A 114,889-nucleotide genomic window follows, 5' to 3' on the forward strand; every position below is an offset into this window, starting at 1 on the left:
CCCTGATTCCCAGTAGACCTGTGCACACACACACACACACACACACACACACACACACACACACACACACACACACACACACACACACACACACACACACACACACATTGTCTACTTTACAAGTCCCCTGAGAGTCCTGTCACATTGGGGGATAAAGAGTATCGAACAGGGATGCACATGGAACACGCACATGAATAGAAACAATAGAGCGGCCTTCAAGCTTTTATTCTCCCGATTAATACCAAATGAACATTTCTGCTCTGATTTATGGGTCAAGTCCACAGAGAGAAACACTCAAAAAAATGACAAACAGATGTGATTTTAGTGTAAAAAAATGATATGATTCATTGCAGACAAAAACAGAAGCTCTTTTTTCTCTTGACAGGGACTCAGCACATGCTTTTTGATTCATTTATTTAAATCACTGTTGGTCCCAGATTACGGTGTCTTCAGCGGCTAAAGCAAGCCTGTTAAAATGATGGAATAATGCGTTAGAAAGGCAGGTAACTTAGAATTAGCAGTAAGACGGGGTGTGTAATTAAACCAGTTGTCGTCCATTTTACAATCCAATACATAATTCAAGCAGCCATGCACATGGGAAAAGAATGAACTGGCTCTAACTAGTAGCTAGCTCTCCAAACGTGTTACACGGCAATTACGGATGAGAGATAGGTGTGTGTGTGTGTGTGTGTGTGTGTTTCTCTGTGTTTATGTGTGTACATCCACTAAGTTAATGGCTGTGTGGACGCGGCAGTCTAAATGTGTTCATCTGTAACATTTTATCCTGGTTCACCTCACTCAGCCACTGCCACGCTGCAAATACACACTCAAACACACACACACGAGCTCACAAAGCAGGAATGGGTAGGAGGGAGAGAAACAGCAACACAGAGAGGAGCTAGGGAGAGAGAAAATGATCTGCCAGCATGAGTCCATTTTCCACTGCAGGTAGTTTTCCAAAAACTCTGGAACTTTTTCAAGAATTCAGGGAACTTTTCCATTTCATTGGTCACCCTACCGTTAAAAAAAAAAAAAAAAAAAAAAAAAAAAAAGGCAATGGCCTACAAATACTTGGATGGAAGGACTGAACAGTGCTGTTTGATATTAAAAAAAAGAGCTAAAAAAAACTAAATGGGAGTGAATCTTATACACTGGTCATTTTTAAGTATTGGCAACCAGCTGTCTAGACCAGGTGATGGATTGATTAAATCCATTTAAAAGTCTATCAAAACTCAACTTAATTAGGCCATGCCAGGTTTAACTCAAGGAATTTGAAAAGAAATATAAAAAACTCAATAACAGCAGAAATTGTACTTCATTCACAAGATTCACGTTTTTACCCCTCCCAATTAAACTTATCCCCTAGTTTTTGAGGTCACTTTTGTTGTCCATGAACTTTTAGAGTCCCTGAAAACTCAAACTTATCTTATATGACTAAATAATCAGCAGTCGAAATTTAGAAAAGGTCCGGGTGCTTGGAATTTCTAAATACGTTTTAATGCTGTGCGGTGCTCTTTGGTAGGGAACACAAAAGATAAAAAAATTTGAACGGTCCAATCAAAATTTTTAGTTTAAAACCTCCCCATTTCTATTATTTGTTGATACTGCATTTGGACTGTGTGGGTGTAGTGTGATCATATTTAATTAACAGGGGCCTGAAAACACACAAAAAACCAACCCCGCAACTGTCATCAGATGTGGTTTCAAATACAGCTAAATCCTGATTGGTGCCCACTGAAAAATTAGTGAAAAGAGCATGGAAAAACACAAATACAAAATGCTCTCATGTGAAATGGTTTCAAGGAAGTTCCTATTTCCTTCATTTTTTTTTTTTTGGTGGAACTGGTTCCAACTGATAGCATGAACTGAAAATATGTGAAAATCTTACTACAACTTAACAGGAAAACAGGAACCTGTGTTAATGAGACTTTGGCAATGACAAGGCTGCACCCTTGTTACATCCACACTTTTATTGCTGCATTATTTCCTGAGCTATGATTCCAAGAATCCTAATAAGGGAAGACCCTCAACTGGTCTCCACCATATGATAGCACCACTGGTATGTGGTCCCAGAAATTGGCCCTGAGTTTTAAAACTCATGTTTCTATCACTTGTCTCCCCCATGTGGTCATCTCCGTCACAGCTAGTTCACTTTCTAAGGAAAAATCTGCTTGAGATGTGCAATTATTCCAAAGATCTTGGACAACATACCTACAAACATAGGCAAAGAGAACATTCAATTATAATTACATTAAATTAAATAAATAAATAAAGTAAATACATAATTATTATATGGTCTTGTAAAACTGTGAGAAATGGGATTGCATTTCTCAGTAATCAAGTAGTTTTAATGATTTTTTATTACTAATGTGTTGTTTGAGAAAGTCATTTTTAAATGCTTCAAATACATGAGTAGTGTTAAGAAATATCAATAAGACGTGTTTGTTATAATTTCTGGAGGAAGGAGGAGAGGCTGGGGTCGAATTGAAAGTTAAGCAAAAGGTTTAATGAAACATCACGATGAAAACAACAGTCAAAACACAAATGTTACACTGCAGCTGACAGCGGACTGATCTCATGCTTCTCCTTGGGGAGTTACAGAAGAACAGTCCTGAGACATTCTCCGGATCACACATTTATTCCCTACACCTGGGTGGTTCCTCAAATGAAATCTTCCCCTATTGGTCAGATGTCTCTCAAAAGAAAAGTGTACGTTCCCAATCAATCCAACTATATGAATACACATTCATTGTTCTAGCTCAACAGGGGATGGCTCTCAAAGTTGTTTAAACAATAAGCTTTTACATTTATGCTAAATAACAGCCATGACCTAATCAATTCTTTAGAAGCTTGAGAAGGTGTGAGCCAGACAAATGCTGATTAGGCTTAATCAGTATTGAAGCATTCCTTCACTTAGTCACACAACAGCTTACATTTTTTTTACCTTAAAGTATATTGTAGCCTACTAAAAAACATAAGCATGGTTTTAACTTTTTTATCTTCAACAGTAGATTTATAAATTCTCAACTTGTGTTAATATTTAGCCAGCAAAGATATTCAACAAGACTGTAATGGAATACGGCCGCCGTTGTACCCAGTTCCAATTCGTTGTTAAGGGACCTCGAGTTACACTAAGCAGACTAGGTGAGAGACTTTTATATCAACTTACGGTATTATTTGAGAAGAAAATAAATACTCGTGTGCTATTCCGAAATAGTGTAATTTCATCACCGTGTTAAGGGAGATGACATGTTGTATTTAGTCCATAATGTAGTGGTGAATACTTGATTTGGAATTTGGCCATGATTGGGTCCGTTGCGTCCCACCGAAAACAGGAAGTTTTCAGAGAGTTACACAGGCTAGCTCAATAGCCTGCGGGGTACATACGCATTTTTTTCATGTTTCAACAAGTGTTTAAATCGTGTGGACTATCAGCCGTGCTACAGACGACAAACGATAAGCTCAGCAGTAACTGTAAGTAAATGTGTCCATCGGCTTTTGTCTGCGGTATTTCGGCTTCTGTTTGCGGTATTTAACTTAAACGGGCACTCTAGTCATCCTCAGTCTGAAGGTTAGCCGACCAGCTATCTGATAAGCTAACGTTAGCTTGGTCCCGAACCACATTACTATCTGAAGGGTTAGCTAGCTATGTTTCTTGATGGTTAGGTAGCGTACAGGTTTCGGTATTGAATTAGCTAGCTACAGTGCGCTGCAGTTTCCGGGTGTCAGTGTTTCGTGTTTTACCCTCTATCCAGACAGCACCGTAACATGAAGTTATGGAGGAGCGAAAGCTAAAGAGAAAGAGTCCCAGGATCTCCACCAGCACCGCGGCTCCGACCGGTGGCTCTGGCCGGAAAACCACCGCTTCCTCCGGGGGACGGCACGTCGGCTCAAGCCATAACGCGGGGAGCCAAAAGAGCAAAAATAGGAGGTAGCAACTGTGCAACTACGACTACTAATAATAGTTTGATTAAAAATCTTTTCGTATATTTTTCAGAAATAAAAGAATCAAAGTAATGTTATGTTGCTATGTCCGACCTGATTATAACCCTTGCTTGTTTCCGTCTTTTCCCCAGGGGAGTTAGAGACAAACCCAGGCAGCAACTGGGTTTAGGTGGTCGATCTAATCAGAAGCAGGGCCAGGCAGCACCTACCATCCAGCACTCCTTTCTGACTGATGTGTCAGATGTACAGGAGATGGAGAACGGCCTGCTCAGTCTCCTCAATGACTTCCACTCAGGGAAACTACAAGCATTTGGTAATTTGGATTTCAAAGAGACTCTTCACCAGAACACAGCTTGTCCCGCATGAGTCTTAAGACCCTGTGCAACTTCATTTTAACTGAAGGTTTAACATCTGATGTAAAATGCTTAAGCGTTTCTGGTGTTTACATTGAATACGTCTCCCCTCTTTGTGTCAGGCAATGAGTGCTCCATTGACCAGATGGAGCACGTGAGAGAGATGCAGGAGAAGCTGGCTCGTTTGCACTTTGACCTTTACAGCGAGGTGGATGAAATGCCAGAGGACCAGAAGAAAGTGGCCTGCGACACCAACATGGACAAATTACTTCTTAATGTAAGACCGTAATCTAGGGCTGAAACGATTCCTCGAGCAACTCGAATAATTTGATTACTAAAAATCGAAGCTTCGTTTAATTAATGTTGCCAACGTTGTATCGCTCACGGTGTTTCTGCACAGAGGATTATTACTCTCGCACACTGGGCTGACGCTGTTGGTGACCCATATGTAATATGGCACTTAAATGCACTTAATATAAATATAATAATAATAATAATAATAATAAAGTTTTTTTGACAGATGATATTGTAAGCAAAGTAGGCAATAAAAATGTAGCTTTCTCTGAAAATTAAACCAAACTATTGTATATTATTGCTAGTCAATAAAATAAAAGTATTTCTAATCCGATTAATCGATGGAATTACTAAAATAATTGATAGCTGCAGCCCTACCATAATCCAATCCAGCTTTATTTGTAAAGCAAATTTAAAACAACCAGGTTGCCCAAAGTGCTGGACATTGACATGATTTCGGACAGATTTTAAACACACGAGTAACTAAAATGAACATTTAAAACCACTAACAAACAGGAAAATGAAAATGCAGAGTACATCTCTCAAGCAGGTTTAAAGGCCAATGAATAAAAGTGAGTTTTAAGTCGTAATTTAAAAAAATGTGAAGGCTGGGGCCCAAGCTGACGTGCAGAGGCAATTCATTCCACAGCCTTGGGGGGCCACGACTGAAAATGCTCTAGCTCCCCTATTTTTTGAGCCGCGTTTTAGGGACAACAAAGAGTAGCTGGTCAGCAGACCTTAATGACCTCAGACGAGCATGCAGCTTCAGTAGTTCAGCGATGTAAGCTGGGCGTTGACCATAAAGAGCTTTCAAAACAAACAACATAATCTTAAAATGTATTCTAAAGCAAACCGTTAGCCAACGAAGGGAGGCAAGAACAGGTGTAATGTGATCTCGTTTACGAGTTCCGAGTAAGGAGTCGAGCGGCAGCATTTTGAACCATTTGTAATCTGGAGAGGGAGGCCTGGCTGACACCTACATGTAAAGCATTACAGTAATCCAGGCGAGTTGTGATAAAAGCATGTATAACCCTCTCAAAATCAGTGAAAGATAAAAATGGCCTCAGTTTGGTGAGCAGCCTGAGTTGAAAGAAACTAGCTTTTACAACAGAATGTTGAATGTGTGACTTTATTCCTTACTGTATTTTTGAGTAATAGCATTCTTTAAGACACCCAGATGTTATAGCCTATAGTCTGTTATCAGACAGAACCCCAATTTTGTAGAAAATTCCTGAAATGTGGGTGATACAGCACATTGAGCTCATTGTGCAGTTGCATGTACCTCTTTTATTCTGGATGAAGCTGTTCATTGATGTGGTGTAACTACTCAACATCCCAGCAAGGATTTAGCTGCTTTTACCCCTCTTAAGTGTTAAACTCTTTGAGTTTAGTTAGCTGCTTGTTGTATGTGACGCAGGATCAACTCTACAAGGTCCTTTTACTGCGATCAAAGATTGCCAAACAAACTGCTGACACGCATAACAAGATCAAAATGTTCTTTTTCTCCACAGCTTGAGGAGCTGAGTTCTTCGATGTATCCTTTTTTGATATTTAAAATTCACCGTTCTCCGTGCATCATATTGGTCCTTAACTGCTTTTGAATGAGTTAAACCTCTGCCTTTCGGTTTCCTATCCATTTAGCACTGATCTTTGATTTAAAAAAAAAACTTGAGATTTGTGGCTGTGTTTTTCCTTTACCTTGCTTCTCCAGTCAGAAACTGAATCTAGCCGACTCCCAAGACATTCCGAGGACTGCCAGTATTTGATTTTCTATTTTCTTGTCAACCCCATCTGACTCACCCCCCATGTCACCTGGAGGGGCTGCAATGGTTAAGGTGGAGTTGAAGCAAGCTTGAGGCACTATTGCTCTTAAGTTTTGTGGCAGAAATGGCAAGAAAGCTGTTCACCAGTGTTCCCGGTCTGTACAGCTGGATGGATGTATTGTAAGATGTCACAGCAGGGATGCACTGACAGCCTTTTTCCCCCCACTAACAGTGAGTGGTAAATACGGTGGCTAATATGGAGTATAAAAAATTCTAATCTTACCTTACTAAAACTTCCCGAGATATGATTGGGTTTCACCACCATCCTAATAAATCTGATACAATGCTTTGCTTTGCTGTTCTAATCAGTTATAATAGATGGAGATATGAGAACTCCAGCTACTCTCTGACCTACAGTGCAGTATACTTTACATATTGGCATTGGTGCATCCCTGTCATGGCCTGTTTATAGTCAAGTTGTTGTCAGTTCACTAATTTCCGAACAATTAATATTTGCATTACTTTGCTAACCAAAGTTATATTGAGATAAAGCACCTTTTTTGTCGAACAGTTGATTAATTCACAAGACCTTAAAAGGACATCTTCAGTGATGTTTTATCAGCTTTGTTTAAAGTGAACTGACTGCAATTTATATATATATATATATATATATATATATATATATATATATATATATATATATATATATATATATATATATATATATATATATATATACTCACTCTGTTGCACTTTGTCTGATCTATCGTAACAGGTCAATTGGTGTCTCTAATGTCACAAACTATAAGCTGTGAGACAGTAAGAAAATATCCTGATTAGAATGAATTATAGCTCAATTCATTAAAATAACCCTTAAAGTGATCATACTATGCTCCTTTTCAGGTTTTTAATTGTATTTAGAGGTTTGTACCAGAATAGGTTTATGTGGTTTAATTTTCAGAAAACACCATATATGTGTTGTACTGCACATTGCTGCAGCTCCTCTTTTCACCCTGCGTGTTGAGCTCTCTGTTTTAGCTACAGAGTGAGGCATCTCACTTCTGTACCATCTTTGTTGGGAGTCACACATGCGCAGTAAGTACTGCTAGCTAGTCAGTTGCAGAGTATGAGGGCACGCCACGCTAGCAGCTAGGCAAGCATTATAACGCGTGTTACAAAGTGACGCACGTTTGTCATGGAAGTACAGGTTGGACTACAATAGAGCAGTTTATGAACAGTGTTTTTTGTTGGAGGTGGAAAGTCCCTTTGGGGTGGACTTTGGGCTTTTTCACTTTGTAAACCTATAACTTGCACAAAAAGATATATAACACAATAAAGGAAAGGGGGGAAGCCAAAAAGCATAATATGAGCACTTTAAATGCACAGTAGATTCGGACCATAGAAACTGCGCTGGATGAGTAAGAAAATGAGCAGTGACCCCAGTTTGTGATTTTTGCATATGATTTCTTGCTACATGTGAGTGGCCGGATATCACCTCCAACACCTTGGTCAGTGTTGAATATATTTGCACATATCCATGCAACACACAAAACACACGGCACATTATCACTGGTGTGTTTGACGCTGGAAAATACTGAATAATCCAAATGTTGACATCACAACCATGCCTTAATGTTTCTAATTCAATCATTTTTGCCTTATTGGTTCGAACCATTTAATTGACTTCCATAGAACATGCAATTCTGCGTTTTAAGATGTAATCATTTGATGCTGCTTTAATTTGATGTGATTTGATCCCCTTTATTTTGTCGCTTCTTATTTGAACAGCGTTGTTGTGGGATGTGAGATTATTTTGAAGTATTTTACTGTTTTAAATGTTTGGTGATATTATTATTGACTAAATAAATGTGTTGTCTGACTGTCTGTGTGACTCTTGGCCACAAGTTTTTAAGCCATACATTTTTTTTAAACCATTTTAAAGGAAAGAGTGCTGACAAATGACTCAGTTTAGAGGGGAGAGGGGGGAAAGGAGAACTGTATCTCCCCCCCCCCTCATGTAAATTAACCCATAGCCAGATACTTAATTTAGGAGCATCTTTATTTATGCATTACTTTCTGTATGGTGTGTACATTTTCTTGAAGCTACAAACGTAGTCCTGTACTGCAGTTATTAACATGGTAATAGAGCTTGTGTTTTTCAGGTTCTGTGTCCATTCAATATTCACATTTCCCTGTGGTTCGAGTGTGAGGTATGACAAATATTTGAATGAATGCATTGATTAATTAATTGCATCATAATATGAATAGTTTTTGGCATATCCTCACATATTATTGATGGACATTTGGCAGCTCAAGTGTCTCTTGTAGTTTAATATGATTCCATGCTTGTATACACACCATTACTCCATAAATTAATTCACTTATCGAAGAAGCTGGCAGAAAGGGTGGCCAACATAAGTTGACTATGATTCACTTGGTTATGCTGACAACCTGCTGCATATGCTTCACGGTCATCTTGTTACTTATTGATGTGCAGGAGGAGGGATGTGTGCTGTGTGGAGGAATGTGCGCATCCTTTTGTTGTTGCGTCTCTAAGGTTACTGGGAGCAGATCAGCCCATTGGCCGCCTGTTAGAGTTTATAAAGCTGAATCTGACAGTAAACGGGAGTCGAGGCGTTTATTCTCAAAGTGTGTTATCCCGTGAGAACATGGAGACCAACGTGAAATCAAGCCCCCATTCGGTGAAGCAGTGGCAGCTCAGCGGCACCGACTATGACCCGCAGCAAGTCCGGAGCCTGCGGTCCGGAACCCGCTTCAGCACCTGGACTCCTCTGAACAACAGGACGAGCAACCTGCAGGTCAGACCAAAGTCGATACAATTTATTTTTTATTAATAGCCACCAGATGGCAGGACTGGCCAAATTATTATTTAGCACGATGCCTGTTTTGATTTAACACATCTTTTCCGTGCAATGATGCTGACATGAAGTAACAGTTTAGTTAATTGTCCAATTTATCTGATTTGTAAAAGATGCGCGAACTGGCGTAAAGTCTGTCTTTATGCTTCCAGTCGCACACAATTTGAGAAAAGATAAATTACGCTAAGATACATTAATTATGTTATCATTTAGCCAGCATTGCATATGGGAATTGTGTGCAGATGTGTGTTTTTTTTTTTTTTTTTTTTTTTTGGCATCCAGGTCCACAAGTACAACTTATTGTAGCTGTACTATTTCATGTAGTTCCACATACAGTGAGGGCTTTTGTTTTTCTTGAAATTAAGTTTTTTTTTTTTTGTTTGAGCATCAGCATTAATAAAAACGACTGCACAAACTTGCACACACTTAATGGGAGGACAGAGCTCTCAGAATACATTTACACTGAGATGATAATAGTGACCCAATTAGACCAATGTTTTCAGCCGTTATCACACCATCTAGCTTACTTTTGTACTTTTGGCGGAGCAGCCGGACACTGAGGCAATGAGTGTGCACCTTCCATACGTTCTTCACTGACTGTATCAAATTTGTTGCTGTACCCCCTCCCCCATTTCCTCCCAGTTATTTGAGGAGAGGATGAACCTTGTGCACCACTGGTATGACCTGTGGACTGACAGACAGAGGAAACACCTGTTGCACTCTCTGCTCACACGCTGCACCAAGTCACAGCTTAAGTAAAGTCTTTCTCTAGCCTTTTGTGCATTTGTGTAAAAACGATAAAGTGTTGGTTTTCTACTTTTCGGGCGATACAAATTTCTTATTCACCAAGTTATACACTTTTTTTTTTTTTTTTTAAATGAAAACCTCTGCCAATGTGGGCAGGTATTGCAGGGATTTGCTAATCGAGACGGTTCCCGTGACTCAAGTGGACTTCACGGCGGTGCTGCCTCGGTTTCTGTCCCTGTATGTGATGTCATTTCTCTCCCCTCGTGACCTCTGCTCCGCTGCCCAAGTCAGCTGGCACTGGAGGGTCCTTGCTGAGCAGGTGAAAAGCCCAGAAGAGAGATATTCGATATGACCGCCGTTTCTACATACTTACATTAACACACGTTTTCTTGCGTTGCCTCTGTCTCTTTCTGCCCAGGACTGTCTCTGGGCCGGCCGGTGCATCACAAGAGGCTGGTTCCTTCCCTACTCTCCAGGAGAGAGAGAATCTGGAGCGTGGAAGAACCACTATGTCTCCTGCGTCTCCACGCTGGACTGGCTCACTCCCCGTGAGGCGGCCGAGCAGTACGGGACCCTCAACCTACAAAGCACAGGGATGACGGAGGAGGAGGAAGAGAGGCGCAAGGAGAGGAGGATCAGGCAGATGATCAGAGACAAACTACAGGAGGAGAAAAGTGAGTGGAAAAGAAAGAAATCAAAATGTCAAAATTGAACACTTTTTGAGGTGTCCTCAAAGTTGCGAGTTAGTAAGACTTATAAAACTAACTTTCTGTCATATTTGCTGAAACTGACCCTATGTTCCAGTAGAACTACATGAAGCAGGTCATTTAAAAAAGAAATCCTATGCCACCACCTACAGCAATTTGCAAAAATCTCTCATGTTTTTCCTCTTTACTGTATACATTGTCAAATGAAATTTGAGAAATATGCAAAACTCTGACCTAAAAACTAAGCAGAAATGGCTTAGAAAAGTTGTTGTACTTAGAGACCACATCTGTTACATTTGCAGGACAATCTATGAGAACCAGGAGAGCCTGGGGCAGCTACGCAAAGCCAGAAGGAGCCAGAGGTGGAAGTGCTGAGACAGGGAGGCTCAGCTCTGGAAGAACATTCAGCTCTTGGCCCTCTATCTCCTGGCCTCCAAGGACTGTTGGGTCTCCCAGCCTCTGGTCTAGCCTGGACAGGGGACAGCCCATGACTACAGCTCAGAGCTTGGAGAGAGTCCAAGCTTCCAGTCCTAGCAGGTGATTGTCTAGACACTGACAGTGACATACAGTATTCATTTACCCTCAATGATTTCGGTTACCTGCGTTTTGAGATACAATACATTGAGTTACCTGTTTATTAAGACTATTTTCATGTAGCCTACTAATGTACTTCTTCTCTTTCAGTGAAAGACTGAGCAAAGCCAGTGCAGCACTGTCCTCCTTCACCAGCAGACCTGCGCTGCCCCACACAGTTTCACCCATCCATCTGACCACTCCTTCCCTCTTACTGCTGATCTCCAACAGAATTCCTGCCTACGAGGTAAAAGACAAACAAAGAAAGAGTCAGTCCTAAATCACCATCTATTTTGTAGGAGAAGAGAGCAGCGGCAAAGAGTGTGAAAAGAAAAAGGCCCAGTTGGAAGATGAACATATAATATTTCTCCCTGTCTGCTCTTTTTCTTTCTCTCTATGCTACATCTAGCTTGTGCTGAGTGGCGTGAAAGCAGGAGTGGTTGTGGTTCTGTACGACCACAGAGGGACACTCTCAGCTCTGTTGACCCAGGTGGAGAGGGCCATTTCTGGGCTGAGAGCTCAGAGACTGGGCCTACTAGCTCCAGGAGGAACGGAGGAAATCCATCTGCTTCACAGTGAGAATTAATAATCCTGTGTGTCTTAATGTGTGGAAACACGGCCACGATTATTTCCAGGCCAACTGGAGCGAAGTTTATCTCTCAGGATACTGTGAAGCACATCTGCTGAAACCATTTCATGGCTTATTTTATTATGATAGTACCTCTTTAAAGTCAGTCCCTTGGTTGAGTGTTGGCCACAAGACTAATCATCATAAATCTTGCATTGATTTATGTTACGTATGGACCCACCACACACCAAATCAACCAAATCAGTGAGCCCTGGTTTTAATTGTTCTTAAAGCTATAGTGTGTAGCTTCTGTCAGCCCCATGAGGAATTCCAAGTGATGACAACAAAACTGTCGGTGCTCCAACATGATACGAGTTGCTAGTAGCCAAGGAGGACACAGAGGATTTAAAAAAATAAATAAAAAAATTGACTTTTTTGAACATAGCCATACTGACAAACACAGAGAGAGTTGTGTGGAGCTGATAGTCTTCATTAGCTTTGTAGCAACTCATTTGGCGATGGCTTGAATGTAATGGACGTTCATTAATATCAAAAAAGTTATGCACTAAAGCTTTCAAAGACACCTTTCTGTATAACAAATTTAAAACACTTCCTAATTTTTAGATACATGCTACGACTCCACAACATAGTTCTGTGGCTCAGTGATTAATGTGCTTTAGTCACAGTTATCCTTTTTGCCTGTGAAGTCACCATTCATGAGTTAAAGTTGAAAATGCACGTTGCTCAGTTTTCAAACTCTTCAAAATCGTCCAAGGAACCTTGTTTTCTCTCGTCGACTAATCCACTTTGTTTTCCCTTTGACTCTTCAGGTAGTAGCCTGTCAGAGAGGACTCTACTGACCTCTAAACATAGAGAATTCTGGGAAAAGCTGGGTGGCTGGGTGGCGCCAACTGAGGAAGGAGGGGGGATTGACATCTTCACCCCATTGGCTGCATCTGGTAGGTAGACACAGATGTTAGGACACACACACACTTTCTGCATCTGTCTCAATAACTTCCACTCCGTCTCTTGCATTCTCTCTCTTCCTCAGCATCAGGAGTGAGTCTCATCCAGACTCTCTCTACTCTGACTGGTCTCGAGGTTCGGGCGCCAATGGGTCTTGCCACCGGAAGTTTCCAGAACAGTGAGTCACCCATGCACAAGACTGACTCAGAAACTTCCACTGAAATCTTTTTTGTCAGTAGCTCCAAGCTTAGGAATATGCTCTTTGTGACCTCAAAACTACCAATAACTGGTCCAAAAATTTCTAAGCCAGCAGGCGCCTCATGTGATTCTTGGCCCAGTGGGATATTTTGTCTTTCTTGAAATACTTAGAGTTATAATCCTTAAAGTGCTCATATTATGGTCATTTTCAGGTTCATAATTGTATTTAGAGGTTGTACCTGAATAGGTTTACAAGCCAGTCAGAGGCAGAGTGTGAGGGCATGCCACGCTAGCAGCTAGGCGAGCATTATAACTTACAAAGTGGTGCAGAAGTACAGGCTGGGCTACAATAGAACTGTTATGTGAACAGGGTTTTCTGTTGGAGATGGTAAGTCCCTTTGGAGTGGACTTTGTGCTTTTTCACTTTGTAAACCTATTATATGCACAAAAAAGATATTTAACACAATAAAAGTAAGGGGAAAAGCCAAAAAGCATAATATGAGCACTTAAACATTGCAAAACAGGGGATGTCTTTTAGTGTGAGGAAACTCAATGCACGTATTTGTCACTGCGGTTAGCGCTGGCTGCAATGGGTTATCAAAAACGTGTCTAGAAAGCAAGAAAACCGTAATGTTCTGCATTTTTTGACAAAGTAGATACTCAAGGAGTGTTTGGTTGTGCTGTAGTATTAAACCACTAAAATCTCAAAGTGGCTATATGTAACTTTCAGTTTGTTGTTGATTCTAGTGGCAGCTTTGGACAAAAGCGATACTGTTTTTACCACATCTGCTGTCGTAAAGGTCTTTCCTTTACAGTGCTGGGTTACCCACTGTATTGTAGGTCATATAGTCACGATGAATGTTTTGCCCAGACAGATAATCATTAATTTACAATAAGAGAATACGTTACAGATGCATCTTTGCATTTCAAGTGTTTTATTTTGTAACTTAGCTTACTTTGGATGTACTGTGAGCTATACGTTATCACTGTTATTCTGTCACAAGTTACAGCAATAAGAGTTTGTTGTAGCAACTAACACAATAATAACTTAGATTTATATAGCGCCTTTCATGAAACCCAAGGAGGCTTTACACAAGTACAGGGGGACAAGGAAACAGAAAATAGTAGGCCAACACAAACACGGACTAAAAAGAAATTAAAACTGGCGCTAAATGGAAGGGGGACGTAATTTAATATAGGCTACTGATGTACAACCACATCGCGCATTGTAAAATTATTTTATGAATGAAATTACATACCTGAGGGCCAATTCAGGGTCGGTTTTGAATTATTTACAATCGTGTAATTGTCTCCATCTGTTGAAAACCCGACCGAGATGGACCCTGGTTTTCGCCCGTCGTCTGTCTCTCTCCCTTTTAGCTCTTGTTTGTTCGTCGTTTAATTTCCTTCTTTTCTGCGATGGTCCTTGCCCAGTATCAGCCATAACTACAACAGATAACTTCTAAAATAAAGTTACATATAGTTACTTTAAGGATGACAACTTGTTGAAAATGTTTTCAGCTTTTTGCTGTATTATTCAGTAGACCACAGTACCCACCGCCAAGTGTAAATTACTGTTAAGCATCATGTTAAAGCCTTTTTAAAACCCTCTCCCAGTTCTGAGTGAGTGGTCTGATGGCAGTGTGGGCACCGGACTCTTGAACCAGCAACCAGCAGCCCCGGCACTGCAGTTTGTGTGTGAGAGTGTACTCCAGGGCTGGTGCAGACAGGCTCAGTGGATGGACGAGGCTCTGGAGGAGCTGAGGGGCTGCCTGGGGACACAGCTCCAGCGGCTCAGCCTCCAGGCCAGGGGCCGAGCTTTGGGTGGGTTTCACAAAAGTATATTTAAATGCACACACACGCAGGTACGCACACACACACGCGCACACACACAGCTGGAGCAATGGCAGTTTTAAACAAATGCCTGCAATGCTTTGTGTCTTGTAAACGTTTTTTTTTAGGTATCTATTCATATATTTATAGGTCACTTTCTGTGCGAGAAAATCTGCCTTGAGGATCTTTGTATGTTCGAAGATCTGAATGAGGCTCTGACTGAGGGACTTGCTGCTCTCACAAGACAGGAAGAGGTGGAGAGTACTGTAAAGGAGTTTTTTTGTAATACACAAATACAAGAGAAAAACGGCAAAAAACAAACAAACTGAAATGATACAAATTTAGTCATGTTAATTCAATCGTTAACTGTGGATAAGTCAGCGTGTGGTTCTTAATTTCTGCTCTTCCGTCTTCAGACCAGACCCCTGGAGTTTCTTGCCATTTTCCTGACAAAATGGAAGAAGGAGGGAGAAGAGTGTAGCGGAGGGGGAAAGTGGAGAAACGAAGGAGCAGATGATTTCTCCTCAACACCACATACCTCACAGAAATGCGTCGGCCTGATACATGAGCTACCACAGGTGTGTGTGTGTGTGTGTGTGTGTGTGTGTGTGTGTGTGTGTGTGTGTGTGTGTGTGTGTGTGTGTGTGTGTGTGTGTGTGTGTGTGTGTGTGTGTGTGTGTGTGTGTGTGTGTGTGTGTGTGTGTGTGTGTGTGTGTGTGTGTGTGTACTGTCCATTCAGAGAAGGTTGGAGGAGCACACTTCATCTTTACAACTCGTTTCCTTCTCTCTGTCTTTAGACAGCGTTGGATTGGAGAGGTGCAGCTGCCCGAGAGCTCCACCACAGCGAGTGTCTCTATCTGGGGAGACTGGGCGCTGTGCTGAAGGTAGCTAATTGGTGGACATTAAAAAACATTAAAAAATCAAAAAGACGACCAAACTTTCGTTCATTCAGGATATGCAGTTGCTGAGAGGCCATTGTTTAAGGTGCAGGCGCCACTCTACTAATCAGACTTAGAAATGTTTCCTGACACTGAACAAATATTAGGTAATGTTGTACAATCAAGTCCAGAAAACAGCCACTGACAATTGATAGGAACTGGGAAGATTATGTAATATTTTTTTTTAAACTAGGTGTTGGTTGATTGGTCTGCAGCTGCATGGCCTATTTTGTCCCTGCCTTTTTTTTTCTTATTATTATAATCTGATTTGGAGAGGATCATTTTGATGTTTTCAGAGCCACCACCAACCCAGCAAGAGTTGTGTTTGTTTATTTAAATGCAGAAAAGGTTCAGAGCTCTGTCAAAAATAAAATACCTAGGTATTACACTGATATACATGCTCTTCCTTTGTGCTGAAGGTGTACCAAGAGCCTCTTACAGCAGCTCTTAATTCCAACAGAGCGATCCTCAGCTACGCTGACATCCAAATTGTCCTCAGCCCTGTCACACAAATACTGGAGCTCAACAGGTATACACACACACACACACACACACACACACACACACAACTTGTCTTGTTTGCATCCATATATGTGGAAATTCCATGATAGATGTGCATGTGTTGCAGGGTGTTTCAGATAGACTTAGAAGCCAGACTGCAGCAGTGGGGTGCAGAGCAGTGTGTTGGAGATGTGTTTGTAAAACTGTGCTCAAAACTCAGAGTCTACACCAACTACCTCAACAACTACACCACTGCCCTCCGTACCATCGACAAGGTACAGTGAAAGAATGTGCACCTTACGCTAACTGGCTAGACTGTACAGCTGTCTGAGAAAGCAGTTGGCTCTGTGTTAAAGAGGGTGGATAGCTGAACCTAGCCCGTCGGGGACCCGACGGCACCCAACGGGGCCGGGCCGGGTTTGGACAAATGTTTAGAAATGATGTTCGGGTTCGGGTCGAGCTTGGTCACATCAGCGCGATAAGGCATCGAACATTTTAAATTTAAAAAAGCTTATTATGTAGGTGCGCGCCTGTGTTAACGTGCGCTTGTTGCCCCGTGTGCGCCAATGCGCTCATCTGTTGACATTCCCGAATGCCTTCCTACAGTTGCTTTATAAAAGCGGGCTTTCCACACAAACCAACGTATGTGTCATTAGTATGAGAAAAAAAACGAGATCGGGCTCGGGTCTGGCTCGGACATAAATATCTCAAAGGTCCCATGACATGGTGCTCTTTGGATGCTTTTATATAGACCTTAGTGGTCCCCTAATACTGTATCTGAAGTCTCTTTCCCAAAATTCAGCCTTGTTGCAGAATTACAGCCACTAGAGTCAGTCCCACAATGAGCTTCCCTTAGTGTGTGCCATTTCTGGGTCTGTAGCTCTGGGTGTGGCCTTGACCAACTGCTACTTTGCTCATTTGAAAGCCATGATGTCTCTCTCTCTCATGGGTGGGCCAAATTTTCAGGGCGGGCAAAGCAGAGAAAGGGGAGGTAACCTCGCTCCTTATGACCTCATAAGGAGAAGATTCCAGATCGGCCATCTGAGCTTTAATTTTCTCAAAGGCAGAGCAGGATACCCAGGGCTCGGATTAGCCACTGGGGGACCATAGGCAGGCTGGGGGAACACATATTAATGTTAAAAAAAAAGTGAAATTTTCATGCCATGTGACCTTTAAAGCCTATCGTGCTCGGGCCGGGCTCGGACAGAAAATTGCGGCCCGATCCGCACTCTATTCTGTGTGATCACAGAATTTGGTCAGCTATATTGTGTTTAAAGATATACTTTATTAAGATTTATTCATCAGCCAGGTTTAATGTAGACAAACAGCGTATGTGTACGAAATGTAAGCACAAGGATGTTATGTGTGTCAGTGCAGAGAGACGAAGCCTCCATTTAGGGCTTTCCTGAAGAGAGCAGACAGAACTCTTGCAACTCACATGCTGAGGTAACGGCACACATATACACACACTCGTATCTTGTATTTGTTTCCATGGCAATGTTCATCCATACCTGACCAAAAGACCGGGATGTATTCATTTAAGAAAAGTGCTTTAAAGACATGTTTGGGTGTGTGTTTGTGAAGCCTGCAGGAGCTGCTGCTGTGTCCAGTGTGGAGAATACAGGAGTACGTGACTCTGCTTCAAGCTCTGTCTTTCCACACACACACCGGTCACCCGGACCACACACACCTGTCCTCTGCCCTCAACACACTGCTGAGATTCAGAGAATTCATACAAAAGGTACGACACCCAGAGCGAGGAGTCACTACGTCATGCCACCTTTTTTTTTTATTTATTTATTTTATTTTTTTTTAAATATGTTTCTGTGCTCATAGCCTTGAACACACACAGGTGTCTTCTTCCATTTCAGTTAAAGCGAAACTCAGAGAGAGACAGGCTGATGGAGGAAACGCAGCAGATGATCCAAGGCTGTCCGGTAAAAACACAGCTCCCTTTTTTAAATTTTTTTTATTTCACCTTTATTTTTACAGGCAAATCATTGAAAACAGGTTCTTATTTACAATGTTGACCTGACAAGTGGCATAGCCACTTAGGGAAAGGGAAGAAGGGCTACATAATAAATACATTAGAAATACATACTGTAGGTTTCCACTGAGTAAAGCCCTAGTTTGACGCTTTGTCCGAATCCACATCAATAAATCCACGGAACCACTCGTAGAAAAGGTATATCCGTTTACTCGGTTAGAAACGTAAACATCAGTACAGCAATAGTACAAAAAATAAAAATGATTATAACGGCAAAAAAGGAAAAATAGAAAGAGGTCAAAAAACTGTGATCCTTGCTTGACTGATCCCTCCGATAACCACTTTTTTTTTTTTTTTTTTTTTTACCTCACGACTCTCGCTAGGGTATTCTATGCAATTAAAGTTGTATACGGTTAAAAGTAACAATGCAATATTTCCAAAATGTCACCAATGCACTCTAAATTATCCACAAACATTTTAGATAAGATTGCATTACTGTAAATATTAACTAAAAATATTACCCCCAATTTCCTCAAAATAAATGAACAATGAAAATTACCATTTAACACATAAATTAAAATCATTTATCAGTTAACTGCATTTAGGCTACTACACATACAGTTTAGAAATTGTATGTTATTACAATTTGAAATACTACACAGGAAAACAATAAACACTTATATTGAGATAAGTGCACAGGTACATGGGGGTGAGTAAGCGAGGGAGAAACCATTCAAATATATAGCTGGAACCGTGATTATGTAGAGAAGAAACTGCATATGTCCGTGAACAAGGATGATATGATGGTTTTGATGGATGAAATGGAAATTAGTTTGTCCATTTTGAGAATCTTTTTGCGGAGCGTTGCAGTCACGACGAGCGGCAGCAGATTGAAAAGATGCGAGACCAGAGGCAGAGTTGGTTTTGGGAACGCTTAGTTGAAGACGAAGTGAGGAGCGGGTGTTGTATGTGACAGAGTTTGGCTGCAGCAGGTGACCTAAGTAAGGAGGTGATCGGCCAAGAAGGGTCTTGTAAATGAATATAGGGTGCAGTGGTGTGTATTGAAGGGGGCGTTTGTAGCAAACCTGATAGGGGAATGATAAAGAGTGTCAAGTTTTTTTCAAACACTGTCAAAACAAACTATAAAACGTACATGTTGTAAGTATTTTAATGTGAATATTGTGTGTGTAGAACCTCCGTGAAGGGAACAGGCAGCTGATAATAACTCAGGATGCTGCTTTGCTCAGGAGCCCTGATGAACAGATTCCAGACTCGCTCAGGTAACAACACAAATTATTCCTGTGTGGTGATTCCTATCAGTTTATATCCAGACAGGTTCTTTTTTTTTTTTTACTTAGTATAACAGATCTTAAACCTTTTGATTATTTTCGTATTTCTGGATTTTTATCAACCTTAGTACTTACTGTTACATGCCAAACCAGTTTAGAGTTTTCCCTTTAAACATAATATTGAAATCATTTTGTCAGAAAGATATATTTACTTGGAAAACAATGGACAAACATATGCTCAATTTAGGATTTCAATATTTTGCATCACCTTTTAATGAATAAATTGGGAAACCTTGCACCTATCTAATCAAGCCAATCTAATCAAGTCATTATTTCCATTCTGTTGGTTTGTGTGTGTGTGTGTGTGTGTGTGTGTGTGTGTGTGTGTGTGTGTGTGTGTGTGTGTGTGTGTGTGTGTGTGTGTGTGTGTGTGTGCGCGCGCGCATGATTAGGACCTATGAGCAGGTGTCTGACGTGGGCCTGTTCCTGTTTAACGACGCTTTGGTGCTGACGCGGCGAAATGTACATCACACGCCGTTCACGTTGGCTCACCAGAGCACACACACTTTCCTGGCCTCTGTGGCTCTCGGCAGCCTGGCCGTCAGAGAGATCACACATACACACTGTGAGCTTTTACCATATGATCATTTGAAGTCTTGGACTTTTTGATAGCGTCTGAAAATGAAAGGAATGTCAATGTCTTTGTCTTTAGATGTGTGCCATGCCTTCGTCCTGGAGGGTCCTTGTCGTTCCTGGGTTTGTGCCACTGAAAGAGGCGAGGACAGAGAGCACTTCCTGTCTGTGCTGCGTTCAGCCATAAACTCTGCTCTGACGGGACATCAGTGACGGCGCCTTGGCGACACAGCGGCAAGACAAGAGGAGGTTTGGACACCACCGTTGGCCTTTGAAAAAGTTTCATAACCCTCCTGTTGTCCTCGGGTCAAATTTGACCCCTTTTAAAAATGTCTATATCAGAAATATGGGTTAATTTTTAACCAAATTACCACAACAAAAAGGATGGATTCCATACAATGCTCTTTGCAAATATAATTGATCACTTTCATTAAATTTCGGGTGAAAATTGAAATGGTTTCAAATCAGCCTCCTTACTAAACTCCTCCACTCAACATACGTTCCTCTGAAAAAAAACGTATTATTATTTTGACTACAAAATAATAATACGTTTTTTTTTTTCTTTAACTCATATATTAGGTATAATTGAATATACATGAGGTTTATTGACCATGAATTCCAAAAAAAGTAGTGTTAAACTAGCGGTAGTAAGTTGGTGTTAGTGAAAACTAAAGAAAAGTCGGAAAAAGGGACGAAAATATCAAGTTTCGAAAAAGGTTTTTGACCTGGGAGGACAACACAATCCAGGAAATCTTAAACTGCAATTTATTTTTCCACGCCACGATAAGATGTAAAGACATAGCAGTCCTTCCACTGTTGACATGGCGTTCTTCAGTGTGTTTCACTTCCACCCTGAAACCTCAGTTAAGTAGTTACAGAGGTAATCCTATAGTCATAATAATTACTTAGAAGAAGAAGACATACATGCTGTTAGAGTTACACACATTACACACAAACCCAAAATACGCACACATCCCCTGGACCTATACAGTGAAGCACAAATGGAGAGATGACAAGAGTCCGCACGCATGTCCGTACATGGTCCGTATGGGGACTTGAACCGGTGACCCTCTGGGTAGGTTAGGTTGGGTTGCAGTTTCAATGAAGTTGTTTTACAGTATGTTGATGTGTGTTAAACATTCTGTGAACATCATATCATATTTGTTTCTTGTTTTTCATTGCACCACTTGTATTTCCATAATTGTTGACATATTGTACATATAACATAAATTTCCAGTGTTAATAAAACTAAATGTTGCATTGCTATTTTTTCAACTTTTATTATCTTTGATTTGGAAATTGTATTAGTGTGTTTATTTATTTATTTTTTATCAAAATATGCATTAAGACATCACCATGATTTTGTTCTATACATTTTTTTTATGTAATCAGATCAGAAACATTTGTTTTGTTTTCAGGTATAAAAATTCTTTATTGATAGCCAAAAATAACACAAATGTCACATATTAGAGCTTATAACTATCACGGTGCTGCATTACAACACATAACTTTTACACTTATGTACATTATTGCCGCTTATTTAAAAAAAAAAAAATGTGTTCCATCCCGAGAATTAGATAAATGGCTGTGTCATTATCTGAACATCTCGACAGGTCAAGTACATAAAGATCAGTTCAAATGCTGACACAATACAAAGAAACCTTTTCTTTCAATGACATAACACATGGCGTACGTAATGTTCGAGAATTTATTTTAATCACAGTGAAATCAAATTCACAACAAATCTGTGACATTGGAACTACTGCCTTAAATGTTGTGTAGGTTTATTTACAGCTAATACATTGTGTACACATAGAACATATTGACAGAAAAATCTGCTGTATTTTGCAGTCTTCGGAGCACCACGGATGAGGATTAGGTGATAGCGGAACAGTTGAAAGATTACAAAAAGAATGGCTGCACATTTTTTTATATTTATCTCTAGTTGTTATTGTTGTTTTTCTTTCTTCTTTCCTTGTAAAGTGCCTTTGAGTACCCTTTAAAGCTCTATATAAAATAAATGTATTATTGTTATTATTATTATGATTATTATTATTAAGCGGTACTTTGACAGTTTAAATTTTACCGTTACAATTTCATTTTTTATTTTGCAATCACCAGGTAGTCTTTATGCAAAACACAGTGGTTTTAGATTTTTAAATATTCCATTTAACATATGAAGTCACTATGAGGATGATTTTGGTTGCGGTGAAATGTAAGCCGACCTAAAAACATTTAAAAAGAAGATTAGAGTCTGCGGTTTACTAGATTTGGGTTGTTGTTGCTGATGTGTGATGCTGCAGCCGGCTCTTTCCCAGTGGCTAGATGAGCGTGTGGGGGCTGACTCTTGCTCTGCGGTCCCAGGGTTGCTGCCGTGCTGTTTGTCACTTTCTGGGAGCCGTAGCCCTTAGGTTTGGGGATTCTTGTAGGTCCTGGCCGTCGGAATGCTTCGAGAGGTATCTGTGGGGAAAGCGGACAAACGATGAAGTAAATTCTGACACAGAGTGGTGTTTAGTTTAGTTTAGTTGAATTTAATTTTTGTGTTTCATGCCAAACATGTTTCGCCCATCCCACAAAACACCACAAACTTATTTAGCAAATGTCTTCCAGTCGCATATACAAATCATTCAGAGAAATACATGAATACAAATATATACATACACACATACACACACACACACACACAAACAGTATATACAAACAACAAATCCTCATCTTCAGATCATCTCGATAAAGTGCTAGTAGTTGTTAAAACTAATACTGTCGTTTTAGAGACTTGCGCTGTGACTTACAGCAAAGAGAGGGAGACTTGGGGAGAAATTGGGGGTGCACATTCTACAGAAGAGGGCTGTATGCACACAAGATAAGGACCATGCGTTTGTCTTTGCTCCCCAAGCTGAATTGTTTCCAGTAAAGATCTGATGCAATGCTGATGATGACCACTAGATGATGACATATCTTTCATTTTATGGACATGGGACAGTAAATGATCACAGTGCCAAACTTTTGCTGCATGACTGCTCCACTTGCACTTTGCTTTGTGTTTTGGACGAAGAAAAACCAACTTTTGTTTTCAGTTTTTGATGGTGATAATAATGATCTTCTAATAACAAGATATTGATGCTATGATACTGTAATAGGTATTGTTCTATTGTATTGTTCAGTTGGTCCAATTGTAATTACATTTTTTACTGAAGTTCCCAGTGAAAAGGAGGCTTTTGCAATGCAGAGATTTTCCTAATTTGTTTCGTTTAATGCATTTTTTTCATAAAGTTGCAGTCGGCCACCGTACTACCGCTTTGGAAAGGGATAACATCCTTTCAACAATGTTGCATATTGTTACATGTCTAATATGATAAACATTACTCGTTCCTCTTTATCTTTTGTACGTCATTCACTGTCTTACAAGTGTGCTTTTTCCAAAGAAAAATTAAAATAAGGTGAAACGTGTAAAGCTGCAACAAATACTCGATTAATCAAAATAAAATTAATCGGAAGCTATTTTTTATAGAGGGCATTTCTATCTCTATTTTCGGACATTTTATAGACAGACAACGATTAATCGAGAAGATGGGCAGAAGATGAATTGATAATAGAAAATAACACGTTAGTTGCAGCCCAAAACCTGTTTCATTGATGTCCCAGTGTATCCCTTTATTATTAACAGTGTGCGTTTGTAGCTTAGAAACCAGTGCTTTTGCATCACAATCTGCAAACAAGAACAGGAAATATCTTGGGAAACATCACGTGTCTTGGATTCTTAAACAACTTACTACTCTGCTTACTGTGTAATCACATTTCAATCAGCTTGTTTACATGCTCAGCAGCGTGCCAGGATACTGAGGTAGTATCAATCTTGGATCAGGCCTTATACAGTAGAAACAATATCCTGTTTACAGTGATAAGATGTTTCCACAATTAAACAAAAATGAGTAAGCTCAGAAACAGCCAGCACACTGAGCCGTGTACACTCCTGATTCATTGCTAGTTTTGTGTACTCTATAAACGGACAGGAACTGTTATAAGCAGTTATCCAAAGTACTTGTCACCTAATGCAGTGGTCATGTTTCTAGGATGTTGGCCACAACATTTTCCTTTCAATTTTGTGTTTTTTTATATTATTTACATCTCATATATTTCCAAATGATCTCTGTAAATTCTACATTAATACATACATACATTTATATCATTTTCAATCACATTGTCACAGCTTGGTTCTTCTTTCTCCTCAGCACCTAGTTTTGCAAAAGGCAATTGCATTTCCCAGAATGTGCTGACGAGATGCCCTCGTACAGCACCTCAAATTATCGATTGAAATGATGATTATTGTAGTATTTCAATTATGTGTATGCCTAATGCCTGCTTGAAACACAAAGGCATTTTGCAACAGAGACAAAGAGCTACCCCCTTTGACAAAACGTGTCATCGACCTGGTCCACGCTTGAGCAGCTGAGTGAAGCTGAAACGTTTCAGCGTTTCCACGAGTTTCATCACTTCATTCCCAAAGCAACACACCAAAACGTCTCGCTTGAGAAAAGAACTTGGATATGTTCACGTGCGGCTTGAGGTTTTGAGAATTAACAAAAACCTGCAGTGAACTGTAGCCTTAAATATTCATACGGGGTATACATTTCAGAATAAGTAGGGCCTATGCTCCAACAAAGCTAATGGGCCAGAAAATCTGTACAGGCTCCATGTCATGGGAGCGTTGTTGATTTTTACATGGAAAGAGGCCTTAAAGTGCGGCTTTGTTCTCTCGTATATCAGCGGTGCAGCATGAGTTCAGCTAAGTACTTCCTCTGCAATACCGGCCCGGCTGTCGCCACGGCAACCAAACACGAGGTTTGTTTTGGTGCTTGTGTTGCAGTGGGGGAGAGGCTACTTTCACAGTGTCTACCCTCTCACACGCAGTATGAAGTCCTTTGTTTAGAGAAAGGCCCTATAACGCTGTTTAATTTCCTTTTTTATTGTGCCTGTCGGTCAAGGTGAGCAAAATTCCTCCGGTTCTTGTCATTGTGGGCTAAAAGGTGGAAATCCGCTCTCGCCTACAGTGTGATACTTGTCTTTCTGGCATGCAGTGTGCTAATTACACTTTTTTGGCTGTGCTTTATTCACATCAGTGGCTGGTTGTTTAACCCTCGTGTCGTCCTTGGGTCAAATTTGACCCATTATCAAAAAGTTTCTATATCAGAAATTTGGGTTTTCTTAGAACGAAATTGTCAAAACGAAATAAGTGGATGGTTCCATACAACGCTCTTCACAAGTAAAATAAATGATCAGTTCACTACTTTCATTGGATTTGGGTGCTTTATTCAATTAAATAGCTTTTTGAAGAAAAACAATTGATAAAAGAACGTTGGAAAAAAGCTTAAAAAACGTCGAACAAAGTGACAAAAGCTTGCAAAACATTGGGGAAAGCGACTAAAGTGTCGAAAAAGGCGACAAAAAAGCTGAAAAAACTTTTCATTTAAAATTTTGACCCAGAAAAACAAAACGTTGCATGGTCGACCGGAAGACAACACAAGAGGTAAAAACTGCCTCGCAATGTTTGGTGGTTTTAATGTTTTATTCCTCCCCCCCCAACAAATGCTGCCTTTAATCAGCCGTACCAGTGTGAGTTTAATGTGATTGCAAGCTCACTCTCAGCCAACAGAAGCATCACTGTAGGCTTTTCAATGAAATACCCTTTGGCTTCCAGCGTGTCACTTGATCCTCATTTTATCAGTCTGGCAGGCATACCATGAGCAGATCTGTCTTCCTTGGCTGAACCAGATGAGTGCAGTTTATGAATTGAGTAAGTCTTAAGTGAGTCAGGGAGTAATTGAGGTCATAGACAGTAATCCCAGCTGCTGGATGCTTTCTCAAGTGGTCTAATGAATAGCATCTTGTTTAGCCCCTGCATCATTTCATTGTGCCCAGACTGCTTTGGATCTGGTTTCTCCAGCTGCGCTCCTTCACATTCATTAAATTTAATGCTTGATTTATTCATCTCCTCCTTGTCACACTGGTTTGTGTGTGTGTGTATTTGGGTTAGGTTCGGCACTTTCCTGCAACAGTTGTCTTGCTCCGTCTACATGACACTGAGGACTTGGTACATAGGATTTTGGAGAATTGATCAGCTCTCAGCTCTCTTCATCACAAAGATACCCCATCTGCTTGTTGTACAGTAAAGAGAAATCTTACATCTAATTAAAGCTTCTCTCTTCTTGTAAGCACTATATTCACTATGTTGGCTAGATATTGAGTTCAATTAGCATTCTGGATGTTTATGAAGCAAAGACACTGGCCAGTGTCTAATACGCACCCACATCATCCCCAGATATATACAGTGTATATTAACTTGCTCTGCATCCATTCCATGAAAACCAGCTAATCCATCTGAAATACTAAGATAAAGTTTCAAATGTATGGTAAGCTTGTGTATCAGTCCTTGTAAAAAAAAAAAAAAAAAAAAAAAAAAGGGTATGCATGTGAAGCACCACTGCAGTACATATTCAGACCTCTCAGTGGCTTCAGGCTATCCGTGTTAATGGGCACATTACACATTCATATTTTTACTTTACTAATATTATGACTTTCATTCAGAAATACCAAAACATAACTGCAAGCTTGGGAATTCTTCTCTTTTTAAGATGTCTTTTTCTTACATGAGCTTTGTATTCAGACATGACATTAATGAATGTGCTGCAATATATAAAATCCTCCCACATCCTCCCCACTGTATACTCTCCCACATCCCTTCCATTGCTGTCTTTCAGTCTCCGTCCCCTCATCATCATCTTCTGACCTTCGGTACTAGATTTCATTTAAACGAATCGCACATATGTGGTGACGTTTCCACTGCGCGTACATAAAACCACATGTAGAAGAATGCATATACATGGAGAAACATTCGTAAGTTGTACTGATGAATCATTGCAAATGACATGATTTGTGGTAGAAAGCAAAATAAAACAAGTTTTGGGTTACTACTGAGACTTTCTGCTAAAAGACCACTGAAGTTAAACTATCAAGAAATACATATTACATTGTCTTAGGTTTTCTGAAGGGGCTTAAAGTGGGTTTTCTGGGGTGGAAGATTCAATAGCAGTGCTCTCAAAAAGGGGCAACGAAGAACAGTTTATTTTTTTTAAAGTGGCTACTTAAGAAAACATGGCCAAGGTAAACTTTAGCCTTAATAACCACTGTCTTAATCTGCTGCTAATTTAGTTTGTCATTGAAGATCATAGAGAGACCAATTTGCCAGAATTTGTCTTATCACCTTTAAGAAAAATGTACATGTGAGTTTAAAAATCTTGTGATCTCAGCTGAATTGTATAATAGCAACTGTAATTCTACCAAATATTTCACTTTTTTTCCAGATTCCCCTTCAACAGCAGCTTTATGGAGCACCATTGTGAAGTTATAGATGTTTCGAGGAGAGTTTCTGTTGTATCATTTAAGAGAACACCTACTTCACATCACGCTGGTTTTCATTCTCGGTCTCTGGGTTTCTCCGTGCTGGATGTAAGAATAAACTATGACCTCAGCCTATGATTTTAACTCAAGCAAGTGGACGCACGTGAGAATCCCACGGTCAAGTAAGCACAAAGGTTTTTCAGACAACTCTTCCGCTTGGGTATTATTTAATCAGGTCTAACAAAGTCTTGACAGTGTTAACGTTAAAATCTGAAAAAGTGAATTCTTTTGACTACACACTGTGTAACATAAACACATTGGATTGAAGTCTCAAGTGTTAAAAAGTTACTGTGCATGCACAAAAACAAAAAAAATCAAACAACTGAGTTCAATCTGATCGCATTTTTCCTTCGATTATATTTTAATTTTACACATTCAAAACATGCTGGATTTAGTGAATAAATGAAATTGGCAAGCATGGATGACAAACTATAAAACATAACACTTCTTTTTGCACACTTTAATTCTCAGAAAACCAAACAACTTAATCATAATGCAGTATGTGTAATATGAAGTATAAAAACTGGTATGATACATCAGTATGAATAGTCTGACTACATGGCAAATTGGCCACTGAGTACAATACAGTAAGTGCACATAAGTTAAAACCTGGTGTAATGTCAAATTAAGTCGACATTTCTAGTGCTTTCAAATGGTATTGTTCTCTCATGCAGGCAAACCATTGTTTGAACTTAATCACACAGAACCAAGCAAACCAACCAAAATTAAAAGGAAACATTCAAACCCTGGTTTAAGACCATAAATCAAGTAAAGCAGACATGTAAATGTATCAGGGTATAGAGTTGGGGTATAAGGGTCTATTGTTATAGTGGATATCATGGGCAGGATTCAGTAACAAAGGATGGGATGGAGGGTTGGGGGGGTGGGGGTGGTTATCAGGTCAGTCATAGACATTACTTACTGTAATTTGTGATGGCCTTTGGATTGGGGTGGAGGTGGGCTTAATCATGATGCTACTTGTGATTTTGCTGTTGCCTTTGGCAGTAGGAGTGCTGCAATTTGCAAGCACCTGAGTCCTTTGCTCCTGGAGTCCAGGTGTGTGGCACGGACTGAGTGTTTGCGACGGAGTGCTGATGCTCTGAATAAAGGGGCTCCCTAAGTGAATGTGGATTTTGTTGTCCTCCGTGGTGATGACGTTGGGGCCTGAGCTGTTAGACCTCTGGACCTGCCAGCTGCTTTGTCTTTCCGGGGTCACGCGGAAGATGGCGTGCCCTCCGACAACCTCCACAGGCTCTGTGGAGAGGGAGCGCTCAGGGGTGCCTGTTGTGACCGACACGATTTGTATAGGTGACATGGCTCTGTCTGGCGTTACAGAGCCACAAGAGTCTGGAGTAATTGCTCTTGAGTACGTAGCCACAGTGAAAGGTGATAGGGCCCTATCTGGTGAACACGGTTCGTCAGAGATTGGGGAACTTTTAGATTTTGTCGTTGGGGAATTGGATTTAGCAGTAGGGGATATGGAAGCATTCTGGATGATGGTAATTCTCTGTTTGGGTGGACCTCCACTTGTGGGTATGACGGCAGTGCTAGTGAATGACTGGGTGTTTTCTGTGGTTGGGCTGGTGATCTCTAGTGTTGCTGTGTTATATCCGTGGTCAGGAGTCACTTTAATGTGCAGAGGCTGCCCAGGACTGTGGGTCAACACAACATCTCCGGGCTGAACGTGGTTGCCATTCTGCCGCGGTTGCACTTTACCATTCACCTGACAGGGGGTGTCTTTGTTTTTAAGGAATGGTACCCGAGCTCTTCTCAAGTTGTTTAGATTATTCACGTTGTTGATAAGTGAGGGGCTGCATTTGGTGAGCTGAAGCTCGTTGCTGTAGTTTGCATTTTCTTCAGCTTCGCTCTCGTCGTACAGCTTCCCGTTGACCACGGCACGTTCCAGTGGCGCCATTGTCTTACAGTTGGGAGACATAAAGTCAAGTGGCTCTGTCTGAACTTCCTTGGTGGAAACATGAAGGTCTGAAAAGCGCCTTCCATTCATGCCAGGGCGAAGACTTTTGCTAAAGCGTCTGTATCTCTCAAGCTCTCTTGTGAGTGTCTCCATTTCTCTGGCCAGTTCTTTGTTTCGGACCTCCTGCTGGGTCAGTTTTCTTTGGAGTGTCGAGTGGTCAGTTTTCATGCGGCAAATTGAATCCTCTGTTCCCATGTATTCGTGGATCTTCTCTTTCAGAGCTGCTACCTCTCTGGTCAAATGACTAGACTTTGCCTCCTCCTCCTTCAAGCGTTTATAAAGAACATGCTCTTGATTGCACTCTTTCTTTTCAGCCAGTTGGTACTTTGAAAGTTCTTTTCTGGATATTTCCAGCTCCTCCATCAAGGCTTTACCTTTCTCTTGTTCGTTGTTGAATCTTTTCTCCAGCGATTCAAACTCTTCTGTTTTTAAGAGGTCACCTTCTACCACTTTCATGTCCTTTAATTTGCGTCTGAGGCGTTCAACCTCCTGCGTCAAATCCTTGACTTTGTTGTCTTCTTGTTGGAAGCGGTTAGCAATGGGTGTTTTGATGTGCTCCTCTTTAGCTTTGCTTCTCACATATTCTCTTTCTATGTTCTCAAGCGATTGCAACCTTTTCTTCATCATGTTGATCTTAGACTCCAAATCATTGCTCTTTTCCTCTTCAGCGCTCAGCTTGGCCTTCAAGTCGTCTCTTTCCTTTGTAGCACCGCACATTTTCTCCTCCAGCTCAGCCTTTGACCTCAGTGCTTTCTTGCTCTCCTCAATTAGCTTCTCTGTGACTGATGTAACTTTGTCCTGTTCAGCTTGAAGTTTGCCAGTGCTGTTCTGGACCTTGTTCTCCATTTGCTTTAGCTTTTCGGCCATTGCCTTTCTGTCATCTACCAGCATGACTGTCAGAGTCTTTAACTTGGTTAGATCTTCCTTCAGTGTCAGCTCTGTCTTTCCCAGTTGGCTTTCAGCAGCCTCCAGTTCTTTGACCCTGACTTTCAAGACTTCCAGCTCACTGGTCAGAACCTTTGACACTGTCCTCTCCTTCTCCAGGTTACTTTTAAGCGAGTTGCATTCTTGTTTGCTCTTGCTGAATGCGTCCTCCAATTTCTCCAAGTCCATAATTCTGTGGTTCAGTTTATCGACTTCAGCCTTCAAGCTCCGGCTTTGATTGGCCTCTTTCTCCAGTTTCTTGTTGAGGTCCCTGCAGTGGTCCTCCATTCTGATCAACTCTTCATCCTTTCCCTCCATTTCAAGTACCCTTTTCCGTAACTCTTCAAGCTCAGACATGAGGCTAGAGTTTCCGCACTCACCACGGCTAATTTTGTCCCTCAGCTCCAGCAGTTCCTCCTCAGCCCTGCGCAGGGTCTTGTTGGTCTCCTCCAGCTCATCAAGCTGCCTGCTGAGAGTTGACAGCTTCTGGCGCAGCTGCCTGTTTTGGGCATCCTCACTGGTCAATTTGGCAGTCATGGCCTCTTGTTCCTGATGGTATCGACCGGCTTGGTCACGCAGCTCAGCCTCCAAGCGAAAGACCTTTTGCTCCTCTTCCTGCAGACGGGCATTGGCTGAGCTCAGCTCCTCCTGGGCTTGTGAAGCACTGGCACTCAGTTCTTGGACCTTTGCCGTTTGTTGATTCAGCTGCTCAGTGAGACGCTGTTGTTCATCCACAACCATCAACGCAAATGACTTGAGTTTTGTCAGCTCCTCCTTCAGACTTGTGACCTTTTTGTTGTTCTCGTCCTCCTTTCTTTCTTGGTAGGTTTTTTCCTGATCAATTAACACCTTCAACCTGTAAAAAATTAAAAACAAGGCAAACATGATCTTTGAGCAATTCAGAACTTGTATATAGACAGTTTATTATTGCAAAATTGTTACTTTTCCTGCATTTTCTATTAGTTGCACTCAATTTATGTACTTTTTTTCAATAAATTTTTTTGATTAACTTCCCAGTGACATTTTGAGCAACACAAATTTAAAGCATTGATAAATCTAAAATGTCAGTCTTTTTCATTTGCTAATGTTATACATGAAAGGTGCAAAAGAAACCCTACACCCCCACTGGAATTACCCATTGGGCCGACTTCTCCAAGCACTGACACATCATAAACACTGTTATTTTCCCTGCATTTCTGAGAAGGACTAACATTTTTATGTCATGGAAAATTTAACAGATCATAAAAAGCATTACTTTTAACTCTCTCAGGTTGGTTGTCTGAAATACCTGTGGTTACATTTTTTTTAACTCCCTTGTTGCCAGCTAATTCTCCTATGGGTTGGAAACCTGAGTCACTGCTGTAAATATTTGGCCTAGAGTTTAACAATCAGTTTCAATACTAACATTTGGCCAATTAAGTCCTCTGGGAAATTGTGGGAAAAGACAGACAATGCAATATCATTGAAGTTGACCCCTGAAAACCAGATAAGATAAGCTAAGCAATACTGTAAAAAGGGTATTTGTGACCAGGATTAAGTAAACAATGGCATTAAGTTGCCATTGTTTAATGGTATTCTGCATGCATTTATTTTGGTCCATTTTTGATCAAACATAAACTTTGTATTGAAGTGTAGAGTATGCTCATTGTATGTTCAAAAAAAATACTTGACACAGAGGAGAAATGGTTGAAAAAAAGAGCAAATGAATGGATAAAGGGCAAGTCCCTGCACATGGAGGCAGAGACACAGTTTAAAACAAAAGTCAGTAAAAGAAAATGTAAGTTGATTCCTTTGAGACAGGATGTTATCCTGAAACGAGGAGCACTTGTGGATAGTCTACAGTTTGTTTAAAATCAATTACTGTGAAAATTCACTGCTCCGGACTACAAATATCAAAGGCAGTAAAATAAAATATCACATATTCCTCTCCTTTCTAATAAGTTTTTATGTGATATGTATAGTTCCACAACTAGGCGTCTTGTATTTTACTTGTATCTCAAATGATGTCAAGGTACATTGCACGTGTCGTGTGCCATTGGATGCAGTTGCAGTGGGGTCAGTACATGTGGCACATGCATACATCACCAAGCCAGAGTGCCTACAGCCCCAGGGGAAGGTATGTTATGACTGCTGTGTGTGCAGCTGCCAGGCATTTCCACACATATGGGCCACTGGCATGGAACAATCCTTTAATTAAGGGGTTCCTCTACTACCAACCCTTCTCCCCCTTACCAAAACCACCACCACTAACCCCCCATTTATTTCTTATACATTTAAAGGAATTCCCCCTGCTTTCAAGGGCAATTACAGTCCCACAGAGTTTATACAGAAATCCCCCCACACACACACAAACGCACACACTAATTCCACATGTACACTCGGATTGTGGGCCATGATGTAAGTGTGGAAGGGTGGGTCACTTCTCAGCAGCAGTGTATGTCATTTCTTTCTCCAGTAGCTGCTAAAGGGTGGGAGTGGGGGGGGGGGACAAGTAACTGCATCCATGTGTTGCAATTAGGTCCAGACCAAACACTCAATACAATATTATAATTAAATTCATAAGATTCCTTATTAGTGTGGTTTGGGTAGATCGTTGGGAAATACGCTATTATTCTTAATTATGAATTATGCTGTAAACTTTATTTTATGTTAACTCCCGTTGACACACAAGGATGTACCTTTCAACCAGGTTAGGGTTAGGGTATTATTTTGAAATGCATTCTGCATGATAAAAACATTTTTGTACTTTAAGTATACTTTGATACTTGTATGTGTGACCTTTACAGTACATAGTATTTCTACACTGTTGGGTGTTACATTTAACTAAAGTAAAATATCTGACATTTTGTGTTACAGGGCTGCTACATTAGGATTTATGGTTTTTAACAGAACCTGTAAAGCAAACCCTAATCCCATATAAAGTTTTTGTGGACTTCTTTTTATTTCAAGGTCTGAGTAGTCCAGGTGCTCGGATTATTTTTCTGTCTAGCTTTGTTGAATTTAAGTTTGCCCTTGTGATATACTGGCTACCAGAAGTTTTGATCAAATGTTTTAATCATCTTAACTTTCAAGGACTCTGTCATGCAAGGAACTTTATCTTGAAACATGCATGTGTTGAAATATTACACTTTCTCTGAATGGATTGTGTACGTAGAAACACTAAGTTGCTAAGCGAAACAAGCAGACATCTCTCTTGCGAACTGGCTTGTCGCCTATAATCACTGTTTATTCAATCTCTTATCTCAGTCCCCGCTGTTTTCCTAGTGATATCGTCAGCCAAAATAGAAAGAGGAATGTACTTTGTTCCCTAGTAGGACTGTAAACTATGCCTATCACTCTTTTCTTCGTTTTAAAATCCTTCTAAGTCCTGAATTGGATATTAATCATATGTACTGCATGCTAGGGCATTTTGTGCCAATAAAGACAAATCCTTTGAGAGGAAACTTACATGGCTCGTATGCCCAAAACACACCCTCGCCTTACACCAGTGAAATCACTTCTAGCCCTTTATGGGACTATTATGCTATTCCCGATGTACTTTGTGGTACATAAGGAAATGTTGGTCCTGATAAGTTCCTGAAATTTTTCTCATCAGGGACACACACATAAATGAGTGTATTTGGCCAAACACAGCCACCTCTAAGACCATTTTTGTTGCTAGATATAATTTAGTGCAGACTTGCAAGTCTGCATAGTTGGTGGGACAATAGATGGAGTGACCTTTGGTGAAAGCATATTATCCTGCAGCTGACCCTTAACTAATGCTGGAGACCAACCAAGCATACTTTAACAAGTAGTAGTAGCTCAACTGACCAGCTTTCACCATCTAATGTAAGTCAGTAAAAGCAGTTGCCATATGTGTTCAGGGAACACATAAACATTACAGCTGATCTACATAGCATTTGTCCACATTTCCCTCCGCGTCATGTTTTATCTCAGCGTCATTTGAGAGCAGAGATCCGTACAGCTTGAAAGAACATTATTTCGGAGGAATAAATTGTAAAGTGCTGCACAAAGCTTTTGACATATCAGTTTCATGGCTATCAACATTACAGTGCAACTTACCACCCACTCTGCAGCCTGTACAACCTTTGCAACAGGCACCAAATTTAGATTGGTTTCCTCTAAAAGTGGATGCATGACCACCACCGCCGGTCATTAATGTGTCATGGAAAAATGGGTTGCACAGAGTCATTTGGTGGGTTAGGGTGCCAAAGTAGGATTTCTTAACGCTAGAGAGTTGTTTGTTGGCTTTGTTGCAAATATATATTTTTTGCCTTTCCCTGAATTGTAAGCTAACATAATTACCATTAAAAAAGAAAGAAAAGGAAACATCCAGTTGAGAGCAGTCAGGGAGTTACAACTAGCCACACCGTTACAGCTTTACAGAGGGCTTTCTTCTCTTTACAAACACGGAAACTGTGGCTCACCCGCTGCTTAAAGCTGCGTTACACGTTCCATATGTCATTTCCTAACCACAAGTGATTAGGTCATGTATGTACGGACCAATTTATCCTGCGTGTATACACACGGCCACCTCCACTTTAACATGTGGATGGTGGGCCAAATGCCCTCATGTGTGACAGAGTTTGAAGGGGAGGATGCTGATTGATGCAGTGTGTAGACTGTATGTAAAGTCCACACAGGCTAAGTGATATGCCCCCAGAGTGCAATCAACATGTGTAAAATATGTAACTCTGATATTTATTAACTTCCTTGTAGTGGTGATAAGGTTAACGGAGTGCTGTGTTACCAAACGAGGCCTAGATGTGATGTTTGTGATCTAAAACATTGTGTATTAATAAATTAGATTATACAGTATTGCTAAAATGCTGAATGTATATTATGGAACTGTTGCTACCTGAAATCCCCCATTCACTATTTTAACACCACAGATATTTCTTAACCCAAAACATAGCTGCTGTTTAATGCAAAGAAGTATAAGTCATTAGTTTATCTTTTTGGGGCATTTTAGGCCTTTAATGCCACAGGACAGATGAAGACATGAAAGGGGAGAGAGAAGGGGAACGACATGCGGCAATGGGCCACAGGTCGGAGTCGAGCCCGCAGCCACCGCATCAAGGAGTAAGCCTCTATATATGTGCGCCTGCTCTACCAACTGAGCTAACCCAGCCACATTAGTTTCTCATTTTGACATAAAGATTTTCACAACCACTGTCAATCAGGGAAGACAAGAAATAAATGTATCAATAAAAAGCCATCAAAAGTACTTGATATCTTAAATGCTTAATACTTTGGTTCTGTCCTAAAAAATAATGGGCTGACAGTATATATTTCAGTGTAGTATAATCACAGAATATGTGTAATGTAGTGTCTGCCATCCTGTATCTCTTACACTGTCTTTTTGTTCTACTGTACTCATGGGATGCCACATGATCCTTGTACTATTTATCTTTGGTATTTTGTGCGTGCGAAACTAAGTTGTCAGTATTTCTACGATCATGTGTCCTTGACAAATTCCTGCCCAGTAAATTTGCAGGGACATAAATGTGACATGTTCAACACTTTCCGACACAAATAGTTCTTATCTTTGGTCAAGGTTGCAATGGCAGACGACTCGTTATCTCCTGTTAGAACATTCTTCAGTTTCTGAATTAAATGTGATATTACTCTGATATGCTTTGAGACATTAAAAAAAAGGTTCCCACTATAGTTTATATACTGCACAATTTAACACATTTCAAAAATTATTTAAATCTTAAACCAAATGATTCTACTGAGTTTTATAAACTTCTTTGACCAGTTGTTTAATATATGATCCTCAAACGTTTACGAAATAATTCACAGTAACTAAGCATAAAATGAGTAACTCTAAAGCCAAAAAAGTACTATTAAAAACACACACTTTGAAACTTAGTATTACTAAGTACACAAGAACACCAGTACTAAAGTATGATGCCTTTAACATCTTTACGTCTCCAAGCCAATCAAGAGATCGCCAACTCTTTTTTAAACATTTTTTTTCTTCAAATTGAGAGTTTTGAAGTAATGTTAAGTGTGCCTACCTGTGCCAAAAGCTCTCCCGGTTTCACTGCCATAAGCTCATTATCTTGCCTTACAACACCCGTCCCTCAACTCTTCCTCTCTGTGTGTGTCTGACTCTCTTAGTAGCTGTAATGTGGCATTCCTGCAGTCAGACCAAACAATAAGGGATGTGCTCCCTGCCTATGGACCATTACATCATCAGCATGTCCTTATATGGAGCTTTGCATTGCAGAGGCTCGCAAGAAGGGGGTGTGCTTGCTCTCGTGTGCAAACTGTGTGGTGTGTGAGTGTTTAAGCGAGTCTCCAAAAGTCACTGTTTAACTAAAGGATGTGGCAGAGAAGAGGGAAAGGTTTTTCTTGACGTATGTTAACGTGTGAAATATCTGCCTGGTCTGTCACTGCTCCAGAGGCCGGGCCAGAAGAGAGGTGAAGAGAGACAAGGAGTTTGAGTTACAGTATTTCCTTCTGGCTCTTGTCAACATAATTCAACGTATTCAGCCTTGGAGGGAAGAAAAAAAAAAAGAATCGGCTTGCAAAGTTTATAAGAAAAATCTCGGAGAGGGATTTGTAACTGAGGCCATTGCCGAAGAACATGACAAGACATGTAACACGTATCTTTGACGTGTGAAATGGTTATTCACAGCCCACACCTGAGAGTAGCATCACCCTCCGAGTCTCACCAAGCAACACTGCTAACATGCTAGGGATGTTTGTGGTTGGTCCTAGAAATCCTAGACAAAAGATGCATTCACACCTGGACTCTGAAATACAGTGAGCAAGTCAGAAGCCATTGTATTATTTTTGATATCTCAATTTTGAAACTTGGAGCATTCAATTCTCAAGCAGGTTAGACTACTAGTAACGCCTTATTTGCAGGATTATCCCAACAATCAGTAGGACGCCTCCAACTCATTCAAAATGCAGCAGCCAGAGTCCTTACACGTACAAATAACATTTGAACAAATTACTCCGGTACTCAAATCACTTCACCGGCTCCAGGTACAATGCAGAATCTCTTTAAAAAAAATCCTGCTAATAGTCTGTAAAGCACTTAATGGTTTAGCTCTACGATACATCTCTGGTTTGCTCACTGATCACAACCCCCATCAGGCCTTTCAGGTCGTCAGGCACAGGTCTTCTATCCGGCATCAGATCCAGGTCCAGTGAGGGGGGGCCTTTAGTTACTGTGGTCCTGCTCTCTGGAACAAGCTGCCTGATGACCTGAGGTCCATCACAACTGTGTCCACAATGAAAAGCAAACTCAAAACCTTTTCATTTCCTCAGGTATTTGTTTAATTACAGAGTGTGTGTGTGCGTGTTTGTGTGTGTGTGTGTGTGTGTGTGTGTGTGTGTGTGTGTGTGTGTGTGTGTGTGTGTGTGTGTGTGTGTGTGTGTGTGTGTGTGTGTGTGTGTGAGGGAATTTGTGTGGTATGTCTTGTATGTTTTTGTTGATTGTCTTGTTATGTATTACCATTTCTATTCATGCTTTGTTTTTAATGTGCATGCTGGTAATAATAAAGCACTTGGGGTTTACGTGTAATGAAAGGTGCTATACAAATAAAACTGGCATTGACATATTCATCTTTTCTCTCAACATGGTCCCTTACACAGGCTCTATTCATACCATTCTTTACAGTGAGATTTACTGCATTATGTTAGAATACATCATAAAAGTACAGCATGCATAAAAGTATTATTATATTAGTATTATACTTAAGTATCTAAAAGTCATTATGCAAAAAGGTCCCTTTCATGAGCTATTTTAGTATTTTCTACCAGGGCGCCCGGATAGCTAAGTTGGTAGAGCGGGTGCCTATTTAATAGAGGTTTACTCCTCCATGCAGTGGACCCGAGTTTGACTCCGACCTGCGTCCCTTTGCTGCATGTCATTCCCCCCTCTCTCTCCCCTTTCATTTCTTCAGCTGTCCTGTCAATAAAGGCCTAAAAATGCCCCAAAAATAAACTTAAAAAAAAAGAAATCCACCTACCAGCACCTCTAAAGCTCACACTTCACATTTCTATATCCATGCAAATACAAAGGTGTACCATTTTCATCAAAAGTACAGTTCTTGGGTCCATTTACTTTGTTACTCTGCACTACTGGTATAGAGTTCATCTTGCAGCCAACATTGTGAGAATATCCAAGTCGAGGGTTGGGTAGTTGTTTAACTACACCTGTGGGTGTAAAAGTGGCTCCACAAACAAAATAATGGATTTTCATGCAGCAGTGTAATCATAGCTTAAACCAGCACACATTGCTCTTTTTCAGTGGCACATTGTTCGGATCACAATGCCTCAGTCTTTATTTTCGTTATCAAATTCTCAGGCTATAGCTGGTGACTAAATCCATCTTTTAAAAGTATTAACCTTGCGCGTTATCTATTGTGATGGGAGCACATTTTATAGCGAGGTTATTGCTTAGCTGTCAGTGTTTGTATTGTTCTGAGAAAAAATGTGCCCTGTTTATTGAAACAATGGGACCTGTGGCACTGCATGGTGCAGAAACATATGGTCAACTCAAGTCATTATTTTCTGAAAAGCACAGTGCAAGACCCGCGGGACCTTGTCGCCTGACACGCAATAAGACAGCAAATTAGTCACATAAACATATCAGTCAGTAAAAACACAAAGTGTGTTCTGTCACTATGTGCCTTCAGGCAGTATGTTGCATTTCTAACTGATCCCAGCCGTGCAAGCAAATAACAAGGGCAAGACTCTTCCGGTCTCATGCCAACTAAATGACATTTTGTCATGGCTTCACAATGGCTGAGGTCACTGTTTCTAAAAGTTACGAGTTTGCCAACTAAGCTGATGAACTCGATGGATTTGCTGGATTAATTTAAAGTTGCACTAGGCAGGATCATTATGTAAAAATACAAACACGGCACACATCTTTGGCCCGCATAAGTAGACAATCAACTCACGTCGTCCAACCTGGCTTCATGACTCAACTGAACATTTGCCAAAAGCTACGCAACACAATTACGAGTCCCCTGTTGTCCCCTCTGTGCTATCATTAATTTCCAGCTTTAAAGGATGTTATCTGACATCAGACATACAATAATGATGGGAAACCAGGCTCAGCTAATTGCACAAGCATCCACTAACCATCTTTACAAACTTCTGGACAATTTTAAGTCCAGAAATGTAAAACAGAAAGCCTCCTTCTCTGGCCAACAGTGTACTCCAAGAAAAAAACTTAATTAGGTGTTCTCCAAATGTTGAGGAATACAACAACGCCAGCATACACACTGGGACTTGAAGTTGTTTAGTGGCAGATGGAGCAGCTTTCGTGAATCGCAGCAGGGGCCAGACACGACTCGCAAATTCCTAAAAAGAGGTAAACCGAAAACATGTGGCCAGACGACTTATATAAAAACTAGCAATTAATCACAGCCTTTTTGACCAAGTAGAAGGTTGAATGATAATGAAAGAGGCTGTGTGAAAAAGCTTGGACGGCCAGCATGTGCACACAGCGCCAATAGAAGCCAAAGATAGCGTTACTTTTTGTTTAGGAACTCGCCATGTTGCAAACACACCGAATTTTATAATTTCTTTGGAGAATACTGCAAGTCTTAAACTTGTCATTCAATACACTGAACACTGTGACCCATCAGTGTAGACCGTTCTTTAAGTGCCTTATGAATGCCTTATGGTAATTGTCGCATGTGTTGCTGACAGCTAAAGTCTAGGAGATCAGCAGCTGGAGGAGTTGGGAGCACAACCAGAACGACATGGTTGAGCTCCCTGCTGAGACAGAAGTCTTCGCCTCTTTCTAGCTTCTCAAAGAAACCAGTTCCTGTGTCCACATACAAAGTATGACAAATGCTGAGAGAGACTTTCCCCTGAAGCACTCTGAAGTCTTTAAAGTAGCATTATAATCCTTTGCCACAAGGCCATGGGAATTGGGGAACTGTAGTGCACTCTTGGGTCAAGCAGGATTGATTTCAGGCAATTTAAAACACAATATTTCCGTGTCACAGAGTCCAACCACTGCCGGCTGAGCTCCAGCTCTAAACTATGATGTATTTTAGTTTTGCATTCTCTCCCATTTCCTTGCAGAAAACAGTTTGTTCTTGGAACAAACAATTCGGTCATCCAAAATTAGATTCTATTTCTGTATCTGGACATATTCGGGGCCTGAGTACTGTATACTCGAAACAGATGTCGGGGATCAAACAGAACAGCAGGCCACACAAACATGTTTGCTGTGACAAGCCTCTGCCAAATGACAAATAGTAGGGAGATAAAGATGCATTGTGTAACCTCTATGGGATGACGACCATGCTGACAATACACGAAAAAATGTAGAGGTTTGGCATTTGGTTTGCATGAGCAGCGTGTGCGGTTTGGCAATGCAGTCGTTAAATCCATGGGCATGGTCTTCCGGCATTTCCCCATGCCGCCATGTTCTTGTGAGCTGAAACTTCCTGGAAATTCCAAGAGTGTACAAATTACAAAACGTGACTTACATGAATAAAAGAAAGGATGTATCTGCAAAATGAAGCAGCAAACAATTTGTGATTGGAGAGACTAGTATGTGACCTGCTCTCTAAGGCTGAGTTCTGACCAACATTATTACTGTGTCAAAAATGCAGGCTCAGGGCGTGTTTGTGGCCGAGTGGTTAAGATGCCTACCGTACTGTATAATTGCAAAGTTTCCAGTTTGATTCTGACTCAAGACCCTCTCCCTGTATCTACACTGTAAAGACTGTAAAAAAAACTATATGCACTTAAAGTGATTATATGTAACTTTTAAATGTTTCTGTAATTTTTTATCTGATGATCATAAATGACCTGTAAAAGCAAACGAGCCTAACAGTGAAAAGAAGGCTGTTTTTATTGAGTTTGTATTATTGCCTCTGCCTGGGTCCGATTTTTCCCGTAAAGTCACAAAATGGTTTACCGCAGGTAGAGGGTGCTACAGAGCAAACGTTCTGATGGGTCACAGATTTTGGTGTAACAACGGAAAAGCCTGTGTTATTGTATCCAGCCAGGTTAAAGGTAGCAGGAGATTTCTGTATACAGGCCGAGTCAACTTTGGTCAGGCTTTGTAAATTCTCCCAAAACTGGCCCATCAGGTATGCAATATGTCTATTTCACTCATAAAATAACTTCACAATGCGCAATGTGGTTGTACGGCAGTAGCCTATATTAAATTACATCCCCCTTCGATTTAGCGCAGACGTTTTATTCCTTTTAGTTCATGTTTGTGTTGGCCTATTTTCTTGTCCCTATATACCTGTGTAAAGCGCCCTTGGTTTTCATGAAATGCGCTATATAAATCTAAGTTATTACTACGTTGGTTGCTACAACAATTTCTTAATGCTTTGGTTCCTGACACAGTGACAGTGATAATGTTACCCGGTTTAGCTCACGATACATCCAAAGTAGGCTAAGTTACCGTATGCAACACTTGAAATGCAACGATGCATCTATAACAATATTCTCTTATTGTAAATGCATGATTCTCTGTCTGAGAAAAATATTCATCTACAGTATCTCACAAAAGTGAGTACACCCCTCACATTTTAGTAAATATTTCATTATATCTTTTAATGGGACAACACTGAAGAAATTACACTTTGCTACAATGTAAAGTATTAAGTCTACAGCTTGTATAACAGTGTAAATGTGCAGTCTACTCAAAATAACACAGCCATTAATGTCTAAACCGCTGGCAACAGAAGTGAGTACACCCCTATGTTAAATTCCCATAGAGGCAGCCAGATTTTAATTTTTAAAGGCCAGTTATTTCATGTATCCAGGATACTATGCATCCTGATAAAGTTCCCTTAGCCCCACATCATCACATACCTAGAGATTGGCATGGTTTCGGTTCGGTTAGCCTAATAGCTGGTTGATTTGCATTGAGAGATGATTTTATGGAAAGTATCCAATGCCAATCTCTAGATATGGTGAAGGGTATGTGATGATGTGGGGCTATTTTAATTCCAAAGGCCAAGGGAACTTAATCAGGATGCATAGTATCCTGGATCCATGAAATAACTGGCCTTTAAAAATAAAAATCTGCCTGCCTCTATGGGAATTTAACATAGGGGTGTACTCACTTTTGTTGCCATTAATGGCAATGGTATTAATGGCTGTGTTGAGTTATTTTGAGGGGACAGCACATTTACACTGTTATACAAGCTGTACACTTAATACTTTACATTGTAGCAAAGTGTAATTTCTTTAGTGTTGTCCCATTAAAAGATATAATCAAATATTTACTAAAATGTTAGGGGTGTACTTACTTTTGTGAGATACTGTATATGACCTCCTGGTAACGCTAACTCAGTAATCTACACTGGGCAATAAAGCACGTTAAAGAAAAGGTCTTTACGGCAATTTCTACCACAACAACAATATTACAACATCATCCCAAAATGCACTAAAATGGCCAATTTATTACCTGCAGGCACGCATACTTGCTGTTTTACCTCGCAATCGGAGGCTAAAATAAAACCACTACAGTATGTGGTGTTAATTTGTCAACTGGTTTGTGCAATGGCAGCTTGACTTATTACTCAAACTGTTGTATGTCTTCGCCTGTACAATAGACAGTATAAAATAGGCCTGTACCTGCAGCAACATGTTGACACAAATGCAAGGGACTACACCGGGTCTGATGCCCACTTACACCTCAAGGACTTGGCTTCTACTTTGAAGGTTATGTGAGTGAACACGTGATGTGAGATATCCTCATTTCAGTCTCCGACCAAACGTGACAAAAAGTAAACTGTCATATGAGCGCATTAAAGTATTGCATGCAGAAAGACACCTGTGTGAGAGTTTGTAAGTGCGTGTTTGTGTGTGTGCACTGGCTGGTACCTGATATTCTAGCATGAACCTGATAAACCATTAATGACCAAACCAGATGGAAGCAAGACATACCTACCTCTGTGAGAGCTACAGGAGCAAATGCATGTCTGTGTGACACACATTTCCTATTTTTTTCTTCTTCTTCTTCTTTTTTTTTTTTTTTTTTTTTTTTTTGTGCCTTGTAGCAATATGTGTGAGATACGAAGCAACAGAACCAGACAAAGTCTGAGACAAAGCTGCACACTCACCCTCTCCACTGAGTGTGATTTTGTGTTTGGTGTGATTTCTGTCAGACAAACTGCCTCTCTGCAGCCGTCACAGCGAGGCCTGGTCTTGCCCCGTACACTCAGCGCTGTCTGACACACACACACACACACACACACACACACACACACACACACACACGCCCCAGGGCCTGATTACCTGACATACATACATGACATCATCGGCTTGTAATCAAATCCATATGTCTCCTTCCCTCTTCCCCTTCTCTTGGCCTATCTCTATCTCTCGCTGGAATTCTTTCTCTCTCTCTTTTTATCCACCCATGACTTTGTCTCCACATTCCTATTTCTGCTTGTTTTTCTTTTATCCTTTCTCCTCTCTTGTGTGTGTCTCTCTCTCTCTCTCTCTCTCTCTCTCTCTCTTCACAGTCTTGCTCCGTCTTTGTCCACCACCTCTGTTTTTTTCTTGTTTCTGATCTCAGCCTGGGCCTCAGCATGGGCTTCACTGTTAAAATGGAACGTGATTTTGAATGCCAGTCTAAAAACCCTCATGCGGACGTTTGCTGGCCTTGTAGGGCCAAAATCTGTTTTCACGGCCATTCGCTATTCTGATGACATGTTGTACAATCCAAAAAGTTGTTATTGCCTGTCAGAGGTTGACACGATTCATCTGTTTGTGTTCTCCCTCCTTAACCTGCATTATCTCATTTTTTTTCTTGTATTGTCTCCAGGATTTTGTCTAGTTTTCATGCATGAGTCTGTGAACAAGGTGTGTGCGCAAGCATGTACGTTTGCGTCTGTTTCTCTAATGAAAAGTGAGGGTGGGGGATGGCCTTAACCTCTCACCCCCTCTTTCTGCCAGCTGTAACCCTGGGGGAGGTTTGTAGCACTAGAGGCATGCCTGCTACCCTCTACCAGTAAAAAATATTTTTCTACTTCAGATACTTGTCACTCACAAAAGTTTCTATATTTTCCTTCGGCGAAGCTGCTGCAGATATTTAGCTTGACGTTCAGACTTTTTTGGGCAGCAACTATTATTTTTTGACTTATAGAAAATCCAAACACGAGTTCTTTTCTGTTGAGTCTGATGTCTGTACCTGTCTCCATTACTCACTGTCACTGTTATATAACTAGGATTTTGCAGTCCCGTGCAACCTCAAGAGACCCACAGAGTATTTCACTTTCCAGTCTTTGTTATTTGGGTTATGTTCTGTTTGTTTCTAGGATTACAGAAATCTATGAAATCTACTATGTAAATCTGTGAAAATAATTCTAGTCTCTTTAAAAGAATGCCAGTACACAGTTTTTCATTCGCCATTTCAGTTTACACAAGTTGAATAATTGAGACAAACGGTTCCATTGTGATGGAAGAGCACAAACAACGCGTCATCTCACCATGGAGTGATGTAAGATTATATGCAGGCATCAATCTTGCAGCTTCAGATTGAAGGGCTGGATCAGGTAGACAGGCTGTAATTTACTAACTAACAACAGCTATTGCCTAACAAAGGATCACACGTGTAGTGAGAAAGTAAGAGAGGTTGTGAGTGTGTGTGTGTGTGTGTGTGTGTGTGTGGGCTTGTTTAACTATATTTGTGGGGTCCAAAAACCAGGAGTCCAATATACTTGTGGGGTCCCGACAGCTTTGTTTATTTATTTTTTATTTTAAGTTTATTTGAATAGGGACAAGTATGTTACATAATCTCCTTTTAACATTTTAGTTGAAGCTAATTCTCAATGTCAGTACCCTTTGTGGGGCCAAAATGCTGGACCCCACAAGTTTAAAGGGCTGATTGAGGGTTAAGACGTGGTTGTAGGATTAGGGATAGAATTAGGTTATGGTTAGGGTGAGGGTAAGGGTTAAGGTTAGGCATTTAGTTGTGATGGTTAAGGTTAGGGTAAGGGGCTAGGGAATGCATTATGTCAATGACGGGTCCCCACTAAGTAGGGTTAGGGGTTGCCACAAACCTGTGTGTGTGTGTGTGTGTGTGTGTGTGTGTGTAGTCGACAGGGCAGGCGTGTGTCTGCTGCCTTCAATTGGTACAGCTGATAATCATTACCCCTCCAGCACTTTGGCCTTTGATGTAAATCGCAAACACTTCAAGAAGATGTTCCAACCGCTATTTGTAAAGACGTGGTGGATCAACCACCACGTACCATGTACCATGTATGGCAAGATCTTAATTAAAGCATCAGCTGGCTGTACATAAAGCATCATAGATTGATGGATTGTATTTGTATATACATCTAATTTGTTTCGAAGGAAACATAACGCAGACCAATTTTCTTTTAGCATAATGAGGAAATGTTAATTTGCGTATCTAGCGTATCTTTAGCATTATATAAACGTAATTACTAGCAGACAGGGTCGGCAAAAAGAAATGAGACACCTCTTCCACTCCGTCAGTCTCAGCGGCTGACATTTCCTCCGAATTTTTCCCATTTCCTTTGCAAAATATTGAAAAAAAGACAGAATCTGAGTATCGCTGTGAGAGAGACAACTATTTGACTTAATATTCTTTCAGGCTTTCTTTCATTTCTTAGACATTTTATATGATTTAGACTTAGTTATGGTATTGGACACCCCCCATTATGTTCCTAATGTGTTAATTTTCAAATCGGTTAAACTGGATATTATTTAACACTGGAGGGTTACTAGTTACTGCAACAACAACTATGCTAAAGATCAGCCTCACACAAATATGTGGATATATTTTTTATTTTATTGAATCCCAAGTTGCATGTTTGCAAATTAGCTGAGCTCTAATCTTGAAGTACCCCTGTGGAGTTCAAGTACCCCTGGTTGAGAATCACTACCCTACAGCATCTATTAAAGTAATTTCAGCTTTAGAGCCAGACTCCTGCTATTAAACCTCCACTAAAGTACATGTTGGTGATTCCATTATGCTTCACACCCAACTCCTTTACACCAACCTGGCAGCAAATTCACAGGAAGAGGGGAAGTGATATACACACATACACACACTAATCTGTCCAGCTGTCAGGTGAGCAGGGTGGATCTGCCTCCAGAGACTCTTTGATGGTTTCCTGATGGATTAGCATTGATCTCAAAGACTCTGCGGAGGCGTACAAGAATGGCTCTCTAATCCGATTTCAAGGAGCTTTTCAAGTTGTCAAGTCATGAAGCCTGAAATGTTCCCTGCCATTTTTCACACCTGTGTGACTCTAGAACTACCTGTTAACTATATTATTTTGTGCTATAAAAGCTAAGCTAATCTATATCATGAACAATGTCCCAATCAGCCTCTCAGCCTCCACAAAAACAAAGGTTGGATTTACTCAGTTAAAGACTTCAAAGCCTTCAGTGGTGAGGCTGTGATTAAAGGGATTAAATGCTGGTTTAGGCTGGAAAAATTACAGTGTGACCACCATCCAATGGAGTAAAGTTTACAGGAAATGCATGTAGTATTTCATTTAAATTCAGTGTACTTGAAGTAAAGTACAGCTTATTTCTCTGAGCTAAAATAGTATTCCGTTTAACTACTCTTTCCAAAAAATTTTCATAATGGTTGAGGGTCGAACAAACTTCTTTTGAATTTCTGCCTCAGTGCTGCTGTGTATGCGACTCCTACTTAGTTATCTGCCCCATTTATTCATCCTCTGACTTATCTACAAACACTGTCCAGCATCTTTAAACACAGGAAATGGGTTTCCTAATCTAGTCATTCACAACTGCATTAATGGAAAAAAAGTCCCAGTACCAGATTGCTATTCCAACACTGGCCTGATTAAGGGGACAGCTCCCAAGGCCGTCATACACACAAGGAGCAGTTTGAGTCTGAGAGTAAGAGTGTAGACGAGCTGTAAAGCAACAAATTGGACAAGGAAAAGTTTTTTTTTACGTAACAGACATGAGAACACACTTTTGGCATTCAGGTAGTAATCATCACGAGGGAGCTTTCTGTGTAAAAAAAAAAAAACTGTGTATAAAATTGTGCCTATGTAGGGTGTTTAGCTGGCCCAGAGGAGTTCCTATTCTTTGAGTTGGCACATAACAGGGATTCTAAATACTTTTGTTTCTTACATCAGCAGTCGTTGTTGTGTCCCATTTTCTGGTGCCAACACCTTCTGAGGAAAGCATTCCCCATCTTCATTGTTTTGTAGCCTGTTGCACCAGTTCAACACAAGTTTGATCCGATATTGAGGTGTAAGCAACCTTTATAGTTCACATGGGAGGTAGTTTGGAATAGTTTAGACATTAACTGTTGTGGTACTAAATTGTCCATCTCAAAGAATGGCTGGCAAGTCTTCCTCTAGCAGGCTGCTAAATTAGGGCTGGGTATCGGTACTATATGCAACCCAGTACCAAGTAGTCATTGTCCAACTACAATCTGCGGTGTGGTAAAGTCTAACGCAGTGTATTTACCGATGTATTTGTGTGGTTCAGCATGCCGAGTTGCTAGAAAAGAAGAGAAGAAGTAGAAAAGAAAAAAAAAAGGTATCAAATGAAGTACTCGATTGGTATTGGTATCACTTTAAGGGTACTGGGTACTTCTTATGAAACAGAAACAACAGTAATCATGAGTCCAGGGCTGCTTATCCGGAAAAACATGAGAACCCCTCAGTGATTTTTTATATCGTAATTATTTTAAATGATACTCAGCCCTACTGCTAACCAAGACAACACATAACTAGCACTGACATGCTACCTCTAGGCTACTCCCAGGAGCTGACTGATGCTTTTAACTCAATGTAGAGTTTTTTTTTTTTACTTATGAACAACTAAGAGAATGTAGTAGTCAGGTCAAAAATGCCTGTATGCTATTGTATAAGAAATTCCTAATTTTTCTAAAATGAGAGGTTGTAGGCTTTTTGATGTACTAAAGTGCATTTTCCGTCTGTCCGTCGGTCCTTTCTGTCCGTGCCACTTGTGTGTGTGTCTCTTGTTTGATGACACACCCCTGAGAAAAAACTCGCCAGATGTCCTCATTGGTCATCGGAACTGTCTCATAACGCTTTGGCTCTGTTCACTTTTCAGAGAAGAGCAAGACCTCAGATGACACACATCGTTTTTCAGAAATAATGGCTCACATGTGAGGGGATTAGAGCGATTAAGAAATGACAGGTGATCTATTACATTTACTGGAGAAATGCTATCAGATTACAGCGCAGAAAATGTTCTCGCAACACTATTGGCAGGACTACATGACACTATCCCTCATTCCTGAAAGACTTACGAAACAACCCATATGACTGTTACATAAATAATTTATACTTTATGAGTGTAACGCCACCTCTGATGGAGCAACATGTTTTAAGTTTGGAGTCATGGACTTCTTCAATACGACAAATTACAAAAAAAATTGTCTGGGCATTCATGCAGCTTAATTAAAAACAACACTAATACTGTTTAATATAAACTTCCTTTACAATATGTATTTAAAGGAAGTCTTTCTCCTTCTCTTTCTCATCTTCCTCTCTCTTTTTTTTCTTTTCCTCCCTCCCGTCGTACCTTGCTGCTCTTCTCTCAGCCTTTCCATCACAACCAGCCAGCTGCTGGCTCGCCACGGGTCCTCCCACTCCTTGCTTTACCTCTTTGTGTTCAGGAGGAATGTAAATGATAGTGATTGGGGATGTGGGGTGTGACGCTGGAATTTACTTAAGCGAGACAGACCTGTGATGGACCGTGAGTCTGTGTAATTGTCTTTCTTTGGGTGCGTTAGGGTGACATCACTCCCCTCCTAGAGTGCTCAGAGGAGATGAGACCCCGGGCTGGGCGGCGGTTTGGGATCCTGGACACAAGCTCTTTCTATTGTCTGCTCACTTCCTGTCAAGGCGTACAGCTTTTATTATCCCAGTTACTTGGCAACTGGCCTGAAATTGTCTCTGACTACGAATTAAAGTGAGAAAAAGCAGACTAAGGCTCACACCACTTAGCCACCACATCATGGCCTCAGTTTCTCATGGATGTTGCATGTCATCCTAACATCTGTATTTGTTGTCTCGACATTGTCATCCCTATGAGAGACATGTTTTTCTTGGCAGTGTGTCATCCTTTTGTCTCCCGTTGGTTGTCCAGTCACTGCAAAACGATTGCAGTGGAGAAGGGTGTCACATTTAATTTAATTTAGATGTTGACGGATGCAAATGAGGCAACGAAGTAGCTATTTTCTGTGTAATGTATTATTTTTTTGAATGAGTGGAAAACACACACATTTACAATTCCACCTCCACATATGTTCACTGAAGCCGGTAAAAGGATATCTTTTCTTAATGTTCTTCAGGTCACCTTTTACCCTGCAACCTGGTTCAAACAGGTCAGATCTGCACACTTTTGTAGCTGCTTTAACCATGACTTTATGCCATGCCCGTCCATAAAATCTGAAACCTCTGAGGGAAGTAAAGGAAGGAGCATGTTAGGGATACTGTGGTAAAGTGCAGCCCCGGTGTTTTTGCAACTTTTGGCTGCATTAGGTTCCTCGTGGCAGAAAACACTTATAATGTTGATGAAGTGCACCGGTGGGAAGCCTCAGTGCATGTCGAGGGGCTGCCTGAAAGGCTCGGATCAGCAGTGTTATTAATGAAAGGCCTGAATGTTGGATTTTAGCCCGTCTCTATTCTGGGTGATGTCACCGCCTGGATAGACACGACTAGTCTCACCTCAGTGACTGAACACAACAGATGGCTCACATCTGGACGGGTTCCAAAAAGGCATTTTAGCGCTGAGGGTCAGGAGGTTTAGCTTTGTCCACTGAGTTCCAGTGTTGATGAGGATTTATTTTTTTTGTGTGTGTGCAATTAACTCTGGCAGGGTGCCGAGCCTTGAGAGATTTTACAAGATATTTAAAAAAAAAATGTGAAAAAAAAACTGTTGGAATAGTTGCACGGATTTTTACATACACTTCTGCCCTCTTGTTTTTTACATAGTTATCCGATCAAATGTTTTGCAAATGCTAAAGTTGAATTCTAGAGATTTTAGTGAGGAGCAAGTTTGACGTGCAACGTCTTTTCATCACAAACTTATGTTATTTATGTTTATCAACAGCTATTAATACAAGGAAGGATTATAATTGCATTTTGCTCCTAAAAGTTGCCCAACATGTGGTCTCCCAAAGGCACCAAAGCCCTTGAGTTAGGGGAGCCTGATGGAAAAAAAAGACTCTGTTTTGGGGGAATATATTTGTGTTTTGGCTCAATTAAATGCCAAATCAGTTTTTCATTGGATCCGTAAAACTGCATTTAATCTAGCCTGCTTATTCTAGCAAGAGAAAGGCTTCCATTTAAAATGCAATATTAAAATTTGGATGCCGTGCAGACCTTCTGAAACAATGCCAAGGCTTAACAGAGCAAAAGAATAGCTGCTAAATCTGATTTTTATGATATTTTGGGTTGAGCATAAAACTGGCTGTAATATACGGCTTCTCGAAACGTGAGCTCATAATTTTTTCTTTGTTTGAAAAAAAAGAAATCAGTGTGCCTTAGGAATGAGCTCATGCTATACTTACATTAAATTAGAGAGATCCAGGCATAGCATTTATTCTCTCTTGTGTTTGCTCTTTGTCCAGACCGCAGATACTGTACCTCCTCCTTGGCATGCTCAAACTTTACAAGAAGAACCCTTCTTAAATTGTTGGATGCTTTTAAACACATTATAGGTGATACGTGGAGATATTCTCTGCTTTAGCACTGGGACACTGTACTACTTGTGGGCTGATAATAAAACAAAATACTAGCGTGTTTCTGAAAGGAGTGAGATAAGGAACCTGGCTGTATTCATCCAGGCGAATAGACCAAAGGCACCAGAACAAATAAAGCATAAAACATTTAACGTCACTCTTGGCTCTTTGCAGAAGCCTCGACAGGGTTTAGTATCCAACCTTACTTGTCTCCTTGCTGACATGGATACTTCCCCTTTCTTCCACTTCACTTAACCATGAGAGGCTTCTGAAACTGGATAGACCCTTTTAAACCATTTTTCCACCCTTTAGTCATACTACCCACCCACCCTTCCCCAACCTCTCTCACTGCCAGGAGGATTTTCTCGGTTTCAAGCCCCAAAAACATTTGTCCTGAGATATCAGCCGCTGGACTTTGACAAAAGTGGGATTTCGTCAGTCTAATCTTTTACGGTAACCTTCGTGCACAAGCAATCTTAAATCCTGCTGCAATCCCATCTAAAATGTTATCCACCAGACGTATTTATCCTTTAGAGTTACAAGGGTATCAAACTAAGTGCGAGCCGTTCATGGCTCACTGAGGCTGCAGCTTCTCACCAGGTCAAAACAACATCGGGATAGGAGATTTCGGAGCAAAACTAAGTTGACTGCATAATTTAACCCTGGAAAAAAATATAGTGTAATTGAGGTTTTGGGCTTGGATCAAAAAGACCGCTAGTCTAGGACCAGTGCAGTTCAGAGTTTTGGGTGGAGGAAGCGGGATGTTGTTTGTTTTGCTGTTATTATGACACTGCAGCTCAAAAAGTGTATTCTACATTTCGTGGTCATGAGTACAACACATAATAATTAGCTTGGCACCGGTCTCGTCTCCTGCCATAAAAAGTCTTTTGAAAAAGAAAAGAATTTGGTTTTCTGTTCAGTCATGCATATTAGTGAGAGTTAAATTACATTTCTGCAGTGTTTTTGCGGAGGCTTGGTGGGCTTGTAAACGAGTCATCTGTTAAACATTGCTTCCACATTCTTTTATGAAAATATTTCTCAAGACATACATAATGATTAAGTTTTAATCATTTCCTTAAAATATTTATAAAAAACATTCATTACTATTGAGGGAAAAGGTGTGTCTGAAAGGATAATGTTTACCCTTGTATGTCAGCCCTGAAACAGACCAGTGCCAGCTATTCTGCAGTCTCATAACCTTACAGGAAAACCTTCTCATCAATCATCTCCAGCGCCATGCATACAATCTGGGCGGAGGGAATTTAAAACCCAACCGTGGCTCTTGTTTCCTGGTTGGTCTGAGAGTCTTGTCAAAGCCCAGGATGCACTGCGGCAGGGTGGTCCCTCTGACAGCTCTCTATTGTTCCCTGCCAAACAGTCAAGCCCCAAAGTTTTCAATTTTGGTTTCCATATCGCATCTTGACACCCAACCACCTTAGGTCCTCTCATAAAGCCTTGAGATTTTTTCACTCCAGCAATAACCATAAACTCATTTATTTCATTCTCTTTCTCAATATTTCTCTTAGATTTTGACATTTTTAAAGGTCCCATATTGTATTTTCCAAGTTCATACATGCATTTCGGGCTTTCTAATAGACCATGTTTACATGCTTAAATGTCCAACCCCCCTCAGACATTGTATTCACCCTGTGTCTGAAAGGCTCAGTTGTAGCGCCTGTCTCTTTAATACTAGCCTCGTGAGACTGTCCTGATCTCGCGAGCTCCAGTTTTCCACTCGCAGATCAGTCTGGCATCTTGAGATAGAGCAATTCGCCAAACGACCGACCAATCAGTGTTGGTTTTGAGGCGGGTTTAGGTGTGACGCAACGAGAAGCGCATGTTCAGTCTAAACAACATGGCAGCTTCCACGGATGAGATGAGCGTAGCTATCGCGCAAGTTTTATCCGAATTAGAAAGTATTCCTTCATTGAAAGAAGAGCAAAAAACGTCTTTCTCTGAGGAAAAGATGCTTTTGCTCTTCTCCCGACTGAGAGTTTGATCTGATTGGTTGATTTGGCCCGTCTATCACCAACATAGGTGGTAATAGACAGATGGTTTATCCAATCAGCTAACCAGTATTTTCGCCCCTTCCCAAAACTTCTCCAACGGAAAGTTCCCAGATGGATATGCCGAGCAAATGCGACGCAATCCATCTGGCGGAGTCAGGTTACTTTAATGCCCCGTCCCGAAAAATCCCAGTCTGTTCCGATTGGTCAGCGTTTCTGGGTCTTCCACATCCGCGCTGCTCCATCATTGCTGCTGGGGAATGACTGTAACGGCACTGTAACGGCACTTTCTAACTATATATAGTATATTTGTGAGATCACAACCTTACAAGTCCTGATGGCTCGTTTAAAGGCACCATTTCTGAACGCAGGCTTTGTGCATTTCTCTGTGGATTGAGCGTTTTAATACCTTCACAGTATTTATGTAGCACCTCAACCTGCTTTATAGTAAAAGAGACATGGAAATCTCACTTTTTTCAATATGGGACCTTTAAATTCCTCTTAAAGGTTGTACGAAAAACTCCCATAGCGACAAATAAAGAACTGTTTTCTCTAGTAACCAATAACAGTAACTTGTTTTTCAGACAAACTTCGTCAGGGAAAAGTAAATTAAACCCTGCTCCCTATAAAAATCCCTATTTAAAAGTTACCACCTCCAAATCAGGTGCATCCTAACACCCTGAGAAAGTTACAAGAGCTATTTTCAATTTTTACACAAATCCCATAAAACCCCTGCAGACACAATGACTCAAGAACGTGGATTTGTTTAATGTATGACAAATAATGTATCTAACAATGTATCTATCTTATACAGTTAAGAAACTCCTGTCTATCTCCATCCCCTGTGTGTACCCAACGTTGTCTGCTAGTGATGGTTTGACTTTGTGTTGTTGTACCCTGGCGTTATCAGCTGAGTTTAAGATGAGGTAAAAAAGCACCGACATGGGAAAGCAGGGGCTTTGGACTGGAGGGGCGGGGAGAGAAGGGGACTGAGTACCCAGGGCCCTCATGTGAGGAGGGCCCAAAAAGATGCTAGAATGAACAGCTGTGGATGCGGGGAGGGGCCCATAGAAAATGCCTTTCTACAGGGCCCAGAATTTTGTGCTACGCCCCTGTGGGAAAGTGAAAGCAACAATAGTGGCATAAATCACTTACGCTGCTACAGCTTGACAGGACGCTATTATTTGCTGCTTTGCTTACACAGCAAGGTGTCCTTCATCATAATTTCTTTTTCTTAAACACTTTATTTTATCCCCCCCATTTAGAATTCAGTCAATTAATAAAAAGTTTATGACACACTAAAATGTTACCAGCAGAGATAGAGTCTTTAAGTGTTTGAAGTGCGAAGTGTATTTGAAGTTTGCACTGGTGTATAAACATGTTAGTGAGTTATAATATAATGTGTGAAAAACAAAGTGCTTTTAAAATACTAAATGCCTGTGTTAATGTGCTCATATTATGCTCATTTTCAGGTTCATAATTGCATTTAGAGGTTGTAGCAGAATAGGTTTATGGGGTTTAATTTTCAGAAAGCACCATATATTTGTTGTACATTGCTGCAGCTCCTCTTTTCACCCTGTGTGTTGAGCTCTCTGTTTTAGCTACAGAGTGAGGCATCTCACTTCTGTACCATCTTTGTTGGGAGTCGCACATGCGCGGTAAGTACTGCTAGCTAGTCAGTTGCAGAGTATGAGGGCGTGCCATGCTAGCAGCTAGGCGAGCATTATAACGTGTGTTACAAAGTGACGCATGTTCGTCTCTGAAGTAAAGACTGGACTACAATAGAGCTGTTTGGAACAGTTTGTTAACAGTGTTTTCTGTTGGAGATGGTAAGTCCCTTTGGGGTGGACTTTGGGTTTTATCACTTTGTAAACCTATAACGTGCACAACAAGATATATAACACAATAAAGGAAAGGGGGAAAGCCAAAAAGCATAATATGAGCACTTTAATGTCTTACATTTATATCATGTTAATGGCCTGCTACAGCAATCGTGTCGTTGTTCAAAAGAAAAGGGCAAAAATGTCACCACAATAATTCACTCTAGCTGTTTGTACAATTCATCGTGGCCACTTCCAGATAGCCCATTCTACCACAATGGGACATTTGAGTTGACAGATCCAGGCAGGCGCTTTCCTCCCTCCATATTTCACTCACTATCTCAACACGGAGTTGGCTGGGAGCACAGGCACAGACTCATTGTTCAGACACTGCAGCTGCCAGCTACGAGGACATAATGTGCAAGTTTGCTGCCGTTTCCTTCCAGCCTGACAGGACAGGAGGGTAAAAGGGCTTCCTTTTGCCATGTTTTGCCAAGCTGTAACTCAAAAAGGCGTCTGCTAGAACAAATGTGAGAAGAAGGTAAATCAGAGAGATTAGCCCTCGCTGGCGGGTGAATGTATCCTCTACAATGTCAACTTTACATGTCAATCGTTGGATTTTCTCTGTTGCCTGTTGCAATTTGAGTCTCGCGCCATCATTCGCTGTCTCCAGCTCTGGCAGAGGCCACCGCAAGCTTAGAAATGTCATTTTAGCCCTACATTAGCTGCATTTTTCCTCCTTGATCCCCGGCCCTCCGCCCTCTGTGCTATTTCCTTTCACAAATAGAAGATTAGCTCATACATCACTCTGCAGATTCCCAGTCACCAGAATCATTTGTCAAGCTCTGTCCAGTTGACCGTTCAGTTGTTTCTTCTTTTTTTTCCCAACCCTGACAGACGTTGGAAGTTACAAATAAGATGTCAAATCGCTCTAAGAACACTGTGGCTCAATTTCACTGAAAAACATATTACCTGTGTATTTAAACTCACCGCCAGGTGCCGTCTTGCCTTCACAAATCCACTGCTCTTTATGTTCATGCCACTAATTGTCCCTGTTTTGTCCCTGTTTGATTGGACCTTTACAGAGACGCCATTGAGTCTGTCAATCCAGGCCCATATGTAAACTCTGAGGCTTTCACCCCTTTAAAGGAGAAATGCACTGTAACATAAATACTGGGTAGAAAAAGAACTTTTTCCACAACGTGAATGCAGAAAATGAGCCTTCATGTGGTAAGACACCTTCTGCACTGCCTCTCACTTGAAAAATGTGAAGCTGATTTAATAGATTTCTACAAATTACTCCACACTTACTTTACAAAATCAGTAAAAAGATCTGAACCAGAAAATGTGTTTTGTCTCCTTTTCTCACACAACAGCATTTAAGTTCTATTTTAAGGTTTTTCGCCTGTTATAGGTTGGAAAAAGGTTGGAAAAAGTAGAAGCAGCGAGTCTTGCGTCCTTGTGGTCGGTGAGGTCTATTCGCTGCATTCTGTCAGGGAGATGTAATCACATTACGCCATGCCATGACGACTCTCTGGGCCTAATCACCACCTAGTTTGCAAATGTAGGGGAGTAATACTTTGACAGTCTCTCACACACACTTTAAGGTAAGGGTGTACACATAAAAATGCGCTTTCATGTGAGCGGTATCTGTTTCAAGTTAGTGCCTTTAACATCTTATGATGCACCAGCACATCTGCAGTGCAGAGTTTGTTCTGCATCTGTGAATGTTGGTGCACCTTGTCTCTATATGTTTTAAAAATGATTTTGTTTTATATTTTGTCTATGAGATAACTCCCCAGTAATAGAGACACAAACAATGACAGATTGTTTATCTGGAAACATGGCCTATAGTTGCTGTGTTCACAAGGCCATGAACCAGAACCAAACTGAATTTCGAATTTTGCTCAAAGGCACACCAAATCCACGTGTTTGTGATTTTCTTTTTCCAAAATAGACAGCAGATCGAAACTACAATGCTGGGAACTCACTTGTTTCACCTTTGAAGAAAGGACACCCACATTTTCTTTCAAAATCATTAAACATTTATTTCTCTGATCATGCAAATGTTGCATGCTGCTTAAAAGGACACGATATTTTCGTAAGAACTACTAAAAGCTAAAAGGGAAAGGGAAAGACAGTGAGTTAACTTTGGTCGGGCTTCTAACAGATGGAGAGAATTACGGGATTGTAAATAATTCAAAACCCACCACGAATATAGGTATATTTCATTCATAAAATAACTTTACAGTGCGCGATGTGGTTATACGTCAGTTGCCGACATTAAATTACGTCCTCCTTCCATTTAGCGCGGACGTTTTCTTTACTCCGTGTTTGTGTTGGCCTACTATTTTCTTTTCCCTTGTCCCCCTGTAACGTTACTTGCGTAAAGCGTCCGTGGGTTTCATGTCTTAAACTAAGTTATTACGTTGGTTGCTACAACAAACTCTTAATGCTTTTGCTCCTAACACAGTGACAGTGATACCCGGTTTAGCTCACGATACATCCAAAGTAGGCTAAGTTACCGTATGCAACACTTGAAATGCAACGATGCATCTGTAACGTATTCTCTTATTGTACATGAATGATTTTCTGTCTGAGCAACATATTCATCGCGACTATATGCCCTCCCGGTAACGCTACCTCGGTTATACAGTGGGAAATACAGCACCGTAAAGAAAAGATCTTTACGACAGAAGGTGCGGTAAAAACACTACCGAAAAATGAAAGTTACATTAAGTCAAAGAAAAGAAGGATAAGTGTCCTTGTTGCAGTAGATTCAGACAAATGAGCATGAGGTGCAGGAGACTGTGGAGCAATAATTATCTGGCCAAAGCAGAAAAGGGAGTGTTGGCTGACCAGCCCCATTAGGTCAGCAGCGTTGTTCCTACAATGTGGGAGTGATAGTGATCAGCGTCTAGATACACAAACAAAGGTGGTGCAGAGCAGGAAAGAATATCCTGCAGAATATGGACTCATTTGTCCTTTTAATTCCCATCCTATCAATATTCAGAGATCATAACCCCCCCAAAAAAACTGAATCTAAACTTTTTAATTTGAGTTCATAATTTGATTTATCTAACAGTAAATATAGTGTACTATATAGTAAATAGGAAGTGTTTCGGACACAGGTATTCTCTCACTTGGTTCTATAAAGTTCCAACTGTGAAGCTAATCAGTGCTCAGAATGAATACAGGAGGACCAATCAGGTTCAGCTTCTCGCCTCACTGCTCTGTGACTGCAGTTAAAGGAGCTGACAAGATCTGAAATAGTTTGGCAATTCCAAACCTATCTCCACAGCGCTGTGGAGTAAGGTCACAGAGACCTTCTGGGATATCAGAAAAAACAAAAAGAACGCTCTGGGTTGTTTGCATTTCTTTAAACCAATCACAATCGTCTTGGGCGGCGCTAAACTCAGGACGCAGCGATGGTGTCTCTGCAAAATAATCTCGGGAAGGAACTTGTTTTGGTGGAACATTTGCACCCGCAAAAGAAAACGCCACATACGATATAAAACTGAGTTAACTGTTCACACAATACAGTAACATGAGCTTTTTAAACTAGCTGGAAACATGGTTATACGTATAAAGCAATCCCGCCAATCAGTCACAAAACGTCCCAGTTGGAGAGTAAATGCCGTAAACATATTCTTTGTAAATCTTAATAATCATACCCTTAAAGAACCAAGCAGGCCTGTCATATTGCATGATCCAGATTTTCTTCAAAATTTGCCATTTTCAGCGTGTAGCTTGCTAGCTTAACGTTTGTTGTTGTTTCCCAAGGCGAACACAGTTTGAGCACAGCGATCACACAGAGAGCAGAAGGTGAGGAAATGATCCTGGAAATGTACTTCCATTGATCCAGACGAGGTATGAAACACATTTTTGAGGAGATATTACACAGTAGCATTAAATGGATATAGTAAAGTCAAAGCACAAAACTGTACTTAAGTATAGAACTTGAGTTTCTATACTTGTTACTTCTTTTCACCACTGACTACTGATAAAATAATCACATGTTATTCACTTGTTTCTAATGATTGTCATTGAACATCACATAATTTTGGGCAACTGAGCCACTTTGACGTCGACAGCCATTAATCGTTGCACGGCGAAGTCTTTTCCTTCTGTCTTACCCTTCTCTTTCTGTATCCAATTCATCCATGAATTCAGTGTTCAGTTGCATATTTGTAGACTAAACTAGAAGACATTCTCATAAAGCTTTACCAAGCAAAGTGCTGAGAGCTCTCAAGCTTCTCAAGGAAATTGAGTCCAGCGATGTACTGACGCATTTGGCAGAATGTAAAACCCACACTGAAAGAGTGTAAAGAGGTGGCTGCATGTCATATGTGTGCTTAGAGGGTGTCGCTGAATGTGTCGTATATGTGTGATTCCTGACCTCAACATGGGGGCATGCTGGTGGGGCGTACAAAAATTTGGAGTAACGTCATATACAGTAGTCAGTGCGAGGAACAGCTTTCCTTCCCATAAAAGGAAGTTGTTTGACACAGAGAATCTAAAAACATGTGTGTACTTTCCCATACCAGCATTTTAAAAAACAAGACGTATTTTCCAGAAGGTTTAGAATTTGAAACTGACCAGACAATTTCTCCTAATGCATATATCATCCTCTAATTTATCTTATCAAAAGTTTGAAGCTGGCGTTGAACAGGAATGTATACTATTCACCAGGCTGAAACCTTTTTGGGAGGAATACAGGTGTGCTTCTCCTTAGTCAGGAAAGACGTAACAGCCTCAGCAATCGCATGTCAGCTACACTTGACGAATGAGGCAGATTTCTGTCTCCTCCCAGCCGTTTTAGGAGCACTGATAATATCCTAACAACGCATAGGTGAAGACAGATCCTGCTCATGCATGCAGAGGAATATGTGTATACACAGCAAAACAGCTGCTTGACAACTTCCGAAAACACTGTACAACTTTCTGCGAAGTTCACAACCTGCCTCTAAAGGTGAACCTGCAGAGACAGGAACAGTGATAATTAATAACCAAAAATCCCAGATCGTAAAAAGAAAAGAACAGGGCAGGTCAGGGTAATAAGCTTCTCAGCGATGGTGAGGACATCGCCGAAGAATTTCGATCTGATCCACATGAGTGATGTCACCACCGCTGCAGTTATGTCAACCAAATGGCATGTAGATGTATTGTGGGCCCTGCAAATCATTAAGAGGAGGAAGGTCATATAGTGTCACGTTAGCAGCTACTGTGTTTTATATCTACAATAAAAACTCAGTAATAGTGATTATAACTTATTGTCCCAGTAAATTACGTCAACACACGTTTGTTTCATGTGATCTGCGGGACGTTTTCTCATCACACGAGGTTTCTATGGCAAGTTCACAACTATCAAACGTCCCCATTCAGGCCTTGATGCATTGTGCAAGCATCATGACTAATAAAATGCAGAAGATTTCAAGGTTTTTTGTTTTTTTTTTGTGGGAAAGTACACACATCTTATTAGTGTGAATCATGAAATGTTGCTGAAATAGAGTGACATCAAACACCCATAGACATCTGATTTTAATGATGCACAAATGCTTTAGCTGTCATGGAGCCCGGGATCATAATGGCGATAATAGAGCCCGGTTGTAGACCATGACAATCCGTTCTCACTGACACACCAACCAGACGGCCGACCATTGTTAGAAAAGGCAGTCGGGTCCCCGAGATCCCAAAAACTGCCTCAAAACACACTGAGGCGACACCGACTTGAGCATATGTAATACGTCTCCATAGCAGCAGGCGGCGCTACTCTATATCAAAGGGTACTTCTATACTCTTTGTCTGTATTGTTGCCCAAGAAATGAAAACCGGCAGCTGATTGGACGAACGCGTCACGTGAGTTTGTTTTCTCCGGGAAATTCAAAGCCCACCCACGACGCGTTTAGATAAGACGCTAAAGGAGACTTTTAGCGTCAATAACACCGATAAAAGGCACCTGACCGAGCGTTTGTATTTTACGAGATGGGAGTGAGAATCTGTTGACCACGCACTGACAACATAACAAACTTATACTTGTGTACAGTTTGGTCAAAGTTAGTTTTTTGTTGAGACTGTAAGACAGTTGTTATGACTATAGTGCGACCAATACAGGATATTTTTTCTCAATATTTGGGTTTTTAAAAGTCTGGTAACAATATCACGACCAATATTATATATTGTAAATTACCAATATTTTTTTACATGAACATTACAAAAAAAACAGTACAAAACACACTACTGAGCACGACATTTTACAGCTGGCATTGCTCTTTAATGGAACAACTAAAGACTCTAAACAGCATATCTTTGGCTCGTTATTATGGAACTCATGCAACTTGTAGGCAAGACCCGCCTCTCAATAGCATTCACACACTACCATTTTTGGCACTGCAATTTATTCATTATAATTATTTATTATTTAGCCACCAACAGATACTGACAAATCTGCGATAAGCTAATATTGGTCAATGTATCGGCCTTGCTGATTGTTCAGCTTACATGTGGTCTCTTAACAAATGTTGCAACCATTACAAATTATAGTTTTGATGTGGACATGATTGACCAAAAAGTGTTTTTTTAATGCATTAATGGGTAAGGTCAAGGTCAGGATCAAGGTCAAGTTTATTTATAAAGCACATTTACAAGCAGTCCCTCCTGCCCCAAAGTGCTGTACAGATACTAATACCGGTAACAGCATAAAAAGTATACTAATTAACCAAGAAGAAAAAGTAAAAGCCTATTAAAAACATAGTATCCCCAAAATAATAATAATAATTAAAACACATGTAAACATGATTACAAACAATATTAACAATGTCACAGCTCAGCTTGTGTTAAAAGCCATTTTAAAGAGATGAGTTTTTAAAAAGTGATTTAAATGACTCAATAGAGCTAGCTGCTTTAATATTGAGGGGAAGAGCATTCCAGAGCAATTTGAGGGGAAGAATTTGAGGTGAAGAACATTTAAAGAGCAATTTTACAAAAATAAAAGCTAAAATTACAGAAACATTGCTGTAAGTTGTAGTTTGTATTGTTGTCTTCTAAATGTCCCTTTAAGTGAGCCCTTTTAATATGCTATGGTCCTAGTTTGGACAATAATTACAACACCAAATAACTCTTCCAATGCACATATACATCTGAGTATTGTATTGTTGTAATATACTTGAATAAAAGTATGTTTAAGTTGATGGTTTTAAATATCTTATTCCAAGCACTTTTCACCTTTAGTACTGCAGTTTTTTTGGTTTATGATTTTGTGGAAGGGTTTATTATGTGTACCTGCTAAATCAAACTCAGAAACAACTGCATTAAATTATTAAAAAATGAGACAGCAGCAAAGTGAGACTTCCCATCCCCCAAAAAACCTGGACACTTGACTTTTTGCCTTTCTTCTCCATTTTGTATAAAATGATCTCAGACCAGCTGGCTTGGTAAACATGAGGGTGCTGTGTGCATTTTACTGCCGTTACATCACAGGACTTCTGCATATCCGAGATCATGTTTCATGCCTCTTGCTGTCATCTGGAGACATCAGCATGTGAAGTTGCCTAGTGGAGCTTTAAATGATATAGATAGCAGGAGGCTCATATTGCCATGCATTCTCTCTGGGTTCAGTGCTCCACATCACAACATTAGCTGAACTCCTCACTCTAACATCAGTCAGTATGTTCCGAATGTGAGCAGGGGATTTAAGTTTTGTTATGCTATGCATGAAATCAGAGGATGCAGATGGTCATAAAATTCATTTCTCCGGAAAAGAACAAAGGCGAGCAAAATGCCTGCCGTGGCGTAGCTGTATGCAGCGCGTGTGTGTATATCTGTGCGCTGAAGTCATGTTTAAAGTCACATCTGTTGATGGTTAGGATGCCGCTCTCGCTCTCACACCCCTGCTGCTCTTGCATTACCCGGTGCGCAATGAGGTCATCACTCACGGACAGCAATTTGATCGCCAATTAATCAGAGGGGAGCCAGGTACATCCCCAACCCCCTGCCCGGGTTTACATGCTTTTTAGGGCTTCCAGGAAGAAGGTCTGTCCATAGTCAGAGGTATCCTGCTATGATAAAAAGGTCAGAAAAAAAAAGGCAGCAGGAGATGAGAACTTTATAAATGTACAGCACGAGTGTCTGCTTTTAAAGAGGGAAAAGGGTTTTCTCTGTTCCCAAATCCTACAGGACATTAGCCCAGGATGTAATCGAAACTTCTCAGGATGCGGTAAAAGGAAATGATTACATCCATCTAAAATGCATCACACAACAATACTTTAACTAAAGTGAAATTAAAGCCCGATGCGACGTGGTGCCTCTCATATGTCAGCATGTCGTGCTGTGGCAGCCTGTCTGAAAACATAAAGAACTGTTTCAGCTTTCCTCAAAACAAGTGATAAGTGGCTTTTCATTCTAGAAGTCAAAGCTATTTGGGGGTTTGTAGTTTTTCTTGCCCTCTGTAATAATGTTTTGAAAGGAGTGCAGAGCAGAACAGAAGTCACTGAACAAACTCTGGGTTTTGTGCTTGGGCGGAGGACAAGATGTCGTATACTCAAGCCCCTCAGGGATTGTCTGTTTCTTACTGCTTGAGTTAGTCTTGATGACATGAAAGAAATACAGTATATCTTCTTTTTCACTGGAAGTTTTTAACAGCACAAAGTGCATCCCAATTTTATTGGCGGCTGGACTGCAAGTTTTAAAAGATAATTCGGGTTTATTTCAACTTGGGTCTGATTTTGTTGTGTTGCACATCATTTTCATCAATTATAGTAACACTGTACTCTCCTAAGTAATGGCTGGGATCTGGGAACACAGGGACATCAGTTAAACTGATTCAAACTTTATCACAACTAATAGAAATGATGGCCAATTCTGCAAAAATGACACCCAAGTTATGATAAATATCCAGCAAACTTTACAACTACTGTTCCGTTTCTGATATGAATGCTGCTTGGGCCCTCATTTATGCACATGGACCCACTCATGTGCATACACTTACAGCAATACGTAACATATAGTTATCCGTGTTGTCTGGATTGTCTGGACAAACAATTTAGGTAGAGAATGAGGAAGAGGACACCTCCAAACATACTTTTACCTAAAAACTTTACACATGACACGCACGCTGGCATCTACAACCGTAACGGAGTACTCAGCTACATAGACAAGGCTGGATCCAACCGCTGAGGACAGATGACAATAGCAGATGCTGAACCCACCCCCCCCACACAAATGTGTACTTGCTTCTGTACATTTACTTTCGCTGAATCCCAAGCCTGAAAATATACACCCTCATCAACTATTTGATGGCATCTTGTTGAACATGCAGTGTGATTGATGCTTTTCAGAGCCACTAGGTACGTTTTTCTTTTCTTTTTTTGTTTGTTCTCCTTTTACTTGTATAAATCTTTCGCCTTTTCTCACGCGGTAATTAGCTCGACCCTGGACAGAGGCCTATTTTTCATGGCAGCCCGTCTTTCCTGACATGCCCGGTGACAAAGCGCAGACCGTCATCACCGCTCGCCGGTCCAACTCAAACATTCTGGTGCAGCTAAAGTGCAACGATGTGATTGTCCCAAACAGGTCACGGGCCGACGTCCAGCTGTGTTTCCTTTGTGAAGTTCATTGCTGAGGGTGCATGTGTGTGTGGTTTCATGGACGTGTCTGATTGTGTCGTTGGCTTTTGGGGCGAGTGCACATTTCCTCTGTGTGTGTATGATATGTGATATTGCTGAGGAAGCAGTAAACAGAGCACTGCCCAGTGACTGCTCTCTATTTGACATTTACAGAAGAAATCAGTCAGACATGTTTCCACCTCCAGCCATCTTAGCTGGCAATGTTAAACAGCGCGTCCAAATAATTCTCCCCAGACTTATCTCACATTACACTACTTTATGGGGCGCAGTTTCACCATTGCAGGCGTTAAGACAACATGCCTGTACAGTCATCTAAAATAGCTGTAATGTCTCGTAATCCAGTTTAAGGTTGGATAATTAACACAAGCACAGTACAATGCCTCTTAACATTACACAGATGAAATTACAGCTAAGAGACAAAACGTGCTTCAGCATGTCTATAAATCATGCGCTGTTATATTTCATAGCACTTGATAGCATAAGTGTTACCAGGATTTCTCTTATCGTGCAAACAGTCTACAGCCATGCTAGCGGCTGTATGAGGCTGTAATAAGGCTCTGCAGTGCTTCAAGCTACCACGAATTTCATGGCAATCCATCTAATGTAGTTGTTGCAAAACTGTATATGACAAAAGTAGCGGACTGAGCGCTAACACTGACCAAGAACCATGTCACTAGCGTGGCTAAACATCTGTTTGTGGTCTTAGGTCAGTGTACAGGACAGAGGAACAGAACATAGTGCAATTGAAAAATATTTTTATGATCTTGGACAGCTTAGAGAATTACCACATCATAGCATATTATGAAACCGCAGCATAAACAATCTGATCTTCAAGTGTCCCTCGTTCAAGAGCTGCTTTCACTGGCATTGACATGCAGACTTAGCTGGTGGAAAGTTATCCAGGGATATGGTTTTTCCCTCTGGTTCACAAATGTCTGCAGTGCTACCATAAAGCAGAGCTGTAAACGTAAAGCTTATTTGTGTATCTAAGCTCGAACTTTAATTATCTGTCGACAAATTCTTGCCTCCCTCTCTAGTTCGCTGGATCATCTCCAGTAATAACTCTTGGTTCGCTCCAGCTTTGTACAGAGTTGTTCAATAAAAGGTGATAATAAAAGTAAAGGACCTACTACAGGTCATGGGAAAAACAATAATGGAATCCTTGAGGGTTGTTTTCCCCCTGTAAACCTGAAGAACACTTTGATTAAATGCTAACCTTACACAGGAGTATTAAGACATGTTGGCACCACTGAATGGCTGAAGTTGGATATAGGATTCGAACAACTCTTGCACTTGCTGACAAACTGCTTTTGAGCAAGGCACTCAACTCTCAAACTTATTTATTTGCCACTATCCTTATCTACTATCTCAAGATTATGATCTCTTCTTTGCTTCTCTTCATAGACTGTGTGCATCCATCTCCCAGAAATGTGTGTTACTAACTTAGGTCTGGGGAGCTTATTCCCCGGAATCCTTATGTTTTTTCGCCCAGCAGTTTTCCTTGGATTAGGGTGGCACCTAAATTGTGGTTGCAGCTGTTGCCGTAGTCCTGCTCTGCGCCCTGCTATGCCCTGCTACACCCTGCTATGCTCTGCAGTGCCCTGCTATGCCCTGCTACGTCCTGCTATGTCCTGCTATGCCCTGCAGTGCCCTGCTACGCCATGAACTACTACAACTACTATTTCTAGTCACTGATCCATTATCTTTATTGTGACTATTATTGCCACTGTTCATCACACCCCCAACCGGCACCATCAGACACCGCTTAGGTTTCTCCCTAAAAGGAAGTTTTCTTCACCACCTGAGATTTCTCCCTAAAAGGGAGTTTTTTCCTCGTCACTAAATGCTTTCTCTTGGGGGCATTACTGGAACTGTTGGGTCTTTGTAAATTATAGAGTGTGGTCTTGATCTACTCTATCTGTAAAGTGTCTTGAGATGACTTTTGTTATGATTTGATACTATAAATAAAATTGAATTGAATTGAATTGAATGACAAAAGACAAAGATTTAGTCATACCTTCACTCTGTTTACTGAAATAACTCAAGAGGCCCTTCAACTCTGAAGAGCATGCTGACATTGACTAGTAAAGACACTCGTAAAGTGGGGACAGTAGAGGTGACAGATATTGCTAAAATAGGAACGCTGCGTCAGTTGTAATTTTGGCTTCAGTTGGATACTGCACTTAGAGGCTGAATTCATGCGTGGTGTGTGGTGTTGTCACTTGAATGTCACTTGACACAGTTGAGTGCTTTTTCTGTTCTGCCTGTTGGATCTTAATGGAACATGCAGTGCATTGTCGAGGTCTGGGTATGGTATTGTTTTGTTACCTTTTTTTGTAGTATGTCTATTCCCACCCCATAATACAATCATGTAACACTGGCTGACTAGCTAGCAGTCAGGCGTGCAATCCAATGGTTTATCGAGTAATATTGCATATTTTTCATTTACTTTTGAGTCATCATTTCCCATTAAAATAAAACACAAGTGATGTTTAGTTCAGTTCAGGAGGAAGACTCAGCATTTAAGTCAATGAAAGCTTCACCTGACACAAAAATGAGATTTTCTGTTATTGCTTTCAGATCATATGTCACCAAATCTCTCCAAGAATGCCAACTTTTTAAAATGTAGACACTGCAGGCATGAAGCAACGATTCTGATTATATTGTTTGTTGGAAGACTGGCAGCTCTTGTGTTAAGTCTCACACTGACCTTTCGCGCTCCTGCTCCAGCAGGTTGGTGAACTCATCGCTCTTTTTCATGAACTCTCCATGGTTCCTCTTCTCGTCCTCCAACTTACACAGGGCCTGTTTGTGCGACTGTTCCACCATCAACAGCTGCTCCAGCATCCGCCGGTGCGTCTCTCTCTGCTTCTCCACTAACTTGTCCAGCTGTGGAGGCAGCACATAGAAAACACCTGTCACGTCTAGACTGCTCTGTGTCAGTCGGACACCGAGGGTATTCTTTTCAGAATCTCAATCTCAATCGGGTTGAGAGTTGGTGTTACCTCTACCATGGGCTTCTCATAGATGTCCTCCTCAAAGACATCAGCCTTGCCCTGGATGGCGTCCCTCTGCAGGGACTGCAGGACTGTCTGTGGTGTGACAACGCCATACTTGGCCTCTAGCAGGGCCATGTCGATTTTCTCTGCCTTCAGGACTGTGATCACCTCATCTCTGGCCTATAGTGGGGGAAGAAAGTGGATTTGGTTAGATTCAACTTTGTGAAGCAGGAATAACATGCAGCAGACTTTCCAATATGCAGCAGCATGACAGCAAGAGACAAGTCTACACTAAACCAAATATCAATAAAATAACCTAAAATATTGAGTCAGTGTTGACCTTGTCCCTCTCATCTTTCTCTAAGTTCTTATGATCGGGAAACATTGCTTAAAAGTTTGCACTAGAGACCTTTTCTTTCTTTTCTTTTTTTCTTCTTTTTTTTGTAGGTTGGCACATTATCTACAAAAACCAAAGTCCACTATATTTCTTTGTATCTATCTACCTTTAACCAGCAATAAGTCAGACTTTGCCTTGTTCCTATCACACAACAACAGTGCCAGGGGATTGCTGGATGCAGTGCTGGGATGACAGGAAGTAGCCTCAGCTGTTGGCTGTCCATTAACACAGGCTTTTAGTCCATCTTGAGTGCCCACTGCCAACTGAGCCACTGTGTTTGACTATATGTCCGACTGGGGCCAGTGCCATGTCTGCAGGCCTGCGTGCCTGCTGGCTGTACTGGCAAAATGTTCCCAGGGCTCAGTCATCTCTTCAGTTTGGATTACCTGCAGCTCTCCCTCCAGCAAGCTCAGTAGAAAGACGAGGTCATCCCGGGAAAGGTCCCTGCTCTTCTCCCTCCGACCTCCCTTTGCAGCACCGCTGGCGCTGCTACTCCCGCTCCCACTCCCACCAGTACAGGTGCTGTTCTTGGCCGTCTTGTGATTCCGCTGAATGGTGCCAGTGTCGTCCGGCGGCTCTCGGTGTCGGCTGCGGCGCTCAGCCCTTCCCGAGGGCTCCTCTCGCTCCGCAGATCGCTTGCGTGTGTCTGCCTGCTTGGCCTTGGTTACGTCCTCCAGACTGTTGCTGCGGGATCGCATGTTTCTCTATCTGTTAAATGAATGGAAGACAGAAGGATGAGGGTGTTTTTTTAATATCCTGCATGCAGATATGAACACACATTTCCTGCACCATCTAAGTGTCTTGCATTAGTTGGACACCTTGTCAATATTAAGTCTTGTGTGTCTATTGCAAGTCAAGCGACAACACAATAAAACAGAATACATAATATGCCAAATTTGAATCCATGACCTTGACTTTGAAGGGCTTAAAAGAACAAAACACTGCTCTTACACCGTCACGTGTAATCAATCTGCGATGTTTGTTGCATTCCAGGAGTTACTTTGTCACTGATGACATGTTTTATTTAAAATTTTCTGACCACTGGATTAAGGCATTGGTGAGCATGGATGCCACTTTTACTCAACCTGCCTCGACTGCTTCACTCATTGATGACCCAGATATCCTAGTCTCGCATTGCCAGACCTTCCTGCACAGCGCTCGGGAGGAGGGTCTGGCTAGTCCACACAGCATTCCGGGATGGGAGAAAAACATGCTCTGGTTTATTGGCATTTCTTTAAACTAATCACAATTGTCTTAGCCGGTGCTAATCGCCAGACGGAGCCACGGTGCAAAATAGCCTCGGGATGGAACTTGTTTTGGTGGAACGTGTACATTCAAAGGTTGTTTTGGTTGTGTAACAGAAAACCCAGATTGGACAGATAGTCTAGCAAGCTGTCTATATAGACTATAGACTATATATATCCCTAACTGTCCTTAAACAAACCCTGCACATCCCAGGAAATACGACAAATACTGCACCAAAACAACACAGTGAGCACAAAATCTAAGGTACATGACCACAACCGAAAGGACTCCACCTTTGGAGGCTGTGCATGTCTAAACATAACTTTTGATTCCTACATGTTGGGCTGATATAACCTGTTCTTTCAACATACTGTAAATCGGCCTTAAACTAGACCTACGGACTACATTCAGTTCCACATTTGTCATCTTTGCAGAGAAGCTGAATGTCGTCATTGCCTTCCATGATATTATTAGTCACTCAGCAGAATAGTCATCATCACCACGTCATACCACCAGCCACAAAGCACGATTATAGCGCAAATTCTCTGACAGTGCCAGAGCCTTTTTGGGCCCAGACCTTAAGTCCTGTCGCAACGCATTACCCAAAGCTGCCGACCACCATTCACGGCTGATGAGTTTTCCCATAACGTGAAATTCTTTACTAGAAAGACGTGGCCAAAATCGGTCCTGCCAGAGGATTTAAGCACTGGAGCGTTGCTGTCTTCTTGTGTACCTACTTTGTCTTTTCTACAGATGATGATAGGTGGTCTGATGTCTTTGGGCCTGGGGGGTGATTGGAAAAAGGGCTAACATCAGAGTAGATGACTTATAAATAAAAAGCATCATGGCAACCTACCAAGGTCTGTTTGGAGTGTACAATGTGTCTTTGTGACATCTGGTTTATGAATGGGCCATTCGGTGACTCTCTGACTATAATAAATTGAACTTTGATAAATAGATGAATGCTGTAAGCTGCAGCCTCACAGGCAGAACTGTACGCTCCTTTGCCAAGTAATTCATGACTTTTTCAGCATTATACTCAGCTAAAGTAAATATATCCAAAAGACAAAGCAGGACTGAGATGAAAACATGCAGAGACTCATTTGTATGAGTGTTTTTGATGTGAGAGAGAATAATCTGCCCAAAGGCATTACATCATTATCCATTCAACTCGGCTCACATCAAAATGTTTCCAACTAACTGAGCTCAAAAGACTGAAACTGAAACATGTGATTAACAGATTAACCTAAATAGATTTTGTAATGTGTAAAATATCTTTAGCAACATCGTTCGTTCCAGTGGTTTATAGAGGTGTGACGAGATCTCCTCCCATGAGATCTCATGAGACGAGATTTCTTGTTGAGGTAAAAAGTGTCTCGCGATATCTCTACTACAAGTGCAGAGAACGTTAGAGCGTGCTCGTAGGGCGCGCGCCATCTTGACAAGAACTTTATTTCTCTCTGTCTGCTGTACAATGACAAATTTGAGTAGGCCTACAACACTACTGGTCTCAACTACTGCCAGAAAACGCTTGGTTACGTAGTAACCTTGGTTCTCTGTGTGAAGGGACTAGCTCTCCACCGTACATATGGAATAAGTAACGGTGTAACTGTTAGTACGCAGGAGAGAAGCCAGTCATTTGAGTTTTTGGCAAAACCTTTCAGTGCTGGTTTTCCATTTTGTGTCTTTCGAAATGAAGAAAGGGCTATTTTTACAGTCTTATTTCTTCAATGAAGTTTTGGGTGAACCCAATCTTGTGTCTCGTCTTGTGAGCTGGGTGTCTCGTCACACCCCTAGTGGTTTACTTTTATTTGTAAGACTTAGTGCACATGTTGTTGTATACTGTTAATACAGTGTTTAATACCCTATCTTTACTTTAGGAGAATTCTGAATGCAGGACTCATAATGGAGTATTTAACATTGTGATATTGTTGTTTTACTTAAGTAAAAGCTATGGATACTTCTTCCACCACTTATATCCACTAGCTATACCTACTGTACATAACAAAAATGTTAGTTAGTTAGTTAGTTAGTTAATTAAGTCAATTATTAGTTAATCTATCTCTGCTGCTAATCTATAGTTTTCTAATACACTTTGTGATATAACAACAGTTCACATTGGCAATCACCTAAACTTGGCTGTCCAATAAAACAAACAAAAAAAGCCTTAGTGCCACCAAGACAAACTAAAACTAAAATCTCACCACTCAACGCCAATTTGCCTAATTGGACCTTGAACAATGTGTTTGAGACTCCTGCAGTCCAGCCTCTGTGTGAGGCCCTCTGACAGTTTATGAGTAAGAAAGATGGCTGGGTGATTGCATTGTGCACACTCTCGGCAAGGCGCCACATGATTCAGAGCTGAGGTAATTCCCTGCTGTCCAAGACAGACTCCACATCAGCTTACTCAGAGATCTGGGCTACAGGCAATAGACAGAACAGTGTGTTTCAGAAGTGTGTGTGTGTGTGTGTGTGTGTGTGTGTGTGTGTGTGTGTTGTACAGGTTTAGGATATAGTTCATGACATGTACAATATGTAAAGGATACAGAACAGTTTATGTGTTTGGAAACCTTACCCCGAACGTCATCAGCATGTAAGCTTTTTTATTGAGTACGTAGATACATAATTAACTCTGCTATTAGTCATTATGCAACATGTTCACACTGCATAAACATGCATATAAAACTTCATAAAACAGATTCAAAATTTGAAACAAGATTGTGCAACAAATCCAAAGGTCACAGACATGTAACTGGACCTGCTGGGATTCCTACATGTGCAAATATCACGTATCTGCAAAATCTCCAAGATGGATCAGAAATATATCACATAGTTAATAAAAAGTTTCATTGAGGGGACGGGAAAATAGCTTTGTATGGGATCTGACAATCTCCACATCGGTCCCTTACTGTCGATGTGGGAGTCGAATAAATTAGTTTTAAAATCTGTGTTATATCTTTGTTGAACAATTGTCCTACTTTTTCTGAACTGAGTTATTGGAACCTTGGAGAAAGCGGTCAAAACTGGAAACACTCAAATAGCGAGCACGAGTACAGAAAAGCTGGCCAAAACTGTGCTGATTTTTGTTCAATTTGTTGAACTGTAGTTACACTGCTCTAAACACCTTTCTTTCATTAACTAAATATCTTTTGAAGATTTGAATGAGATCAACTCAAAGCCTAAATTATACCTAATGTACTAAAAAAAAATTACAAGATTAACATAATATCAAGCTATCACAGATAATATAAAACCAAATCTTCAAAACGCATTACTGGCTCTTTGTTTTACAGCATCATAGTCCAAATTTAAATAATCACAAGGTGTAAATAGACTTTGGAAAGCAGCAGTGCCAAAAAAAAAGCTGTTTGGAAATTTCCTTTGGGCCTTCATTTGCTTGAGGAGGCAGAAACACTGGCTCTTAAAACAGTTTACGCTGTGTGCACACATATTTTCTCCATGACCGTGTTGTGTTGTTTGTGTCGTCAGCTTGGAGAAGGTGTGAAGACAAAACTGCCAAAAAACATAGAGTTAATTAGCCACCATCTGTTGCGTGAGACCTCGAATAACCCCGACAGATCCTTATAGGGGATTTGTAGCAGATTAAATCTGAAATATTCATTCATTTCTCTGAATGTCTGTGACAAAATGAGTGAATGAATATTTAAGGAGAAAACATCTTTGGAAAGATCAACAAAGTTGAATAGTCCTCATGAGGCCACACTATTACTTAACTGTCAACCAACAGTTATCATGTTTGTACCTGTGCTGCTGACGCAATAATAATGCATCATGATCTCCATCTGTTGAAGTACTCATTGACAACAACAGCATGAATGAATGGGTTTGTGGCATGTGCGAAACTGCCCAGAGATGACTTTACCATACTTTGTCCTCGTACTAATCCCAACCAGCCAGTGTCAGGCGTTTTTGTCAGAGCAGCTTGAATAAACCCCGATCATTTTTCATTTTGTGAGCAAGGGGAATCGGTGCCAGAAGGTGATGCTATGATTAACAGGTGCTCAGTTCTTATACAAGGGACTTTGCTGCTTGGCTTGGTTTTGGGAATAAAGGCAACACATTGAAAAGAATAATTCAAGCACAAGCACGATAATAAACACAGGGAGGATTAATAAATGTATGTTTTTTTGGTAAAACGGTCTTTATGACTTTTCATTTCAGGTATGCATACATTTATAAGTGGATGTATAACATGTGTGCACACAGTAGCTTTTCTAGAGGAGCAGGGTTGTAGCAAGTGGACACATGCAGGCACAGGGGCGAGGCAACACTTGTTTTCTATCAAGACCGCCATGCTAGCCGCTCTTTAAAGCTGTACTTTGGCATAGCAGTGGCTGATAGCAATACAGTTAGTTTTGCAGGTATATGGTCATAAACTCAAGTATCGGACAAATAAAAATGTTGTCCCGATTATGCCGGTTGTTGAAAGAGGTTCACCAAAGTTGTTGGGAGTCGTCCTCCTGGCACCACGGATGTCTGTACAAAATGTCATGCCAATCCATCCAATAGTTGTTGAGACATTTCAGTCTGGACCAAAGGGCTAGATCTCTGCCATCCCTAGAGCCACACTGAAAATTAGCAATATTAATAAAAAAAAATAGCTTATTCATTCATAAGTTCTCTTTCCTTTATTTCCTCCTTCCCTGAGGCCCTTCCATTACCTTGTGCTCTGATTAAGTAGTGAGGACAATGTCTGAAGCCAAAAGCAAAGCTGTTACTGGAAACAGTTGGCAGTTTAGGCTTGTCTAGCCGAGACCACCAAGATTTCTCTGACTATAGCTACCAGGTCAAAAGGCTCATTCATTCAAAGAGTTTTTTATGCAATGAACTCACCAAGCCAGGCAACCAGCCAGTCACCAACTCATAAATCCTCATAAAGGCTGTCTATAATGGCCATCAAGTAATTTTATCACACATCTGAACACTTCAGAAAGCGATTAAGCTTATTATGTTAGAACTTTATAATTTGGGATATTTTTCTGTGACTGTTGGGGCTCACAATCTAAACCAGCACCACACCCCACACACACACACACACACACACACACACACACACACACACACACACATAAAAAGCCTTTCCCAGATGTTGCACAAACATTGTCATTATACCTTTGAGTACACTCTCAGCACTTGGTATCTCTGAAAGCTAAAACAAGATGGCTTTATGGAGATGACTTCACTCTTCATGTGAGCTGGAAGTAAAGCAGAGGGAGGGCCAATAAAGTCAAGAGGGTGAAAGGTGAGGAAGCAGGTGTGCTACAAAAAATATGCCTCTTTACCCTTTTCTCCAACGCACATACACACACATACACACACACACACACACACATATTCCATGCATGGAAACACATGCAAACAGGAGCATGTGTGGAGAGTAACACACAGACACTCACAGAACATATGCATTGCATGCCATGTACACACCCAACACGGCACAGGCACACACCAATTACAGAGTGAATTCCTACAGCCTGACATCATGCTGCTGTCAATATGATTGAGGGGGAGAGAAAAGCAGATCAAAAGAGAACAGAGAAAGGGAAGACGGGAGGGAAAGATCGAGGAGCTGCAGTATATCCTTTGGAGGGTCTGTATGCAGTTTAATGTACACAAAGTGTACACTAAATCACCACTTACAGTCATTTCAAGAGGGGACTTTGGTGTTTGAATTCACATATGAGGATTACATGCTTTCAGGTGGCTTTAGTAGATTATGTAAAACCTTCTCAAAATCCTAGTCGGAAAGACTCAGACGTGAACAGTGATGCTTTTCCAACAACTGCTAACCAGCATTAGGAGGAAATATTACTCTTATTAGCTAATGTATGCTTGTTCCTTTGCATCTGTGCATAAACATCCAAAGATGCTTACAGGTAGCATCCTAGCACACCTATCTCCACAGCGCTGCGGAGTAAGGTCTGGCCCCTCCACACATACACTCCAGGATAGGAGAAAAAAAACACTCTGGGTTGTTTGCATTTCTTTAAACCAATCACAATCCTCTAGGGAGGTGCTAAGACAGTGGCTTTGCAAAATGCTCTCGGGAAGTTATGTATTGGTGGAACATTTGCACCCCCCAAAAGAAAATGGCACATACAATATTAAATTAAGCTAACTGTTCACACAATGCAGTAACGTAAGCTATTTAAAATAGCTGGATGCATGGGTAGACGTAATTTGCTCCCCCCCGCCAATCGGTCCCAAACGTCCCAGTTAGAGAGTAAATGCCGTAAACATATTATTTGTAAATCTTTACAATAATTCCCCGAAAGAACCAAGCAGACCTGACTTGACTGCGTTTGTTCTGCTGATTTTGCTCATTCTGCTGCCTTTTGCTGTTGCTTCTTGGTTTTGCTGCTTTTGTTGCTTGCCTCTTGTCTTTGCTGCTTTTACTGTGGGTTCAGCTGCTTCTTCTACTTCTGCTGTGTGTTTTGCTGAATTTTATGGTCTTACTTAATGTGACTGAAACTGTTTAGGGTAATCAAACTAGCTTAGTTTGAAGTGTGGGGTTGGGGAGTGGTGCTTAACGACTGTCCAGGTTCGTTGTTGAGTGATTAGCTAGGGTGGGGCCTCCTTACCTGTAGCCAACACAATCACCTCCAGTCTCACCGGACGAAGACTCGGAGGACAAAGACAAAGGAGTCTACACAGGAGTCTTCGTGGGACTTGATATCTTCTTGACTATCTTACTTGCACTGATCGGTGTATTTATCTGGAAATTTGCTGCTTCTCCTTTCCTGTTCGTATCCTATCGGAGATACTACAAACCTTGCATAAGTTCGCAACATTTCCGCAACCCAACCTCTCTTACCTAGCCCACCCGCTCCACACACACTCAACACCTTGTTGCTTCTATGGAACTACCAGTCTGCCACTTGCAAGACTGAGTTCATCTCTGGCTTTGTCAGCCAGCCTGAAATCATCTTTCCATCCATAACATCATACTCTTTCCACTTTCACCCCTCTATCTCCAAATCAAATTCTTACTTTAATTACCTCTGCCCACCCACCTGCCCCCCTTGATCCTATCCCTTCTCACCTTCTCCAGTCGGTTGCTCCTGACCTTGTTCCTTTCCTCACCCATCTCATAAACATCTCCTTGTCAACTGGCTGTTTCCCCGACGCCCTCAAAGAGGCAAGAGTGATCTCACTACTCCAAAAACCAACACTCGACTCATCTGAGGTGAATAACTACAGACCCGTCTCCCTTCCTCCATTTTTATCCAAAACTCTTAAGCGTGCCATTTATAATCAACTCTCTACTTATCTCCACCAGAACAACCTTCTTGATCCCCACCAGTCTGGTTTCAAGGCTGGCCACTCAACAGAAACTGAGCAGCTTCACATCGCCAGAGCATAATCTCTCTCTTCCGTCGTCATCCTTCTGGACCTTTCTGCTGCCTTTGACACAGTGAACCACCAACCAACCAAGAGGCTATCTCAGGCTCTGCGCTCACATCTTACCTGGCAGGCGGAACCTACCGGTAACTTGGAGAGGATCTATCTCAGAACCTTGCCCACTCTAAACTGGGGTTCCTCAGGGATCAGTCCTGGGTCCCCTCCTCTTTTCTCTGCATACCAACTCTCTCGGGTCTGTCATTCACTCGCACAACTTTTCTTATCACAGCTACGCAGATGACACCCAACTAATTCTCTCCTTTCAGGAGTCTGAAACGCAAGTAGCAGCATGTATCTCGAAACTCAACCTTGACAAGACTGAGGTCCTTTTCCTTCCAGGGAAGGGCTCTCCTACCCAGGACCTGACTATAACAATTGCCAACTCTGTGGTAGTCCCCACCTAGACTGCTAGAAACCTGGGTTGCTGCAACTACCTGATCGTGTAGACACATGCTGCATAACATCAGATGGATATGTCCCCTTCTAACGCAGAAGATTCTAGTTCACATCTAAAAAACAGCTCACATCTTGACTAATGCAACTCTCTCCTGGCTGGCAAGGGACAACTAATCACTCAATGAAATCCTGATTGTTTGCTGTCCTGGCTCCTAAATGGTGGAATGAGCTCCCTATTGACATCAGGATGGCCAAAAGCCTACGCATCTTCTGACGAAGGCTAAAAGCACATCTCTTTCGACTACACCTCGGATAAAAAAAACAAGCTTCAAGGTTGAAAGCATTTAATTGGAAGTTGCTTTGGATAAAAGCATCAGCTAAATGACATGTAATGTAATGGAATTGAATTGTTGTTCATCCAGAGTAAGCACACCTAGTCTTAGGCTTGAATAAACCAATTCTGGTGAGAGAATTGCTGGTTTTTACATGTTGTGCTTAAAGAAATAGTTTGGCATTTTGGGAAATAGTTTTTTTTGCTTTATTCGTGAAAGGTTGTTACCACTCTTGTGTCTGTATGGTAAGCTACCGCCAGCAATCAGTTAGCTTAGCACAAAGATTAAGAAATGGGGGAAACCGCTAGGCTAGCCTGACTCAGAGGTCCAGAAGTAACAAAATTGACGACATGTCACACAAACTTTGTCCTCTTTGAACATATCTCAAGCTTTAGACAGGTTGATAGAAGTTTGTTTCGTTTGCACAGAGCCAGACTCGCTGTTTCCGTCTGTTTCCAGTGTTTGTGCTAAGCTAACAACTAACTGGCTCCTTCTGTAGGTTCATATTTTATGTATGAACATTAGAGTGGCATCAATCTTCTCATGTAACTCTCTGCAAGAAAGCAAATAAGCATATTTTCCAAAATGTTGCACATGAAGCTGGTAAAACAGATTTCAAACTGAGATACCAGAAATGTTATACTGCTGAGGCCTTTTTATATTCTGTGAATTATCTCATAGCTACATGAGCAGTCTGTCTCTGTCAATAAACCTACACAATGTATTTGTGGTCCATGAAAAATTGATCATCTAGAGGAGAAGCTGGTTTTCAAAGAGAGGAAGGTAGGGCGAATTAGGTTTAAAACACTTGTTTTCATCCCAGCATCACTGACTCAAAGCAATACCGCATCAATACTAGAGGCAACTGACAACAGTAAAGTCAGCAAAGTCTGATCCATGTAAAATCAGATCAAATGTCGCTCATTTTTCACACCATTAAAAGTGTGTGTGATGAACATGAGGGGTTCCAATGAAGGTTGCCTGCATAGCTAATGTCTGTTATATATATATATATATTTGCAGTAAATGTACCACACATGCTTGCATTCTGCACTAGTTATTCAGTTATTCATCCATTATTCTTATTATTCCACATTTTCATCCATGCACATCATTATTCACAATCATATTTATGTCTGTGCATGTATGCGAGACCACACACAGAAAGAGCAAAAGAATGAGAGAGATTTAAAAAAAAAAAAAAAAAAAAAAAAAAAAAAATTCTGTGTCAGTGATGATTAAACTACAAACTTACAGAGCCACAGGAGGTCAGAAAGCCCTGAAATCCAAAATCACCACTTTTCCTTTTGGCTCAGTGGAAGGTTCAAATTTATTTGGCAGGGCAGAGTGAAAACATCTTGAAATAAGCTTGATAAGAATATAAAACAGAGTTCATTTAATAATTTTCTTGCTTTTATGGTGCAGGAGTTGGCTGTTTTGCTTTGAGCTGTTACAGCTACATACTGTAGTTACGGAAGAGTTCAGACAGTAAGCTTTCAGAGCCCATTAATAGGCTACAACCGATAAGCCAGCCAATAAATAGAACGGCACCTCGATGTCTCAATGACGTATTGTGTGTGAATGGTTTTAGTAATGCCATTCAGTGGTAATAGGCTAAATATGTTTTAGGCAAATACTTTGGAAGAAGATATAGGGCTTCTTGAGACTATTGTTTTCTTTGTAAAATATAAATATAATTGCTAACAGGACCCAAAACATGACTGTCAGAAAGTAGCATGCTGTGCCGGAGGGGTTTCCATCATCTAGATGGGGAGAAAAAAAAACGAGTGAAATATTTACAAACAGTGCAGGGGTTGCCGCAGCAACAGGTAGCGATCAGCCTTCAGGCCTCGAGGTTGGACGAGGAGCCGTAAAACCGTCGGAGATATTTCCTGCGAGCATTAGCGCTGCTGGACTGTAAAGCAATGAGAGAAGTGGTTTGCGAATTCCTGCGCACTTAAGTCGTCCGCAGCTCAGCCTGCATGTCTCTTAGGGCCGCAACTCCAACGGTGAGGCACACAAACAGAGATGTTTCAGCTCAGCCACGCTGTTATTCAAAGCTGTAGGATGTATGCCAGCTGCTGCAGAGCTTATACTGTAGCTGTACAAATGCAAGGCCTCAAGGCCTCCTCTTTGCTACATGATGCAATCCCAAGAAATCTTTGGACTGGCCAGAAACTGTGTCAGTGTCAGCTTAGCACACTTCCCCTGCAAGCATGTCTCGGAGACGGGGATCATAGTCTTAACAGTGTAGCTCCACTGTGCATTTGTAAACCTCTTCCAGCTGGAATAAAGCAGTGATCATATATTTCAGTGGTGCACACAAAATGTACCATGTAATGTATCCATGCAAGCAGTTGTACAATATCTTAGGACAACTAAGATATTGTAGGAAAGGCAAACCATCTGTTTTTCACCAGGGGGCGCTATGTTGCCATTACACTAAAGCTTGAACCTTCAAAACTCTTAAGTCAGTCAAGGGTCCTATGTGCAACAGAAATACAGCCCTTACATGTGAAGTGGGAGTGAACCGCACATTGAAGCTCAAACATCCAAACAAAGTAACAAGCAAAGCACATTTTTGAGTGGAGCAGGACTTTAATATTTCGCTTTTTGATTCTCCATATTGTTACTATAGGCTACTACTGTTACCTTTGTTACCTTTTTTTGTTGGTCAAACAAAGCAAGCAATTTGAAGACTACTTTCTGACATTTTACAAACCAATCAAGGAAAAAAAGAAAAGTTTGCAGCCCTAATGCCTTATACGTATGTACTGATTGCAAAGAACACTTAGAGAAATAAGGGGTTTTGTACTATGTAAATTACACTTCCTTGGCTTTAGGTAGTTAAACCTTTTTACAGACTGACACAGTTAAAGAAAAACTATTTAATGTAGAAACAGTACAACAATCTCAGATGAACCTCCGGACAAAGAAAGTGATGCGCTCAGAGCCAAAACAAACCAAGGAATCGTCTTATGATCTCTTAGCTCATCCAGGTACCATGCCATGAAGCTGTTGACTGTAAGGACAGTGGAGGTGATTAATCCTCTGGTAATAAAGGAGGAAAGACACAGCATGGATGGGGACTCATACGTCCTCTGCCAGGTTTACATTTGAAGGAGTTTTCAGTCTGGGAGGAGAGCCAAATCTGATGTCAAACCATGAAACGTGGCCAAGCATACATGCACTTAGTCTTACTTGCTGTACTGGATGTGTAAATGCACATGCTGTGTGGTTGTTTGTGTGCTTTTGAGCAACAGTTGTGCCATGTGAATGTCTTTCTCATGATCTCATGGCTGGCTCCAAACGCTGCGTTTTACAGTGTGTGTGTGTGTGTGTGTGTGTGTGTGTGTGTGTGTGTGTGCGGCGTGCGTGCGTGCATGCATGGGTCACATCTGTAATTGTGCAAGTCTTCACTGTATATTAGGGATTTAGCTCGTGCCAAGGTCTTCACATTTAACAAGGTCAAGCTGGTAAAAACAAAAACAGACAGCAGTACAGAAGTTCAGCAACCTCTCAACCAGAACTGAGACCAAATGACTTTTTAATGGGGCCAGTAATTCTGTTGGATTCAAACATCAGCGCAACAGAACATGACGCACATGAAGTTACATGAAGTTAGCTTCATTCTCTTGTTGTTGCTCTTTGGCTCTATGTATAGCCCTGTTGGACTCCCATGTCAGCCTCAATGCATGTTCTAAACACGCCCGATATATTTAATATCCTATATCGACTTTCATGCCCTGGCAGGTTCTCCATGCTCAGTGTCATCAGACTGTAACCTTGTCTGTTTTGGAGCAGGTGATTATGAGAAAGTGAAGCTTTGAGGACTGATGGGGTTTGAGTTGGCCAAGAGCTGCTGGGCAGTAGTAATATCATACATATAAAACTATACAGTAAGTGAAAGGTCATCCAGTTCAGTGGCAGGCCGGCTCCTGCCTCTTAGATGGCTGCATGACTGCAACGTTGGGGAGGATCATTCAAACCTGCACTAATCGGTCCCTCCAGGATTTTGTGATGTCGCGCGATCGCAACAATTCACGCAAATTCAACCAATCACTGTGAATTCCCCAGTGCCAGACTTTGCGTCAGTATGTGACGCTGAGAGCCACTGACCAAGCGGGAGTGAGAATGGGTTGACGTAACACACGTACGTCGCCAAATTCATTTCCTTGTTTCTGCTACGAAGACGATACGTGTGTGACTCGAACATCTCACATTTACCAACAAAACGTACAGCGAAAGACCGTGCAAAACATTTCAGACCGTCCTGCCAACCTGTATACATTTTAACATCAATGTACGCTGTACAACTGTGAAGGTTTTTTCACTCTAAAGTCGCTGAAAGCTGCTGCTGTTTCAATTCTATCGGCTCTCTGCATCGGGCGTGACAGCTACGCTTGTTATTGTAAGTGCAATGATAAGTTAAAGTCCAATAAGTACTTCATCAAACCATATGAATGGAGGAAGGATAGGAAATAAACAATGTAAAGATCAACAAGCCACTTACTTGTGTTCAAATTAGATTCATTCAATAAATTATTATTTTTTGTCTTAAATCCACCAGCCATTTTCATATTATACCAATATTTGCAGCATCCTGAGCCTTTTTGGTAAGATCACTAGGAAAACTCAGCCCAGAGCAGTTTTATTCTCTCAGTTTCCTTTTTACTTTTTAAGAAGTAAACCAAAAAGAAATCGCAACTTTTTTTGTTGCAATTTGCACTTCATTGCAACAAAAAAATAAAAGACATTGCAACTTTTATCGCAATTTTTTACAAAAGCTCCCGCCAAATCAGTCATCTTGGTCCGAAACAATCTCAAAAAAGGCAGAGAAATCCTGGAAGGACTGACTAATCACTATTAACTATGGGGAAAAAGATGACTATGATGGGAAAGGAGTGACAAATATAGTTATGACCTCTCATCAAACAAGCAGCTGTTTTTCAGTCCTGATGAACCCACTGTACACTACCTGCTCATCACCACACCACAGACAAACATAGTAAGCAACTTCCTGGTGAGCATAGCGGAGCATTTAGCTAGCCCCATCTGTTACCTTACTACTCTATATGTGTTACGAGCTCTTTTGAGTAGCTGTTTGTTGATATGATATCAGTTTATTGTCTTTTGAGTAGTGAGCTAATAGGGAAATACTGAAATGTGACATGAGGAGGGCGTTTGTGTGCAAGGTTTGATAAGCCAGATGCGCATGTGTGTCAGAGAGATTCGTGCTACTAAGATGATGATGGAGAGTCACTCAGTACGTTTACATGCACACCAATATTCCACTATTATTCCGAATATGACAATATTGCAAATTTGATACAGGTCATGTAAACAGCATATTCCGTTTGGATATTCCGAAAAAGGCCTTTTTCTGATTGTGTAGGGATATTCCGCTATTATTTGGGTTTTAGAGGCATTGTTTGGACATATATACAGCGCATTCGGAATATTGGGGTTTTCACCGCAGGGTTATTGGTCAGCTCTGTGCGTTGCTATGGTTTCTGTACACAAACCAACCAGCCAGTTTTCAGTGCTTTTCCCTTTATTTTTGAAAGTGGATAGACATGAAAGGGGGAGAGAGATGGAGGATGACATGCAGCAAAGGGCAGCAGGTCGGATTCGTCAGTATGAGTGTGTAAATAGTATGTCGAGACCGAATGTAACCGCAATCGCTCGAGTCTTCTGCGGTGTTTTGGTTCCTGCCGCCACCGAGGACACGCGAACCGGTGACCGGATCTATTAACTCAGTAGGCCAACCAACAACCGTCCTGTTGAACCGACTCGCGTAAAGGAGTCGGTTGTCCTTCACTAGCTTTGGGCAGGTCATGCTTGACACAGCATGGCCCTTTTAGAATTAAGGAAGACCTAAACTCACTTAGTCAAGTTAGTCTCATCCTCCCGTTAAACGTGACACGTAGGGACAAGGAGACAGCGTTTAGTGTTACCGGCTGAGTTAACCTTTTAGCAGTGGTGTTTTGTGGCTTAACAAGCCCGGTTAGCTTAGCCGCCCGTAATTTAGCTACATGTTGCCTTTTCAGAAGTAATTTACTATTAAAATTGCATCTGATTCTTCTTTTATTTTCACCACAGACGTATTCCCTGGGGTAATATCTGTAATTGCACTACATATTTTGCTATGCTTTTACTGTTTGTTGTTCTAGAAATATATTTGTGGTGATAGGTGACAAAAGGAACAGAAAAAAAAAGGAAACAGGAAAAGCTCTGCAATTATTACCTAAAAAGATCAAATAAAGCAACATATGAACCAAACTTGCATCCACGTCTAAAGGCTGCCTGAGCTGCTAAATGTGTTCCCTTTGAAATTAAATTGTAGGAGCTTGCCATTGCCCAGACGTTCAGATTTTCCCTCATAAGGCAACATTTTAAAAACATCCAGATCTTTGACCTCTAGCTCACCCGGTAAGAGCGTGCGCCCCATGTAGGCTGAGTCCTTTGCAGCGGCCCAGGTTTGAATCCGACCTGTGGCCCCTTTGTCATCCCCCACCTCTGTCCCACCTTTCCTGTCTATCCACTGTCACTGTCAAAAAATAAAGGGAAAAGCCCCAAAAATAATCTAAAAAAAACCCACATCCAGATCTCTTTCCCCTCTTTTAAAATCCGATCCTCTGTTCCTGCTTCCCCTTCCCCCCCTTCCTAAAGTGCACTGTGTTCCAAGCATGACCGAGCAGCTCCAGACAGATCCGATGGTAGGAAGGTGTGAATAGCTGGAATGATCTGTCACCACAAGGGCCACCAGGGTGAAGACGAATCACCCAAAGGCCTCGACATCTGAACACCATGATCCTTTCCGCTCTATCCCAAACATATACACACAGATCAAAATAATGTTGAGTAGCAGCAGTTTGAGGCACAACAAACCCAGACCCACATTGCTTCTTCATAATATGGAGTTTTAGTCACTGATTCCACTGTTTATGCTGCTGTACGACTTTGGTCACTCTTATGGGAGCGTTTTCTTTAAACACAGTGTCTCTGTCCTTAATTCAGTGTATGACAGTGGTTTTTTTAACATCCTGCGTCCATATCAAACTCAGGTTATGATGAGAACTGTTTAGAGGTTACATGGGTCTTTATTGAGACCCTTAGCTCTGTTCGGCCAGCAGATGGCAGCACTTTTTTAGTTTTGGAAGTGGCCTTTTGGAGCTTTTTATACCAGTACATACAGTCGAAAGTTTGGACACACTTTGTCATTCGCTTGAATGGGAAAGCGTGTCCAAACTTTTGACTGGTACTGTACAGTATATATTAAGTTATTTTTGACTACTCGTGAGCATATACAACTTTTGGGGCTGGTTTTAATGCAGCTGCAGCAGTTATAACCTGGTTAAAGGGAGCGCAATACAGTGGCCTGAAAGAGCAAATAACAACCATATATCACTAAACCAATTTAACTGGGAAGCAGATAAGCAAAATAAAAACATTTCACACAAGAGGACCGAATTTACAAGTCACAAAATTAAAAACATGATGGGTAACACTTGTTTTGTAATTTGTATTTTCCTATTTCCTCATAGTATTTTTGGGAACATATTCTCTAAAACGGGTGCGTTTTGCCCTTCCAATCTGTCATGGCTTAGTTTACTCTGTATGTTAAATGGATAAGTGTACCTAACGCATTGCAGACATCTTGTACCATCAAAAGCCTAAATTGCTGTCAGATAAATTAGCTGCTAGATTGTTATATTGTGTGTGTTTTCTTTTACAAATGAGAGAGAGCAATGGATTTTGACAGAGTAGTATACTAAGACTTTACAAGGGAACAGCTACTGTCACCTGGCGCAGTGTCTGGTTGAGATAAAAACATGCATGTCCCTCTCATGTCATGGACCCCGCGGTTTTTCAAGTTACGTGGGCTCAGGATTTTATAAATTTAAAGAGGCAGCTGGTCAGCAGGCTGTCACTTTGTCTGCAATTGCCTCTAAGCTATATGATCCCAGAAGTCATGTACAGTAAATGTGCTTATCTGTCAGTATAGTATAGAAATATTTACACTGCTGATCAAAAGTTTTAGAACACCCCAATTTTTCCAGGTTTTTATTGAAATTCATGCAGTTCAGTGTCTTATTGTACTCTGAAATGAAAGAATATAACAAATGAACAATTTAAGTTAAAAAAATAAATCATGGAATCAATTTATAAACCAAAATGTATTCAACATATTTGACTCATCAAAGCAGCCCCCTTTGGCAGATATAACAGCTGAACACACTCATGGCATTCTTTCAATGGAAATCAAATATTCTTCAGAAAGTTTTTCCCAACTCTGTTGCAGAAGTTCCCATAAATGTGTGGCACTTGTAGGTTTTGCTTTCACTTTTCTGTCCAGTTCATCCCAAACCAGCTCAATGGGGTTTAAGGCTGGTGACTGTGCTATTTTGCTAAGGTAGTTCTGGCATAGCTTGGACTTATGTTTTGGGTGATTATCTTGCTGTAGGATGAACCCCTGACCAACTAGGCGCGTACCAGAGGGTACTGCATGGCGCTGCAAAATGCTGTGGTAGCTGTTTTGGTTCTTGGGGCCTTTCACTCTGTACAAATCACCGACCCTGGATCCAGCAAAACAGCCCCAGACCACCACGCTTCCTCCTCCATGTTTGACAGTTGATGTCACACACTGAGGAACCATCCTTTCGCCTACTCGACGGCGTACAAAAATCCTGCGTGATGAACCGAAGATTTCAAATTCCAGTCTTCAGTAGTCCATTGATGATGTTTATTGGCCCAAGCAAGCCTCTTTTTCTTATTCTGACGTCTTAGCAATGGCTTTCTTGCTGCAACTCGACCTATCAAACCTGCAGCTCCAAGTCTTCTCTTTCCAGTTGAAACTGAGACTTGCTTATTACGACCACTATTAAGCTGTGCTTGAAGCTGTTGTCCTGTGAGCTGCCTATCACGCAAGCTGTTGACACTCTCTGTTGTGGCTTTGGGTCTGCCAGACCTCTTCCTGTCAGAGTTTCCCCCAGTTTCTAATCGCCTTTTGATGGTGAAGAATACTGTACTCACTGACTGAAAGACCAACATTCTTAAGTGTTATGATGGTCTATCTCTCTTTCATTGTAAATTGCCTTTTTCCCGCCATTTTTATAGCAACACACTACTTTCTGCTGTACAATACTGTTCATATAATGCTCATGAGGGTACGGTACCACAGTGTGTTCCAACAATACTTTTATACAAACAGAGGGGGTTGTAAGTAATCCAGACAAGTTGGAACACCTGTGGGAATTGGTAGCACCAACTTTCAAAGCTTGATCAACCTCCATTGCTGCAGAACAGCTTTACGTTGTTTACCCATTTCTTGTTCCCTGAAAAAGGCCTTTTTGTAAAATACTGAAATGTAAATTATTTTTCAGTTTTGGGTAACCTTACTTTTTTCTTAACCTCAGGCAGTTCACCACTTACCTTTGTACCATTTCAAGCTATTCATTGGACTTTCAATAAAAAACTAGAAAAATTGGGGTGTTCTAAAACTTTTGACCAGTAGTGTCTATATGAGTATGTCTGTTCAGCTAACCTCTGGCCCTTCACTAAATGACTGTCAAGAAAAGGTACAAGGTTGCTGTAGATGTCTGGTTCAATGTTTGTGCTGTGGATTATGTGTCATATGCCTGTACTGTACAACAAATTGCCTCTCGGGGACATTAAAGTTTTCTAAGTCTAAGTAACTCAGACAATAACTGACTTTAACAGTGACTACTGTACTGACAGTACTGTGTTCATCTTCAGAGAGACAACAAACCCCTCAACGAAAAAGGTAGGCATCAGCATGCACTCATTCATTAACCGGTGCATTCCCAGTCTGTCCATCCATCTGTGTAGTGACAGAGGCTTGACAGTGGAGGATTACAGGGTCAAAGCATCCCTCAGATGGTCCACATGCTGCCATACACATACTGCCTCTTGTTGGAAGATTCAGTCGGAAATGTCGGTCAAGTTATCATTGATTCATGTATTGACCCAAAGTGTGTAATTCTTTAGATTATTATGTCGTACTGTCACCTTTATTCTGTATCCATATTGTATTGAATGTAAACGTTTAAAGTTCTACAGAATCACAGAATCCATTTTACAATGATAACACACTTCTAAAGTGGAAAAGTGTATAACAATACACGCAGAATATGCGTCATAAAATAGCAGGTAACATGCATAATAATCACATCAGCCAGCATACAGATGGCGATCTTGGTCAGTCCACCACTTTGGTCCAGACTGCCACGTTTCAACAACTTTTGGATGGATTGCCATGATTTCTTTTTTAAATTTTATTTTTCAGGGGATGAGGCCGACTTACTTTGGTTAACCTCTGACTTTTCATCTAGTGCCACCAGCAGGTTGACATTTGTGGTTCATTTTCCTACCCCATGTTTATGTGCATGAGCTTGAGTTCAAATAATCACCATCAGTGGCTGCACAAACTCTGACTCTAGGGACATAAAATATCAAGTCACAAATGAAGCATAGATATTTTGATATTCTTTATTATCCACCCCCCCCCCCCCCAACTAATGAGTGTTGTGTCCCCTTCCTTTTTGCCTGTAATCCAATATGTCCATTGGGCGACAAACCCCAGGCTAAAATTAGAGGCCATCCAATCCCCTGCACAGTATAGAAGCGAGGCGAAGGCAAGAACTGGGACATTGCCTGGTGGGTGTTGGACCACGTCCTGCTAAGGACCTGTACTGTAGTCTGCTGCATTTGTCCTTTAGTGGCCAAGGTATCACGTATCAAGTGATAAAGATACTTTCCATACAAGCCCAAATCACAAAGTACAGTAGGCTGGTAGTAATTGAGACACTGCAGATTTGTCCTATATTCCAAAATCAAGCGTTTAAAGAGAATTCAGGGCTATCACTTTGACAGCAGTAAGTGGGCACAGCGTTCAGCGAAAACCTGAGCCAGCATGGATGGCGGAGTCTCCTCCGCACCTTTAGCCACAAAGACATTTACGTCTAAGGAAGATTAAGTGGATCTGTGGCTAAAAGTCAGTGCTGCAGCTGTATGTTCCAGTGGTTACAGGAAGATCAGCTGCTTGTTGACACTGTTCGCTTCACTCTTAAGTAAAGCAGTAAGAGGCTCCCCCATTTTCTTTATGCATTACATTGTGAGATAATATGGACACAGCTATAGATTCCCTAAAATGGCTATATTTTGGTCAACAAAATAGTTCCGCAATCTGAACTTGAGATGATCATTCATGGTTTTATATTATCCCGGCTTGATTACTGCAACTCCCTTTTCCCCTGCCTCAGCAAGTCATCCCAGGACGGTCAATTGGTCCAGAATAGGGGTGGGAATCACCAGAGGCCTCACGATACAACATCATCACGATACGATATTATTGCAATTTTAAACATATTGCAATATTCTGCGATATATTGCAAAGTATTACCTTTTTCCAACTTCAAATTTGGATCTTCCCAATCCTACTTACAGCACCTTTAATCTTTTATTTCAATTGGTATTTTATTTCTTTTTTTGCTTCCTCATTTTACTGTTTGGGTCTTATTTTAACAAATTTATCATGTGAAGCACTTCACACATAAAGGTGCTATGTCAAATAAACTTTTATAACTTATTATTGTTATTTGTAGCTTTCAGTTTGTGTTGATTCTAGCGCCCGCTTTGGACAAAAATGGTAGTGTTTTTACCTTTTCTATAATGGTGCTTTATTGCCTACTGTATACTGAGTTAGCATTACCAGGAGGTCATATAGTTTCGATGAATGTTTTGCTCTGGCAGAAAATCATTCATTTACAATAAGAGAATACGTTACAGATGCATCGTTGCATACGGTAACTTAGGCTGGATGTATCGTGAACTAAACCGTGTAACGTTTTCACTGTAACTGTGTCACGAGCCAATGCATTATGAGTTTGTTGTAACAAACCAACGTAAAAATAACTTAGATTAATAAAACCCACGGACGCTTTACACAAGTACAGGGGGACAAGGGAAAAGAAAATAGTAGGCCAATACAAACATGGACTAAAAAGAAATAAAAACTGGCGCTAAATGGAAGGGGGATGTAATTTAATATAGGCTGCTGACAAACAACCATATTGTGCATTGTAAAGTTATATTATGAATGAAATAGAAATATTACATACCTGAGGGCCAACTCAGGGTCAGTTTTGAATCATTTACAATCCTGTAATTGTCTCCATCTGTTGAAAGCCTGACTGAGATTAACTCAGGTTTTTGCCCGTTGTCTGTCTCTATCTCTTTTAGCTTTAACTTGTTCTTCATTTAATTTCCTTTTTTTCTGTGATGGCCGTGCCCTAGTATACAACAGATAACTGAAATAAAATTAAAATACTATTAGGCCTACAGACAACTCCTGTTACCTTTTACCCCATAGGCTTCTCCGGTGTTACAAAGAAATCTGTGACCTGTCAGAATGTGTTACTGTAGAGCCGTTCTATGTAAATCATTCTGTATCATTTGTGGGAAAAATCGGACCCTGGCAAAGGCATTAACAAAAAAACGATATAAAAATAGCGTTATTTTCACTGTTAGTCTCGTTTGCTTTTACAGGCCATTTATGATGATTAAAAATTACACAGTTACAGAAACATTAAAAAGTTACATATAGTCACTTCAATATTAAACGTCTTTATCAAGGGAGCAACTCTCTGCCGATGCGACTTCTGTATAAAACTTCTTTTCTTTTTTTTTTATTAAATGCAGATTAGATATGCTTCTTTCCATCTTGTTGTCCCTGCAGGCCTGCCCCCACCCCAGTTGCCCAGCAACCTCCTTAATAAGATATGCGATGAGTCACACTTTGGGCTATTTACAAGCCAAATGTCTAAGCTAGAGCATCGACTTTATAGTTACGTGCTATTGAGTGCCATCGTCTCCAGGATAATGAAAATCAGCAGTTTAATTAGGTGGACTGTATCAAATTTACAAACAAGCAGGTTGCTTATAATGAACAATTATTGGAGTTTGTGCATCCAAAATGTCCTAAAGCGTCTTGTTGGCACACTATTACGTGGGATCAAGATCTCATTATCTAGCTGCATATGAATGTCTCAAGGGGATGTGTGGTCATTTCAATATTACTACCTCTGATGGTCAGTGATTTAAATCCCATTGGGGGATTAAAAGTCTGTAATTTCTTAATAATTACAGCTCCAACTTTTATTATTGGAGTGGTATAACTGAAGAAAAAGAAAAGTATTTTCATAACCTGATAGGAGTTCAGTTAAAGTGACTATATGTAACTTTTTAATGTTTCTAAAGCCTGTCATTTTTCATACAATGGTCTTAAATGACCTGTAACAGCAAATGAGACTAACAGTGAAAAGAACGCTAGTTTTATATCATTTTTAGGAAGGCATCTGCCCGGGTCCGTTTTTTCCCGCAAAGTCACAAAATGAGCTGCGCAAGGTAGACCAGGCTATTCTGATGGGCCTGTGTCAGCGTCGCCAGGTAAAAGGAAGCAGGAGATTTCTTTATATAGGCCTAATTGTAATTTAAGTACTGTACTGGGGCAGGACCATCAAAAGAAAGAAGGAAATGAAACCAAGAACAACTAAAAGTTAAGAGGGAAAGACAACAGGCGATAACGTGAGTCACACTCGGTTGGGTTTTCAACAGATGGAGACAATTACGGGATTTTAAATAATTCTAAACCCACCTTGAATTCAGGTATGTAATATGTCTATTTCATTCATAAAATAACTTTACAATGCGCAATGTGGTTGTGTGTCAGTAGCCAACATTAAATTACGTCCCCCTTCCATTTAGCGCAGAGGTTTTCCTTTTACTCCGTGTTGGTGTTGGCCTACTATTTTCTTTTCCCTTGTCCCCCTGTAACGTTACTTGTGTAGATCGTCTGTAGGTTTCATGAAATACGCTATATTAATCTATTTTTTTACGTTGGTTGCTACAACAAACTCTTAATGCTTTGGCTCCTGACACAGTGACAGTGATACCCGGTTTAGCTCACGAGACATCCAAAGTAGGCAAAGTTACCCTTATGCAACACTTGAAATGCGACGATGCACCTGTAACTTATTCTCTTATTGTCCCACTAGAGCACTGCGCTCAACCAGCTCCCAGTCTGGGTCCGGGGGGCAGGCACCGTCACCACATTTAAGAGTAAACTTAAAACTCTCCTCTTCGTTAAAGCTTATAGTTAGGGAGTGAGGAGTTGCAGCGTTCAGCCAGACCGGCGGGGGAGGGTGTGTGTCTGCAGACACGACACCCCTTCTCTTCTCTGCTTCTCTTCATAGTCATCAGATTCATCTACCATATAATCAATGATATAATCAAAGTAGAGGGAGGTAGGCCAGTACAGCCCGATCCGGCAGGGGAGAGTTCTAGTTCAGTGCCCTGCTACGTCCTGCTACGTCCTGCTAGGCTTTGCTATGCTGTGTTGTGCCCTGCTACATCCTGTATCGTCCTGCAGTGCCCTGCTACGCCATGAACTACTACAACTACTATTTCTAGTCACTGTTCCATTACTTTTATTGTGACTATTATTGCCACTGTTCATCACACACCCAACCGGCACCGTCAGACCAAGAGCCTGGGTCTGTCCGAGGTTTCTCCCTTGAAGGAAGTTTTTCGCACCACCCGAGGTTTCTTCCTAAAAGGGAGTTTTTCCTCGCCACTGCTTGCTCTTGGGGGAATTACTGGAATTGTTGGGTCTTTATAAATAATAGTATAACTGTATGACATCCCAGTAATGCTAACTTAGTACTATACAGTGGGTAATACAGCACCATAAAGAAAAGATCTTTACGGCAGCAGGTGTTGTAAAAACATAACCGCTTTTGTCCAAAGCGGCCGCTAGAATCAACACAAACTGAAAGCCACTTTAAGATCAGTCAACCTAATAAAGAAATAAGAGAAGAGACATGTTACAGGTGATTGTGGTTTGGCTCGTAGTTAGTATAAAGCATAACCTACTGACCAATCTGACCAAAAAAGGGAGGAATAGGAAGTCAAACCCGACAAAACTACTATTGGCCTGGTGCATCGCATTATACCACAAGAGACAGAGTTTGTCCCTAGGTAACCTCCCCAGTGTGAAAATAGAGAATGACAATGCTCTTTCTCTAGCTTTGTTAATATTCAGATGCTGTGCTGCCTCCAAGCAGCAAAAGTAAGCAGAGTCATGCTTTCTTTTTCAAAAGAATCTGGGTACTTGAATTGTACATGGTGTGCTGCGATTCTGTTTTTTGTAATCAGCTCCTTCAGAATGAATGTACTGTATTTGGGATCTTTTTTTTTTTTGCACACAGTGAACTACACTGTTCACTGTACACTGTAGTTCTTGTATCTAGATCATGTTGAACATGCTGTTCAACATGATCTAGATACTAAATAGTCCAGTACGTGCGCAAATGTCTGTCTTTAGGTAGAAAGATATAAAAGCACACCACTATCAGGATGATCTGCCCAAAGCCACAGTTCATCCTTCACAACTTGGACACCAAATCTCTGAAGCGCTTTCGTGGCTTTGGCCCCCTGAATTGCTTATGAGTCATCTTGGCAGATGGATTTAATGCACCCTCCTTTACCCTCACCGACACACTATATGCTGTTGAGACCTGGGCCTCCTTCTAGCAGCACTCCTGCCAAACACAATCCCACTCTGTACAAATCACTCCCATTTAAGACGTTTCCCAAATCTGTCCAGTGTTGTCTGGGCTGAAGAGTAAATAAACCGCCACGGGGTGCACGCTGACATTTCCCACCACTGTAACACTCCTGTCCTTCCCTCCTCTGTTCCTTTTGCTCTCAACCAGTGGCGGATCTAGAAAATTTTACATGGGGGGGCAAAGGGGTAGCGAGAGATCTTGGTAGGGTGGCAGGGGAAGACGGTACATGGAAACCCCCATATGTAAACTGCTATGCCCTACTACGCCCCGCAACGCCCTAAACTGCTACAACTATTATTTCTAGTCATAGTTCCATTATCTTTTTTGTTACTATAATTACCATTATTATGAATCATAATTCTCTATATCTGTATATCTGTATCCATCTGTATCTAACCGGCAGCGGCCACCAAGACCCTGGATCTGTCTGATGTTTCTGCCCAAAAGGAAGTTTTTCCTCGCCACTGTTGCACCAAATGCTTGCTCTTTGGAGAATTGTTGGCTTTATCTGCCTCCTCCTGATCACTCTCTGCCTCTGTCCCTCTCTCTGAACCTGCAGCCTCCTCTTCATCCCTCACTGTCAATTCTTCCTTTCCCTCTTCTCTTTCACTCATTTCTGCAACCCCTTCTGTGGTCTTCTCCTGCTCTGACCTGCCTGGTCTCTCCAGTTTACTGTCTTCTCCTTCTTCATTTCCCTCCTTCTCTTCCTCCTGTGCACATCTCAGGATTTTCTTGGCTGGCAATATCCCCACTTTTAGGCTTCAGCTAATATCTCCAGCTACTCTGGTCTGCGAAAGTCAAGATGTGAAAAGCTCTTGTTATTCTTCTATTACATTACACTGTATGGCCCTGTAGCTAATATAAGTAGCCTAAAAAACATAACATCAGACGAGATTTATTACATGCACACATCAGTTATGTTTAGACTAGCCTTCTTAACCCCGTTGTATTTGTTGTTTTCCCAGTTTGACAGTAAAGGATGTTGCCTGGTTTAATTTGTGCAGCGTTATTGCCGTGATATGTGAGAGGAAGTGGATTTTATAATACTCCTTAACTAATCATATACAAATGATCGGTCTCAGCGAGCACTGTGCAGTGTGTTGTAACGTAACGCCACCGAAACGGCGACCCTCTGTAAACGTTATGAATTCAAACGTGCCAGTTTGTAATATTTTGTATTATGCTCTTCTTGTCTTTACTGAAATCAAACTAATCAAACAGCAAAATGCGCTTAGAAACCACGAGGGAGCGATTTGACTTTTGGCTAACGTAATGGACGCGCTGTTGTTGATGCTGACTTGCCTTTAGCAGACATTACATTTATTACAAATTTAACTTTAGATGAAACGTGTGATTTAACTTCACCTGGGGAAACTGACTTCACTTTCAGAGGCTCGGCTCGGTCGCTCCAGTCTTTGCCGGGATGCAGGGCCACCGCCCCGCAGTAGACTCACTGTGTGCGAGCCAGAATGTGCGAACGCCGCTCTGCACGTTTGATGCAGGGACGTAGCTAAGTATTTGAGTGGCAGGGGGCTAAGATTACATTTACAATTATTATTTATTATGAATTAATATAAATTAATTGTTTGTTTCAATGTTTTAAAAAGCCTGTGCACATTACACGTTTGTTTTTACAAGCAAAGTTTTTTGAACACCAAAGTTAGGGGGGCAGCTGGGGGGGCAAGGCCCTACAGTGGGGGGTCAGCTGCCCCCCTTTGCCCCCCTGTAGATCCGCCCCTGCTTTCAACATGTCTCTTAAATAAAAGGGAGCAGGGAAAATGTTAGTGGGTCAGCAGAAAATAGCCTGATAATTGACCCTGCCATTTAGCAAATGCAAAAGGCACGCGGTATCACAGCGCCATGCCAAGCCTTCTCATCTCAGCGGGGTCCATTTCTATAGCAACAGTAAACACACAGAGGGGCAACAATGGGGGCTTAGCTCAAAGAGGTAGTGTTCGCAGCAGGGCTTCCTTGTTTTATTTTTTTCCTCCAGTGCATATTTAGAGTCAGACTGTCACTTGCGTCGCTTTATCCAATCATGTTACATATGCCAAGAATTTCACAACCAAAGCTAGTGGGATTACAATGCAGAAATAGCAGCGAGATGTGAGCTGGTTCACATTGAGGTTGCCATGATACAGAGTAGGCCTACTGTAAGGAGTTGGTTAACATAATGTATGGCAAGCTCAGCTAAGCTGCACCCATGGAGAACAAGCTACTCTTTGCCAGGGTGCAATTTTAGCAAACTTGTAGTGTTAAATCAGTAGTTACTAACATAATTTAGTCTCGTCAGAAGGTGATTATAACATGCTACCTGTTGACAACTCTGGTGCTGTAAATATAAGGCTATAGCCACCAGCTGGTTAGCTTAGCTTAGCTTAGCATAAATATTGGAAACAAGGGGAAACTGCTAACTTAGCTCTCTCCAAGAATTAGACTGGCACATAACACCCAGTAAACAACAACGTGTTAATTAGTGAACTTTAGAGATGCTTGTAGGTGGATTTTGTTACCATTGACAGAGCCAGGGTGTTTTCCCTTGTTTCCAGTCTTTGTGCCAAGCTAAGTGTAATCTGCTGCTTTAAACGGCAACATTGTTGTAAAATGCAACGTTTGGTTTCTATTCCAGTTCTGCGAAGACTTGCAAATTGTGACCTCTGACCCCACACCAGCACACCAGGCCTTTCTGTTATAATATGGAGGGCAACAGAATTAATAGGTAATACACATATTTTCCTCAGAAGAGTAGACTCTACACATGGTAATCTGTCTGATGTGCAGAGCAGCCAACAGCGGCTGAGGACTGTATTGTGCACATGGCCCTGAAAATTTCTGCTGCATCATGGAAAGCATTGGCCCTGTCAAACAGCTGACTTCAGTGGGCCCTTGTTGTATATTTAACATAGAACATTGGCACTAAATAAAGTAAAGGTGGTGACACACTGGCAAATCTGAGCAATGTGGATGACGAACGTCTGTGGGTGGTTGCCACAAAAAATGGCCTGGCCACACTGATGTAGAACATTTTTTGTGGAAATAGGGACTTTTCATTGTTGCTGATTCTACCGTCTACTTTTTATTTGGGAGGCAGAACCGGCTCACGAGAGGAGGCGCAAAGTCTTTATTTGTTCTTCTCTCGCTGGCTCTCCTTCCTGTTTTGTTTTTCTTGTCACAGCAGGATGCATGGGGAGGGAAAATTGTAAATGTCGACACAATGTGACCATCATCTACCGTATGAATGTGTTTGAAGTTTGATCTGAGAAGAACAGCTTCTCTAAAGATTTGACTCAGAACTGACCAAACGTTCTCCTTTTGGATTTCACCATGTTGCATTTCCACGCATAAAATGTGAGCCTCCAGCTTTCATCCCCTGCTGATAGTTTTTAATGCAGCTCAGGCAGCCATCCATTCCTAATGCTCCATGGGATACTGATGCAGCACAAGCGTAACTCACTGCTGCAGCAAACGGCTTAAAGATACTGTATGTACGTGAATTATTTACGCAACTTGTTTCATGCTGTGTCTGTAGTAATGCACCAGGGGAATGAGGTGTCAGCAATAAAATGCAACATAAAGATAATGGAACGGCTATCCATAAGGCGTTTTATCAAATGATATATAACAGTAGAACATCCTGATGACACTTTGAGCTGAAACAGAATTTTTTGCTCTTTAAAGATTAAATAACTGCTCGCAAATATTCAGGAAATAATAACCTGTTCTTCATTTTAAAACAAAGTGGCTAAATGACTGAAACGCATTCTTCCTAATACAGACCTTTCCTTTCCCTTTTTATAGTTGTATGCCCCCCAGCCTCAGTCCAGTCTTCAGTGTCTCTCATGGGAACGGGTTCTGCGAAAGCAATTTCCATGTGATCTTTAAAAGTCCATCCCAATGGACAAACTGATCTCTGCTGACTTATTTTCACTTCACTTGACAGCAGAAGGCTTCGAGTCAAGCTGCGAGACATAGAGAGAGACTAATGTGGGACAACATTATACAACATATATATAGTGCTCTTTTCCAAGAGCTGTAAGCAGTTGGTATTCTGTAAGAGAAACAGGATCATCGGGACTGAAACAAGTCACTGTTCCCACAGCCAAACGCCTATCAATTAACACTCTTCTTGTAATGGTTGACCCCACTTCAACACTCAACGTTTGCTTGTAGTTTTATGAGTAAGGAAATTGATTCAACAAGTTTTTTTAGACCTCAGGAATACACTGAATATAAACTTAACTTTTTTTTTGTTTACAAGAACACTCCACTGGGCCCCTTTAATACCTCCATACATTATTTATATGCATTATGACACAATGCAGACTCTTTCTGCCCCAGCTCCCATCTATTGTACACAGTATTTACAAAGTCCAGCAACCTTGAATCATATTTTGATGGCAGTTGAATGGAAAAGAGTCAGTCCATTCTGTAAGTGCACAAATAAAACATGATACAATTGTCTAGTCACAGCTCACCTCAACAACTGATCTCATCGACTAAGGGGACAGACAGCTCTGGAATTCTGATTACCCCAAGCCAAGTTTCATGACACCCTGATCCAAAAATGTAATGTGACACTTTATTTATTCTTTTGTGAGAAGCAGTCTTTTCTCTTGGCACGCCACTAGTGTCCTGCTCAAGGAGCCACCGCAGAATGACATGTTACGACCCATGAACTTCACGCCAACCGTCTCCTCATATCAAGCCACTGTTATCTGTTTTGTGGAGTATCTGGTGTGTCTGATGTGTCTGGGTGCTATGTCAAGATATGATGTGAATATGAGAACAATAAACTGTGGGAAAGCTCTTTGAACCATAGACAAAAGGAAAAAGGGAAGCCAATGCGGAAGTGCCTTTAACCTGCATTCTATCTATTTTCCAGCATGGTGCGATTCCACCGGTTGCAAAAAGAAGTTTCTATAGAAGTTAATGCGAAAATGACCCTACTTCTCACTTGATTTATCTCAATATAAACTCCATTACCTCAATAAACCCTTTCATAATGAGTTCACTACTTTCACGTCTTTGTTAATACAGCATGATGTTAATTGTTTTTAAATGATGGTCCCATTTATTTTTTAAATTGACGATAAAGCAAAGGATGCTTTAAGGCCTGGCTACATGCCGACCTGTCAATCAGGACAGAGGCTTAGCATTGCTAACCATGGCACTTTATCAGCTTTCCTTTTAAAATGCAGTTTTTTGTTGTAGTGATTTTACTGTGATTTACTCATTAGAACAACTTGAAACGTGGGTGAACTCCAGGAGGATGAAAAATCATGTTGGATCTGTTTTTGTAAGGGCTAATCAAGGAGAGATTTGCTTAGATTTGTTCAGACACACACTCATCCTAGTGTGGCACACACCACCAAGCTCTCCCCACTGATGAATCAAACACCTCCAATAAAGCCTCAGAGCCAGGCCTTTTAATCCCACCTACAGCTGGTGAAGCTCAAGGTGCCAGGAGGTCTCTGCTAGCCTGAAAAGCCAGACCCTCATCAAGATGTAGGGTCTGGGAACTCAACATTGACAGGGCTCAATCCGAGGGGCGGGATAAATGGTTGTCTTTCAGATTCGCTCTGCACGTAATAGGACAGCGCTACAACCAGGCACAGCAACGAAGAAAGTAGCAAAGCTAGTTGATAGATTAATTGATTCGATTTTTGACATATCCGGTCGGCAAAACTCCGAACACATCTTCCTTTTTTAAGAATGATTTCCGTGCAGTTCTTTGTTCTTTTTTCAAAGAAAATCTTAACTCCAAGTCTTCCAGAAGACCCCTGTTCCTAGCAGCAGCAGTCATAAGCCCGCCCACCAACTCTATTGTCCTGACTACAGTTTGGGTTTTCCAGCTCGCAAGCCAACGGAGAGTGCCTAGTGTAAAATAAATTTGCTGCCTCTAGGGCGCGTCCAGATTTCTAGGCTATGTCTCTGCCCCACTACCCCCAAACTGTCAATCACCCTGAAAGAAAAGAAGTTTGGAGCAAGCTGCTCCGCTGCAGCAAAGTCAAAATATTACCAAGGTTTTTGCTGTAATGCAGCATACAAATACAGCCAAAGGTAACCTTCGTGATACCTTCTTAGCAGTTCAACCAAAAAGTGATATCACGATTGTTATATTGGAATGATGTTCAAAGTGCAGAAAGAGGTCAAACATTATGAATGAAAGGGCATTCCCAACATGTTCAACAAGCATTGGTATGACCATAGATGTGTAGAAGAATTCTTACACAATCGGTTTACCCAAAACTTGTTGATCAATCTGTTGGTCAGCCACCATCTTGTTGGCTTACAACAGATTACCAGCACCAGAAGGCTGCGGCTCTCCGTCTCCTATGGTACCTCCTTAAACAGATTAACCTGTCACTTCTAGTCACACGCCAAACCCCAAGCCTTTTAAAGCTGCATCTGGAGCGTGCTGGGTTGTCCTTCTGTCGGCCGAAATATTTACTCACAGGAGGGAGGTTTGTGGGAGTCTTGGAGGAATTCCTCAACACCTGTTGATCCATTTTATGTTCATTGTAGTCAATTAAGTGTCAGGACATAATGGGAGAAATGGTTAAGTTACATCTTTGAATGGCTTATACAGCCCAAAAGCAAAAGTAGTTGATTTGTAATACAGAGAAAAGCAGATAGCATTCCTTAAGGTAATAATAAATAAATGCAGCTGTAGGCTTAATTTATTCATAACCTGTGAGTAACTGCAGACCTTAATGAATGGTGGTGCTCGGTGAGAGCTATGCTAGCCCTTTTTACTTTAACTATGCTGACCACCACATACCAACGCATCATCAAACTACAGATGTCAGCGCAGGACGTCCCGTCTGTGCACGTGATAATAACGTTGGCATTTGTGGGAAATAATAACGTATGGGTCCGAGTCTCACAGTTAAAGCTCAAGTGAAAATGCTTTATTGGCCTGCCATTTTACTGTTTTCTCTCCCTCTCTCCCACTCCACTGAGTACGTTTCCAAACTGAGGCACGAGTGCCGGCCTGGTAACTTGACCTCCTCCCTCAGCCGTCCTCCCTGCCAGTAGGAACTGTATGACACTGCTAAGGATTTTCATGGACACGCTGCCCTTTCGGAAATTCCCTGGCCGCAACCAATACTACCCGTCGTGCAACACCAGCGTCCCCTCAAGGCAGTATCACTGCACAGGAGCGGATGAATTATCACGGCAGCTTTGATGTGGTGGGTAGATTGACCACGGGGTGTGTTACCGCCGCCAGGGCCATATCATGTTTGCCCTCGTCAGCAAATTCTATTGAAACGCATGGGTGATTTATTGTAAGTCTGCAAAACACAAGTTTGACTTTGAGCTCAAATGCATCTGTTTAAGCAACAATACACAGCGCCGTGTGCGAATGAACTTTGTAGTTTAGATCTGTTGTCTCCTGGCCAAATAAATTCAACCCAATTAGAGCAAATTCAATCCAGTGAGATTAAAATACGATCAACAGACATTCCCTTTGACCCCCAGAGCCTCTGTTGTCTCTCTCTTCTGGCGTCTAATCTCTGTTTCTGTCTAATTGGCAAAACCTTGCAGAAAAGCTGCCACGACGCAGATTACATCCCGCTCACTGATTGTTCTGCAAATCCACTCAAATGAGACGTTTCAGTGCATCTGTACTTTTTAAGATATTGTTCGCAGCGAACTGCACAATGGGCTGTATCTTTCCAGAAAACCAGAACATCATATAATCCAGAAAAGTTTTTTAATGTAATGCTTTTTGTTATAATACCAGACTAATCAACAGTTTTTAAGACATATTCTAAATATATTGCACATATCACTTTGCATTTTTAAGTATTCTTTTTTTTTTTCTTCAGGTGATACTCCAAAATGCTGACTAACCCTTAATACACAGAGATTCAACCTTTTCACATTTGCCTTCAACATGAAAGGGAATAAATGAAAGGGATGAATAATGGCTTTTTTTTTTAGCATGTACACACACACACACACACACACATCCCCTGACACACACAGCCTGTCAAAGCCCAGCTCCAGTCTTACCTCTTGCAGCGAAGCTTCAGCCCTTTGTGCTGTTGTGCCTCTGCAGTGCCACAGGCTGTGCCTTCAGCCTGACGTCGCAGAGAAAACGTTATCCTCAGTGTTTGCTCTGCTCTCCTTCCCGATGGTTTTCTCTCCTCCGTCGCGTCCTCAGCTGGCCTCTCGTACAATCCAGGTGGTCTGATGAGGTGGGAGAAAAGAAGAGGAGAAGGAAGAGCGTGTCCTGAAAGCTTGAGGGAGCTGCTGTGTGTGTGGCTGGGGACTGTAAAGACAGACTGTGTGTGTGTGTGTGTGTGTGTGTGTGTGTGTGTGTGTGTGTGTGTGTGTGTGTGTGTGTGTGTGTGTGTCTGAGAAAGAGAGCAGAGAGCAGAGAGGGAGAGACACAACCTGCCATGCAGATATCAGCCCTGTTGCAGTTAAATTTAAACCACCCTCCCTTCTGACACCTTGAGCCACGGCTGCCCTCCTTCTCCAGCACACACACAAAGACACACTTGGATGCAAGCACACACACAGAGCTCTGACAATACCATATGGCCCTTGATAGAAGACTTAGCCCTCAGGAGTCTGTGGATGTGACTGTCCCCCAAGGAAAGAAAGAACGAGGGGGGGTGGCAAGGGCAATATTTAAACAGGAATTTAAAAAAATAATAATTCAGTTGTTGGTAGGAAAATGACAGAACAAATGGTACCAAAACTGTGATGTTAAGCATTCGTTTTACCCTGCAGTCAGACTGCTCGCACTGTTTAGATAAAATATGATAAGTCACATAATATATTGTTTCATGTATCATGTCCATGTTCCTAGTCGTTGAACACTTTGTGATATTAAAAAAGTGCTCGATTCGACAGTTTAAAGTCGACATATTAAGGTTTTTAATAATATTTTTTTATTTTCTATCATATCTACAATGTTATGTTGGATTATTTATTTCAAATAATGAGGTAAAGAAATCCCTGTGAACGTTCAGATTTCCAACTGTTCTGAACACTCCGGTTTCAACAGTTTTTACTATTCTCGGCTAGGTGTCAAGTAAACACTTAGCCAGCCGTCTATGGAATGTAGAAAGTGTAGAAAGTGCTGCTAAATTCTATTAGTGTCCACTGCTAACTATAGTAGCTACATGCTAACAGCAGTAAAAGATGTCATCTTGGCTACCAGTGTTGTTACATTCTCCCCAATTTTGGGTCACATTACTGCTGAAACATGTCCGATTGGGTAGTATTTGGTGCAGAAGCCTTTATCTTTTATTTTTGACAGTCAAAAGTGCTGCTTCGTTCTTCTACAATCTAACGTTAGCCAACAGCTAAATATTAAGTAGCTGCATGCTAACGCCAGATAGCAGACCCCAATTCCGGGTCACATTACTGTTGGGACATGTCTGGCTGTGTAGTATTTGGTTTAGAAGCCTTTATTGGTGATTTTTCAAAGTCCTGCTATATACTCCGTTGCAGTAGCTCCAGCTGAGCGGAGATTCCAGGAGACGAGTTGCAGAAACACCCTGGCCAATCAGAGCAGACTGGGCTTTTATGGGAGGGGGGCTTAAAGAGACAGACGCTCCAACAGAGCGTTTCATACAGAGAGTGAATACAGGAGCAGCAGCCACGGGCAGTATAAGAAAAATAAAGTGTTTTTTGAAAATTAAAGCATTTAAACACGTTCTAGTAGAATCACAAAATACAAGTATGAACCTGAAAATGCTATATAATAGTTCCCCTTTAAAACAAAAAGGAACCCGAGACATTGACTGTTTTATTCCACGCATTCTTCATCGTCAAACCCTGGTAGGCACCATTACCCACAGTGTAACTCGAACACCAACAGTTTGGTTGCAGATTTGGGTGTGTTATGCTAGTAGCAGTAGCAGTGAAGCCTTGAGCTGCTAGCCTTAAGCAGAGATGAAGAGTGACTCACTTCTTTTTAACTCTACACAATCAGATGTTTTTTCATGTTAAAGGCTGTAGTCTTCAGTCCCAGCCGACGCTGACTCACTTTAGGCAATTTATCAGATTTTGCGCAGCTCCCTCTGGAGCCACAAAAGGCTTTATATTTACAACTCACATATGCAGTAGTAGTACTCCCTAAGACAGGTAAGCAGTATTTGATGTGTAAAATCTGTGGAGTCATTTTTTCACCTTGGAGTGGGGTGGGGTTGCACCAAAAATAGGTACCCCTTATGTTAGTGCAGACCGCTGCACTGGTTTAAAAACTGGGTTATTTTGTGATGCAGTCTGAAGGTAACAGACGGTTGAGTCACAGGCAGTGTCTTTCTTGCAGCAGAAGTCAGAGCCATAATAGAAATATGGGCTTTCTATTCAATGGACAAGAAAAATATCAGATCAAGATAACCAAATAAGGATTGACCTATGTATATGTGAAAATGTGGATGTGTGTGTGTGTGTGTGTGTGTGTGTGTGTGTGTGTGTGTGTGTGTGTGTGTGTGTGTGCGCACATGCGTGCGTGTGCGTGACCTGAATTGCGTCAAGACTCAACCGGAGTCCTCCACCTGTCATTGGTTTCTCTCCTTGACATACTGCCGTAAATCTTTGGGTCAACTATCTTTTCTTTCACCTTTATTGGTGTGTGTGTGTGCGTGTGTATTTGCATGTGTGTGTGTGTGTGTGTGTGTGTGTGTGTGTGTGTGTGTGTGTGTGTGTGTGTGTGTGTGTGTGTGTGTGTGTGTTTATGCGTGCGTGTGACAGAGAGAATTGTTGGGGTGAGTATGTTTTTCCCAGCACAAAAGATTAAACTGTTATGACAAAGAAAAGCATCAAATCATCCCGTGTAAGAAGTTGGAACCAGCAAACCTTTGGGATTTTTGCCAAGAAAATGACAGAATTTATTATTTCAGTTACATAATAGGTTAATTGTTCGCCTAGCTCTCCTATAAACTGATCCCAAGTTGTCAGTTGTTTTTCCTCTAATTCTATATGTAGCCCATGTCTCTACAACAGTTAAAGGGTAACTATTTACTATTACTGTTTTTTCCAACCTGGACCCTATTTTCCTATGTTTTGGAAGGCTTGTATCATGTGGACGCGCGACCGTTTTGTTGTCATTACTTAGAATTCCTCATGGGGGCGGCAGAAACTACGCACTATAGCTTTAAGCATTTTAAAAGCTACATGAAGTAAGGTAAGTTCCAACTTTTAACTCACTATGCAATTAGACTCCATGCATGTATAATGTAGTCAAACATACAAGTAAAGAGTTCCTGGTGGTACCTAGAGTCTCTAAAAGTAGAATGGCTCCTCTCCTATGGAACCAGCTCCCGATCTGGGTTCGGGGGGCAGAAACTGTAATCGCTTTCAAGAATGAACTTAAAACTCTTCTATTTGATAAAGCTTATAGTTAGGGAGTGAGGAGTTGCAGTGTTCACCTAACTGGCCCACCTGCTTCTCTTCATAATTGTTAGATTAATAATACATAACAAAGTAGAGGGACGCAGGCCAGCCAAGCCCGATCCGGCAGGGGGAGAGTTCTAAGCCCGAAAAAGCTACCTCTCCTTATGACCTGTCTCTCTTAGTTACGCTGTTATAGTTATGCTGTTATAGTTCTAGACTGCCGGGGGACTTCCTTCCTTTGACACACTGACCTGCTCTCTCCTCTCCCTTTATATTACCGTACTATTACTATTTGTGTGTATCCCGTCCCAGAAATGCTTGTTACTAATCCTAGCTTCTGGGGAGTTTACTCCCCGGAGTCCTTATGTTTTTTTTCCCCCAGCGTATTTCCTTGGAGAACGTTGGCACCAAGATCCTGGTTCCAGCTGTCGCCGTGGTCCTGCTGCACTCCCTGCTGAGCTCAGCGGTGCCCTGCAATGTCATGCTACTGAACCCTGCAGCTTCCCGCTACATCCAGTCACTGTTCCATTATTAATGTGACTATTATTGCCACTGTTCATCACACCCCCAACCGGCCTGTCAGACACCGCCTACCAAGAGCCTGGGTCTGTCCGAGGTTTCTTCCCAAGAGGGAGTTTTTCCTCGCCACTGTCGCACTGCTTGCTCTTGAGGGAATTACTGGAATTGTTGGAATTGTTGGGGCTTTGTAAATTATAGAGTGTGGTCTCGACCTACTCTATCTGTAAAGTGTCTCGAGATAACCTATGTTATGATTTTATACTATAAATAAAATTGAATTGAATTGAATTGAATTAAAAGCACATAAACAAACCTGAGTTCCCGCTCAGATTTTACTACATATAAAGATATGTAGTAAAATCTGTGCGGGAACATTTGTTGGTGAGAAGGGAAATTAAATAAGTAGCTTTATCCCAACATTATTATCAAGTCCAGACGTTTCACAGTGTAAGCCCCAGGCTGGACTAAGGCATGCAGTAACTTTACACTTGTCACTAATCACAAACATCACAAAATTAACCTCATTGACAGCTCTAAGAGCGGCACGACAGAAAGTGCAGGCCCAGGAGTTTCCAACTTTGCCATCTCTCATCACTTGCAGATGGTTGTGAGTGGGGGCGTGTGTTTATGATTTGGAAAACGTGTATGTGCACATGTGTGGGTATCCTGTTACTTTACTCTCATTATATTCATTCACTACCATATTAGGTCATGTAGTTTGTTTACTTAAAGAAAATTGGAAATTGATTGTAAGAGACCGGAGAGGTAGGTAGGAATACAAAGTAGATAAGTGCCATGAATATACACAAAAAAGTAAAATGAATCAAAGTTAGAAAGTACATTACACTGGACCAATATTTAATTTATTAATTTAGTAAAAAAGTTATTTGTTTTTTCCAAAATGGTTAAAGAAAAATAATATAGTTGAGATGTAAAGTTCATTCTTGACCTTGGAAACGATACAGCAGTTGTTCTGGAGCTTTTGGCAACATTTTCCATAGCAGGCAAAGACAACCAGGCAACTCAATCTGCTAAGGAGATGTGTGCTGCAGACACGGCACCTCTTCTCTGCTTCTCTTCATAGTCATCTGATTCATCTACCAACCCTTATAGGGAGGGCTCAGGTTTGCATTGGACCAGCTCATAGTTCTGCTGCTATAGGTCTAGATTGCTGGGGGACTTCCTTTGACACACTGATCTCCTTTCTCATTCCATCTGCGTGCATCCATGTCCCAGAAATGCTTGTTGCTAACTTACCTCCGGGGAGCTTATTCCCCGGAGTCCTTGTGTTTTCTCGCCTCACAGTTTTCCTTGGATTGGGGTGGCACCTAAATCATGGTTGCAGCCGTGGTCTTGCTCGATGCCCTGCTGTGCCCTACTTCGCCCCGCTATGCCCTGCTATGTCCTACTATGTCCTGCTACGCCTGAATCTGCTACAACTACTATTTATAGTCATAGTTCCACTATCTTTTTTGCTACTATAACTGCCACTGCTGTAATTATTATGAATCATATTCTCTACGTCTGTATATCTGTATCAGTGTCTGTGTCCAAACCGGCAGCTACAGATGGCGCCCACAAAGAGCCAGGATCTGTCCGAGGTTTCTGCCTAAAAGGAGGTTTTTCTTTCCGTTGCACCAAATGCTTGCTCGTGGGAAATTTTTGGGGTCTTTGTAAATTATAGAATGTGGTCTAGACCCACAAACAAACACGTCCAATACTCTCCATACCGAACTGCAGTAAATTGCATCATTTCTTTGGTGTTGGGGGTAACGCTCTCCATCTCTCTCCCAGTAAAACTAACCCATTTTTCCTATAGTCTCAGTAAGTCAGAACACCTGTCTCGGTCCAATCCTCTCTCTGCCTCCCATCCACAGCCACCCGGGTGCTGTTTTATCAGTCCCTTTACAACCTGTCTGCTCTGTCTGTTCAATACGCTACATGTCCGAGCAGCTGTGAAAGGGCCTTTTTGGGAAACTTCTCTCAGCAACCGGAGAGCTTTTACAGGACACAAAAGCCATTGTGGATTGGTTACATGTCGTTGCATGTGTGTAGACTTTTAGAAAGAGTGTCTGAATGACATCTGAGTGGATTTTGATGTCAATGAAATTGTGTTTGTACTGCAAAGGGGTTTTGGGGTCACTGTTTTTTTATTTATAATTAAAGCATGTGGAATAATGTGTCCAATTTCCAACACAAAGTCCCATTGTCCTCTGATTTAAGTAAATCATATGTATAGTAGACCTGAGCGATGTTTGCGAGCTAGATACTTTTGAGTTTTCTGTTCCAACACACCACACCACAATCAGTTTTTTTTCTTCAATTATGATGCAATGAAACGTGGCAGATTTACCTCAGAAAATTCTTGGTCTTTTTTTTTTAAATGGGTTCTCGATTTTGAGAGGCCTCCCGTGCAAAGTGATGGTTGCTAAGCTAGGTTTGGACAATAGCTGCACAGAAGACAGGTTTAAGAAACAGTCAACTGAATTAAATGTGTGGGTTTTTTTGTGCTGTCTGTCTAAGTGAAAACCCCATTTTACTTCCTCTTTAAGGACAAAAAAAAGTTCAGCAGTGGAACACTGCTGAACATTTCCTCCCAGTAAATAAAAACAGATACATGATAGAAAGAGACACTTACACCAGAGAGGAATTGTCGGTATGGGGAAGATGAGAAAAGTCATTTTGAATTTGATTTTTATTGAGGAATGATTTGTTAGCTGCAACGTAAAACCACGCAAATGTTTTCCACTTGGTCAATGCCAAGTCAGTGTCATAACCCACCAATTTATCTCACACAAAGATACAGCACACACACTCTCTGACCTCTTCCTCCTTCCTCTCTCCCTCGGTATTATGGGAGCGGGCAGTTTAAAAACAGAGGTATTTACGACTCAGCACTCTCCTCTAGAGTTCCTGGAGCTCCACAAACATGTGGGACTGGCAGTGTGACACCACCAGCTCAATTTAAATATAGACAGGGTTTTGGTTGGCTATCTGGGTATTTTTTATCAGGGTCCATCTGTCTGTCTGCACACTTGCCTGTCTGTCTGTCTGTCCGTCCACCTGTCTGTGTTGTGCAGTTAAAGCAGGACTGGAAAGAGAACTGGGACTGTGAAACTTACTCAGCACAACTTTTCGATAGAAAATCAGACACACAACAGCTTCTTTAATTTGGATTGTGATTACAACCCTGTTTCATAAATGTATTTCTTATTATAAAAAATTACTTTTTCTGGGATTTGGGGTGTTATTTTGTGTCTCTGGTGCTTCCACACGCATACAAACTTAGAAAAAAAAGGGTTGACCACAATCTACTAAAGAACTACTCACATGTCCCTGTTCTGCAGGTATTCCACGCAAAGTTGGAAGTGCGACCTCGGTTAGAAGAAGTCTCCCGGCTAATAATTCAATTCAATTCAATTTTATTGATAGTATCAAATCATAACAAGAGTTATCTCGAGACACTTTACAGATAGAGTAGGTCTAGACCACATTCTATAATTTCCAAAGCCCCAACAATTCCAGTAATTCCCTCATTAGCGACAGTGGAAAGAAAAACTCCCTTTTAGGAAGACACCTCGGCAGACCCAGACTCTTGATAGGTGGTGTCTGACCATACTACCTTGTAACTGACCAAAGTTGTTTAAACAGCTAGCTGATATGATCCTTACCTAGCTACTGCGCATGTGCGACTGCCAACAAAGATGTTACAGCAGTGAGATGTCTCACTCTGTAGCTAAAACACAGGGTGAAAAGAGGAGCTGCAGCAATGTGCAGTACAACTAAAAATATGGTGTTTTTTGAAAATCAAACCATGTAAACCTATTCTGGTACAACCTCAAATTGCAATTATGAACCTGAGCATAATATGGGCACTTTGATTCTACCTGTGCACTACAGGGGCGATTCTAAGATCAGACCTTTAGGGGGGCTCAGCCCCTAATGAGATACAGTGCCTTGCAAAAGTATTAACCCCCCTCCCCCTGCTAAATCAATAATTTAATAATTACAACGTCAGCTAACGTTTTTGGACACTATGATGGAACTAAACCTGACACTTTAAAAGTCACAGTAATAACGACCAGTTTGACACAAGGTTCTCAGCAATTTTAGTTGCTTACGTTTCAATTTGGGTTCTAATCTTGGCCATGACATGACCAACTTCTTCTCTGGGGACTACCAACGTTAAACTTCACAACCTCACTCCTTCTCTCTCTCTCTCTCTCGTCAGATCAGATAGAGACTCAGCCAAAGGCGGGAGTCTTGCACAACTACCTCCGGTTGGCCAAAACCACGTTTCTGTTGACCCTTTCCTTGACTGGGTTACAGGTGCATAGCATCGGCGACAGTGACACAGGATGTTAAACCTGTTTCAAGCCCTTTCAACCTGTAACTGTTTGTCCTCTGTCACTAACAGACAAATTCGCAAACTCACTAAAAGTGATTTTTATTTTTATAATTTTTAGGGGGGCTGAGATCGGAAAGTGTTTATGTGATTCCTTCTTCAGTGGTGGAGAATGTAGATCCTTTAATTAAAGTAAAAGTAACAAGTGAAGTCAAAGTCCTGAATTCAGAATGATCACCAAAATGTTCTTAACTTTATTTGAGGCATAGCTAATAAATGTATATTCTATTGGGTAGTTTAATCCTAGAAATGTTTTAAAATGCAAATATTTTGTCAGAGTATAATTTTTTTTTGGTATGCAAAATCTAAATCTGCAGAGTAACTATAGTTACTATAGTGACTATATCTGCCATATCTGTCAAATAATGGGACAGTATAATTAAAGTATAACATTTCCCTTTTATAATGCAGTATGAAATAACACAAAATGAAAGTACAAAATGTACTTAAGTTTAGCATTTGAGTAAATGTAAATGTAGTTACCTTTCACTATGGTCCTCGTGTAAAGATACTGTAATCAAATCACAGTTAAATTCTGCTATATACACCATAGCAACTGCAACAACAGCAGTAGTAGCAGTCTAGTAGTAGTAATATAAGTACTGCTACCTGTACTACGTACACATGTATGGGTATGTAAAAAAGTGCTGCTGCAAAAGTAAAAGGATCTGGTGCCATCTACTGGTCAAAAGGAGTATTCAGCTAACTTTGAGCAACAGGTGGAAACAATGATGCAGTGATTTTGAAAACACAAAAACTCCACCTGTTAAAAAAAAAAAAAAAGAAGGGCAGTGTGGATGAAAGAAACAGCAGAACTCTGCAGAGTTAAACTGGAAAAGATTTGTCTAATGAACAGCTGTAATTACAAGCCGCAGCTTGTAATTGTTTCTTTTTAATACGTGTTTTGACAAAGTCAAGATAACCTCATGTCAGGCGTGTCGAACGCACATTTAGTTCTGACAGGAAGCCGTCTTTCGTGGAGTTTTATCCCATCAGGTCGGCAGCTCCCCAGGACTCCTCCTTTGCCGAATGTAACTAAGCACCTGACTTTTTGTGATGAAGATTTGAATGAGGATACGGAGCCACAGCTGAAAATGGAGGTACATGGGCATTATTTAACATGCCCCTCTTTATGAAACACTTATTGTCATGACACTGTTCTCCTTGCACTCAACAGGCCGATACTAGAGATCAGGATGGCAATAACCAAAACGCGACGTTTGCTTTCAACAAAACTGGCACAAAAAAAGGTACCAAGTGATCCAGTTTGTATGATTCAGTGTGCTGCTTTCTGGCATATCAAACCTATTTGGATCTAAGCAGAGTTCAAGTAATAATGGTTTCCTTGTTTGGTTAATCTCGCTCAGAAAACCTTTCAGAACCATGTGATCCCAACTCCATGCTGAAAGGGATGAAGGGGTATCTGCTGACACCAAGTGACTTGGAGTTTATTGAAAAGATGGAAAAAGATAAACTTGTTAAAAAACTGCAGGTAATTTTGGCTTTCTTGCTGCTGCTGCTCAATTTACAACCATGTTTTTCAGACTGATTGCCAACCATTGTTGTATACGGTGTTCATGCAATGGGGTGTTTTGACTGTCCTCAGCAAGACCTGGAAAAGGTGCAGCGGTTGTTGCAAAATGAAATGATGTCCTTGGAGCTGGTGTGTGCTTCCAGGGTACAGGCGCAGGCTGTACTCGAAAATGTGAGTTTCTTTGAATTCCAATAAACGAGATCTTTTGCACGCAAAACCGTTTTTTTTTTTTTTTTTTTGTTATTTATTAAATTAGGTTAAAGACTGTTTTCCTCCAAAAGCAACCACGTGATGATTCCTTAGAGTTCTGTAGTTGATACTGTAGCAACATCTGACCTTCTTAACATCACAATAACTTTCTCTGAATGTTCTCTGAAGGCATTTTTACTAGCGTTTTATATTGGCCCTAAAATGGCATGATTTTCCAAAAAATGTGAAAGATTAAATGTGAAGTTAAGGATGATGGATCCTTTGAGATCATTCCTCTGGCATTTACAGTTTGTTGGATAACCTTGGATGGGAATTCATAAGCTTAAAACGCAAGCCTGCAGAATGATAGAATAACATGAAAACTTATATATATATATATATATATATATATATATATATATATATATATATATATATATATATATATATATATATATATATAAATATATATAAATTAAATAAATAAAAATAAAAAATAAATAAAAATAAATAAATTTAAATAAAAAACTGAAGTGTGCCGGTTCCTTGTCTTCATTTGTCCTGATTTTTCCGGCAGTTGCCGTCCTGTGAGGACCTCACTGAGTGGGTAAAGGTGGCCCTCAACATGACATCACCATCAACTGACTTAACAAACCTGGACTCCAAGTCTCTCCTGGCCATGGTGACGAAAGAAAACCTTCAAGGAGTCGCAGATAAGAAGGGTCTAGAGCTCACTCGGATGAAAAAGATGCTGGCCAACAAGTAATTAATGAGCTGTGGGCTCACATCTTGAGACACTTAAGACTTTTTTTTTTTTTTTTTTTTTTAAATCAGTTTTATCAAAGTACAATATTACCATAACGGATATGTGTGTAGTCTTGTATTTAGGAGCATTCATGTGCTCTGCAAGTTCAAACACACAAACTCTGACAGCTGATGGACTGAAGTTCAGACCTCATTGTGCTTTTCACAACACTGAATGTTTCCTGGGTTCAAATACTAATACAGTATGTATTCCTTCAAAATCAGAAAGAAGAAAGAGGCTCAAGAGAGAGGGCAGCTTGAAAAACAAATTGCCAGTGAACGGGTAAGAAGGGCTTTCAGCTCGTATAACCTTTTATTGCCCAGAAGTGACTTATTTATTCTTTTCAATGTTTTCTGCTTTCAGCTGAAGATCCAGGGCTTAATGAGCCAGTTATCAGACCTGAAATCTGAACTCTCACAACAAAAGGTGAGAATCTTATTTGATGTGATTTTATGAACATAACCGTTTTAGGTGTTTGGCTGAGTGGTGGAAAAACCCGCTGTGTCCAGTAACTGGAGGCTTTTAAGGATTTATTGTGCTTTAATGGAAAAACTACGGTTTCACAGGAAGCCTATAAAGATCTTGAACTACAGATTAAAACCAAAGACTCACCAGAAATCAAAGCGGAAGAAGCGGACACCTCGGAGGAACTACAAGCCGCTAAACGCAGAGGAAAGGGAACAACGCAGGCGGTTAAATCCACTGAAAACTTGCAAGGCACAAAAAAACAAAGTAGATCAACAAGGAGCAAACCCACAGACGGTAAAATGGACAGTCGGACGAGTGTGGAAGATGATCGCGCAGATAAGAACACAAGCGAAACTCTGAAGACGAAACGGACGCCCGGAGCTGCAGCAGAGGAGCCGACGAAGTCTGTTAAAGAAGCCAGAGGGCCACAGAAGAACGGTGAGAAACGGGAGTCAAATTCACAGGAGTCTGTTGGAGGTAGGAGAAAGCCGGCTCGACCCGCACGGACCACTGCTTCACGAGTGAAAAATCAAAGTCACGTGAAAACTGGGGAGTCCCATTCCACGTCCCAGCAGGCGGCTCCCTCGCAGGGAAGAAAGCAGGCTGCTGTAGCTGCAGGCGATGCTGCAGAGGAGGCCCGAAACACCGTTCTGAGGAGATCCAAGAGGATAGCCAGCAGAAGGTGACACCACACTGGAACTGTCTTGCCATAAAAGCAACGCTGGTGATCCTCTGGCTTCTTTAGTGCCACCGTGAGGTTGACTCAGTGACATTTCTGATGCCCCAGAATGTTGGGATGGTGAATGACTTAAGTCTTGTTGCTAAATTAATTCCTACAATGTGATTTTTTTTTTTTTTTTTTTTTTTTTTTTTTTTTTTTTAAGTTTGTTTATATAATGCTTTACCATAAAACCTGATTGTAGGAAAGTCTGTCTCAGTCTGTGAAGGGAGGTCAAAGGTCATGTGCACCATCATTGGTGCTGACCGAGGTTTAATTTTTAGTTTAAGGACCACTCTAGAAGACTGAATGCTTGTCAGCAAAGAGGCCTCAAGCCCCAAAACCCTCATGACGAATTGAAATTGAATGCGATTTTCTTTTTTTTTTCTTCTTCTTTTTTTTTTGTTATTAAATGAAATTCCTTCACACCTATTTTTTAAAACATTGACCCAGCTGACGCACACGTCATAAAATGTCTCTCTATTCATTCTTCTGATTTCTATTGTGATTGTTAATAAAAATCATAGATTGGTACTTGCTGTGAATGCTTTTTGATTTCTGTGAGAATATGAAATGTTTCCCAACGCTTAACCCAAAAGTCTGTCGGAGCCAGTGGATATTTTATCACACCTCATCTCTCTTTTTTTCACTGTCGCTGATGGAAATGAGTCCCGATCACTGCGGCTGAAACGCTGCAATTTCCCCTCCTAGTAATTCTTGGACGGGCCGAGCGTTTGGGCGTATCATTGTTAATCTTACGTTAACTCCAAATCAATTGGTCTGAGTGGGAGAGGGAGGAAATTTGCTCTCCGTGCGTCTGGAGTGGGAAAACATTGTACTGACTGCTGGAGTGTTTCAAGGCACTTCTTAAGTTACAAATTAAGTTTGAACCAACGGTCAGATTTGTCTGTCATTTGGCAGGATTTGCTCCTCAAACGGCTGCAGTCTTGACAAGTGAAGTAACATCTTAAGAGCTAGCAAGTTCTGTTCAATTTTTCCCCCCGTGGGTCTCGATCCTTGACTTTTCCTGCAATCTTGAAGGCTCGTTTTCAGTCCGCGTGTAATCCCCAGAACCAGATGAGGGATTTCCCTTTTCCCCCTCATAACTGCATACACACATCCCTGATTGGTGAGATATTTGTCTGATGGTCAAGCACGACGACCCAGCTGAGACCATATCCTGCCATTATGTTTAATAGTCTAATACCAATAAAGTCAACTAATGGTGGGCGCTGAGTTTGTTCTAGAATGGGTTTAGTTTTGGCTGTTTTTATTCTTGTTATTCCTGTATTATTTCTCTGTGGCTCAGCGTTCCTCAGAGTGTCTCTGCTTGTGTTTGCCAAACCTGGAACCCTGAACAGTTTTTCACAATCGAGGCATGGGAACGTTACCTCAAATGCGTCAATTTCAGAAATCAGATCTTGTTTACGGAAGGAGTCCAAGCAGAGAGCTGGGATCCCAGCCCAAGGAATTGTGGGCCGTGGACTATATACAAATTGCTCATGTCTTTCGCCTTGTGGCTGGATAAACTTCCCTCTGTATTTAGGCACTTTTTAAACATTTGACCCATTTACAAAACATTGTATCCGTAGCCTTGTTCTTTTGTGTAGTTTAGTATATTAAAGGGAATAGATTGAAATATTGAAAGCTTATAACAAGTGTATTAAAGCTTATAATATATATAATAGTTGAAACTTAGTGCCATAATGTAAGAAAACTGACTTTTTTTAAACTATGGTACTCTTACAGCTACATTATGAATTGTACTAATTATATT

The 114,889-nt window shown here is 41.1% G+C and overlaps 4 protein-coding genes across 8 annotated transcripts; 3 read left to right on the plus strand and 1 right to left on the minus strand.

Annotated features, from left to right (window-relative positions):
* Positions 1-2,878: 2,878 nt before the first annotated feature.
* Positions 2,879-6,938, plus strand: ccdc28a (coiled-coil domain containing 28A). 3 transcript variants are annotated; one of them, XM_028571967.1, is made up of 6 exons: positions 3,156-3,474; positions 3,756-3,931; positions 4,077-4,258; positions 4,421-4,575; positions 6,104-6,126; positions 6,304-6,938. In XM_028571967.1, the coding sequence occupies exons 2-6, from the start codon at positions 3,777-3,779 to the stop codon at positions 6,356-6,358; spliced, it is 570 nt and encodes a 189-aa protein (XP_028427768.1). In that variant the 5' UTR covers positions 3,156-3,474; positions 3,756-3,776; the 3' UTR covers positions 6,359-6,938. The 3 variants fall into 3 exon arrangements, with proteins under 3 accessions (XP_028427767.1, XP_028427766.1, XP_028427768.1); XM_028571966.1 differs by lacking the exons at positions 3,156-3,474; positions 6,104-6,126 and adding an exon at positions 2,879-3,144; XM_028571965.1 differs by lacking the exon at positions 6,104-6,126 and having other exon boundaries at positions 3,155-3,474.
* Positions 6,939-9,024: 2,086 nt separating this feature from the next.
* ect2l (epithelial cell transforming 2 like) lies at positions 9,025-21,403 on the plus strand. The gene is made up of 21 exons (XM_028571422.1): positions 9,025-9,174; positions 9,877-9,989; positions 10,138-10,300; positions 10,400-10,655; positions 10,991-11,225; positions 11,373-11,508; positions 11,671-11,836; positions 12,660-12,788; positions 12,881-12,973; positions 14,611-14,817; positions 14,977-15,092; positions 15,243-15,404; positions 15,624-15,710; positions 16,184-16,293; positions 16,393-16,540; positions 17,638-17,711; positions 17,850-18,006; positions 18,137-18,202; positions 19,444-19,532; positions 19,994-20,166; positions 20,254-21,403. Exons 1-21 carry the CDS (start codon positions 9,025-9,027, stop codon positions 20,385-20,387), a joined length of 2,964 nt encoding a protein of 987 aa, XP_028427223.1. The 3' UTR covers positions 20,388-21,403.
* An 844-nt stretch (positions 21,404-22,247) lies between these two features.
* filip1l (filamin A interacting protein 1-like) lies at positions 22,248-101,411 on the minus strand. 3 transcript variants are annotated; one of them, XM_028571868.1, is made up of 6 exons: positions 101,133-101,411; positions 68,455-68,776; positions 67,678-67,851; positions 67,383-67,561; positions 28,555-31,387; positions 22,248-22,634 (listed from the first exon to the last, which is right to left on the minus strand). In XM_028571868.1, the coding sequence occupies exons 2-6, from the start codon at positions 68,764-68,766 to the stop codon at positions 22,422-22,424; spliced, it is 3,711 nt and encodes a 1,236-aa protein (XP_028427669.1). In that variant the 5' UTR covers positions 68,767-68,776; positions 101,133-101,411; the 3' UTR covers positions 22,248-22,421. The 3 variants fall into 3 exon arrangements, with proteins under 3 accessions (XP_028427669.1, XP_028427671.1, XP_028427672.1); XM_028571870.1 differs by lacking the exon at positions 101,133-101,411 and adding an exon at positions 74,447-74,511; XM_028571871.1 differs by lacking the exons at positions 67,383-67,561; positions 67,678-67,851; positions 68,455-68,776; positions 101,133-101,411 and adding an exon at positions 36,558-36,728.
* Positions 101,412-110,199: 8,788 nt separating this feature from the next.
* LOC114551149 (uncharacterized) lies at positions 110,200-113,646 on the plus strand. Its single transcript, XM_028572272.1, has 8 exons — positions 110,200-110,498; positions 110,576-110,648; positions 110,766-110,890; positions 111,005-111,103; positions 111,699-111,883; positions 112,151-112,208; positions 112,290-112,352; positions 112,493-113,646. The coding sequence occupies exons 1-8, from the start codon at positions 110,325-110,327 to the stop codon at positions 113,078-113,080; spliced, it is 1,365 nt and encodes a 454-aa protein (XP_028428073.1). The 5' UTR covers positions 110,200-110,324; the 3' UTR covers positions 113,081-113,646.
* Positions 113,647-114,889: the final 1,243 nt, after the last annotated feature.

The sequence above is a fragment of the Perca flavescens genome, chromosome 24, assembly GCF_004354835.1.
Source record: "Perca flavescens isolate YP-PL-M2 chromosome 24, PFLA_1.0, whole genome shotgun sequence".
NCBI classification, from domain to species: domain Eukaryota; kingdom Metazoa; phylum Chordata; class Actinopteri; order Perciformes; family Percidae; genus Perca; species Perca flavescens.

Coding starts and splice junctions, on each gene's coding strand:
- ccdc28a (XM_028571966.1), top strand. CDS start 3,777: ATGGAGGAGCGAAAGCTAAAGAGAAAGAGTCCCAGGATCTCCACCAGC. Junction 4,259..4,420: donor AGGGAAACTACAAGCATTTG/GTAATTTGGATT, acceptor TCTTTGTGTCAG/GCAATGAGTGCTCCATTGAC. Junction 4,576..6,303: donor TGGACAAATTACTTCTTAAT/GTAAGACCGTAA, acceptor TTGCTTCTCCAG/TCAGAAACTGAATCTAGCCG.
- filip1l (XM_028571868.1), bottom strand. CDS start 68,766: ATGCGATCCCGCAGCAACAGTCTGGAGGACGTAACCAAGGCCAAGCAG. Junction 67,852..68,454: donor TGCTGGAGGGAGAGCTGCAG/GTAATCCAAACT, acceptor CCCCCACTATAG/GCCAGAGATGAGGTGATCAC. Junction 31,388..67,382: donor CTGGAGCAGGAGCGCGAAAG/GTCAGTGTGAGA, acceptor AATTTTTTACAG/GTTGAAGGTGTTAATTGATC.
- ect2l (XM_028571422.1), top strand. CDS start 9,025: ATGGAGACCAACGTGAAATCAAGCCCCCATTCGGTGAAGCAGTGGCAG. Junction 12,789..12,880: donor CACCCCATTGGCTGCATCTG/GTAGGTAGACAC, acceptor TCTCTTCCTCAG/CATCAGGAGTGAGTCTCATC. Junction 20,167..20,253: donor AGAGATCACACATACACACT/GTGAGCTTTTAC, acceptor CTTTGTCTTTAG/ATGTGTGCCATGCCTTCGTC.
- LOC114551149 (XM_028572272.1), top strand. CDS start 110,325: ATGTCAGGCGTGTCGAACGCACATTTAGTTCTGACAGGAAGCCGTCTT. Junction 110,891..111,004: donor AACTTGTTAAAAAACTGCAG/GTAATTTTGGCT, acceptor GACTGTCCTCAG/CAAGACCTGGAAAAGGTGCA. Junction 111,104..111,698: donor CGCAGGCTGTACTCGAAAAT/GTGAGTTTCTTT, acceptor TTTTTCCGGCAG/TTGCCGTCCTGTGAGGACCT.